We start from the raw sequence: 121,896 nt of genomic DNA, 5'->3' as shown, positions 1-121,896 counted from the left end.
CACTAGCACGGAGCTGAGTCACTCAACACACTAGCACGGAGCTGAGTCACTCAACACACTAGCACAGAGCTGAGTCTCTCAACACACTAGCACGGAGCTGAGTCACTCAACACACTAGCACGGAGCTGAGTCACTCAACACACTAGCACGGAGCTGAGTCACTCAACACACTAACACGGAGCTGAGTCTCTCAACACACTAGCACAGAGCTGAGTCTCTCAACACACTAGCACGGAGCTGAGTCACTCAACACACTAGCACGGAGCTGAGTCTCTCAACACACTAGCACGGAGCTGAGTCACTCAACACACTAGCACGGAGCTGAGTCACTCAACACACTAGCACGGAGCTGAGTCACTCAACACACAAGCACAGAGCTGAGCTCGGGGCACCAGTTTGAGTGTGTCAAGAACTGCAACGCTGCTGGGTTTTTCACGCTCAATAGTTTCCCCTGTGTATCAAGAATGGTCCACCACCCAAAGGACATTCAGCCAACCTGACACAACTACAGAAAACTACTGAAAAATAACTATGATATGAACTTGAGTAAACATCCAAATTCCCCCCGCGTCACTTTGATGACCCGCAATAGCCTGCACAATACACTGACAATTATGTAAAAGTGTCGATTTCGGTCGATACTTGCAATGTAACCACGGACGGTTATTAACACTGCAAAAATAACATGACAAAATATGCAATTTCCTTCAACTTGAGACCATAATATTGACTCTGTTTTAAAATGTAGAACATGAAAATTAGCTAGAGAATGCGAAGATCAGTATTGTTAGTTATGCAACTTATTTTTGCATTAAACATTTATTTGTAAAAAGTAATATAAAACCAACCTGTGCCCTCCAAAGAAATGCGATGTCCTTTTCAGAATATATATTTACTCCTATTTGTGGACAACTCCGACGTATTGAATTATTTTAGCATCTAGTTTTGCAAATATTGCTCAGTGAAAGCCAGACAGAAGATGTGACACGCTGCAGTACGATTATTCCTCGGTTTACTTCGTGTTGGCGTAGTACTGGTCTCGAATCCTCCAGCTCAAAGCGTGACCGGAATTCAGTCTCCTGCATCTCCCATGCCTTTCCATCATTGGCTGCAAGCTCGGGGTTTCCATGGAAAACGTTACGGTAAGACACCCGTTTGATCTCATTGGTCCAAAACACCAAGACTGATATCAAATTGTTAGCCTCTGCACGTGGAATCCCATGTAGCTTCATATAAATTAATTGGTCATTTAGCAGACGCTCTTATCCTGAGCGATTTACAGGAGCAATTAGGATTAAGTGCCTTGCTAAAGGGCACATCGACAGATTTTTCACTTAGTCGGCTCGGGGATTAGAACCAGCGACCTTTCGGTTACTGGCACAACGCTCTTAACCACTAAGCTAACTGCATGCCAGTTTGGTGATTGGTAGCAACTGGAGTAGCCAGCATATTATAATAGGCTAATGTGATGCTCCATCAGCTGTTATAGGATAGGTACTATTCGGCGAACAACCTTAACTTGGCCAGCCAAACATGTAAGCTATCTTCTAAAATGTACATGTCCAGTTGCAGGTGGTTCGTTCTAATTTATTAAAATAAATGTTTTGCTCCATGAAGTAATCAAACAATGTGTACGCTGCCATCTTGTCTATTTGAAATCTTCTCTCATTGATTGAGACAGGTGAGTGTCATCATGAGATGCGGCACTTTGGGGTGGACCCCCCTGTCTCAATCAATGAGAAGATTTGAAATAGACAAGATGGCGGCGTACACATTGTTTGATTACTTCATGGAGTAAAACATTTATTTATTTTAATAATGAAGCAAAACATGTAGAATCATGGAGAACACCTGCAACTGGACACAGACATTTTAGAAGATACATGTTTGGCCGAATCAAGAACGAACATATTGGCAAGTTAAGCTTGGTCTACAATTCTCTGCAATGCCAAACAGTAACTATCCTGTTATGGCTAATGGAGCATCATATTAGCCCATTACAATCTGCTAAAATGGAGATGGTCCAAAACAACAGTCAGTGGTGAAATTACAAATGGAAAAGTGTAAATTGTCACTAAAGTATTGATCAGACTACAATAGGTGATATAGGTCAGATTACACTGCATTTTAGCTCAGTGGCCTATCGTTATCTAGTTACTTTTATTTAACAGAAGTGCTACAATGTTGCTACAATGAGGTGTCCAAGGTAGCCTACAATGAGAATACAATAAAAAGGGCTTACTTTGAGGTTTCTAAAGAACCTGAAATTGTAAGTGAATTAGGTCTACACAGTTGTGGGAAAAAGGACCCAATTGTCATACATGAGTAAAAGTAAAGATACCTTATTAGAAAATGACTCAAGTAAATGTGAAAGTCACCCATTAAAATATTACTTGGGTAAAAGTATTTGGTTTTAAATATACTTAAGTATCAAATGTAAATGTAATTGCTAAAATCTACTTAAGTATCAAAAGTAAAAGTATAAATCATTTCAAATTCCTTATATTAAGCAAACCAGACGGCACCATTTTCTTGTTTTTTATTTATTTACGGAGAGCCAGGGGCAAGCTCCAACACTCAGACATATTTACAAACGAAGCATTTGTGTTTAGTGAGTCCGTCAGATCAGAGGCAGTAGGGATGACCAGGGATGTTCTCTTGATAAGTGCGTGAATTTGACCATTTTCCTGTCCTGCTAAGCATTCAAAATGTAACGAGTACTTTTGGGTGTCAGGGAAAATGTATGGAGTAAAAAGTACATTATTTTCTTTAGGAATGTAGTAAAGTAAAAATTGACACTTGCCCATCGTGGCCGGTCGATAATTCAACCATGATTAGATACGTTTAGATAGTCTAGCCAGCTAATTTACCAATCTTTTTTTTTTTTTTTGCTGACATGGGCTAATTCAGTGACTGGACATAAGAGAAGAACTGCTGACGCACAACCAAATATCGAAATTGCACCTTGTGTGTTCTACTATTCTAACTGTCAACAGTAAGTTGAGACCCAGACTGAGTTCTTAAAATAAATTGCGATCGCTTACTGTCTGTCGCTTATTCCCTGCCTGCATCATCACAGCCTGCACTTTTAACAGAAGACCTCTGAACATCACAAACACAACACACACCCACACTTCTCCTTATCTCGGAGTGTCCTGTACCCAGAGACAGTGGACCTAGACCCCAGGGGGGTAGGTGGGATTCCATAAGCAGGGTGAGTGGTGATTCACTGCAGCAGAACAACTAGATGGTGGGTATCTCTTACCAGCGGAAGTACTTAGTGACAGAACAGATTTATTTAACCAGAAATCCTCTCCATTTAAAGCACACCCCAATATTACCATACCAAGTATTGTATTGGTCTTAGATCTGTGCGCATCTAACCATTGGAACATTTATGGAAATATGATTAAGCAATACATATCCATGCAATGTCCATATGTTACATAAAATCAGTGGTTAAATTATATATACTGAACAAAAATATAAACGCCACATGCAACAATTTCAAAGATTTTACTGAGTTACAGTTCATATAAGGAAATCAGTCAATTGAAATAAATTAATTAGGCCCTAATCTATGTATTTCACATGACTGGGAATACAGATATGCATCTGTTGGTAACAGATAGCTTTTAAAAAAAAGTAGGGGCGTGGATCAAAAAAACAGTCAGTATCTGGTGTGAGCACATTTGCCTCATGCAGCACGACACATCTCCTTCGCATAGAGTTGATCAGGCTGTTGATTGTGGTCTGTGGAATGTTTCACTCCTCTTCAATGGCCGTGCGAAGTTGCTGGATATTGACAGGAGGCCATGGAAGATCTTACATTTTCAGCTTCCAGGGATTGTGTACAAATCCTTGCGACATGGGGCAGTGCATTATCATGATGAATGGCACGACAATGGGCCTCAGGATCTTGTCATGGTATCTCTGTGCATTCAAATTGCCATCGATAAGGTGCAATTGTGTTCGTGGTCTGTAGCTTATGCCTGCCCATACCATAACCCCACTGACACCATGGGGCACTCTGTTCACAACGTTGACATCAGCAAACCGCTCGCCCACATGTGACCTACTTGTTGTGTGTATGTACTGACATGTACATGTATGTGTAACTGATAGATGCACACACACTACATGTTAATGTTTTTAAATTGTAAGGTATTTTGTCTGTAATGTATTTTTGTTATATGTTGGACCCCAGTAAGACTAGCTGTCGGCTAATGGGGATTCTAATAAATCAAATCACATGATGCCATACATGTGGTCAGTGGTTGTGAGGGTGGTTGGACATACTGACAAATTCTCCAAAACGACGTTGGAGGCGGCTTATGGTAGAGAAATGAACATTACATTTTCTGGCAACAGCTCTGGTGGACATTCCTGCAGTCAGCATGCCAGTTACACGCTCCCTCAAAACTTGAGACATCTGTGGCATTGTGTTGTGTGACAAAACTGCACATTTTAGTGTGGCCTTTAATTGTCCCCAGGTGCATCTGTGTCATGATCATGCTGTTTAATCATCTTCTTGATATGCCACACCTGTCAGGTTGAAGGATTATCTTGGCAAAGGAGAAATGCTCAATAACAGGGATGTAAACACATTTGTGTATGGAACATTTCTGGGATATTTTATTTCAGCTCATGAAACATGGGACCAACACTTTGTTGTTTCACAATCTCTCCTATTCTGCATAACTGCAGGCTTCAGAGGTTTCATTGATTAATGGACAGTCATTCACCTGATTTGTCAACTTTGAACAAGGGTTGGATACATAGGAGAAAGGTAGACAGGCCCTCTGACAACAACCGGTTTGGCCTTCACTGATGTCAAGTGACCTACAGCTGTTTTATGATGGTGAATGGAGGAAGATTCAAACAGAGCGAGTGGGTTCAGCTGGGTTTTGAGTGGGCCTCCATTATTTTTGCCACTGGAAACGCAAAGAGCAAAAGAAAAGACCAGTTATTTCAACTGCAGACAGAGAATAGGGGACAAAAACTAAATACTTGTTTGGGAAGAATTGAATAGGGGAGGGGCTATCCACCCACCCTTTCAATTCAGAGTTCTTGAAGTAAACAACTATTACCCAACTGTTAACCAAGTGAAAGTGCTGGGAAAATGATACAATGGTAATTATTGCATAAACGCTCCTTAATTAGCCATTGCAGTCAAAGACGACAGCACATGTAGTAGTTGAGTCAATGAGTGTTGCTGACTTGGAACAAGCAGGTACTGTATGTAATTATATCACTTAATTTTCACACATGCACATGCAGTTTCTTTTTCAGTTATCACTTTTGACCCGATCGAACAAGCTTGTGTTCAACTGGACAGCTCGTAGGAGGTTGCCAAGATACCCACTGACACCTTTCGCAGGCAAACAACCTATCAATTGTGACATTTGCAGGTATTAACAGCTACATAGCACTTCTGACAATAAGGGTTGTTGGCTACTCCACCATGTATGGCATCACCCCCACCACATGGCATGACATCAGCAGTATGGCATCACCCCCACCACATGGCATGACATCAGCAGTATGGCATGACATCAGCAGAGAGGCATGTTGGTCCTCTCCATGTTCACACACACAAAACAGGTATTACAAAAGGAAAATGCAGTTAAATGGAAAATTACTTTAATAAAACTCATATGAAAACAAAAAAACAGCAAAACAATAAAAGCCTGTACATTTGGACAATATTCAGTGTCTGAGAGACTTAAGAAGGCTAGCGGTGAGAAATACAGCAGCATTACACATTAACCTACAGTGACAGCCATTATAGGCTCAGGCATTAGGGCCCAAGGGTTCATTTACATAATATACATGTAGACTCCTAAACGGATATTGCACAAAATCAAAACACAGATACTGGAAGAGCACCTCATGACAAAACCAGGAAGTAGCTTTGAATCGCAGCGTTACGCCCTCTGCTGGCAAACCCCTCCCACAGGTCCTAAACTCTGCCCATTTCTGCTGATCCAAAAAACAAATACACCCCCAAAAAAAAGAAGCGACAGATTTTTCGCACAAACACTCGATTTTTGAACAGATTAAAAACACAGTAAAAACAAACCTAAAACAACTAAAGGTTCTCTCTTTGTTTTGGTCCTAAAAGGCATTTTAGTTACATGCTTCGGTTATTTCTTAGTGAGTTTTTTCATTGTGGTTATTGTCATATGAGTGGTTTGGTGCTTTGAAAGACTAGGTCTGGCATCCTTAGGCAAGTCTATGTCTAAGACAATCTCTATGGGGTAGTGATAATACCTCTATTGGGTAGTGATAATAACTTCTGGGGAAGTGCGGCCCCCAGTATGAATGGGTATGCACTCACTAACTGTAAGTCGCTCTGGATAAGAGCGTCTGCTAAATGACAAATGTGAAATGTGACGACTCACCCTTTGTGCCTGTTCTGTTTGTCCAACAACAACCATGATTTGATCAAATGGAACACAGGAATGTTACATCCACATTCCAAAGCAGGAACACAAAAAGTTTTAGAAACATTTTAAGCTCGCTCTCCCTCTCTTTGTATTTAAAATGGTGCCAGTGTTTGATGGTCCAATTCACCCCTTTTCTCAAAAGAAGAAGCTGCGCGACCGAATCGAACCGCCCCGCCCCCCCCCGGACGCCTCTTCCCTAGAGCTACTAAACCACCAAATCAAACGGCGAATGTTAACACAGCCAAATCTTTCCCTACATTTTTTAAAATTCCAAGTAGGATAGCAGCCTTCATGAGAAATATTATAATATTGGTAACCATCTGGATGTCACCGGGATGGTCTATTCAGTGTGGAGCGTATGCACGGCAAATCTGTGTTTCACAACACCGGGACACGGTGTTCTTTGCCCCAGCTTGCTGAGAACTGCTTTCCTGCAGTTCTGTTAAGGTTACAACAAGGGAAATAACTAGCTAGCTACTAGGAGGGGACAACTGAGTGCGTAAAGTTGAAAAACCTGCACATAAAGTTATGTTGTTTAGCTATCGAGAAGAGGCGTCCAGAGAATCTGGCCATGAGCGACTTCGTTTCTCAAGACCACAGGATCAGAGGGTCTCTCTCTCTCTCTCTCTAGTAGTCTGGCACATATACATCTTAGCTAGAATAAAATCTTAAATGGCAATAAAATAAAAACATTTAAAAACGAATAGAAATACAATATTTTCCAGTTGTTAGGCCTCGCGAGGATAAGTCCAATAAGACCCACTTCCTCTGGTCATGTGCACGTTTTGGTGTCGTTTTAAGACTCGCGGGTGAGACGCTTTGGTCCTCAGTCTTTACACACTCACTCTTTTACATGTGCAGTCAATCAAACTGCCTGGTGCAGGGCCTGGAGTGGGTGTGGTCAACCCTGACCTCTCTTTAAGTCCAACATAAGGCAGATCAGAAGTCCTGCTGATAGGTGGGTGAAACTACCCCCGTCCCCTTCCTCAATGGTTCAGTCGAGTCCAGGCTCCAAGGGGGCGGTCCATTCACAGCGGGGGGCTCGGAGAGGCCACACTATTCCTCAGGTGTTGGGCTCTGACTCTCACTGAGCGAGTGCAAAACTCACAACCACATTACCCACAAATATGTCACATGATCAGGGAGAGGCAATGGGACTGCTGGACTGGCTGGAGGCACACAGCAGCTTCAAAAGCCAGAGGAAAGGCATAGGGAGGGGGGATTTTAAGCCTGTAAGAGCATGTGTGTTTACTGTGTGTGTGTTTAAGATAGTCTTCTAGGTTCCATTCTTTGCGGCCCCAGGCCCAGTCCTGTCTGGTCTTCACCCCTTAGCAACACCATAGCCCCCTCCATCACGGTTGTCCCAGCCCTGGATAGACCTCAGACCCTCCTAACCCCTGACCTTTAACCCTTAACCCTCCAGCTCCAGGATGAGCGTCTGTCTGCTCTAGGAGCGGTTGTCTTTGACCACGTTGTGGGCCATCCAGTTGACTTTGGTGGTCCAGCTCTCTCTCAGCGCCTCGTCAAACTTCTGGCGGAACTGTTTCAGCGCCTCGTCGTCTGTCTTCCCCAGGGCCAGAGAGTCCTACGGGGGAGAAGAGGAGGGAGGAGGAGACTTAACAACTACTCATCACAACATAACATCACATACTTTGGACACCGTATCTTTCTGTAGCAAATGTAAACTTTAGCCCATGTGAAGTGGCCAACTACAGTGGGGAAAAAAAGTATTTAGTCAGCCACCAATTGTGCAAGTTCTCCCACTTAAAAAGATGAGAGAGGCCTGTAATTTTCATCATAGGTACACGTCAACTATGACAGACAAATTGAGATTCTTTTCCCAGAAAATCACATTGTAGGATTTTTTATGAATTTATTTGCAAATTATGGTGGAAAATAAGTATTTGGTCACCTACAAACAAGCAAGATTTCTGGCTCTCACAGACCTGTAACTTCTTCTTTAAGAGGCTCCTCTGTCCTCCACTCGTTACCTGTATTAATGGCACCTGTTTGAACTTGTTATCAGTATAAAAGACACCTGTCCACAACCTCACAGTCACACTCCAAACTCCACTATGGCCAAGACCAAAGAGCTGTCAAAGGACACCAGAAACAAAATTGTAGACCTGCACCAGGCTGGGAAGACTGAATCTGCAATAGGTAAGCAGCTTGGTTTGAATAAATCAACTGTGGGAGCAATTATTAGGAAATGGAAGACATACAAGACCACTGATAATCTCCCTCGATCTGGGGCTCCACGCAAGATCTCACCCCGTGGGGTCAAATTGATCACAAGAACGGTGAGCAAAAATCCCAGAACCACACGGGGGGACCTAGTGAATGACCTGCAGAGAGCTGGGACCAAAGTAACAAAGCCTACCATCAGTAACACACTACGCTGCCAGGGACTCAAATCCTGCAGTGCCAGACGTGTCCCCCTGCTTAAGCCAGTACAAGTCCAGGCCCCCCTGAAGTTTGCTAGAGTGCATTTGGATGATCCAGAAGAGGATTGGGAGAATGTCAGATGAAACCAAAATAGAACTTTTTGGTAAAAACTCAACTCGTCGTGTTTGGAGGACAAAGAATGCTGAGATGCATCCAAAGAACACCATACCTACTGTGAAGCATGGGGGTGGAAACATCATGCTTTGGGGCTGTTTTTCTGCAAAGGGACCAGGAAGACTGATCCGTGTAAAGGAAAGAATGAATGGGGCCATGTATCGTGAGATTTTGAGTGAAAACCTCCTTCCATCAGCAAGGGCATTGAAGATGAAACGTGGCTGGGTTTTCAGCATGACAATGATCCCAAACACACCGCCCGGGCAACGAAGGAGTGGCTTCGTAAGAAGCATTTCAAGGTCCTGGAGTGGCCTAGCCAGTCTCCAGATTTCAACCCCATAGAAAATCTTTGGAGGGAGTTGAAAGTCTGTGTTGCCCAGCGACAGCCCCAAAACATCACTGCTCTAGAGGAGATCTGCATAGAGGAATGGGCCAAAATACCAGCAACAGTGTGTGAAAACCTTGTGAAGACTTACAGAAAACGTTTGACCTGTGTCATTGCCAACAAAGGGTATATAACAAAGTATTGAGAAACTTTTGTTATTGACCAAATACTTATTTTCCACCATAATTTGCAAATAAATTCATTAAAATTCCTACAATGTGATTTTCTGGATTTTTTCCCCTCATTTTGTCTGTCATAGTTGACGTGTACCTATGATGAAAATTACAGGCCTCTCTCATCTTTTTAAGTGGGAGAACTGTCACAATTGGTGGCTGACTAAATACTTTTTTCCCCCACTGTATATACTGTGTGTGTGTGTGTGTGTGTGTGTGTGTGTGTGTGTGTGTGTGAGAATGACCTTTAGGTACTGTATATCCTTGACGGAGGTGAGCTCTGGCAGTCCAGCAGTCAGCATGAGGGCAAACAGGGTGATGAAGAGGTTCCCATTCCGCCTCAGAATCAGGTAGGCCTGTTCACAGTAATTACGGAAACTAGGGACAACACACACATTCAATTTACTATACATTTACTCAACTATCGCCTACATAAATGATAAATGGTAGGCAACAGATAGTGTTCCCAGCCTGGATCACCTGAGTAGTGGAAGGGGACAGAAGCTCACCTGCCAAACTTCTCAGTGTTGCCAGTCTTTCCCTGTTGGATGACGTGGATGAAGTCATGGGTCAGGATGAAGGGGACACGTTCCCTCTTGATGCCAAACTTGGACTTGAAGTTCCCCAGGATATGCCCAAAGTCTATGTGGAAGAGCTGAGACACACACAATGTAAGAACTTGATTCTGAACTCCATTAAAAGACTCCATAAATTAACCTTAGTGATTTTGCCTGTCGTAGAGGGGAGCACCCCTACCCACCTGCCCAGTGCTGCGGACCATGATGTTGTCACTGTGGCGGTCACCTATCCCCAGGACGTAGGTGGCCACGCAGTAGCCTGCACATGACAGGGTGAACTCCTCGATCGCCTTCTCCAGAGCATCTCTGCAAAGTACACAGACACAAAACAAAGTGTCGGCCAAGTGGGAGCTTTCACTGGGTTTGCACCAAAGCATAGCAGCTCACTAACATATTGCCTGTTATATACAGTACCAGTCAGAAGTTTAGACACACCTGCTCATTCCAGGGTTTTTATTTATTTTTTACTATTTTCTACATTGTAGAATAATAGTGAAGACATCAAAACTATGAAATAACACATATGGAATCATGTAGTAACCAAAAAAGTGTTAAACAAATCAAAATATATTTTATATTTGAGATTCTTCAAAGTAGCCACCCTTTGCCTTGACAGCTTTGCACACTCTTGGCATTCTCTCAACCAGCTTCATGAGGTAGTCACCTAGAATGTGTTTCAATTAACAGGTGTGCCTTGTTAAAAGTCAATTTGTGGAATTTCTTTCCTTCTTAATGCATTTGAGCCAAGCAGTTGTATTGTGACAAGGTAAGGGTCGTATACAGAAGATACAGTGAGGGAAAAAAGTATTTGATCCCCTGCTGATTTTGTACGTTTGCCCACTGACAAAGAAATGATCAGTCTATAATTTTAATGGTAGGTTTATTTGAACAGTGAGAGACAGAATAACAACAACAAAATCCAGAAAAACGCATGTAAAAAATGTTATAAATTGATTTGCATTTTAATGAGGGAAATAAGTATTTGACCCCCTCTCAATCAGAAAGATTTCTGGCTCCCAGGTGTCTTTTATACAGGTAACGAGCTGAGATTAGGAGCACACTCTTAAAGGGAGTGCTCCTAATCTCAGTTTGTTACCTGTATAAAAGACACCTGTCCACAGAAGCAATCAATCAATCAGATTCCAAACACTCCACCATGGCCAAGACCAAAGAGCTCTCCAAGGATGTCAGGGACAAGATTGTAGACCTACACAAGGCTGGAATGGCAGCTTGGTGAGAAGGTGACAACAGTTGGTGTGATTATTCGCAAATGGAAGAAACACAAAATAATTGTCAATCTCCCTCGGCCTGGGGCTCCATGCAAGATCTCACCTGGTGGAGTTGCAATGATCATGAGAACGGTGAGGAATCAGTCCAGAACTACACGGGAGGATCTTGTCAATGATCTCAAAGCAGCTGGGACCATAGTCACCAAGAAAACAATTGGTAACACACTACGCTGTGAAGGACTGAAATACTGCAGCGCCCGCAAGGTCCCCCTGCTCAAGAAAGCACATATACAGGCCCGTCTGAAGTTTGCCAATGAACATCTGAATGATTCAGAGGAGAACTGGGTGAAAGTGTTGTGGTCAGATGAGACCAAAATCGAGCTCTTTGGCATCAACTCAACTCGCTGTGTTTGGAGGAGGAATGCTGCCTATGACCCCAAGAACACCATCCCCACCGTCAAACATGGAGGTGGAAACATTCTGCTTTGGGGGTGTTTTTCTGCTAAGGGGACAGGACAACTTCACTGCATCAAAGGGACGATGGACGGTGCCATTTACCGCCAAATCTTGGGTGAGAACCTCCTTCCCTCAGCCAGGGCATGACAATGACCCAAAACACACAGCCAAGGCAACAAAGGAGTAGCTCAAGAAGAAGCACATTAAGGTCCTGGAGTGGCCTAGCCAGTCTCCAGACCTTAATCCCATAGAAAATCTGTGTAGGGAGCTTAAGGTTCGAGTTGCCAAACGTCAGCAGCCTCGAAAGCTTAATGACTTGGAGAAGATCTGCAAAGAGGAGTGGGACAAAATCCCTCCTGAGATGTGTGCAAAGCTGGTGGCCAACTACAAGAAACGTCTGACCTCTGTGATTGCTAACAAGGGTTTTGCCACCAAGTACTAAGTCATGTTTTGCAGAGGGATCAAATAATTATTTCCCTCATTAAAATGCAAATCAATTTTTTTTTACATGCGTTTTTCTGGATTTTTTTGTTGTTATTCTATCTCTCACTGTTCAAATAAACCTACCATTAAAATTATAGACAGATCATGTCTTTGTCAGTGGGCAAACGTACAAAATCAGCAGGGGATCAAATACTTTTTTCCCCTCACGGTAGCTCTATTTGGTAAAAGACCAAGTCCATATTATGGCAAGAACAACTCAAATAAGCAAAGAGAAAAGACAGTCCATCATTACTTTAAGACATGAAGGTCAGTCAATACGGAAAATGTCAAGAACTTTGAAAATGTCTTTAAGTGCAGTCGCAAAAACCATCAAGGCCTATGATAAAACTGGCTCTCATGAGGACCGCCACAGGAAAGGAAGATCCAGAGTTACCTCTGTGCAGAGGATAAGTTCATTAGAGTTACCAGCCTCAGAAATTGCAGCCCAAATAAATGCTTCACAGAGTTCAAGTCACAGACACATCTCAACATCAACTATTCAGAAGAGACTGCGAGAATCAGGCCTTCATGGTCGAATTGCTGCAAAGAAACCACTACTAAAGGACACCAATAATAAGAAGAGACTTGCTTGGGCCAAGAAACACTAGTAATGGACATTAGACCGGTGGAAATCTGTCCCTCTGAGTCCAAATTGGAGATTTTTGGTTCCAACCGCTGTGTCTTTGTGAGACGCAGAGTAGGTGAACGGATGATCTCCGCATGTGTAGTTCCCACCGTGAAGCATGGAGGAGGAGGTGTGATGGTGTGGGGGTGCTTTGCTGGTGACACTGTCTGTGATTTATTTAGAATTCAAGGCACACTTAACCAGCATGACTACCACAGCATTCTGCAGCGATACACCATCCCATCTGGTTTGCGCTTAGTGGGACTATCATTTGTTTTTCAACAGGACACTGACCCAACACACCTCCAGGCTGTGTAAGGGCTATTTGACCAAGAAGGAGAGTGATGGAGTGCTGCATCAGATGACCTGGCCTCCACAATCAACCGACCTCAACCCAATTGAGATTGTTTGGGATGAGTTGGATCGCAGAGTGAAGGAAAAGCAGCCAACAAGTGCTCAGCATATGTGGGAACTCCTTCAAGACTGTTGGAAAAGCATTCTTGGTGAAGCTGGTTGAGAGAATGCCAAGAGTGTGCAAAGCTGTCATCAAGGCAAAGGGTGGCAACTTTGAAGAATCTAAAATATATGTTGATTTGTTTAACACTTTTTTGGTTACTATATGATTCCATATGTGTTATTTCATAGTTTTGATGTCTTCACTATTATTCTACAATGTAGAAAATAGTAAAGATAAAGGAAAACCTTTGAATGAGTAGGTGTGTCCAAACTTGTGACTGGTACTGTACATCCAGTATGCTTACATATCTATGAAATAGGTCAGTAATACACATTTTTTATATTCACCATCTATAACTTTTTGAAAGTCACATTGAGAAAGAGCCCTGGTGTAAGAAACAAACAAACCCGTTGGCCAAGTGTGGTCTTACCCAGAGTTCTTCTCTTTGAGCCAGTTGAGTAGCGCATCCTTGTTGAAGGCTGCGGCGGCCGCCACATTGCTGCTGGTCAGCTGGATGTTGGCGATGGTATCCGCCGACGACACCACCTCGATCAGCCCTGACCGGTCCCCAGTCGCTAGGCAACCGTAAGGCACGATTCTGCACAGACACATTTTGTTCCAATTAATCATCATCAACACCATTGAGATGCATCCTATAATTTTCTCCATTATTTTTCCTTTCCCCCGCTCTCTCAGCACGTGACCAAAATGTACGCATGATTACACTCCAAACACCACCACATAGTGAGTTTATTATCCTCACCATCATCATCATCATCCTCTCTGCAGAGCTCCCTCTCCTCTCTGAACCCTTGTCCCTGTAACCTAACGGCCTGCCCCCCAGCTCAACTGTCAAAACAATCCCACAAACTGCTCAGCTCCAGATGTGTCAGACTGTGTGTGTCTGTGTATGTTAGAGTATTAGAGCGAGCGCTAGTGTGTGTGGATTTGATTAGGATGAGAAGCGGGGTAGTGTGTGTGTGATGCTGGGGGTATGGATGTGGGGGGGTTAGAGGTCAGGCTAGCAGGGGGTGATTAAGCCCCCCCCCCCCCCCCCCCCCCCAACACAGCTTCCCCTTCCCTACAGAGAGCAGGAACAAACAAGCCTTACTGACACAGAGTCCGCCTGAGGGGACACACACACACCCCTTTTATATTAATATACACACCTAAGGTCCAGATTGGCCTCCTTCCATAGCAGGTCCATCAACCTCAAGATCTGCAGTGTCAACATGTCTTGTCTCAGGTCTGGAGAGAGAAATGAGTGTAACACCATTAGTCTTTCATTCATACTTCCATCTTCAATCACCTTCCATAATACACATCCCTCCATCTTGACCTCACTATTCTTCCCTCACTCTCCTCTACCCCTGAACTTTAGTGATCTTACATTTCCTCTTAGAGGCAGGTAGCCTAGCAGTTAAGGGCGTTGGGCCAGTAACCGAAAGGTCGCTGGTTCGAATCCCTGAGCTGACTAGGTGAAAAATCTGTTGATGTGTCCTTGAGCAAGGCACTTAAACCTAATTGCTCATGTAAGTCGCTCTGGATAAGAGCGTCTGCTAAATGACTAAAATGTAAATCTAAATGTTAGATCCACCTCCCCCTCGTACCGTCTCCATTCTTGAAGATGATTCCCAGGGTGTCTCCCCCCAGCAGCTTGTTGTTGTAGACGATCCACAGAGGCTTCATCTTAGAGTCCATGTACCGACACTTCTCCACACTGGGAGGAGGGGAGAGCATGGAGGAGGGGAGAGAGAAATAGGGGGAGAAATGTGAAAAAGTGAAAAATAGAGCAAGAAGAAGAACGAGGGAAAAAAGGAGTCAAATCAAAGTCGTCCACCCACATCACCCTCTAACCCCTTAGACCTAACTCTCTCCCCCCTGGCCCTTACTTGATTCCAGAGAGCAGGACGCTGGGGTTGAGAGGGGAGTGCAGGTCAGAGAGGGTCTCTGTGTAGCCACTCTGTCTCAGACAGGTCATCATGGCCTCCTTGGTGAGCATGGCCTCCTTGGTCTTACTGCGGGCGTTCTTGATGGTGCCCAGCTTGATCAGCTCATTTACAGACTTCAGCTTGCTCAGAGCCTCCACCTATAGGGAGAGAAGGGGCGTAATGTTATTACAACATAGAAGCAACGTGATGTAATAATGAAATAATGATGAGATTACACCACAGATATATGCTGTATTTATGCACTATAATGCAATTGCCTTTCAAATACGACACGGATGCTACGCATGACAGCATGGGCTTCCTGAAACATCCCACAGTGTGGTAGCTAACTCCAAAACAGGAAGGAGAGGAGGGATGGACAGCAGTGGACAGGAAGCGGGTAGAGGTCAGAGGTTAGAGGTCAGGCTGCTGTCATCTGACTTCTTTATAAATAACCCCATTCTGAACTGACAGAGGAAACTATAGAATTAGAGGTGTTGACAGAATTAGACGTATGTAGTGATTCATTCACAGCTTAAGGTTGGAGTCAGGGCGTGTGTGTGTGTGCGTGCATGCGCGAGTGTGTGTGTTGGGGTCCTTACCTGTTTCTTCAGGACCTCAATGTGAGGGATGCTGCCGCGACAGTAGGCCTCCAGAATGAGAGAGAACTGGACAGAGACGACTGGCATGTGCATCTCTGACCTGCAGGGGGCAGCACAGTCACCATAAAGTTACAGTCATGCCTGGGGTGGGTTAACGCACATCACATCACACACCACCAACAAATACAGCCTGTATAGAGGAAAATGTATTTTGGTTCTTTGCACACATGCTCTTTCTCTTTCATATGCACACACACACACCCTTACACACACAAACACACACAAACACACACCCTTACAAACACACACCCTTACAAACACACACCCTTACACACACACACACACACACACAAACACCCTTACAGACACAAACACACACCCTTACAAACACACACCCTTACACACCCTTACAAACACACACCCTTACACACACAAACACACACCCTTACAGACACACAAACACACACCCTTACAGACACACAAACACACACCCTTACACACTTTCATGTACACACCACGTCTCCCTCTCTCACCTGAGATGCCAGAAGAGGAAGTGTCCTATGTTGCGGTTGCACTGGGCTCTGTTCAGCAGGAAGCGGGTGAGCGCACAGTCATAGTAGGGTTCATAACGTAACACCTGGACCAGCTGGAGCAGGTACTGAGACAACTCCTCATCACTGGGGGGGGGGGGGGGGGGGGGGGGGGGGGGAGAGGGAAGAGGGGGTGAGAGGAAGAGGGGGTGAGAGGAAGAGAGAGGGGGAGATGGGCGGTGATAAAGTCATTACAACAGTAAGTGAACTAGGAATAGGTATGTGTGAGTGTGTCTGCGAGCATGTGTAGACTACCTCATGTCCCTCAGGCAGCCCACGGCGTACTCTCTGACGTACTGGTCTGGGTAGTTAAAGTCCAGCAGCTCCAGAGCATCCCTGGGACTCAGCTTGGGCCAGATCTGCAGCAAGGCCTGGAGCTGAGAGACAGAGATCATTCACTATGATTACTAACCAATACAGGAGCACAGCAGATCTTTGAAGGGGAATGATGAGGGGCATAGTGGTATGGGCTAGGGGTCCATTTAGAGTCTGACCATTGAGGCACACTCACAGACAATGTCATCGGACTGGTTAGAATAGTTTATTTCCCTGGAGAAGGAATTTATTGTTGTTACAGAACACTGTCAATACACAGGCCATGTTCATGTGTCACAGTGTGTACCTGGGCCATGTCCTCATGTTTGCTCCACTTGACGGAGAGCAGCAGTTTGGGCAGTGACTGGGGGAAGTTCTCCATGCAGTCGTAGCGTAGTGTCCAGATGAGGTCCTTCTCGTTCTCACACAGCTGGGACAGAGGGTCCCTCTCCATGATCTCCTTCAGCTCAATGTGGAACTTCTTACCGCCTCGGCCCTGTGGGGAAACAGCAGGGGTGGTTAGTCACCACTAGGTGGCAGCAGAGGTTAAGAAATCACATTATGTACAGAGAAGTAGCATGGGGTGTTAAAGGTAGATGTTACCATTAACCACAGATCTGGAATCAGAGTACACTGCATGTAAACAATTCGATCTTGTCTCATCGCTGCAACTCCCCAATGGGCTTGGGAGGCGAAGGTCGCGTCATGCGTCCTCCGAAACATGACCCGCCAAACCGCGTTTCTTAACACCCGCCCGCTTAACCCGGAAGCCAGCTGGACCAATGTGTCAGAGGAAACACCGTTCAACTGACGACCGAAGTCAGCCTGCAGGCGCCCGGCCCGCCACAAGGAGTCGCTAGAGCGCGATGAGCCAAGTAAAGCCCCCCAGCCAAACCCTCCCCTAACCCAGACAACGATGGGCCAATTGTGCGCCGCCCTATTGGACTCCCGATCATGGCCGGTTGTGATACAGCCCGAGATCGAACCCGGGTCTGTAGTGACGCCTCTAGCACTGCGATGCAGTGCCTTAGACTGCTGCGCCACTCGGGAGTCCCCTGCATGTAATCCTATCCCCCATTAGAGAGATAAAAATAGATCTGTACTTGCATGCATGTTTGATTGCTTTATGGATCAACAATGAAACATTGTTAGTCGACACACAGAATAAGAGCGTGAAGCTTGAGACCGTACGAAAACCTCCATCATACACACACATCTCCCTGCAAGGGGCATGTTTTGGCAAGCCCTCTGCGTCACATGGTGTTACGTAACTATCTGTGTCCTGTCCCACAGGGTCTTTAGGATGGTTGACGTGTGTGTGTGTATGTGTGTGTGCGCGTGTGGCACGTGGAACAGGAGGGCTGATCTTAGCCTCAGATTCCTCAGAGAGACACTATTGTGACAGTGCAACATCTTGGATCAGGATCAGAACTGACTGGGTTGCCCTGGAAACCAGTCACAGCAATATCCTTCCTCCCCTCTGACACATTTGGTGTCTGTCTTTCTGTCCTAGAAATGCTTGCACCATGCCTGGCGCCTGCTGCTCTGGAGTAAAGGGAGCGCTTGTGTGTGATGGAAGGGGTACGTATGTATGTATGTGTGTAAGTGTTTGTGTGTGATGGAAGGGGTACGTATGTATGTATGTGTGTAAGTATTTGTGTGTGATGGAAGGGGTACGTATGTATGTATGTGTGTAAGTGTTTGCGTGTGTCTAGGTATGTGTGTGTTTGAGTGGTTGGAACTCACGACAGTACCATAGGCGAGCAGTCACTTGACCCAGCGATCTCTGCAGCTTTCTCCAGAATCTGCAGGGGTAGATCACACACATCCATATCAGTGGTAGAAATATTTCATAATGACAACCATGTTTGAATACGTCAGTGTGTGTGTGTGTGTGTGTGTGTGTGTGTGTGTGTGTGTCCTCACCTTGTCGAAGGGGGGGAATACGATGGGTTGAGGGTTGTAGTTAGGGAGGTGGATGTGGAGTGCTGTAGCGTTCTCAGTGTACGGGTTGGTCTGGATGGTTCCTATGGGGTTCAGCATCTCTTCAAGTTCATCTGGGGAACACACAGAAAAATCACTCATACATGCCACTAACATTTTGTGTACAAGTATGAAGGTGAGTTTCAGAAATGTGTGTGTAGGTGTGAGTGTGTGTAGGTTCATTCAATTGTTTGTAAAGTGAATGAGGGTGTGTATGTGCTCACCAGGAAAGGAAGACCAGCTGTGAAGGATGATATCTCCAGTCTTCAGCTGTCCTTTATAGTCAAACACCATGGTGTTCACCCAGGCTACAGGGTAGTGCTGCAGAGAGACGGAGAGAGAGAGAGGGAGAGTGAGAAGAAGAGAGAGCGAGAGCAAAAGAGGGGACAGAGATAAATATAAAGTGTCTGTGTGTGTGTGTGTGTGTGTGTGTGTGTGTGTGCGCGCATGTCTGTGCTTTGTGTGTGTGTTATACCACTTTGCCGGCCTTGCGGATGGTCTGGTACTTGTTGATGTGGGAGTTCTTGGTGGACTTCTGCTTCTTGACCTTGTCCATGACGGCGTAGACGGCAAAGCATAGGCGGGTCATGCGCGGCAGGTCGCTCACGGCGATGTCGAACTCTAGCGTGCGGTTCCACACGTGTTCCGTGTGTCCGCTGCTCTCGCTGCTCACCGCTGGCTTACACAGCAGCTCTGTGCCGTGGAACAAGCCTGCACGCACCTGGACCTGAAGAGAGAGAGGAGAGGGGAAGGGGGTTTAGTTAATCATAATAGGGTCAAAGTGTAGAGCTAACAGTGCTCTACTGCCCATGGGTAATAACTACACTACCAGGCAAAAGTTTGGACACACCAACTCATTCAAGGGTTTTTCTTTATTTTTACTATGTTTTACATTGTAGAATAATAGTGAAGACATCAAAACTATGAAATAACACATATGGAATCATGTAGTAACCATAAAAGTGTTGAACAAATCAAAATATATTTTATATTTGAGATTCTTCAAAGTAGCCACCCTTTGCCTTGATGACAGCTTTGCACACTCTTGGCATTCTCTCAACCAGCTTCATGAGGTAGTCACCTGGAATACATTTCAATTAACAGGTGTGCCTTCTTAAAAGTTAATTTGTGGAATTTCTTTCCTTCTTAATGCGTTTGAGCCAATCAGTTGTGTTGAGACAAGGTAGGGGGGCATACAGAAGATAGCCTTATTTAGTAAAACACATTTACATTTTAGTCATTTACCAAGTCCATATTATGGCAAGAACAGCTCAACTAAGCAAAGAGAAACGACAGTCCATCATTACTTTAAGACATGAAGGTCAGTCAATACCGAAAATGTCAAGAACTTTGAAAGTTTCTTCAAGTGCAGTCACAAAAACCATCAAGCGTTATGATGAAACTGGCTCTCATGAGGACTGCCACAGGAATGGAAGACCCAGCGTTATCTCTGCTGCAGAGGATAAGTTCATTAGAGTTACCAGCCTCAGAAATTGCAGCCCAAATAAATGCTTCACAGAGTTCAAGTCACAGACACATCTCAACATCAACTGTTCATAGGAGACTGCGTGAATCAGGCCTTCATGGTCGAATTGCTGCAAAGAAACCACTACTAAAGGACACCAATAATAAGAAGAGACCTGCTTGGGCCAAGAAACACGAGCAATGGACATGAGACCGGTGGAAATTTGTCCTTTGGTCTGGAGTCCAAATATGAGATTTTTGGTTCCAACCGCTGTGTCTTTGTAAGATGCGGTGTGGGTGAACGGATGATCACCGCATGTGTAGTTCCCACCGTAAAGCATGGAGGAGGAGGTGTTATGGTGTGGGGGTGCTCTGCTGGTGACACGGTCTGTGATTTATTTAGAATTCAAGGCACACTTAACCAGCATGGCTACCACAGCATTCGGCAGCGATACGCCATCCCACCTGGTTTGGGCTTAGTGGGACATTTGTTTTTCAACAAGACAATGATCCAACACACCTCCAGGCTGTGTAAGGGCTATTTGACCAAGAAGGAGAGTGATGGAGTGCTGCATCAGATGACCTGGCCTCCACAATCACCCAACCTCAACCCAATGAAATGGTTTGGGATGAGTCGGACGGCAGAGTGAAGGAAAAGCAGACAACAAGTGCTCAGCATATGTGGGAACTCCTTCAAGACTGTTGGAAAAGCATTCCAGGTGAAGCTGGTTGAGAGAATGCCAAGAGTGTTCAAAGCTGTCATGAAGGCAAAGGGTGGCTATTTGAATAATCTCAAATATAAAATATATTTTGATTTGTTTAACACTTTTTTGGTTACTACATGATTCAATGTGTTATTTCCTAGTTTTGATGTCTTCACTATTATTCTACAATGTAGAAAATAGTAAAAATATAGAAAAACCCTTGAATGAGTAGGTGTGTCCAAACTTTTGACTGGTACTGTACATCTCAGTGCAAACACAAAAAAATGCAACAAAAATTCCAGGTTTGCTATCAAGTAATCATCATCAGTGGTTACCTTTGCCGTCTCCTCAGCGTTCACCTTGCTGCCTTTGATTAGGACGATCTTATACTGGGTGGACACCTCCCATACACACGTCTGCACTTGCTAGAGAGAGAGAGAGAGAGAGAAGAAGAGCAACAGAGGAAAGAGAGAAGGAGAGGAACAGAGGGAGAGGAACAGAGGGAAGAGGAGAGAGAGGGAGAGGAACAGAGGGAAGAGGAGAGAGAGAAGGACAGGAACAGAGGGAAGAGGAGAGAGAGGGAGAGGAACGGAGGGAAGAGGAGAGAGAGGGAGAGGAACGGAGGGAAGAGGAGAGAGAGGGAGAGGAACAGAGGGAAGAGGAGAGAGAAGGAGAGGAACAGAGGGAAGAGGAGAGAGAGGGAGAGGAACAGAGGGAAGAGGAAGAGGAAGCAGAGGTAAGAGGAGAGAGAGAAGGAGAGGAACAGAGGGAAGAGGAGAGAGAAGGACAGGAACAGAGGGAAGAGGAGAGAGAGGGAGAGGAACAGAGGGAAGAGGAGAGAGAGGGAGAGGAACAGAGGGAAGAGGAAGAGGAAGCAGAGGTAAGAGGAGAGAGAGAAGGAGAGGAACAGAGGGAAGAGGAGAGAGAGAGGGAGAGGAACAGAGGGAGAGGAACAGAGGGAAGAGGAGAGAGAGGGAGAGGAACAGAGGGAAGAGGAGAGAGAGGGAGAGGAACAGAGGGAAGAGGAGAGAGAGGGAGAGGAACAGAGGGAAGAGGAGAGAGAGGGAGAGGAACAGAGGGAAGAGGAGAGAGAGGGAGAGGAACAGAGGGAAGAGGAGAGAGAGAAGGACAGGAACAGAGGGAAGAGGAGAGAGAGGGAGAGGAACAGAGGGAAGAGGAGAGAGAGGGAGAGGAACAGAGGGAAGAGGAGAGAGGGAAGGAGAGGAACAGAGGGAAGAGGAGAGCGAGGAAGAGGAACAGAGGGAAGAGGAGAGAGGAGAGAGCGGAAGAGGAACAGAGGGAAGAGGAGAGAGAGGAAGAGGAACAGAGGGAAGAGGAGAGAGAGGGAGAGGAACAGAGGGAAGAGGAGAGAGAGGGAGAGGAACAGAGGGAAGAGGAGAGAGGGAAGGACAGGAACAGAGGGAAGAGGAGAGAGAGGGAGAGGAACAGAGGGAAGAGGAGAGAGAGGGAGAGGAACAGAGGGAAGAGGAGAGAGAGAAGGACAGGAACAGAGGGAAGAGGAGAGGAGGAAGTGAGGTGAGGAAAGAGAGCGAGAGGAGAGAAATATTTTCATGAGTAAGCAAGAAGAACGGTATAATTTACTGTAGGAATAACACACACACACACTGAAGGGTGAGTCAAACTGTTGTCAAGCAGAGTAGATTTGCGAAGGTCAGCACAGCAGGAAAAACACTCCACATGACTGGCCGTCAGCTACAGCCCACAAACATGAATAAGCAGCACGCTTCCTGTGTGTGTGTGTGTCTAAACGAAAGTGTGCTTTTGTAAGTGTGTTGTTGTGTGTGTAAACAAGAGTGTTTTTGAATGTAAGAGTGGGTACTGTGTATCAGTGTGTGTATTTAGGTGAGTGTCTATGCAACATGTATATTTTTGTAATGTCTGACTCGAGTACACCACCACAAGAACAGTCTGTCCTTCGCTCAACCTCTCCTCACTACCTAGAACAATCCTCTACCCTCCCGGAGAGCTGCTGGGTATACAGGCTTGTTGTGCTTGAAGCCCTACTCACTTCTCCTTCTGTCAATGGTCCAACTACCACAAGACATCACTGTCTGACCAACATCTTTCTTCTTTTCAGATCAGATGCAGTCTTGTTGATGTTGACATTTAGTTGTAATGATTGACATTTGAAGCATTGATTGACAGGTGTCATTTACTGTCCAATGTCACCTGTCACTGTGGGATGTAGTCGTCGTGGTACCAGGCAATTAAGCCCTAATGAGCAATTAAAACTGCATGAGCCAATTAAACTGCACACCGACCTTTAGAACCAGACGAAACGTCAGAATGACGTCAGAGTGCACCTGCTAAGAGCAGCTAGCAATGTCTGGAGATAATAAAAGGCTCACAAACGCATACATGCACCTCACACACACACACACACAGAGTGTGACTGACCGAGGGTCCCCTCCTCTTGGGGGGCAGAGGTAAGGGGGGGTTGGAGCTCTTGCGGTTGACCACAGCTCCGATGGCAGAGATCTCCTTCTCGAACATGGTCTGGACCGTGCTGACCTGGACCAGGGTCAGGTGGGGACACTCCTTAGCCTGGAGACAGGCTTTGATGTACTGGGTCAGAGAGGAGAGGAGGTGTTAACACACAGAGAGTACTATTCTGTATGCCGTCTTTGGTACACACACACATCCAAATGGACATTTTGTAATTAGGGTTGAGTGCCTTCCGCTCAAGTCACAGACAGGTTTTTCACATAGTGAAATCGAAATTCGAACCAGAGACCTTTCAGTTACTGGCCCAATGCTCTTAACCGCTAGGCTACCTGCCGCCCCTTACAAATGTGAATGGTGCGTACACACACACACACACACACACACACACACACACACACACACACACACAGAGAGAGAGAGAGATATCACACAAGCCTATATGTTCTGAAGAGAGGACAGAAAAGGTACACAAACTGAGGAGGGATGAGAGAAGAAATCAGACGCACACAGACAGATAGAATGTAACCCATACCTAATGTACAGACAGATAGAATGTAACCCATACCTAATGTACAGACAGATAGAATGTAACCCATACCTAATGTACAGACAGATAGAATGTAACCCATACCTAATGTACAGACAGATAAAATGTAACCCATACCTAATGTACAGACAGATAGAATGTAACCCATACCTTATGTACAGACAGATAGAATGTAACCCATACCTAATACGCAGACAGATAGAATGTAACCCATATCTAATGCGCAGACAGATAGAATATAACCCATACCTAATGCACAGACAGATAGAATGTAACCCATACCTAATGTACAGACAGATAGAATGTAACCCATACCTAATGTACAGACAGATATAATGTAACCCATACCTAATGTACAGACAGATAGAATGTAACCCATATCTAATGCGCAGACAGATAGAATGTAACCCATACCTAATGCGCAGACAGATAGAATGTAACCCATATCTAATGCGCAGACAGATAGAATGTAACCCATACCTAATGCGCAGACAGATAGAATGTAACCCATATCCAATGCGCAGACAGATAGAATGTAACCCATATCCAATGCGCAGACAGATAGAATGTAACCCATATCTAATGCACAGACAGATAGAATGTAACCCATATCTAATGCACAGACAGATAGAATGTAACCCATATCTAATGCACAGACAGATAGAATGTAACCCATATCTAATGTACAGACAGATAGAATGTAACCCATATCTAATGTACAGACAGATAGAATGTAACACATATCTAATGTACAGACATGACGTATGTGGATCAGATGGTTCCTGGATCGAAACACTTTTCCGGGAACGAGAGCAAATGGGACCGGACCCTTTTCTACAGGGCGTAATAGTCAGTCTGCTTCATCACACACACACACACACACACACACTCATACACAGATGGATTCAGTCATACACACATACCAGGTCTGTGAGTAACAGTAATGTGTTCCAGGAAGACAGTGTTATTAATGAGGCGTTATTAGGACATCAGTCAGATGACCGTTCCTGGATCACTGAGTCTCGTATATGGCTAAACACAAGGAGACATTCCTCAACCCTAACCTGACCGCTCCCTACACACGCTCTGACCTTGGAACATTAACCGTTACGGTCGAAGAGAGTTTACTAGTTATGACATTAATCATTAAGGAATGGTTGAGATAAACAAGGTCATTTTCAGAGGAGAGTTGAGGTCAGCACTGCACAGAAACTCTAGAGGGTAAGAGACTGAGAAAGGGAGCAGTTTGATGGTAAGAAAGCACTCTACAGAGGGTTTGGGGGTTAAATGTTAAGGGGTCACAGGGCATCATTAGGGTCCCTTTGCACTGTATGCACTGAGGTTTAGCCTAAGAGTAAGGGGTCACCTTGTACTGTATGAGGGGGTGGTCTCCACAGAGGAACTCCAGCTTATCGCTGACCCTCAGAACGTACTGCTCTGCCTGGCGTCCGTCCTCCTCTGGGCCGTGGGTCATCAGCCATTTCCTCACAGCCTGTTCCATCAGCTCAGTGGGACTGGTGCTGGGGCACACCTTCAGACTGGCTGTGTCCTGGATGGAGAGAACATTACCATCAACACAACACAGAGACAGACAGAGACCAGAGAAATGGTGTGGTGCACTTCATGTTCTATATTGCAAAGTGAAATCTCAAAGATAGCGAGGAGAGAGGGTGAAAAATAGTAAAATAACGTTAGAGGGGGGAATATAGATTAGGCTTAACACACAATCCCAGCCAGACACCGAAGGCTTACAGAGCATTCAGACAGAGAAACACACACCCCTACCCGACCTGCCTTGCAGCCTGGCGCCCAACCTGGTCATGAGGGCACAGCCTTCACCCACTCACAATGCCATGACAACCAGCTGCTGCACATCACCATGGTGACACAGACCAGAGTGGTCAAGTTCCAAATAGAGCGGTAATAATTATTGAAATTATTTCACACTTTCTTTCCAGCCAAGACATTACGACTATGGTAACTATGGGTACTTTCAGGTAATTGCCTCAAATAAAATGGTAACTATAGCACCTTGTAGCTTCAAGTGAACGACTGCTGTTTTACAATGTAATGTCCAAGTAAATATAATGTAAACAGGTAGTAAAATAAGGGTTTGATATAACAGAGTCAACTGAAAATCAGGCCAACCAACCAATGGAGTTAACAAGACTCTAGACAATAAAAAGGTCCACTTCCTGTGCCTAATGTGGACTCCTAAATAACACACTGACTTCCTGCCTCCATCCACCTGGACAGAACACAGATGGTAAGGGTTTGGGCCATGTACTGTGCAGTGGGCTAGTGACCCTAGCGTGTGTTGCATGTGTGTGTTGATCTGAGCTGATCTGTTGGCATGCCACCGAATCTACACACACTTATTTCAGATAAAGAGGGGTTGATAGTGAGAGGGGTGTGTGTGTGTGTGTGTGTGAGTGATTGGGGGAGAGAGAGAGGTATAAAGAGAGAGGGAGTGGGAGAGAGAGAGAGGGAGGGGGAAGGGAGAGCGGGAGGGGGGGGAAGGGAGAGCGGGAGGGAGGGGAGAGCGAGAGAGAGGGTGGAGGAGGGGAGAGAGGGAGGGAGGGGAGAGAGAGGGAGGGAGGGGAGAGAGAGGGGGGGAGGGGAGAGAGAGGGGGGGAGGGGAGAGAGAGGGAGGGAGGGAGGTAGGGAGGGGGGATGAGAAAGGGAGGGAGGGGGGATGAGAAAGGGAGGGAGGAGAAAGGAGAGAGTGGGGGAGAAAGAGGGATGTGTTCAATCAGTGGAGAGGCCCTTTGGGTAGGAGCGTGACAGACAGCCAACTGTCACATGACCAAGTCCTATTAACAAACAGCCAACTGTCACATGACCAGGTCCTATTAGGGGCCAGCCAACTGTCACATGACCAGGTCCTATTAACAAACAGCCAACTGTCACATGACCAGGTCCTATTAGGGGCCAGCCAACTGTCATATGACCAGGTCCTATTAACAGACAGCCAACTGTCACATGACCAGGTCCTATTAGGGGCCAGCCAACTGTCATATGACCAGGTCCTATTAACAGACAGCCAACTGTCACATGACCAGGTCCTATTAGGGGCCAGCCAACTGTCATATGACCAGGTCCTATTAACAGACAGCCAACTGTCACATGACCAGGTCCTATTAACAGACAGCCAACTGTCACATGACCAGGTACTATTAGGGGCCAGCCAACAGAGGAGATAAGAGAGGGGAGAATATATGTGTGAGAGAGTTTGTTTACTAGTCTGTAGCCTACAGAGTATACCAAACATTAGGAACACCTTCCTAATATTGAGTTGCACCCCCCTGCTTCCCACAGTTGTGTCAAGTTGGCTGGATATCCTTTGGGTGTTGGACCATTCTTGATACACATGGGACACTGTTGAACGTTAAAAACCCAGCAGCATTGCAATTCTTGACACAAACCGGTGCCACTGGCACCTACTACCACACCCCGTTCAAAGGCATTTAAATATTTTGGCTTGCCCATTCACCCTCTGAATGGCACACATACCCAATCCATATCTCAATTGTCTCCAGGCTTAAAAATCCTTCTTTAACGCATCTCCTCCCCTTCATATACACTGATTGAAGTGCATTTAACAAGTGACATCAATAAGGGATCATAGCTTTCACCTGGATTCACCTGGTCAGTCTACGTCATGGAAAGAGCAGGAGTTCTTAATGTTTTGTATACTCAGTGTCTGTCCGCATACTGTTGTATGTATATGATAACTACTGATGACAGCCGAGGGTGTGTAGTATTGTAAATGGAGACTGCTGATTGATGACAGCCAAGGGTGTGTAGTATTGTAAATGATGACTGCTGATTGATGACAGCCGAGGGTGTGTAGTATTGTAAATGATGACTGCTGATTGATGACAGCCGAGGGTGTGTAGTATTGTAAATGATGACTGCTGATTGATGACAGCCGAGGGTGTGTAGTATTGTAAATGATGACTACTGACTGATGACAGCCAGGGGTGTGTAGTATTGTAAATGATGACTAGTAGAAGAGAGCGATAATGGTCCTATTGTTGGTTATATTTTGCTTTGTGTAAGTATTTCTGGTAGGACATATTGTGCTCTCAGTGTGTACAGACAGGTACCTGGGACTGGTCAAAATGCATGGTGACTTTGAGGCTGGCCTCGGCCTGTTTGTCGTTGACACCGTCTGTGGCTCCTCCCCCTGGCTCCAGCTGTGGAGAGAAGCAGGCCTGCAGCCACTCGCTCCATGTCATCAGCTGTACCCGCTGCATCTTCTCCTCGCTGATACGGAACATCTTACTGCGGAAGTCCTTCACCTCCTGGTCCTGGAGAGCATCCAGCTCGTGGAGACCTGTGAATGGTTCGTGAAGCTTCATAAGCTCTTCATAAACACTTTATAAGCACTGCATAACGACTTTTGCAGGTGATAAGGAGTGCATAAAAAGGCCACAAGAGGTTTTACAACATTTGACACCAAAGATGTATTTTATCGATAGTGTTCCGTTTGTGAACACCTGTGAGCAGTCATTAAGCTTTATAAGCACGGTGTAACAGGTTCATAAGAGGTTAAACGCAACACCACAATGACATAAGCACTAAAGCATGTGAAAAACCAGAGTATAACCTCTGCATGAGTGGGTCTAACGGCACTGCATTAAAAGGCATTACCATTCATGTTTAATGCACTCCCTCTGTGACTGACACATACCTGGCGTGGTAACATTTATGTTTATGAGGGATTACAAATGACAATTCAATCTCAAGAGTGTTGAACTCTAACCTACTGTTTTCACTGAAATACAACGTTCACTGGGTATAAAATCTAGATCCTGAATTCATTATATCTACTAATTGAACAGAGCTTGGTATTTTGGGGCCGTAGAATGCTTTGGATGATAAAAAACACATGTTGACATTTAAAACCATTAAACATTCATATGACCCTCAGCTCTCAGAGGATGCCTCTGGACTGCATTATTAGCTTGTGTGTGTGTGTGTGTGTGTGTGTGTGTGCGGGCTTTTCAGTGTGTGGGTGTGTGGCTAGCCAGCGCCTGAGGTCTGTTTTGAGTACCGCTTACTGACAAAAGCCTTTTACAGATCACATCTGACAAAATTGGAGCCAAGAGGGAAAATATCAATATGGGATAAGTCTCCTTCAATTACTATCACTGACCGACTCCCTCTCTGAACAGGCCTGGTTGGCCAGCAGCCTGGAGGACCTCCATAGACCCCCCTACCATCTCTGTCCCCACACAGCCTCAGGCCAACATGACGCTGTGTGTGTGTGTGTGTGTGTGTGTGTGTGTGTGTGTGTGTGTGTGTGTGTGTGTGTATACACACGTATACCTATGTGCATATATGGCTGAGTGAGAGAGAGAGTTTGTAAGTGAGACTTAGTGTGTGTGTGTGTGTGTGTGTGTGTGTGTGTGTGTGTGTGTGTGTGTGTGTTTAACAGTGGTGCGCGGGTCAGCTGTTTGTTCACCCACACCCGCATTTGCTAATAACCCATCCGCAACTGTTGGACTATATGTGAACTAAATAAACACCTGTATGAAGACTAAATAAACCCTTGCTCAACAGAATAATGTCATAGATCAATAGATTGAATGCTTCAAACCAGTTGATGTCGGTAAAGTTCTGTCATTTTTGCGAAGCAAAGACGTTTAGGGGCTGGGGAGAAAATACAATCATGCAAAACAATGCTAAATGTCCAAATAACATTCAATTTGACCGTTGTAAGGAAAAAGAAAGCTGTGAAAATGACCCAATGTGTTTCTGATAAGATTTCAGTTTGGATGCATATTTTATGTGGTTGAAATACTGTACTATCAGCTTTTATGATGAAGATAGCACCTCTACAGATGGTATCTGAGTATTGCATTCTCTCAAGATGCAGAAATAAATAAATCACATTTCTTCACTCCTGTTCCCAAGTTAAAATGTTGCCTACATTTGGTGTATCATTTTACTGCAAGAAATGCTTCATTCTGCAGGAGTTAATATTAATGCTGTGTGAGCAGTTATAGAGCTACAGTCAGTGTCCAGATTTCAGTTTCCATTTAACCCATCTAAACAGTAGGCTACAGTTCCCTTGACATGCCATAGGCCTATTTGAAGTCCCTGTCTTGTGACTGTTGAATTTGTACAGAACATAGCCGGCACTGCTATCATCCTCTTATAATACTTCACCAAATCATTTCCAAACATTACATTTCTGGCCCTCCCTTCTCTTTATTTTTAACTCTCCTTTCGCAGCTTTCGTCTTATTGAATTAAACTTCGACAATGTCCTTTTTGCCGTCTGTGTATTGATGTTAACTTTTTCTGCCCATTCCCAAAAGCATTATTTGGCGATTGGCTGTGTAGACTATTTGGCGCGTGTACAGTTAAGTCCTAAAGCTTAGGCTCATGCACTAATACCCAAATAGCCTAAAATAATTAAATAAACATCTCAATGTAGCATATAGATAGATATAAATTGCATTTACATTTATGGATTTTTAAGATTGTTTCTCTTTATTCAACCTGCCCTTCAGCCACACAATATTTATTGACCTTTAATGACCCTAAAACCTTCTGCCCCGCGTATATAACTGCAGGGACTGCGGGTTATGAGTCAACCGACGCATCAATAGTGTGTTAGCGTGCATGCATATACAGTACCAGTCAAAAGTTTGGACACACCTACTCATTCAAGGGTTTTTCTTTATTTTTACTATTTTCTACATTGTAGAATAATAGTGAAGACATCAGAACTATGAAATAACACATATGGAATCATGTAGTAACCAAAAAAGTGTTAAACAAAACAAAATATATTTTATATTTGAGATTCTTCAAATAGCCACCCTTTGCCTTGATGACATCTTTGCACACGCTTGGCATTCTCTCAACCAGCTTCATGAGGTAGTCACCTGGAATGCATTTCAATTAACAGTTGTGCCTTGCTAAAAGTTAATTTGTGGAATTTCTTTCCTTCTTAATGCGTTTGAGCCAATCAGTTGTGTTGTGACAAGAACTTTGTAAGTTTCTTCAAGTGCAGTCGCAAAAACCATCAAGCGCTATGATGAAACTGGCTCTCATGAGGACCGCCACAGGAAAGGAAGACCAAGAGTTACCTCTGCTGCAGAGGATAAGTTCATTAGAGTTACCAGCCTCAGAAATTGCAGCCCAAATAAATGCTTCACAGAGTTCAAGTCACAGACACATCTCAACATCAACTGTTCAGAGGAGACTGCGGGAATCAGGCCTTCATGGTCGAATTGCTGAAAAGAAACCTCTACTAAAGGACACCAATAAGAAGAAGAGACTTGCTTGGGCCAAGAAACACGAGCAATGGACATTAGACCGGTGGAAATCTGTCCTTTGGTCTGATGAGTCCAAATTTGAGATTTTTGGTTCCAACCGCCGTGTCTTTGTGAGACTCAGAGTAGGTGAACAGATGATCTCCGCATATGTGGTTCCCACCTTGAAGCATGGAGGAGGTGGTGTGATGGTGCTTTGCTGATTACACTGTCTGTGATTTATTTAGAATTCAAGGCACACTTAACCAGCATGGCTACCACAGCATTCTGCAGCGATACACCATCCCATCTGGTTTGCGCTTAGAGGGACTATCATTTGTTTTTCAACAGGATAATGACTCAACACACCTCCAGGCTGTGTAAGGGCTATTTGACCAAGAAGGAGAGGGATGGAGTGTTGCATCAGATGACCTGGCCTCCACAATCACCCGATCTCAACCCAATTGAGATGGTTTGGGATGAGTTGGACCGCAGAGTGAAGGAAAAGGAGCCAACAAGTGCTCAGCATATGTGGGAACTCCTTCAAGACTGTTGGAAAAGCATTCCAGGTGAAGCTGGTTGAGAGAATGCCAAGAGTGTGCAACGCTGTCATCAAGGCAAAGGGTACCTACTTTGAAGAATCTAAAATATATTTTGATTTGTTTAACACTTTTTTGGTTACTACATGATTCCATATGTGTTATTTCATAGTTCTGATGTCTTCATTATTATTCTACAATGTAGAAAATAGTAAAAATAAAGAAAAACCCTTGAATGAGTAGGTGTCTCCATACTTTTGACTGGTACTGTATGTGTGCAAGCATATTTCTGTTTGTGTGTATTAACTCAATAGATTGACCGTTCCACCCTGGGGCTTTATCTTCCCTACCATTACAGTGGTGGTCTGGCTTGCCTCCTCCACTCAGCACAGCATCTTATCACCATCACAGATAATAGTGAGTGACGGATGATGCAACAGACATCAGGAGCCTGTCTATTCTAACCAGATTGTTTTCTATCCGACGGGCCTGACTTCAGCTGATACTGGGATGATGACATGAGACATCTGAAGACAAGACTCAGATCTGACCGCCAAGGCAAAGCGGATATGAATATACTGGAGACAGAGATTAAACTGTGGTGCTGTGTCTGAGGAGTATGTGTGTGTGTGTGTGTGTGTGTGTGTGTGTGTGTGTGTGTGTGTGTGTGTGTGTGTGTGTGTGTGTGAGTGATCACTGTCTAGGAGCATCTCTACTCTGTTTAAACCACAGGTCACATAGGTCAAACATCAGTGTGGAGGTCTACTGTTACTGTGTGTGAGTGTGTCACCTTTTCCGATGAGCACGCCGATCTTGGAGTCGAGCAGGCGTTCGGCGCGGCCACAGTTGCGTGTGACCAGTTTGAGCATGGGCCAGAAGGGCCTGACATCACAGAGGCGCCTGGTCTCATCCTCCAGCTCCTCGTGCACCGCTGCCTGGTTCACACACTCAAACATGTGGCCCTCCATCTCCCCCAGAGACGGGAACAGGGGGTACGACTGGGCCTGCTTCCATAGGAGCTATGAGGAAGGAGGAGGTGGGGGATAACACAGTTATTACAAAAACTATGGCAAGACAAGTTGACACAATCTACCTGTATGATCACGGGCTACACAGAGACAGGCTCAGCCTCTACAATACACGATCTACAATAACAAGTGGAACCTCAATTATTAGCCAATAGCATCATGACTAACATCACAATAATCCAGATTCTAAAGCCAACAGTAGTTCTAAGAATCATCACGACTGAAATGCTAAGAACCAAATGGTTGAACAACAACCATATGATGTCATATGATGACAGGGAAACAAACATTACACAGGTCCTGAATAGACCAATCAGGACATGAATCTTACTTCTACAAACCAATCAGGACATGAATCATGTCCCGTTGTGTGTGTGTGTGTGTGTGTGTGTGTGTTTGAGGCTAAAGGGCACTAAGAAGAGAAACATGGGGACAGACTTGTAGACAAGGAGTCATGTCAACTCTCCTCCCTTCAGACAAACAACTTGAGCCTCTTGCCACAACATTCTTTCGTCATTACCAACTTACTGACCACAACATCAGACCAAGTCCCCTCAAAGTATAGACCTTCTTTAGAGGCTAAAACAAAATCCTCCCGGTATTCAACTTTTTCTGCATCATAGATTGGATTACTGTTTACTACTTGGCTATACTACGTTCACATGACAAATAATTGCTTTTACTTAACAAATCGGTTGTTATTATCCGTGGTGTGACATCTAATTATCTGTCACATTTCACCACCATGCTATTTGTAGCCATCCTGAGACCACATGACTACTACTGTTATTCTCTAAAATGACACTCCCTCTTGGAAGCCAGCACCTTTAAGCAACAGGATAACAGCCTCACTTAAGAGACATTTTATTGAACTTTGCCATTTCCTTCAACGTTATCTTTTGAATATATATATATTTTTACATTCAGTTTGTTTTTTATTTCATGCACATTGGATGGCTATGCAAGGTCACAACAATGTATTTTTCCCTAAACCAACACTTATTGAGTACAAGTCACAACGGTTCCTGTGCTGTTGGCTAGTCGAGGATGAATATCAGAGCATATTTCCTTATATTATAATAGAAAGTGAAAGACAAGGTATTCTAATGGAGGCTGTGTGTCATTGTGCCCCTAATAAATGTCCTGCCCACGTTCTGTCTGAGCAGGGGCGACATCTTTATTCTCCACCCAGCCACTGTGTTGTCTATAAATCAGTGTCTGGGTGAGGTTTAACGTTGTTAGCTGGCTGGCAGGCCTTCCGTCTGGAGACTACTCTCCTCCTAAACATCTTTAGTTGGGGAAATAAATACATCTGCTGCTGGTCTACCTGAGTGAGTCTCTCTGTCTGTCTCTCTGTCTGTCTCTCTGTCTCTGTCTCTGTCTCTGTCTCTCTCTCTCACTCTCTCTCTCTCTCTCACTCTCTCTCTCACTCTCACTCTCACTCTCACTCTCTCTCTCTCTCACTCTCTCTCTCACTCTCTCTCTCACTCTCACACACAACCGCATAACTGCAAGACAGATCACAAGTCATTGAGTCTGTTAGTTCTGTTTTATAGACATATGAAAAGCAGAGAGACAAACAAACACTTTGTGAATTGGAGTGATAGGTTACTCCTCATTAGGAACACTGGAGCCAGGGGTGCAGAGAAACAGACATTGTTCACACTCACAGAACAAACGTCTTAACAACTCCAGGTGCTATTCAACGAAGACTGTCTGAGGAAAACATGGTATGTCTCTGTGTGTCTCTATGTGTGTGTGTCTCTACGTGTGTGTGTCTCTACGTGTGTGTGAGTGTGTGTCTCTACGTGTGTGTGTGTGTCTCTACGTGTGTGTGTATCTCTACGTGTGTGTGTGTGTGTCTCTACGTGTGTCTCTACGTGTGTGTGTCTCTACGTGTGTGTGTGTGTCTCTCTACGTGTGTGTGTGTCTCTCTACGTGTTTGTGTGTGTGTGTGTGTGTGTGTGTGTGTGTGTGTGTCAGAAAGTGTCTCAGACTGGAGGAAAACACCAGCAGGGAGAGGGTCACAGGAAGAGGTTCAGCAGGAGGGATCTCACCACAGGAAAAAAATAACTACCATCCTCCAAAGTATTTACATCTTAAACTAAAACTAAAAACATTAAAAAACATTAATTGTGACTGAAATATGACACCTTCCATGACGGTAAAGACTACAGTGCATTGTTACATTGCTGACCTTTGGCCTCCATCCCACCCCACCTCTACCCACTAGCCGGGTCATGCATGATGTCATAGCATATTTGCATGCCGTGAGTGCAGCTCAGAGACAAACAAATCACACCAGCCGCCAGCTGTGTCATAACACCCATTAGAGAGCGTCTGTCTGGACTGGAGAGGAGACGACAGTCTATAGCAGCCTACAGCGTGTTCTAGTTATTATGATGGCCTTTTACAATGTCTCAGAAGCAGAACTTCAGCCAGGCAGTACCCAGAGTCATTCATTAAAACAATCCTAACCAATCTGCGTAATGTTAAACTAATAAATGTTGTAAACTAATGTTTATGGGTTTGATTCTAATTGAAGAGATAAAACAGCCTGACATGTTGAAGAGGATGTAGGACTGGCCATGCAATGTGGATATAAATTCATATCATCATAATTGTACTGAATTGTCATGATAACAATAAGAACGATAAATAAAAACACTGAGATGCACAGTAGGCCCATCATAGGCCTCTCCGCTATACTTTCCAATGCTGATCTAAATTGATTTACCTGCTGTCTGAAATGATTCACCTTAAGCTATAGGCACTCATCATTTGCAAAAAAATATTTCATGTAATTCAACTTCACACACACACACCACCTACCCCCACAAACTCCACTGACACACACGACACAAACCTACTCCCCCCCCCCCCCATACCTACTCAAACCTACCCCCTGTTCCCCTCTCTCCTACCAGTTTGATGTGTTGTATGGTGGCCTCTCTGGGGACGTCCATCTGGATGTAGATGCCGGTGGGTAACAGGAAGTCCACAGTGACCAGGTCCTCTCCAGACAGCTGGGAGTGGGCCGCCCACATGTCCAGGAGGTCTGTCATGGCGGGAGGCATAGCAGGGACCAACACCCAGCTCAACCATAAGGACCTGGGAAGAGGAAAGATGATCGTTAGGGAGAGTAACCATGAACTGCTGAAGTACTACACAACTGCATGGCACACAACTCAGACTTCTTCCAATTCCTATCGTCCTATTGAGATGTAGCCATAGTATGATGCCCTTTACTGATGACTAAAGGTTGGGCGGTGTCTGGCTAAGGAGACTAATACTCCATCTTCACCCCCAGGGGGAGCCCTGTATAACAGACAGACAGACTGGCCATGGTTGGGTGAGCGCCAGCCCTCAGAGGAATGCCCACTAAGCAAACACAGGAACAAAAGGTCACCAACCCCTCCCCTCACCCCTGACAACATGCCCTGGTTCCCCCCCCTCGCCTGGACCTGAGGCCGTTGCCAAGGCAATTATCAAGTAAACGGGGAGTCAAGGTAAATTTAGCTGCCATTTCTCAAATCCTCCTGTGAATGTGCAATGACGGAAGTTAGTATGGGACTGGAGTTGGCAGGTTTTCAAAATTCCCTTCGAAAATATAACGTGATGTTTCGGGTTTTAGGAGGTGGTTCAAGTGCCACCACCCCAACCAACACACACACACACACACACACACACACACACACACACACACACAACAGTAAGTGCTTCAGCAGCTTCGGTAAAGAAACACATGTCTCCCAGTTTCCATTCTGGCTCAGTTTCACCAAAATAGACCATCCACACTCGCAGTTGCTTTTCTGTAATGATCTATTCCTGAAGAGCATGTGTTTAAGTGCTCCAGCAGGCCACAGTTCAATCTCCATTTTGGCTCAATAACAGCAGGCCATTAAATCCAGCAGCAGCCCCATTGTCTCTAATGGTGTTAAGTGCTTGTGTCCATTTTGGCTCTGCAGCGAGTACAGTATCATGGCCCATTTGGAGCCACCATCTTGGCCACTTAACATGATCAGCTATGCAGATACAACTGCTCTTTGACTGCCGTTCAACACTCTGAACTAGAACTAGGCCGTTCTCTCTTAAAGGGACTGTACAATTACTAAGCCACCAAGACAGGGCTAAGTAAACACACTAAACACACACACACACACACCCATTGGTAAGTGGTGGAACTAAGCACTAGAGCTGGGACGATAAACCCAAAATTGTTGTCACCGACCATAACAATCACTTATCGCAGGCATTCTGCTGATATTGTTCATTATGATAAGTAGCCTATACTAGAGAAATGTGAAGTTTGAAATGAAATAAGTTTGTTGATATGGGTGATTGTTAATTGGACAATTGATGGTACACCATCAAACTTGTAGTAGTAGTTTAAAGGATCATTTAAAAAAAACTGTGGTGCACATTCATGTTATAAACTGTGGTGCACATTCATGTTATAAACTGTGGTGCACATTCATGTTATAAACTGTGGTGCACATTCATGTTATAAACTGTGGTGCACATTCATGTTATAAACTGTGGTGCACATTCATGTTATAAACTGTGGTGCACATTCATGTTATAAACTGTGGTGCACATTCATGTTATAAACTGTGGTGCACATTCATGTTATAAACTGTGGTGCACATTCATGTTATAAACGTATCATTCCATTTATCGTTATCACATAAATTCAGGCAATTTATGGTAACATGGATTTTTGTCCATATGACCCAGCTCTACTAAGCACCTCGTCAAACGTGCAGTTGAACGCCTGTCTCAGACAAACAATGCAGGAAGCCAGAGAGTGACATCACGGAGCAGCCCAGTTACATACATGAAAGGAAACATGACACCACAGTGCGTCTGTCTGACGCAGTCACAACTAACACACACTGGATATCAGTAGAATGGCGGCAATTACAATGGGTGTGCTTTCATGTGATGGTACAGCGACATACTATGGCATGGATGGAGCTGCCTGGCATGTCTACCACACACATACACCTCCCCAGGTGATCAGGGTTACCAGGTGCATGATGGAAGCCAGCCAGAGGTCTGATTCTGGGTCAGGTTTCACAGGGAGAGGGAGGGAGGGGGTTCTGGTGTGAGAACAGAGGACAGGCCTGGGGGGAGGGGGTTCTGGTGTGAGAACAGAGGACAGGCCTGGGAGGAGGGGGTTCTGGTGTGAGAACAGAGGACAGGCCTGGGGGGAGGGGGTTCTGGTGTGAGAACAGAGGACAGGCCTGGGGGGAGGGGGTTCTGGTGTGAGAACAGAGGACAGGCCTGGGGGGAGGGGGTTCTGGTGTGAGAACAGAGGACAGGCCTGGGGGGAGGGGGTTCTGGTGTGAGAACAGAGGACAGGCCTGGGGGGAGGGGGTTCTGGTGTGAGAACAGAGGACAGGCCTGGGGGGAGGGGGTTCTGGTGTGAGAACAGAGGACAGGCCTGGGGGGAGGGGGTTCTGGTGTGAGAACAGAGGACAGGCCTGGGGGGAGGGGGTTCTGGTGTGAGAACAGAGGACAGGCCTGGGGGGAGGGGGTTCTGGTGTGAGAACAGAGGACAGGCCTGGGGGGAACGATGGGTAAATTAAAGTGTGTCAGAGCATTGGTGTATGTGTGCATGGCATGCCCTAGCCTTTTGGTTGGCAGGCCTGTCATGCCAAAAAGTATCGCCCCCGCGTCACAATGGGATTCCATAAACTATTAGCGTCCGTTGCTATATCAACGGTGTGGATGACCTAATTCGCAGAATTTTAGAGATCATTGCAGCAAAAATTACATTTTCATCCCCACTATGTAAACAAAGCTGATTTGTGACAATTTTGCTGTTTAAACTAGTTCTGTTTAGCGAATAAGATTACACTATTTTGCATGACAAGCCCACCCACCTCATGGGGAAAACCTTTTAGTGGCCCCCCTCTTGTCTGCGGACAGAAAAATAATCTGTTTTAAAGTACATTTCCTGCAGTTCTACACATTTTGCCATGGGGTGGAGAGACATTCTTTTGCAGTTTTAAAGCTATATTTCCTGATATTCCGCTTATACCTGGAACCAGCAGAGAGAGAGAGAGAGTGTGAGTGAGTGAGTGAGTGAGTGAGTGAATGAGTGAGTGAGTGAGTGAATGAGTGTGTGTGGTGTGTGTGTTTCTGTAAGAAATTAAACACTGGGGACTGAATCCAATACGTGTGATACGTGTCCCGAAAATACCTAAATGCAAATCTCACATTGACATCAATGCAGGATTTGCGCATAAGGTCGAGTTAACCATATATAGCTGATGAGAAGATTTCTCCTGGGATAGTGAGTTAATGAGTGTGTACGGGTGTGATTTCATCATGACAGTGTAAAGGGTATCTGTGATAGAAGAACTAGGACATTCTACTCCATATTAATGACATGTATTCCACTGTCACACTTAATGAAATAATTCCATCATGGTCAGTGTGGAAATGAAGAAAGGACCGTTCACGGTAACACCGTTCTTCTATTGAAAAGGTCTCTCCAACGACGTCATGACAAATACTTTATGATTAGGATTATTAACAAGTATGTCCTTACGTTCTTTGTAAACTGTGGCGGAGTGTCACACGTACTCTAGTCTACAATGGGGTAGTGTGTGTGTGTGTGTGTGTGTGTGTGTGTGTGTGTGTGTGTGTGTGTGTGTGTGTGTGAGAGAGAGGAGGGGGGAGGTATGAGGTCATGGTCAGTGATTAAGGACCCTGTGACTCTTCTAAACATCCTACAGTGAGTTAACTACAGTCCACCCCCCGCTCCACTATAAATACAGTACCGGTGTAAATGAGGAAACATTCTCCCTCACACACACACACACAATCTATACTAGGGCAGCCTGAGTCAGCGTTTCTGCTAGCTCGCTAGCTGAGTGGGTGTTGTTCAGGGGGGGAAGGGGGGCTTCGGAACTGTACTGACCACATCCAGTCACACTGATCCACATCAGCCCACATTGTGCCAGATCATGCCCCTTCCCTCTCTGAACATGTTAACTCCCCTTGATAGTGTGTGTGTGTGAGAGAGTGGGGGGAAATAGAGTGTGTTTGTGGTCAGTAGGGCGCTGTGTGGGGGGGAATAGTGTGTGTGTGTGTGTGTGTGTGTGTGTGTGTGTGTGTGTGTGTGTGTGTGTGTGTGTGAGAGAGGTCAGTAGGGCGATGAGTTGTGGAAGTGTCGTGGTACACAGTGGTAGCACTTCTAGGTGACCAGAACACATTCTGATATAGCACTAGTGTGTGTGTAAACCTGTGGTTCTGACTCAGTGTGAGGCCCGACCTAACAGGTGTGTTAGGAGTGTGTGTGAGGGTTGTGAAGGGTGTGTGTGTGAATGTCAAACCCTCACTGCTGCGCAAACATGACAGAAATGTAGAAATCACTAGAAGATCCTACTTCTGGATTTAGAATGTGGCTGTGTGCTTGAGACAGGATATGTTAACAACAGGATATGATAGAAAAAAACTGAAGAGGATAAATACCCTTTACTGCAGTTCACATGTAGGCCTACTGTAGCAAAATCATAGCTGTGGTCTGGTCTGTACAGTCCAAAACCAATCAACTGGATCAACTGGACACAGTAGGCCTACTATAGTGGACAGGGTATTGAGGATGTATACTGTATCAAATAAAATAAAATAAAATTTTATTGGTCACATGCGCCGAATACAACAGGTGCAGACATTACAGTGAAATGCTTACTTACAGCCCTTAACCAACAGTGCATTTATTTTAAACAAAAAAAGTAAGAATAAAACAACAACAAAAAAAGTGTTGAGAAAAAAACAGCAGAAGTAAAATAAAGTAACAATAGGGAGGCTATATATACAGGGGGGTACCGGTGCAGAGTCAATGTGCGGGGGCACCGGCTAGTTGAGGTAGTTGAGGTAATATGTACATGTGGGTAGAGTTAAAGTGACTATGCATAAATACTTACTTAACAGAGTAGCAGCAGCGTAAAAAGGATGGGGTGGGGGGGCAGTGCAAATAGTCCGGGTAGCCATGATTAGCTGTTCAGGAGTCTTATGGCTTGGGGGTAGAAGCTGTTGAGAAGTCTTTTGGACCTAGACTTGGCACTCCGGTACCGCTTGCCGTGCGGTAGCAGAGAGAACAGTCTATGACTAGGGTGGCTGGAGTCTTTGACAATTTTGAGGGCCTTCCTCTGACACCGCCTGGTATAGAGGTCCTGGATGGCAGGGAGCTTTGCCCCAGTGATGTACTGGGCCGTACGCACTACCCTCTGTAGTGCCTTGCGGTCAGAGGCCAAGCAGTTGCCATACCAGGCGGTGATGCAACCAGTCAGGATGCTCTCGATGGTGCAGCTGTAGAATTTTTTGAGGATCTGAGGACCCATGCCAAATCTTTTTAGTCTCCTGAGGGGGAATAGGCTTTGTCGTGCCCTCTTCACGACTGTCTTGGTGTGTTTGGACCATGATAGTTCGTTGGTGATGTGGACACCAAGGAACTTGAAGCTCTCAACCTGTTCCACTACAGCCCCGTCGATGAGAATGGGGGCGTGCTCAGTCCTCTTTTTTTTCCTGTAGTCCACAATCATCTCCTTTGTCTTGGTCACGTTGAGGGAGAGGTTGTTGTCCTGGCACCACACGGCCAGATCTCTGACCTCCTCCCTATAGGCTGACTCATCGTTGTCGGTGATCAGGCCTACCACTGTTGTGTCGTCGGCAAACTTAATGATGGTGTTGGAGTCGTGCCTGGCCATGCAGTCATGGGTGAACAGAGAGTACAGGAGGGGACTGAGCACGCACCCCTGAGGGGCCCCCGTGTTGAGGATCAGTGTGGCAGATGTGTTGTTACCTACCCTTACCACCTGGGGGCGGCCCATCAGGAAGTCCAGGATCCAGTTGCAGAGGGAGGTGTTTAGTCCCAGGATCCTTAGCTTAGTGATGAGCTTAGAGGGCACTATGGTGTTGAATGCTGAGCTGTAGTCAATGAATAGCATTCTCACGTAGGTGTTCCTCTTGTCCAGGTGGGAAAGGGCAGTGTGGAGTGCGATAGAGATTGCATCATCTGTGGATCTGTTGGGGCGGTATGCAAATTGGAGTGGGTCTAGGGTTTCTGGGATTATGCTGTTGATGTGAGCCATGACCAGTCTTTCAAAGCACTTCATGGCTACAGACGTCAGTGCTACGGGTCGGTAGTCATTTAGGCAGGTTATCTTAGAGTTCTTGGGCACGGGGACTATGGTGGTCTGCTTGAAACATGTTGGTATTACAGACTCAGTCAGGGACATGTTGAAAATGTCAGTGAAGACACTTGCCAGTTGGTCAGCACATGCTCGGAGTACACGTCCTGGTAATCCGTCTGGCCCTGCGGCCTTGTGAATGTTGACCTGCTTAAAAGTCTTACTCACATCGGCTACGGAGAGCGTGATCACATAGTCGTCCGGAACAGCTGGTGCTCTCATGCATGCTTCAGTGTTGCTTGCCTCGAAGCGAGCATAGAAGTGGTTTAGCTCGTCTGGTAGGCTTGTGTCACTGGGCAGCTCGCGGCTGTGCTTCCCTTTGTAGTCTGTAATAGTTTTCAAGCCCTGCCACATCCGACGAGCGTCAGAGCCAGTGTAGTATGATTCAATCTTAGACCTGTATTGACTCTTTGCCTGTTTGATGGTTCGTCGGAGGTCATAGCGGGATTTCTTATAAGCGTCCGGGTTAGAGTCCCGTTCCTTGAAAGCGGCAGCTCTACCCTTTAGCTCAGTGCGGATGTTTCCTGTAATCCATGGCTTCTGGTTGGGGTATGTACGTACGGTCACTGTGGGGACGACATCATCGATGCACTTATTGATGAAGCCAGTGACTGATGTGGTGTACTCCTCAATGCTGTCTGAAGAATCCCGGAACATGTTCCAGTCTGTGCTAGCAAAACAGTCCTGTAGCTTAGCATCTGCGTCATCTGACCACTTTTTTATTAACCGAATCACTGGTGCTTCCTGCTTCAGTTTTTGCTTATAAGCAGGAATCAGGAGGATAGAGTTATGGTCAGATTTGCCAAATGGAGGGCGAGGGAGAGCTTTGTATGCGTCTCTGTGTGTGGAGTAAAGGTGGTCTAGAGTTTTTTTCCCTCTGGTTGCACATTTAACATGCTGGTAGAAATTAGGTAGAACGGATTTAAGTTTCCCTGCATTAAAGTCCCCGGCTACTAGGAGCGCTGTATATGGTGGAGATAACATATTGTATGTGTAAGGCTTTGATTGTATTTACTCAACACACACACTGTGGTTGTCCATCTGTTCCTGTCTCTGTGGTAAACATCAGAGTCATCTCTTGTATTTGGCCATTTGGGGGGGGGGGGGGGGGGGGGAGAAAGTGGCCCAGGATATGGGATTTAGCGCTCTCTCTACAACCCCCCTCTACCTCCTCTCTGCTCTGTCCCTCTCCCCCCTCTCTCAACCCTGTATCAGTGGGTACTGATGTGGCCAAGAGTTATGGCCAGGCAGACAACATCACAAATCATTGTGAAATAAAACCCAAGTATTGTGACATCATAAAATCATCCATAGTGACGTCCTCTGTAGCTCATCTGGTAGAGCACGGCGCTTGTAACGCCAAGGTAGTGGGTTCGATCCCCGGGACCACCCATACACAAAAAAATTAAATAATGTATGCACGCATGACTGTAAGTCGCTTTGGATAAAAGCGTCTGCTAAATGGCATATTATTATTATTATTATTATAAAGGCTTATTGCGACATCACAAAGCATCCATGTCGACTCCATAACGCATCCAATGTGACATCATAAAGGCCAGCTCTAAACTCTCCCCCCTTCCACTTATCGCCCTGTGGGTGGAGTGAGGGAGAGAGGGAGGGAAATAGGAGGGAGGGAGGAGTAAATGTTAACTGATTCCTTTCATGCTCAGCCCAGACCACTCTAAATGCACCGCTGCTTAATCCTCCAGATATTCTAGTGGCTAATGGCAGCAGGGTGGCTGTGTGTGTGTGTAACTAGTACTACTGAGATTAGGGATGGAGATGCAGGTTCTGATTGTATGCATGTACGTTTCGAAGGTAAGGGCATAGAAGGAAGAGGATAAACTGCTGGAAGGCACAGCACAGCCCAAAGTCAGATACCACTGTGTTAATCAGGGTTAGGCTCAACACATTACTAAGCACTGTACACACCTGGATACTGAACATCACTACCATTCATCTCCCACTCTTTGAAACTGTTCTGACTCAGCTGAGCATGTGTGTGATGACATTTGTGTGATGCAGTGTCACTAGAGCAGGGAGTTTGGTGGTGTTGTCTTCCAGTGTGTCATATCCGCTCTGAGACAAGTCTGGCACCCCTCCCCTCCCCTCCCCCCTCCTTCTGGGCATGTGAACACACACAAAACACACACCTACTCATAAACAAGGAGCCATCCACCGACGGCTAGGACACACAGATACAGTAGTGAACACTATGCCCAGACACACTCTATGCCCAGACACACTCTATGCCCAGACACATGTGCTCTCTCACACACACGGTTCTTGAATCAGGTTGTCTTTGGAATCCACTCAGTGTGCAGGGTGGCTGCACTTGACTTGAACCTGAGGCCTCTGGGAGAACATTTGGGTGGAGGCAGAGAACTCACTCCTGTCAAACATAATGGAGGGAGGGAGAGGGAGAGGGAGAGGGAGAGGGAGAGGGAGAGGGAGAGGGAGAGGGAGAGGGAGCAAGAGAGAGAGAGAGAGAGAGAGAGAGCAAGAGAGCGAGAGCAAGAGATAGAGAGAGAGTAACAATGAAGAGAGGGGGAGAGAATGAGGAGAGGAAACAGAGACAAAGAAGATAGAGATGGTGAGACATGATGTTAATATTTATATATATATACACATTTATCTCTGTGTGGATGCAGCAGGCTGCAGTGTTGGATGGGTTCAACTGGAGGCCCCACACCCCTCCAATGCCCATGTCATCCAATGTTAACATGGCTACTGGCAAACATACTGTCGAGTATAATACAGAAACACAGAAAGAGTGTGTATTAAACCATGGCAGGACGACACACACAGGAAGTCACCTTGGATTATCAACACATGCACTACAAAAAAGGCCAATGGTGTTGTAACAAAGCTACACCTACATTACAATCATAGGAGCTTTAATGAGAAAAGCTAATGTTATGCTAATTAACACATTCTTACTACAATTTCACTGTGTAAACACAATGAAATATTCATACTGTTGTACATACCACAGCCTGCCACCTTAAAGAAACGTCTTTGTTGGAGGATAAGTGGCTAATTGTCCTTTTATCCACTGCACTTTCTGTTTTTGTTTATGCATACATATGCATGACTAAGTTTTTTGTTTTGTATCTCAAAACCCAATTTGAGTGGTCCACAATGTGGTTGACATTTCTTTACATTTGTATTATTGTAAATTTTTCCTTTCTCTACAAATTTTGTCATTGGGCTGAGAGAAAATGTGCAGTTTAAAAAATAATTTAATGTAATTCTACACATTTTGACATGGCTTCTGCCGTGTTCGTATTCTATCGGAGTGACTCAAACATTATAAAAAATCAATGGGAACCCCATGACTGTACATTTAGATCTAGGTGATTTTTAGTTCTCAAATCTCTTTTTCAATCATATTTTTGGGAATGGCGGCAACGATTTAGCAGCAGTGGTGCTAAATGGATATAGGGGAAAGACTGCACATACACTCACAACAAAGCTCACAATAACAAGCATCTCGTCTAACAAGGAGCTCTCCATTACAGAGAGTTTTAGACTTTTCACACCTTCCTCATGGAATGAGAGAGGGAGGGAGGTAGAGAGAGAGAGAGAAAGTGTGGGAGGGATTGGAGGACAGAGCGAGAGCGAGTGAGGGAGAGAAAGAAGAGGAAAGGGTAAAAGAGGAGTGCAGAGTAAGAGAAGAAACAGATACTTTTATTAAGCAATATTATTTCAGGATTCAAGTTGCAACATAGACAGGGAATCAGAGATAGAGGAAAGAGGAGAGAAAGTTGTTTATGGATGGAGGGAGAGAACAAGTGGAGGAGATAGAGGGTTAAATGGGGATAGATGGTCCTGGCAATGGAGGGAGAGAGAGAAAGGAGAGACAGAGAGAACAGAGAGAGGGGAAGAGAGAGATGGGAGTTACAATGTTTGCCTGTGGTGGGTGAGCTGGCTTGGGCCGGGTCTCTACAATAGTCCTCTGTCCCCGGTCAGTTCAATCGTCTGTGTGTGTGTGTCTGTGTGAGTGTGTGTGTGTGTGTGTCTGTGTGAGTGTGTGTGTGTGTGTGTGTGTGTGTGTGTGTGTGTGGGTGTGGGTGTGTGTGTGAGTGAGTGTGTGGGTGTGTGTGTGAGTGAGTGTGTGTGTCTTTCAGAGTGTCAGTGAAGGCAGTCCCGTGCCCCACCCCACACAAACACTGGCCTTGTGTCAACCCTGCCCCCACCCCTCACCCCCGTCACCTCAGTCAACTCGTCAGACCCGTTACATTCCCCGTGCAGGAAAAACAGTTAGGCCAGAAAAGCCCAACAGGCCATTACGACCCAGTAAAACACAAGGGCCACAGAGGTCACACGGCACTGGGGCCCACACTGGACTAGCGTCATTTGTGTCCTGTATGTGGTCTATTTTGGCATGGAGCTGTCGGACTCATCTTCTCCTGCTGCCACGCAAACACACTCACACCCAAGTATATCCATTTATATAGCAAACACAGGCTACACATACTGCATGCATTTTGTGGGCAGTGTGCACATAGCCTGTCTTCTCTTGAGAGCCAGGTCTGCCTACGGCGGCCTCTCAATAGCAAGGCTATGCTCACTGAGTCTGTACATAGTCCCTCTCTCTCCCTCCCTCCCCCTCGTTTTAGGCCACGCCCCATTCCCTGACTGTCAAATGAGCATCAAGCAGACGCTCACTGACAGTCAGTGGCTGCTATGGCCCTTCCTGTTTCGTTGTGATCGCGGTTAAGTTTTCACAGCATCGCGGGTTAAAACAGGTTCAGCTCTGTCCTCTATGACACAATCAGCTCATTTAACAAAAACAAAACATTGAGGAAGTACCCCTCTATGAGCAAATGTGGAAACTATGACGACCAAAGAGGAAATATGATGAGTGATATAGCCATGAGGAGGCTCAAGACAAGGGCTGCATGGTGATAGTTCAAAGTTCCTCAGCAGTCTACAGACATCCTCTCCTCTTATTCATATGCACTCATCTATAAAACAGGGTAGGTGAAAGAAATATGATGTCCAAAAGTTAGCCTATTTGTCCGTCCCATTTTAACAGGAGAAATAGAGGAGAAACAGACAGAGACTGATACCTCTTTCAATCGAAGAATAGTAGGCTGAGGCAGGAACAGGGAAGTTGAGCTATCCTCTTTCAAAGCAACACTGTGATGATGAAGAGGTATTCTAATGTCACTGTCGAAACACAATGCTAGGAGTGTCTTCAAACCGGTCGTTGGCTCCAGACTAGCTATAAAGAAGTCCCAAACTGTCTCCGCTCCTGATAATGCTCAGACAGACTGAACTAGCAGAGACAGAGAACACCAGGAACAAACTTATAAAAATAACACCAAGCTGTCTTGAATGTAACACAATGTATGCACACACACACACACACACACTCGCCCTCTCTCCCGGTGTGTGTCTCTCTCAAACAAAGGCATTCACACGCACACACAGGCTCCAGGTGACTGTTGCCAGGGACACTGTGCTCTAGTAAGCACTACTTTAGTGTCCTTCCGTTAGTCTGTCTGTCGGTCTCTCTCAGTCTCAGTCTGTCTGTCCTTCCTTGCAGGTTGTAACTCTCCTTCACTCTGAGCTCTTATACATTTGCATTAAAACCAATTTCTGCAATCTGCACTGTTGCTGTTTTACATGCATTGAATGGAGTACAATAACATACATCAGCAATAGGTTCCCATATTATCACTACACTGTATATATAGTAATAGATCTACCATAGTCCTTTATAAAATACTGGCTAGTCTCACATGCAGTACAATAACCTTATGGGTAGTGGCCACACTGTAGTGACGTAATAATAATGTCTCCCGAGTGGCGCAGTGGTCTAAGGCACTGCATCGCAGTGCTAGCTGTGCCACTAGAGATCCTGGTTCGAATCCAGGCTCTGTCGTAGCCGGCCGCAACCGGGAGACCAATGGGGCGGCGCACAATTGGCCCAGCGTCGTCCAGGGTAGGGGAGGGAAAGGCCGGCAGGGAGGTAGCTCAGTTGGTAGAGCATGGCGTTTGCAACGCCAGGGTTGTGGGTTCGATTCACATGGGGTATGAAAATAAAAAGAATAATGTATGCACTAACTGTAAGTCGCTCTGGATAAGAGCGTCTGCTAAATGACGTAAATGTAAATAATACCACATCAAGAATAGGCACCACAGAAGGGTTTCCTAGGATTGTATGTGGAACGGTTCATGGTAGCACGCCACATATCAACCAAAAGGCATCACAGAGAAAATAATAGAAATCAAAACACAGAAAAAAACAATTTCTGAGAGAAAACCAAGTTTGAGCTCCATTTCCGGGATTGGCCAGTGTCGTGCCATTCCACTTTAGCACTTGGACGGTCAAAAAAGGTTTGTTTCGGCGTCGTAACCATTCCTTGTGCTCCGGGGTGATGGCCGAGGTAGGAAGATGGGAAGAGCGACAGGATCAAAGAGACGGGCTGAACCAGAGATAATTGAATCATGGTCTTTTTCCACATTATTCTGAGTGGGAACAGATGAACAGAGCTCAGCTGAAGAGAGAGTGAGCAGGTTGGGAGAGAGAAAGAGAGCTTAGAGAGAGCGAGAGAGAGAAAGAGAGTGAGAGACAGAGAGAATGAATGATAAAGGGAGAGAAAAGAAGGTTGATGACATCTGCTCCTCATTCACTCAGCCTACGGAGTCCACTGGTTCCACTCACCCTTCGCCTTGACCTCTTTCTCCCCTCTCTCTCCAGATGAAATCGCTTTGACTAGTCTGGCCATCCGACAACCTGCCTGCTCGACCCCATCCCCTCCTCCCTTCTTCAGACCATCTCTGGAGACCTCCCATTCCTCATCCCTGACCACTGGCTGCGTCCCCTCTGACTTCAAAATGGCCACACTCGACCCCTCTGACGTAAAAAACTAGAGACCAGTATCCCTTCTTTCTTTTCAAAACACTTGTGTGCTGTCTCTGACCAACTCTCTTGCTATTTCTCTCAGAACAATCTTCTTGACCCTAACCAGTTAGGCTTCAGAGAATGCTCTCCTCTGTGTCACGGTGGCTCTCCACACTACCAAAGCGGACTCTCTCTCCTCTGTTCTCATCCTCCTAGATCTATCCGCTGCCTTCGACACTGTGAACCATCAGATCCTCCTCTCCACCCTCTCCAGGCTGGGCGTCCCAGGCTCCTGGATTGCATCCTACCTGGCAGGCCGCTCCTACCAGGTGATATGGACAGGATCTGAGTCTGCACCACATACTCTCACTACTGGTGTCCCCCAGGGCTCTGTTCTAGGCTCTCTCCTCTTCTCTCTATACACCGGCTCTGTCAAATCCTCACATGGTCTCTGCTATCATTGCTATGCGGATGACACTCAACTACTTTCCTCCTTCCTCCTTCTGACACCCAGGTGGCGACACGCATCTCTGTGTGCCTGGCAGATATCTCAGCTTGGACGTCGGCCCACCACTTCAAGCTCCAAGACCTCTCCATCATGGTTGACAACTCCACGGTGTCCCCCTCCCAGAGTGCAAAGAACCTTGGCGTGACCCTGGACAACACCCTGTCGTTCTTTGCAAACATCAAAGCAGTGACCCGCTCCTGTAAATTCATGCTCTACAATCTGTAGAGTACGACCTTTCCTCACACAGGAAGAGGTGTAGGTCCTAATCCATCCACTTGTCATCTCCCGTCTGGAGTCTGGACTACTGCAACTCGCTGTTGGCTGGGCTCCCCGCTAGTGCCATCAAACCCCTGCAACTTATCCAGAACACTGCAGCCCGTCTGGTGTTCAACCTTCCCATGTTCTCCCATGTCAACCTGCTCCTCTGCACACTCCACTGGCTTCCAGTCGAAGCTTGCATCCACTACAAGACCATGGTGCTTACCTACGGAGCAGCAAGAGGAACTGCTCCTCCCTACCTTCAGGTTAGCGCAAACCCTACACCCCAACCGGAGTACTCCGTTCTGCCACCTCTTGTCTTTTGGCCCTCTCACCCCTACGGGAGGGCAGCTCCAACTCATCCCAGTCAAAGCCCTTCTGGCACCCCAATGGTGGAACTTCAAGCTAGAACATCCATCTTCCCAAAACATCTGAAACCCCACCTCTTCAAAGAGTATCATACAGAATCCCGCAATTACTTGCCTTTTTTTACTTGCCTTTTGAGAACTAACACTTAACACTTGCCTTCCCCCCCTACTAGCACTGAATTTGCTGATAGCTACTTTGAGGAAAAATGTCCTTACTATGTCTGAGATATGTGGTTGTCCCACCTAGCCATGTTAAGATGAATGAACTAACAAAGTCGCTCTGGATAAGAGTATCTGCTAAATGAAAAAAATAAACACAAAAAATTAAAACTTAAACACAAACAACGAGAATAATGGACAAGAGAATAGAAAAACTGACTTTACTGCCCACATGTTTGGCATTACATTACATATTTCTCTCTCAGACACAAAGCTCTTAGAGACATACCATTGCTTATTGAGTTCATTGGATTCAATAAATCTTGCTAGGAGCAAAGCAGAGGCACAGTCTGTCAGTCAGGCAATGCCACCATTTACTATAGAACACTACTTTGGTATGTATACACGCATCTCTATGTACACTGTACACACATAAGCACGCCACATACACCATGATGAGTCAGCCATAGCTCCATAGTCACAGACTCAGTCATAACCCCATGTTACTACAGAAGATCATATTTGTAGATCGTAGAACTCTGGAGGAGAGCCACTATAGTTTTCCATCCTGGTCTGAGGATTTAGAAAAACATGTAAACACAGGCCAGAACTAGGGATGGAGAACAGCAGAGCAGGGACTTACTTACTGGAGCAGTGAACTAGGCCAATATTTCAGGCTTTGTGGTTAGACAGCAAAGCGAAACCCCATGGTGGCTAGGCTATGTAGTGTTCACCCAGCAGCTTTTCCCAAACTATGCTGGCAGATTTCCAACATTCTCCGCCTGTCAGGACACTACCCTCCCAGATTCCAGCGCACTCAGCGCAATGCATTCCAGAACACGCACGCAAGCACACACATGCACAAACTCTCGCAGGTTTCCTTTACAATAATTTTGCATTTTGTATTTCCTTTACCATAATGTAGGTGAGAAAATCACCTAACTTCCCTTGGTGCTTTCCCTAAAGACACAAACACATGCAGGTCTTACCTACTGTCTCCTGGAGGCTCTTATTCCCTGTGGTGCTCCTCCATGCTGGGGGTGTCTGGGGAGGTGGAGGGACACTGCATCTGGGGGGGGACAACAACATCAGTGTGTGTGTGTGTGTGTGTGTGTGTGTGTGGTAGCTAGTGGGAGAAAGATATATATTTTTTTATAAGCCCTGTTTCACAGAATCTGATAGGACATGACTACTTTGCATGTGTGGTTTTTCCCTGGAGTGTGTGTGGGAGGATGCTTGAAAATAATGATCTTTGACTATTATTTTTTTTTTTTATCTATGGGAGGCGTTGTCACGACTTCGGCCGAGGCTGCCTCCCATCCTTGTTCGGGCAGGCTTCGGCGTTCGTCGTCACCGGAGTACTAACCACTGCCGCCCCAATCATCATCACAATTGTCTTGTCTCGTTATCACACACACCTGGTTCTAATCCCCTCATTAGTCTGTGTATAAGTGTTCCCTCTGCCCCCTTGTCCTTGTGGGTGATTGTTTATTGTGAAGGTTAGTGAAGCTCGGTGGAGCTTGTGTATTTTGTTAGAAGGGAGTATTTTCCCATGTGCCTTGTATTTTCCAGTGCACCTGTTTTGTGCCCTGGAGTGTGTTTGACGCAGTTCTGCGTAAACCTGTATTTTGCGGATTAAAGCCTGTTATTCTGTGATTTACCCTCCTGCTCCTGACTCCTTCAACACCACCTCATCACAGGTGTCAAATAAAGTTGTATTTGTCACATGCTTCGTAAACAACAGGTGTAGACTTACAGTGAAATGCTTACTTACGGGTCCTTTTCCAACAAAACAGAGTGAAAAATTAATTACAAAAGTATAATAATTACTACGAGAAATAGTGACACAAGTAAATAATGCACAGTGAATAACGAGTAAAAATAACATGGCTATATACAGGGAGCACCAGTACCGTCGATGTGTCGAGGAACAAGGTAATTGAGGTAGCTATGTACATATACATTATATACACAAAAGTATGTGAACACCCCTTCAAAATTAGTGGATTTGGCTATTTCAGCCACACCCGTTGCTGACAGATGTATAAAATTGAGCACACAGCCATGCAATGTCCATAGACAACCATTGGCAGTAGAATGGCCTTACTGAAGAGCTCAGTGACTTTCAACATGGCACCGTCATAGGATGGCACCTTTCCAACAAGTCAGTTCGTCAAATTTCTGCCCTGCTAGAGCTGCCCCGGTCAACTGTAAGTGCTGTTATTGTGAAGTGGAAACGTTTAGGAGCAACAATGGCTCAGCCGCAAAGTGGTAGGCCACAAAAGCTCACAGAACGGGACCGCCGAGTGCTGACGTGTGTAGTGCGTAAAAATTGTCTGTCCTCGGTTGCAACACTCACTACAGAGTTCCTGGAAGAATTTGATTAGCTATTTAGCAGTCTTGTTTAGCAGTCTTATGACTTGGGGGTAGAAGCTGTTCAAGGTCCTGTTAGTTCCAGACTTGGTGCACTGGTACCGCTTGCCGTGCGGTAGCAGAGAACAGTCTATGGCTTGGGTGGCTGGAGTCTTTGATAAAAATGACACCGCCTGGGATGCTCGGCCCCAGTGATGTACTGGGCTGTACTCATCACCCTCTGTAGCGCCTTGAAGTCGGGTGCATTGCAGTTTCCGTACCAAGCAAGGCCTCATGCCAAATCTTTTCAGCCTCTTGAAGGGGAAGAGGCGCTGTCGTGCCCTCTTCACAACTGTGGGTGTGTGTGGACCAAGGGTTGAAACCGGTTTAGGGAATAGAACTGAAAAATAATGAAATTATTTGAGGAACAGAACCCGAACCTGAAACGAAAGTGCTCTATACTGTTCCGGAACAGAACCGTTATTTTAAAAGCATGGGAACTTGTTAATAACGTTCCAGAAATGTTTATCCAGGTCAACAAAAATTGCAACAAAGCGCCTGTGCAAAGCCCTCACTCTGTCACTCAGAAACGTATTCCAGCATCTGCCTGCCAGCTGGAAATCTTTGCCAGTGTGCGTGTGTGTGTAGGCTACCTGCCCCTCCCCTCTGAAGCAGACATTACAAGTGTGGTTCAGAAATTAGGGAGAGATGTTTAATTAGAGAATGGATTCACTTTTTTAATGCTACTTAAGGATACTATAGTTACAGTGACTTGCGAAAGTATTCACCCCCCTTGGCATTTTTCCTATTTTGTTGCCTTACAACCTGGAATTAAATTTGATTTTTTTGGGGGGGGTTGTATCATTTGATTTACAAAACATGCCTACCACTTTGAAGATGCAACATTTTTTTTGTGTGTGAAACAAACAAGAAATTAGACAAAAAAAACAGAAAACTTGAGCGTGCATAAGTATTCACCCCCCCAAAGTCAATACTTTGTAGAGCCACCTTTTGCAGCAATTACAGCTGCAATTCTCTTGGGGTATGTCTCTATACGCTTGGCACATCTAGACACTGGCAAAACTGCTCCAGCTCCTTCAAGTTGGATGGGTTCCGCTGGTGTACAGCAATCTTTAAGTCATACTACAGATTCTCAATTGGATTGAGGTCTGGGCCATTCCAAGACATTTAAATGTTTCCCCTTAAATATGATATGCCATTTAGCAGATTCTTTTATCCAAAGCGACTTACAGTCATGTGTGCATACATTTTTACGTATGGGTGGTCCCGGGGATCGAACCCACTACCCTGGCGTTACAAGCGCCATGCTCTACCACTTGAGCTACAGGAGGACCACTCAAGTGTTGCTTTAGCAGTATGCTTAGGGTCTTTGTCCTGCTGGAAGGTGAACCTCCGTCCCAGTCTCAAATCTCTGGAAGACTGAAACAGGTTTCCCTCAAGAATTTCCCTGTATTTAGTGCCATCCATCATTCCTTCAATTCTGACCAGTTTCCCAGTCCCTGCCGATGAAAAACATCCCCACAGCATGATGCTGCCACCACCAGCGATGGTGTTCTCGGGGTGATGAGAAGTGTTGGGTTTGTGCCAGACATAGCGTTTTTCTTGATGGCCAAAAAGCTCAATTGTCGTCTCATCTGACCAGAGTACCTTCTTCCATATGTTTGGGGAGTCTCCCACATGGCTTTTGGCGAACACCAAAATTGTTTGCTTATTTTTTTCTTTAAGCAATGGCTTTTTTTCTGGCCACCCTTCCGTAAAGCCCAGCTCTGTGGAGTGTACGGCTTAGAGTGGTCCTATGGACAGATACGCCAATCTCCGCTTTGGAGCTTTGCAGCTCCTTCAGGGTTATCTTTGGTCTCTTTGTTGCCTCTCTGATTAAGGCCTTCCTTGCCTGGTCCGTGAGTTTTGGTGGGTGGCCCTCTCTTGGCAGGTTTGTTGTGGTGCCATATTCTTTCAATTTTTTAATAATGGATTGAATGGTGCTCCGTGGGATTTTCAAAGTTTCTGATATTTTTTGTAACCCAACCCTGATCTGATCTGTACTTCTCCACAACTTTGTCCCTGACCTGTTTGGAGAGCTCATTGGTCTTCATGGTGCTGCTTGCTTGGTGGTGCCCCTTGCTTAGTGGTGTTGCAGACTCTGGGGCCTTTTAGAACAGGTGTATATATACACTGAGATCATGTGACAGATAATGTGACACTTAAATAAAGTCCACCTGTGTGCAATCTAACTAATTATGGACTTCTGAAGGTAATTGGTTGCATCAGATCTTATTTAGGGGCTTCATAGCAAAGGGGGTGAATACATATGCACGCACCACTTTTTCTTTCTTTATTTTTTAGAATTTTTTGAAAACAAGTTATGTTTTTAATTTCACTTCACCAATTTGGACTATTTTGTGTATGTCCATTACATGAAATCCAAATAAAAATCCATTTAAATTACAGGTTGTAATGCAACAAAATATGAAAAATGCCAAGGGGGATGAATACTTTTGCAAGGCACTGTATGTTTCACATTGGATTTATTAACTACAAAAAGGTAAGACTTGTTTTTAATCTAGTGCTGCTCTGCACACACAAGCTTGCTAGCCACCTAGTGCTTCAAAGCAAGCTTGCTCAATTCTCTCTCCTCACCCGCAAAATGTCAGTTGCATCTCGCGCCCTACACTGTGACAGGCAGCACAGTGTGTGTTGGTCTTTCATTATGATTAAACCATGCTGTTACGGCAAAATACAACTTTCCTATACAAATTAAATCGCTTAACCATCGATTTCAGAGATTTAAAAGTGAACGATATAAAAACAGGTACTTTTTTTTCCATTAGAACCAGTTCAGAACTTTATTTTGCTGGTTGGAACATAATTTTTTTTTAAATAATGCTTCCGTTCAGAATGAAACGGTTGAAAAATAATTTTGATTCCAACCCCTGGTGAGGCCCATGTTAATTCGTTAGTGATGTGGACACAGAGAAACTTTAAGCTCTCGACCCGCTCCACTACAGCCCCATCGATCCGTTTCCTGTAGTCCACGATCAGCTCCTTTGTCTTACTGACGTTGAGGGAGAGGTTGTTGTCCTGGCACCACACTGCCAGGTATCTGACCTCCTGCCTCTAGGCTGCCTCATCATCGTCGGTGATCAGGCCTACCACCGTCGTGTTGTCAGCAAACTTGACGATGGTGTTGGAGTTGTGCGCGGCCACGCAGTCATGTGTGAACAGGGAGTACAGGAAAGCACACACCCCTGAGAATCCTCACTGCCTACCCTCACTTCCTGTCAGGAAGTCCAGGATCCAGTCGCAGAGGGAGGTGTTCAGGCCCAGGATCCTGAGCTTGGAGGGGATTATGGTGTTGAATGCTGAGCTGTAGTCAATGAACAGTGTTCTTACATAGGCATTCCTTTTGTCCAGGTGGATGCAGGCAGTGTGGGGTGCAATAGATATTGTGTCATCTGTGGACCTGTTGTGGCAGTACACGAATTTGAGTGGGTCCAGGGTGTTTGGGATGATGGTGTTGTACATGTGACATTAAAACTTGAAACTGATGTGAGCCATGATCAATCAATCAATCAATTTTATTTTATATAGCCCTTCTTACATCAGCTAATATCTCGAAGTGCTGTACAGAAACCCAGCCTAAAACCCCAAACAGCTAGTAATGCAGGTGTAGAAGCACGGTGGCTAGGAAAAACTCCCTAGAAAGGCGAAAACCTAGGAAGAAACCTAGAGAGGAACCAGGCTATGAGGGGTGGCCAGTCCTCTTCTGGCTGTGCCGGGTGGAGATTATAACAGAACCATGCCAAGATGTTCAAAAATGTTCATAAGTGACAAGCATGGTCAAATAATAATCAGGAATAAATCTCAGTTGGCTTTTCATAGCCGATCATTAAGAGTTGAAAACAGCAGGTCTGGGACAGGTAGGGGTTCCATAACCGCAGGCAGAACAGTTGAAACTGGAATAGCAGCAAGGCCAGGCGGACTGGGGACAGCAAGGAGTCACCACGGCCGGTAGTCCCGACGTATGGTCCTAGGGCTCAGGTCTCTCAGTTGGCTTTTCATAGCCGATCATTAAGAGTTGAAAACAGCAGGTCTGGGACAGGTAGGGGTTTCGTAGCCGCAGGCAGAACAGTTGAAACTGGAATAGCAGCAAGGCCAGGCGGACTGGGGACAGCAAGGTGTCATCATGCCCGGTAGTCCTGACGTATGGTCCTAGGGCTCAGGTTCTCAGAGAGAAAGAGAGAACGAGAGAATTAGAGAGAGCATACTTAAATTCACACAGGACACTGGATAAGACAGGAGAAGTACTCCAGGTATAACCAACTAACCCCAGCCCCCCGACACATAAACTACTGCAGCATAAATACTGGAGGCTGAGACAGGAGCGGTCCGGAGACACTGTGGCCCCATCCGAAGAAACCCCCGGACAGGGCCAAACAGGAAGGATATAACCCCACCAACTCCGCCAAAGCACAGCCCCCGCACCACTAGAGGGATATCCCCAACCACCAACTTACAATCCTGAGACAAGGCCGAGTATAGCCCACAGAGGTCTCCACCACAGCACAAACCAAGGGGGGGCGCCAACCCAGACAGGAAGATCACGTCAGTAACTCAACCCACTCAAGTGACGCACCCCTCCCAGGGACGGCATGAAAGAGCACCAGCAAGCCAGTGACTCAGACCCTGCAACAGGGTTAGAGGCAGAGAACCCCAGTGGAGAGGGGAACCGGCCTGGCAGAGACAGCAAGGGCTGTTCGTTGCTCCAGCCTTTCCGTTCACCTTCACACTCCTGGGCCAGACTACACTCAATCATATGACCTACTGAAGAGATAAGTCTTCAGTAAAGACTTAAAGGTTGAGACCGAGTCTGCGTCTCTCACATGGGTTTCACATTCGCAAGGCCGCATGGCCAGACGGAATACCAGGATGCGTGCTTTAAAAGGCCATGACCAGCCTTTTAAAGCATTTCATGGCTATAGATGTGAGTGCTACGGGGTGACAGTCATTTAGGCAGGTTATCTTGGCGTTCTTGGCCACGGGACTATGGTGGTCTGCTAGAAACAAGTTGGTATTACAGACTGGATTAGGGATAGGTTGAAAATGTCAGTGAAGACACTATCCATCTGGTCAGCGCATGCTCCAAGTACGCATCCTGGTATTCCGTCTGGCCATGCGGCCTTGCGAATGTTGACCTGCTTTAAAAGGTCTTACACACATCGGATACAGAGAGCAAGATCACACAGTCGGTGAGTGTTTGAGCGAGAAGGAATGAGAGGACAGAGAGATGATGTGGTCCTTCTTCTCTGTGAGTGTGAAACTGTATATGAACGGCCCTTCAAACCTCAAAGGGGCCCCTCTGTCCTTTCCATTCAAGAGAAGACAAGCACTACAACTCAGATATTTCTGCGGCTCACCCTCCCCCTCCCTCTCTCCAGTGAAGGTCGAGATGAATATCATATTTTAAATCACAGCTGAGGAGGCAGATTTCTTATTAGGGGTACTATAGCTCTAAGCACCATTGATATAGTGGTAGAGGCCTATTTATTCGCACCAAAGAAAATAAGTGAAAGACAAAAGAGTACAGATAAAAAAACTGGTAAAAACAGTGTGCAGGTGAGGTTGGAAGCCCAAAAGGGCTTACATGAAAACCACACCACAAACATACAGTACCAGTCAAACATTTGGACACACCTACTCATTCCAGTGTTTTTCTTTAAAAAAAAATTACATTGTAGAATAATAGTGAAGACATCAAAACTATGAAATAACACATATGGAATCACATAGTAACCAAAAAAAGTGTTAAACAAATCAAAATAGATTTTACATTTGAGATTCTTCAAAGTAGCCACCCTTTGCCTTGATGACAGCTTTGCACACTCTTGGCATTCTCTCAACCAGCTTCATGAGGTAGTCACCTGGAATGCATTTCAATTAACCGGTTTGCCTTGTTAAAAGTCAATTTGTGGAATTTCTTTCCTTCTTAATGCGTTTTAGCCAATCAGTTGTATTGTGACAAGGTAGGGGTCGTATACAGAAGATAGCTCTATTTGGTAAAAGACCAAGTCCATATTATGACAATAACAGCTCAAATAAGCAAAGAGAAAAGACAGTCCATCATTACATTAAGACATGAAGGTCAGTCAATACGGAACATTTCAAGAACTTTGAAAGTTTCTTCAAGTGCAGTCGCAAAAACCATCAAGCGCTATGATGAAACTGGCTCTCATGAGGACCGCCACAGGAAAGGAAGACCCAGAGTTACCTCTGCTGCAGAGGATAAGTTCATTAGAGTTACCAGCCTCAGAAATTGCAGCCCAAATAAATGCTTCAGAGTTCAAGTCACAGACACATCTCAACATCAACTGTTCAGATGAGACTGCGTGAATCAGGCCTTCATGGTCAAATTGCTGCAAAGAAACCACTACTAAAGGACACCAATAAGAAGAAGAGACTTGCTTGGGCCAAGAAACATGAGCAATGGACATTAGACCGGTGGAAATCTGTCCTTTGGTCTGACGAGTCCAAATTTGAGATTTTGGGTTCCAACCGCTGTGTCTTGGTGAGATGCAGAGTAGGTGAACGGATGATCTCTGCATGTGTGGTTTCCACCGTGAAGCATGGAGGAGGAAGTGTGATGGTGTGGGGGTGCTTTGCTGGTGACACTGTCAGTGATTCACTTAGAATTCAAGGCACACTTAACTAGCATGGCTACCACAGCATTCTGCACCGATACGCCATCCCATCTGGTTTGCACTTTATGGGACTGTCATTTGTTTTTCAACAGGACAATGACCCAACATACCTCCAGGCTGTTTAAGGGCTATTTGACCAAGAAGGAGAGTGATGGAGTGCTGCATCAGATGACCTGGCCACCACAATCACCTGACCTCAACCCAATTGAGATGGTTTGGGATGAGTTGGCCCGCAGAGTGAAGGAATAGCAGCCAACAAGTGCTCAGCATATGTGGGAACTCCTTCAAGACTGTTGGAAAAGCATTCCAGATGAAGCTGGTTGAGAGAATGCCAAGAGTGTGCAAAGCTGTCATCAAGGCAAAGGGTGGCTACTTTGAAGAATCTAAAATATAACATACATTTTGATTTGTTTAACACATTTTTGGTTACTACATGATTCCATATGTGTTATTTCATAGTTTTGATGTCTTCAATGTCATTCTACAATGTAGAAAATAGTAAAAAGAAAAGAAAAACCTTTGAATGAGTAGGTGTGTCCAAACCTGACTGGTACTGTAAGTACAAATAAAAAAGTGTATTCAATCAGTTAAACAAAGCATAGTAATTATAATTGTACATAATATACTCAGTATGTACAGTGAAGGAAAAAAGTATTTGATCCCCTGCTGATTTTGTACGTTTGCCCACTGACAAAGAAATGATCAGTCTATAATTTTAATGGTAGGTTTATTTGAACAGTGAGAGACAGAATAACAAAACAAAAATCCAGAAAAACGCATGTCAAAAATGTTATAAATTGATTTGCATTTTAATGAGGGAAATAAGTATTTGACCCCCTCTCAATCAGAAAGGTTTCTGGCTCCCAGGTGTCTTTTATACAGGTAACGAGCTGAGATTAGGAGCACATTAGGAGTGCTCCTAATCTCAGTTTGTTAACTGTATAAAAGACACCTGTCCACAGAAGCAATCAATCAAATCAGATTCCAAACTCTCCACCATGGCCAAGACCAAAGAGCTCTCCAGGGATGTCAGGGACAAGATTGTAGACCTACACAAGGCTGGAATGGGCTACAAGACCATCGCCAAGCAGCTTGGTGCGAAGGTGACAACAGTTGGTGCGATTATTCGCAAATGGAAGAAACACAAAATAACTGTCAATCTCCCTCGGCCTGGGGCTCCATGCAAGATCTCACCTTGTGGAGTTACAATGATCATGAGAACAGTGAGGAATCAGCCCAGAACTACACGGGAGGATCTTGTCAATGATCTCAAGGCAGCGGAGACCATAGTCACCAAGAAAACAAATTGGTAACACACTACGCCGTGAAGGACTGAAATCCTGCAGCGCCCGCAAGGTCCCCCTGCTCAAGAAAGCACATAAACAGGGCCGTCTGAAGTTTGCCAATGAACATCTGAATTATTCAGAGGAGAACTGGGTGAAAGTGTTGTTGTCAGATGAGACCAAAATCGAGCTCTTTGGCATCAACTCAACTCGCCGTGTTTGGAGGAGGAGGAATGCTGCCTATGACCCCAAGAACACCATCCCCACCGTCAAACATGGAGGTGGAAACATTATGCTTTGGGGGTGTTTTTCTGCTAAGGGGACAGGACAACTTCACCGCATGAAAGGGATGATGGACGGCGCCATGTACCGTCAAATCTTGGGTGAGAACCTCCTTCCCTCAGCCAGGGCATTGAAAATGGGTCATGGATGGATATTCCATCATGACAATGACCCAAAACACACGGCCAAGGCAACAAAGGAGTGGCTCAAGAAGAAGCACATTAAGGTCCTGGAGTGGCCTAGCCAGTCTCCAGACCTTAATCCCATAGAAAATCTGTGGAGGGAGCTGAAGGTTAGAGTTGCCAAACGTCAGGCTCGAAACCTTAATGACTTGGAGAAGATCTGCAAAGAGGAGTGGGACAAAATCCCTCCTGAGATGTGTGCAAACCTGGTGGCCAACTACAAGAAATGTCTGACCTCTGTGATTGCCAACAAGGGTTTTGCCACCAAGTACTAAGTCACGTTTTGCAGAGGAGTCAAATACTTATTTCCCTCATTAAAATGCAAATCAATTTATAACATTTTTGACATGCGTTTTTCTGGATTTTTGTTGTTGTTATTCTGTCTCTCACTGTTCAAATAAACCTACCATTAAAATTATAGACTGATCATGTCTTTGTCAGTGGGCAAACGTACAAAATCTAATACTTTTTTCCCTCACAATATTACCCTGCTGTTTACATAGAGTACTGTATTACACCACCTCCTTCATTCAAAGGGCTATATCCACTCAATGATGGCAGAGGAAATGTAAACTCTGTGGTATGGTAGATAAACATATTGCAGACATATACACACACAAACACACACACACACACACACACAGAAGACAGACACATAATACACACTTGAGGAGGAAGGCTGCTGACTTCCTGTGTTTTCCCAAAGGCAAAGATGGCCAATCTTCTTAAGGAGGGCGTGACCCTGGGCAGGCCAGGAAAACAACGACAGAGTTTAGTTGTGTGTTTGTGTGTTTTTGTCTGTCTGTCTGTCTGTCTGTTCACTATGACAGTGTCACTCAGGATGGAGCACATCACCCACCTTTAAGGGACTAGATACATTCACAGAAAGAGAGCGATGAAATGGGCATAATTAAATATACTGCACGCAGTCACGCACACAGTCCATTCTGAGTTTCTCCAGAATAGGGTATGGAAATGGACAGGTAAACACGTCACACAAACAAGCAGAGACACACACACATCGCAAAAACCCCTACGAGCGGCAGACTCATGCTCATTCCAGGAACTTTGTGGCTGTAGCAGTACTGATACGATCTTGTAGTCTGGAAAGTCAATGTTTAACTGACTGGATGGATTCACAGGGAGCTGGGCTTATCAAAGCTCTCACATTATCACATGACCCAATACATCCAAGAGCTGTGTTTCTCAGAGTCTGCTTTTATGTGTGTGTGTGTCTGACTGAGTATACGGTTCATTGCTGTCTGTCTGTCCGTCTATGTCAGTCTCGGCCTGTCTCGCTGTACCAGGAAACCCTGATGCTAAACGCTAACCAACACTCCAAACCCCTAGCAACACAGCCTACAAATCAAATCAAATGTTATTTGTCACATGCTTCGTAAACAACAGGTGTAGACTAACAGTGAAATGCTTACTTACAGGCCCTTCCCAACAACGCAGAGAAAAATATAGTAACACGAGGAATAAATACACGATGACTAACGATAACTTGGCTATATACACAGGGTACCAGTACTGAGTCGATGTGCAGGGGAACAATGTCATTTAGGTAGATATGTACATATAGGTAGGGGTAAAGTTACTAGGCAACATGACAGATAGACAGTAAGAGCAGCGTATGTGATGAGTCAAAATAATTAGCGCAAAAAGGCTAAATGCAGATAGTTAAATAGTTAATCAATAGCTACCAGGACTAACTACACTGAACAAAAATATAAACGCAATATATAAAAGTGTTGGTCCCAAGTTTCATGAGCTGAAATAAAAAATCCCAGACATTTTCCATACCCACAAAAAGCTTATTATTTAACATTTGTTTACATCCCTGTTAGTGAGCATTTCTCCTTTGCCAAGATAATCCATCCACAGGTGTGGCATATCAAGAAGCTGATTAAACAGCATGATCATTACACAGGTGCACCTTGTGCTGGGGACAATAAAAAGCCACTCTAAAATGTGCAGTTTTGCACACAACACAATGCCACAGATGTCTCAAGTTTTGAGGGAACGTGCAATTGGCATGCTGACTGCAGGAATGTCCACCAGAGCCATTGCCAGAGAATTGAATGTTAATTTCTTTACCATAAGCCGCCTCTAACCTCGTTTTAGAGAATTTGGCAGTACGTCCAACCAGCTTCACAACCGCAGACCACGTGTAACCACGCCAGCCCAGGACCTCCACATCCCGCTTCTTCACCTGCAGGATTGTCTGAGACCAGCCACCCGGACAGCTGATGAAACTGTGGGTTTGCACAACCAAAAAGAAACCATCTCAGTGAAGCTCATCTATGTGCTCGTCATCTTCACCAGGGTCTTGACCTGACTGCAGTTCGGCGTCGTAACTGACTTCAGTGGGCAAATGCTCACCTTCGATGGCCACTGGCACGCTGGAGAAGTGCCCTTCACGGATGAATCCCGGTTTGAACTGTACCGGGCAGATGGCAGACAGCGTGTATGGCGTCATGTGGGCGAGCAGTTGGCTGATGTCAACGTTGTGAACAGAGTGCCCAATGGTGGCGGTGTGGTTATGGTATGGACAGGTATGAGCTACAGACAACTAACACAATTGCATTTTATCAATGGCAATTTGAACGCACATAGATACTGTGGCCCATTGTCGTGCCATTCATCCGACGCCATCACCTCATGTTTCAGCATGACAATGCACGGACCCATGTCGCAAGGATCTGTATACAATTCCTAGAAGCTGAAAATGTCCCAGTTCTTCCATGGCCTGCATACTCACCAGACATGTCATCCATTGAGCATGCTTGGAATGATCTGCATCGACGTGTACAACAGAGTCTTCCAGTTCCTGTCAATATCCAGCAACTTCGCACAGCCATTGAAGAGGAGTGGGACAACATTCCACAGGCCACAATCAACAGCCTGATCAACTCTACGCAAAGGAGATATCGCGCTGCATGAGGCAAATGTGGTCACACCAGATACTGACTGGTTTTCTGATCCACGCCCCTATCTTTTTTTTTTAAGGTACATATCTGTATTCCCAGTCATGTGAAATCCATAGATTAGGGCCTAATTTACATTTACATAATTTAGCAGACGCTCTTATCCAGAGCGACTTACAAATTGGTGCATTCAACTTATGATAGCCAGTGGGACAACCACTTTTTTTTTCCTCTTTTTTTTTTTTATGGGGGGAATATATTTCAATTGACTGATTTCCTTATATGATTTTACTGCACAATGACCCTGCCTGCTAGTTAGCCATTGATTCAGTGAAGAGCCCAGTGTTATTTTAGCCTGCAAAGCACGCTTGAACAAGTAACTCAGTAAAATCTGTGAAATTGTTGCGTTTATATTTTTGTTCAGCGTATTTAACAGTTTTATGGCAGGGACACAGGGGCACAGTTATTGATCCATTCCCGTTTGAAACAGCACACCCCTCTACTAGAGATGAGGAGATTAGAAAGAGATCCATCTCAGTGGAACTTGATCGGCGTCCGTCTAAGCTGCCTGGAACCACAGTAAAAAGGGGCCTTCTTGTTCAAGCGTGCTTTGCAGGCTAAAATAACACTGGGCTCTTCACTGAATCAATGGCTAACTAGCGGGCAGGGTCATTGTGCTAGTCGAACAACGCTAGCGGGACGTAGCACAATGCACAAAGCAGTGGTGGATGACGCAGGTCTGGGTACTGTGTCGGTGCTCTGAGCGTAGATGCTTACGCAGACAGAAAGCCTTCACACAAACACATCTAGTATACACTTCCTCAAAATAGTCAGAATTCATCTAAGATAACTCAAGAAATGTCATTAATTTTGACATTTTTGCAGAGGAGACCTTATTCGCTCAATTTTGCATCTGACTAGGAGGTTTGGTGCAGTATTTCTCAAGAGAAAAAATGTGCATGAGGACAAGTCGTCTCTCGTTGAATGACAACAGGCACTTCATTGAAGAATCCCTACTGTTGACCAATCGCCGGCGAGGGGGACGTAGACTTCGGCTACCGACCTTGGCTTGCCTCAAGAATAAAATGTGTGCTCGAACAGCCGATAAAAAGTCCAAAGCGAACAAAAACGTCACATAATGTTGTCATAATATATGCACGAACTGTTCCGGCTGGGAAGCATGCGGACACCTTTATCCAATTATGATATTTACGTTTTTTAGTTTTTCTTAATTGGAAAATGTTCTATAACTTTCACTTTGAAAATGTGGAGTAGGTTGTGTTAATCTGTAGGAGAAAAACCCCAGAATTGAATGTCCTTTTAGATTTAATTTAAATGCAGCAAAATGCGAAAAAGGTTCAAGGGGGTGTAGAATTTCTATAGGCACTGTACGTAACAGCCCACTTCACCTTGTCTAGAGAACACTGCCTACATGACAAGACAAACACTTATCGCTCTCAACTGACTAAATCTTAAGACCCACCAGCCAGAGACAGACACACCACAACCCAATCTGCCACCTTTACAGAACTCCCAAACCGTTCCACCCTTATCATTCTACCAACACCACACTGGCAGCCTGGCTGTCACAGACCCTTTCTCCCTTTCCCTCTCCCACACCAACACACAGATACCCTTCCTCTCCTCCACCCATCCCCTCTCTGTGGTATGCAAGGAATGTAGATTTTGAGGGGTGTATCATCACACCCACCCCACCTAACTCGGTCTCCCTCTCTCCACCTAAATTAGCCCCCTTATCCATAAACTCCCTGCTAGTGTCCCTCACTGACCCCGCTCCCACCCCTTACCCATGTCCTGCTACCCCCCACCGTCATATAACTATACAACCCACCAAAGGAGGTGGGGCTTCCCATTCCAATCATTACATTCCAAAATGGCACCCCCTGAGGTGCAGTGTTCCCATCTCGACACTGTGGAATTATCTTCTTACATCACAGGAGGCTGCTGAGGGGAGAACGGCTCATAATAAGACAAGGCATCAATACAAGCTTAACAGTGATAGTACCTTCAAACCATGAGTGTCTCAGAGTACAACAATCCACTTACTGTTACCTCAGGCTAGCTCTGTTGTCCTTCCATCTGAGAACCATTGGGGTTCCATTCAAAATGCTGCACTTATAACAGAGCCTCCATTGAGCATGCTTTTAGTCCAGGACAAGGCTTAATCTGGGTCTGGGTTAGGGTTATATATCTCATAACTGAGTCTCAGTTGAGCATGCTTTTAGACCCAGACTAGGCTTCATCTGGGTCTGGGAAAACTGGCCCTAGTAGTTTTACTCTTCACATCCTTTCAGCAACAACTTGACAAGATGGCGCTGACAGACATGGCAGCTCTGCTTCTAGCTCCTAAGCAACTTTGAACAAGCATTTCGCTACACCCGCAATAACATCTGCTAAATATGTGTATGGGACCAATATCATCTGCTAAATATGTGTGTGGGACCAATAACATCTGCTAAATATGTGTATGGGACCAATAACATCTGCTAAATATGTGTATGGGACCAATAACATCTGCTAAATATGTGTATGGGACCAATAACATCTGATAAATATGTGTGTGGGACCAATAACATCTGCTAAATATGTGTATGGGACCAATAACATCTGCTAAATATGTGTGTGGGACCAATAACATCTGCTAAATATGTGTATGGGACCAATAACATTTAATTTGAACTCCTTTAGTCTTAAACACACACTGATCTCAGTGATCAAGAGCCCTCTCTCTCTCTCACACTCACACACACAGGAATGCAACATTACACACACATTACGCTCTCACCAAACACATACAGGTCCTCAAGGGGGCATTACAGAGGACCCTGCTTCATCACGGCCTGGCCGTAAACAAAAGACCTCTGTCTGTCCATCACAAACACAATACACAGCTACACTAAGACACATTTATTACAGCTCTACTCAGAATAACACATAGTACAGAATCACCCACTTAAAGTCCATACATTTGAATTATCTAAGAGAACTGGTGATGATGATGTTGTGTGAGAGGAGTGTGTGTGTGTCTCCTGGAGTGTGTGAGAGGAGTGTGTGTGTATCTCCTGGAGTGTGTGAGAGGAGTGTGTGTGTGTCTCCTGGAGTGTGTGAGAGGAGTGTGTGTGTATCTCCTGGAGTGTGTGAGAGGAGTGTGTGTGTGTCTCCTGGAGTGTGTGAGAGGAGTGTGTGTGTGTCTCCTGGAGTGTGTGAGACAGCCCGTGACCTTAACCCCTGTTCTTCTCCCTGTCTATTTTTAAGGCCCATTGTAAGACTGCCCCCTGATGTGTGGTGTGTGTGTGTGAGGGGGATATAGTTGCCAGAGTTCCCCTGGATGCTGTAAATCAGTTACCTTCTGCCTGCCTGACTGAACAAAGGTCTGCCCCAGCCAAGGGCATGGTGCACCAGACACTCACACACTCACACACACGCACGCACGCACGCACAAAGACACGCACACGCACACACACACACACGCACGCACACACACGCACACACTCACACACGCACACACACACACGCACGCACACACTCACATACACACACACGCACAAAGACACGCACACGCACACACACACGCACGCACACGCACACGCGAGAGGGTGAGATGGAGGAGTAGCAGACACCAACAGTAAGAAATAACGTTTCCATGATGTCTGCTCACCACAAATACTAGCACAATATACTGTACGTTTATGTGTACATTCAAATCTGCACGTGCACGTTTTTGTGTCACACACACACCTAACCTATAGGAGTGATGTACAGTATTTGGCTAAGAGCAGGTCAGGTGATAAACAACAGGCAGAGGAGGCAGAGAAAACCCCAACAGCCCAGACTGACCAAAGTGTCCAGGCCGGGTGGGTCCGTCTTAGTTAACTGGGGGTCTGACTATCTCACAGCAGGACAGGGGAGAGAAGGTCATGGGGTTTCTTCACCTTACTTAATAGAACCATGAGATCCATGTGGTTTTCATGAAAACATTCCATTGTCATCAACTGAATATGTCCCTGACTGTATATAGGTTAACCTGTGCGATTGCATGTACACAAACCACTGCATGGAGGTAAGTAGGTAACACACTATTTGACTGCACAGCATAATGGTATGTAGGTAGCATTATTGCATGTACACATATAGGATGGTATGTACTGTATTTAACACTACTGCATGAAAACCGGTAGGTAGGTGGCAGGTAGCCTAGTGGTAAGAGCGTTGAGCCAGTAACCGGAAGGTCTCTGGTTCGAATAACCGAGCCGACAAGGATAAAAATCTGTCTATGTACCCTTGAGCAAGGCACTTAACCCTTATTTGCTCCAGGGGCACAGTACTACTATGGCTGACCCTGTAAAACAACACATTTGGGTCACATATGACAGTATGTTTTGTAAGGTTCACTAAAAGTACAGCACATACCTATGTAGAACAGCATCTGTGTGTTGTGTGCGTAACTGTAGCAGTGTCCAGCCTTATTAAGGTAGCGTTGCCATGGTGAGGAGGGCAGAGTCCCTCCCTCAAGTTACAGAGAGAACATTCTAAACCTCCAGGTTAGGACCACAACACATCCCTCTTTCTCTACCTCAGTCTACCCTTGCCTGACGACTCAAACTGAATTCTTCCGCTGCTCTATGTTCGCTGCATACTTCCGTCTGAGACTGCCGTCGTTGAAGTCATTTGTGGTGATGTCAAAATGAGGGGTGTTCTACAAAACAAAGCCATCAGCGATTGGATCATCTCTAACAAATCAGAGTATCAAAGCCAATGACGAATTTACAAAACAACGCTTTACCCACGGGTGTTCTGGCTTTGGCCCAACCCATCAGTTTCTGGGACCAATCAGAACGGTTAGAATGTGTTTGCATTCTAGAAATTGTCAGGGAGGTACTCAGAGTCAGACTCATTGCGGAGAAGAAACTAACGTCCGTGGGCATGACGTAGCGTTTGGCCAGAGCAAGGCGTTTGGGTAGCCAGGTAAAGTCTACCCATCTTCTCTTCTTACTCGCATCAAACTCTTATTTTCTACCTCTACTTGCCTCACTTCTCTTTCTCTACAGTATATCCATCCAACCCTCATTCTACACCAAGCAAACCTCAATCAAATTCTCACTCTATACCAAGCAAACCTCAATCCAACCACCATTCTACACCAAACCTCAACCCAACCCCCATTCTACACCAAACCTCAACCCAACCCCCATTCTACACCAAACCTCAATCCAACCCCCATTCTACACCAAACCGCAATCCAACCACCATTCTACACCAAACCTCAACCCAACCCCCATTCTACACCAAACCTCAATCCAACTCCCATTCTACACCAAACCTCAATCCAACTCCCATTCTACACCAAACCTCAATCCAACTCCCAATCTACACCAAACCTCAATTCAAAACTAGATCTGCTCTTTCTATGCCTTTCTGCATCTACTTAAGTATTTTTTCCTTCCATTGACCTCTCAACCTTTTCAACTCCCATTTCCTCTCTCCTTTACAACACAAACTAATATATTCATCTTCCTTTCTTTCGTTTCAATACCTCCCCTTCATTCCTCCTTTATTCTTGCCTACATAGCTGTACCTATCCTTTCTCCCCATGTTCATCCCTCCTCCTCTCTCCGTCTCTCCTCTCCTCTCCTCTCTGCGCTCCGAATTCCTTTGCAGGTCTTGGCTTGTGAAGGAGGAAAGTGGAGAATTCCATGAGGCTGCTGTTCTCTCTGGCTCACTCACTGGACATGGCACAGTTGCTATATTTCTGCATGTCCTGTATATGCTAATCATGATATATTTAACACTACTATGTGTAGATCTACCTACTGTATATCTCTGTATGTATGTGACCTCATCGGAGGGAATGCTAGTGCTTTGTGCATATTAAGGCACAGAAGGTAGTTGGCTCAGGGGATACGACTGTTTGATGGAGCATGACAACCCCCCCTCAAAACACACACACAGGAGCACAGCTGTTCACACACACTCCTGGCTTCCCTTCGGATTTCGGAGAGGATGTTACACAAGCCATCAACGGCTGTGAGGGGTGATTACATTTGACTGTGACAGCAGGAAGTGTGTGTGTGTGTGTGAGAAGCAGTTAGGGAGCGAGAGGACAGTTGAGGAGGATGGTGGATGTGTGGCAGCAGTATTAGAAGATGCAGGTGTCTCATTCATTCAGCAAGAACACAGACTACTGTACAAACACACCTGACCTCAACTGTATTGTATAAACAGGCAGGTGGGAAGTATATGTCCCTGAAGAGTGTTTCAGTACAGTAAATGTATTTTAATGAATAGAGAGAAGGAAATAGAGAAAGAAGAGAGGGGGGAGATGGCAGCACACCATGCATTGAGATGGAGGAGGGGATGTCAATCACAACCCAGCTGGATTGGATGATGGGGTCCAGATGAGAGAGAGAGACACAGTGCAACTGGCTAATTTAAAGGTGTAGGAACAGTAGGAACCAGTCCTTTTAGCTATCACTGTTCACCAAGGGGAGATCAAGTCATTTTATAAGCAGTGGGGGACACAAAGTTTTCATGGGACACAGCTCTTTTAATAACTTTTACTCAGTCATTGAGTTTCTTAGGAGAGGCCTGGTTGTGGAGTAAATAGCAGGTTGTCTAAAGGGCTGCATTGTTAAGGAGACTGGAGACTGACGTCAGCAGCGTTATCAGTGTTCCCCACCCACTACCTCAGAGGGGGCTTGAGAACAGCCCCTCCCCCAACACGGGGCAGCCTGGCCTGCTGCCAGATTAAAAATATATCCTCTGTTTCCCACAGTGCTAACAGACCAACTCAAAATAACATATCTTTCAAGAGAGAACTAAATACAAGTTAATTTGATTAGTAGATGATCATTTCAACGAGAAGCTACAGTAAATGGCAAATACTTATAACTATCTGTGTATAATCAGTGCTCCAAATGTTAACTTAATCATGATGTGTTTGCTAATGATCCTCGCTTTCTGCACTATTGAATACAGTGCAATCATGAGGCTACACACACACACACACACAATAGTCTCCTATCATCACTCACAGACAGACAATTCAGGTCTGACCTTTCTTTCCAAGAAGTGCATTAACGCTCTGAAAGACAATTAGTTCTGCAATCATGGCCCCCCTCTGGGCGCACTCTTAAAATAGTGTGTGTGTGTGTGTGTGTGTGTGTGTGTCTGTGTGTGTGTGTGCAGCATTGGCTACTATGACTGTATGTCTGTATGAGAGGGCCATAGATAAACCATGCATGATTGCCATGTACGAATTAATGTGGTGGAAGTGTGTTTCTGAGGTCGATGAGTGTGTGTGTGCTTGTGTACTGGATGTGTAAATAAGTCAAGTGTGTGTATTAAGTGTTTATGCAAACAAATTGTCCCCTCGGAGGCACAGAGCTCTCTCTCTCACATGACTGAGAGAACTGCTCCATTCATGGCTCCAGTCACCCAGACCCTGTGTGTTAGTGCTCTGGGGGGCTGTGTGTGTGTGTGTTGTGTGTTGTGTGTTGTAATTGGCTATCATAGCCAAAGATACACTGTGGTACACACACACTCCTGTTTGTGTCCCTGACGGTCCCCTGACCTGTGACATGATGACTCCCTCGTCTCCTCCGGGAAGCTTACTGACTTACTGACACATGGTGCTTGGGTCCCAGCCAGGCACTGATTCACAAAACCACCACCACTGCAAACACACACGTCTGAATCCAATGATTATTTAGACAATAATAGAGCAATGTGTGTGTTGGAGTGAGATGGTAAAAAAATAGAGAAACAGAGAGACATGTCTGAGTTGTAACAAGTGTCAATTCCATTGTCTTATCTTCAATGGAGAAGAAAGAGTTGGCCCCCTTGGGACTGAAGGGTGTGCGGACCACAAATGTACTCATCTCAGTCGTACAGTGAAAATAAGTCACACACTGTTTGTATCCACTTTAACCACTATAGAATATGCTGCCAAATAATTAGACCCGGCCTACTTAAAAATGCACTATGCAGAAATCTCTCCACCATTTCCTGGTCGCTAATATTCTAATAGTTTGCCTAATTTCAGTATATGTGACAAAATAAGTATAGTGTAGAGAATCATCTAAACCGCTGTGAAATATCTTTACCATAACCAAAAATATTGTATTTTCAGCTGTTTGAAGCTGGTGTACAAAACCGAAAGTAAAAGATGCAAAAACGAAACTTAAGAACAGGAAGCATAGAAATAGCGCACATAGGACAGATCAATCACTTCTTAGACTTGCTTTCAATGAGAATGACAGATCTATAACTTACATTTCTATGTGAATTTCGTCAGGTCACCCAAAAAGTTACATATTGCAGCTTTAAGGGAGAGAATCTAAGAGACAGACATGCTCAAACTTGCATGAACATTTTAGTTTATTAAATATAAGTGAAACTGCATCTAAAATTGCATCACTTTTAATTCACTAATATAGCTAAAGGACAGGTAAGGTGTGTCATCACATTGGCTAGGCAATAACTATGTCAAAGTCTCAGACATAGGCTGCTTGGAATCATAGTCCTAGACCTAGGCATATCTTGTTTGTCACCAAGTGTGCTCGAGGGGTAGCCTATCCAAGTGTAGGCAGGTCTACAAGCTGACAAAGTGGCGCAATGGGCCTGGCGAAAATGACAAACAGTGTGCTACTACACTTACTTGAATAAGCTATTCATTAATTATTGGGGACATGGTAGACAGTCATCTATAACGACATTGACAGGCAGGCAGGCAGTCACGACTCAACTCCCGAAATGCACTATCCGCCGGTCAACCGCTCAATTCTACCCATCCTCTCCATAAACTTCCCGATTTTAAAACTACCACGAGGCAAACGTCCATGCGACGTGCCCTATTTTACCACTCTGTCAATGTTCCTTTGACACTTTGGCATCGACCACTGCGGCGGGATTCCCTTCAGTTTGAGAACATGAAGGCATAGATGACATACAAAATAAGTCCTGACATAACCGACAGCAAAGAAAAGCAATGGTACCAAGTGTAGCCTAAACATGTCCCCATCGTGTCATCCGTAGCCTAGAGTCAACCCGTGGTTCTGTATAGGCTGAGATAAAGAGGGGAGCAGCAGCGGGATACACCAGGAGTAGGCTACACCGGGTGCAGAGGGGTGAGCGAGTGCGTCAAGCCCGAGTTTTAATGGCAAGTTACCAAACAAAATTAGAAAATGACACCCAACATACCCGACCCAGCTGCATTGTAAATAAATAGCCTAATAATTGTGAGACCAAAACATGTCGCTGCTTTCAAAGGCCCATATTAATAAAACGACTACAGTCCAAATATCTTTGGCATAGCCTACCTAACTCGGGTGGGTGGGGGGTTTGTAGTTCACATGGTCCAAGGTGTGGGCGATACTGACGGATGAGAACACTAGGGATAAGGCAGAATGCATCCTTGGGTGCTCAGAGAGAAAGCCAATCATGAAACTAGTTTGACAAAATTATTAAAGTAATCTTTTCACGACAAAAATGAAAATGTAGCCTATAACTTCAAACAACCATCTGGGTGAGGTCTCGATACAATGTAGCACTTCAAATCCACCTGACTCCTTCATGTAGGCTAGCCTACTAATTCGAGGTAGCGACGGAATTGTGCCAGGGACTTACCTTGAGTTATATTTTTGTTGGGAATAGGAAAATATCGACCGTACGAATGAGGAAATAGGCCTAGTTAAAAGTTGTTTTTCTCTCGATTGAATCCACAAGAACGAAAGTTCGGCTTTAGAATAAAAATATGCCTGTGCGTGGCAAGAAGATCCGTGAGAGCCCGCTGTCTTCTTCCCGCAGGACAATGCGGCCAGGTGGGCAGATCGGCGTTGGCTTCCTGTTTTTCAGAAGGTGAAAACCCGCACAGTTCAGCTGCTGTTCGTTTTTTTCTTATTCTATCCCTTCCCTTCCCTCTCTCCCCCTCCCTGCGTAGCCTACACTGTTCTTGCAGCCTAGTGCTCAGTTTCAGCCGGCTTTGCTTCTCCTATCTTCATGTCCCCGGCATGAAACTTCGGGGCCGAGGTTTCACCCGGAAACACAAAGTTCTGAAACCTCTCCAACTAATTGAGATGAAAGAAAGAAACGCGAGTGGAATTTGCCAGTTGAAACATTCCAACGTTGCGGATGGCGCGTCGATTATCCCGGTCCATTCTTTTGGGAGGGGGTCGCGTGTTGACTTGAGCCCGTCAGTATACAGGGCTTTCTGTGCCAGCCGGTGCCTGCCTGGTTGTGATGCTGTGTTAAAAACAAATAGGTACACTATGCCTTATTTTGCATGCTAATAACTGTAATGGCGGTACATTAATATATAGCTTAGCCGACTGTGAATAGACCTACATTATCAACATGTAGCCCCCTAGGCTAATAGTACACATTAAACTAGGCTACATGATTAATCATGGTTTTGACCTAAACCGTTTCATAGAAAGTAATGATAAGCCAGAGGTATTTATTAGGTGTTAATAATTGAATTATAATGCCTGCACCATGTAACACAAGTCAGTTGCCTCATCATCAATTGAAAGGGCAGCAAGTTAACCACGTTTACCCTTTGGCAAGTTGGTCGTATGTCCTCTGATCCATTATATTTTGTCAAGCACAGTGACAAAACGCAGTAAAAAATATGTATTTGGTCAGATATAGTAGTCCACTGTTGCTGCAGGGAGAAATGTAACCGATTAATGAAAGAGCTGTGTCGCCCCCTGGTGACTTGGTTATATAAATTAGGACATTTTCTTACGTCATTCTTGACTTGAACAGGGGTGCGTTCAGTTCGATTCAACGTTTGCTACGTTGCGTGAAGGTTTGTACTGAAAGACACGTTTCCCCAAAACAGTGAGCACCGTTTTTCAACAGCCTTTGGGGTACGTTTTCTCCCGTTTGGGACGTTTGCTCCGAGGTGTGGCCTGATTAAAATGGGTGTGACCATTTGAAATAGCAAAACTCATGCAGCACATCATACTGTAATCTCCCCCTGGGCCACCATAATCACAACGATTTTCAACTGGCCGTTCAGTACCGTTTCTGTTTAATTCAATGTTGCCCACCGTCATACTGAACACACCCCATGAGTGAGTTTAGGAAACTTCTGGTTAGATGATGCACTGGCTGTCTCAGAACTAACCAGTAGTGTGCCAGAGATGGCCAAAAGTAGTGCACTGTATGGGGTATAGGGTGTAAATGTGTGGGTGACTATCACACTGATTGTGAAATAACATTACTAAACTCATCTGACCCCAGATTTGATAAATATTGTGAGACATTTCTACTAGAGCTTTTGTCTGATGGATGGAAATGTTTACCAATTCCAATGCCACTCCAATGTCACTCTCTCTCTCTCTCTCTCTCTCTCTCTCTCTCTCTCTCTCTCTCTCAAACACACGCACAGTCACACTCATTATTGAACTTCAAGAAGCACTCTCATTATTAGGTGTAATATAATATTTAATTCCAGAAGAGGGCGGTACATAGCAGCCTAGCATGTGCATCAACCTTTATCCCAAAGACCTCTAAATATATTGTTTAGGGCCAGGTTCACGGCCAGAGCATGCCTCGTTTTCATTCAGTAAAAGTCATGAATTGAATGTAAGCTTCCCTCATTGGCTGAGACCTAAATGGAATTGACCCCTACCCCTCATTATTACATTTATAAAAGAGTAAGCCTAATCATATAAACATGTATACATGCATGAATAAAATACTGTAAGTATTATGAAGTCACAGCATGGGAGACAGCAAAGCCTTCAGTGGGAATGTAATGCATGCCTCTAAAACACCATAATAAAAACACAACCAATTTGAGGACAGTCCCACTGAATACAATAGCCCAATTGAACCCCTGTTGGTTGATTAAGTGGTGGTTATATACAAGCAGCCCTCACATGCAGCTTTCCAAACCATGCCCAGCCTCTGAGACAAGCTGGGGATATGACTAATGAAATAGATTGTCTTTCAAAGGAAACCCTCTGCTCTGTGAAGCAGTCCAGAGCCATGGACAGGCTGTGTCATATGTCATGTGTTATATGGCCTACATAGGCAGGCAGGGGTGTGGGGCACTCCCTCCTAGCCCCCTCATAACATTCTCATTGTCTTAAATTTGCTAAACCTAATCCGGGCTCAAAGGGAATGGCCAGAGTGCTGTATGGCTGACTCCAGCATGCTTCTATTACAGAGTTATTCTCCTCTTATTCAATTAAATGTACCCTAACTCAATCCAAACCTGCTTGCTGCATAATCTCATAACACGAGATATGCATGTAATAAAAAGCACATTGGACTTGAAAGGAGACCTCATGCGAATGCGTATAATTACGGGTATCAAAATATAATCATTTGTTTAATTGTGAGCCCTTGCCAAGAGGTATGTAATTGCTTGAAAGGAATACGTTGTTTCTTGGGCTGAAATTGGATTGTACTGTGATGTGATCTGGGATGTGACGAGGCTACGCTTGATTGGAGAGGCGGAGACCCTGGGTCAGGCCTAAGGCAAACTTCCTGTTTTGTGCCCATACACAGCAAATGGAGAGAGACTCACTGGAGAGACTTCCCCATCCTTTCTGAGGGTACACCACATAAATAAATGACATAACTCATAACTTATTATAACATGAAAATCGTGTTGCAATCAACATGCAATAATGTGCATTATTGTATTTTTACTCAGCTAATTAAGTCACCTGTATAGTGCCTTGTCAGTACATCCTGGTCCTATACCTCTGGTCTGGATATGCTGGTCATTTTTCAAAATAATTCCTGTATCAGTGAGGTTTAATGAAGCATTTAATGAACACAGAATGGAACCATGCAATGTGTAATGGTTTACAGGGGTGTGCCCCTAGAGAATGAATGTGGCCATAAACTGGCATGTGTAAACAGACTCTTTCAGGGGTACAGAGGGAGTGAATTGGAAACACTGACCAGCACCTCAGCCCTAGGACAACAATATTTAAATTAAATATATTATAATTGTTGTGGTAAAGGTAAAGGGGCATCTAAGGATATGCTTGTTTTAGTAAGTTTTATCCTTATACAAAACCCCAAGTGAGCCAATGTAGCCTATTATTTGCCTGGCAACCCATCCACATTGCTCCAGCCAACTGACATTTCTTCTCAGCCAACTGACGTTTCTTCTCAATGATGAGTCTGCCCACATTTCTAGAATGGGAACACATTCTGTCCTTTCTGATTGATCCCAGAAAACAATTGGTTTGGTCCTCTGTAGCTCAGCTGGTAGAGCACGGCGCTTGTAACGCCAAGGTAGTGGGTTCGATCCCCGGGACCACCCATACACAAAAAGAAAAATGTATGCACGCATGACTAAGTCGCTTTGGATAAAAGCGTCTGCTAAATGGCATATTATATTATTATTATATCAAGTTATTCACTTTGAAACTCTGATTGGTTAGATGTTAGAGATGATTCAATCACTGATTCATTCGTTTTGTACAACGCCCCTCACTTTGAATTCATACAAACGACTTATAGAATGGCAGTTTCAGACTTAAAGTATGTAGGCTGTAGGATCGATAGAGCAGAGGAATAAAATGCAGGGTGAGTCGTCAGGCAAGCCTAATATGTCATATTTCCCAATCAAAATGGTTATAGACAAATACCTGATGCTAAACAATAAAACTATGTAATTACATTCTGTTTAGCAGGTGTTGAGCCATAATGGGCCCCAAGGGTCCCAGGTTTCACCATTAATCCGTGGAAATGTGGAAATGAGAAATTGACCCTGAGAGCTGTTTAGCCTACTCTTGCCAACTCACCAGAAGTTTTCTTGAAGCACAAGGAGGGGAAGAGGTTAAAAATAGCCTCCATCAACGGGCACTATGGGAAAAGAATTCGCATTTAAAAACCGACAAAGCAATTTAGAGCTCATAATCAAGAGAAGGGGAAGTGCTTTTGTAGAGTGTATCGCATTTCCCTTTGCTGACGCGGCCAGTCACTTCTGCCATTCAAAGATAAACCACTGGTAATTCAGCAGGTTGTATGAAGGTAAAATTCAAGCAGTTTGAACATGATGATACATGGATTTATCCTAAACTAACCTATATTCCATTGGATTTCAGATGGTCATATAGCCTAGGCCTAGGTATGCAACTATTTGAAGTTCTACAATTTCAACCCATATGCCAATTATTTCTATAAATGACATATAGGAAACATTTATTAAATCCACATCTATTAATCACCTAAAAATATTCCGTTACAGTGTTACACCACATTTCTGGAGCGCCAGACTTATTTGGAGACGCGCGCGGCGCGCCATAGCCTACAAACGATGCCCTGTCCCTTGGCAGTGGTGCGAGGTGACATTTTGGTGGCCACATTGTGGCGGGGGCAGAGAGAGGTCGGTGCGTGATGTTACACTGGGCACACGGTCAGCCATTCTCCCTGAGTGGATGACAACTCATCATGCGTATTTATAGTCACCTATTTATTATATACGTTTTATGAACATCTGTCTTCTTTTGGCCGGGGGTTCTGTCAACAAACCCGTGTGTGTATTTCCTATTTATAATCAATCGTGGCGTATCAAAACACATCGTCATTATTATTTTGTTTGATTTGGGAATTCTTTCATTTAATCTATTGTTTCTCTGGGTTTTCATTAAGATAAAAATCCACTGTAACTGAAAACATCACGTAGATCAGTGTGACTAGTAGATTACATTGGAGATCCACCAAGGGATGTTCAGAAAAAACTAAAACCTTGTTTGCAATGTCATACAAATAGGACAAAGCTTTTGGACCGAATTAACTTTAGTATTTCTGGTACAAGGGAGGGAAAAAAGTCATGCTGATCCTAACAATTGCCGGATTTTCTGCGAATCAAATCTTTGCATATTTTCCTGTTTCGAGCTGGTGTATACCAAACAGTGGTGACCCCACTCTCCTTTTCAATGGGTTTGGGGTGATGTGCGCTGCGTCCAAATGGAAACGGTTGCGCTTAAATCTCAAACATTCCCAAGAATGCCATGAATTCAATTGTGTGAGAGCATTGGGAAACCGGTAACCTGTGTGTGACTCGGGCGTCCGGGGGTGCCCTAGAGTGCGCAGCTGCCGCACTCGCCTGTCACCTGACGAGCCGGGGATGGACGCACGCACACAGGCGTTCCCCAAAACGAGTTCAGGTACGCCTGGCGAAGGAGGGGGGTGAATGGAGGGGGAACTTGAGGGTCAAATGTGTTCTGTGAGAATGATTTGACCTCATTCGTCTTGTTGATTATAATCTGTCATCTCTGAGAGCACAATAAAGGATATAATCACGATATTCACTGCGCGCTCAACGGAAAGACACGTAAAAACAAAACCACACAGTGTGCGAAACCTTTTCACCTCATCATGAAATAATAAAGAAATAATAAAAACATCCCCCCCCCCCTTTGGATTTTGGATGCAAAGCATGTGTGTACCCCCATTCCTCTCACCCCGACACACACACCCGTGGTGTAAAGTACTTAAGTAAAAATACTTCAAAGTGGCCTACTACTTTTTGGAGGGCTATCTGTACTTTACTTTGCTATTTCTTTTTTTGACAACTTTTACTTTTACATCACTACATTGCTAAAGAAAATGATGTACTTTGTACTCCATACATTTTACCTGACACCCAAAAGTACTCCTTACATTTTGAATTCTTAGCAGGACATGCAGGAAAATTGTCCAATTCACCACTTATCAAGAGAACATCCCGCGGACTCTTTTAAACACAAATGCGGTGTTTGTAAATGAGTGTTGGAGTGTGGCCCTGGCTATCCGAAATAATACTAAAAAATAAATAAAAATGTGCCTTCATGTTTGCTTAATAATTTGAAATGATTTATGTTTACTTAAACTTTTGATACTTAAGTATATTTTTGCAAGGCATTTAAGTAATACTGCAAAAAAAAATAAGCACAGGCAAAATCGTAGAGGAAAACCTGGTTCAGTCTGCTTTCCAACAGACACTGGGAGACGAATTCACCTTTCAGCAGAACAATAACCTAAAACACAAGGCCACATCTACACTGGAGTTACTTACCAAGATAACATTGAATGTTCCTGAGTGGTGTAGGCCGTCATTGTAAATAAGAATTTGTTCTTAACTGACTTGCCTAATTAAATAAAGGTTAAATAAAAAATAAAAAATAGAAAGTGGCCTAGTTACAGTTTTGACTTAAATCGGCTTGAAAAGCTATGGCAAGACTTGAAAATGGCTGTCTAGCAATAATCATCAATCAACACAGAGCTTGAAGAATGTTTTATATTGTACAATCCAGGTGTTCAAAAGCTCTTAGAGACGTATCCAAAAAGACTCACAGCTGTAATCGCTGCCAAAGGTGTTTCTACAAAGTATTGGCTCAGGAGTGTGAATACTTATGTAAATTAGATATTTCTGTATTTCATTTTCAATACATTTGCAAACATTTCTAAAAACATGTTTTCACTTTGTCATTATGGGGTGTTGTGTGTAGATGAATGGGGAAACAATATATTGAATCCATTTTGAATCCAACAAAATGTGTAATAAGTCAAGGGGTATGAATTCTGAATGCACTGTACCAGACATATAGGCTATACCGACCGACAACCTAAGGTTGTAAAAAAACAGATGTGTGCCTGGCTTGAGTATGAGGCGCTTCATCATCATCATCATAAAAAAAAAGTTTTACTTCATGATAAAGGCTAGATTCCGTACTGAAATGTTGGCTACATTGGGGGCCTACTCAGAAGAGCACGCTCAATAGCCTTGTTTTGCAGAAAGTTCAATATTATGCTAATTAACCATTTGGACCAATATGATTATTTATTTTTGTTGTGTAATAGTTTTCATCTCTTATTATTTTCGTATCACAATTAGCGTAATAGCATGCGTAAGCCATGCGTAGCCTAACAGGTTTACACATTTTTGCCTTATGCTAACTAATTCTATTCGATTCAACGCTCCATAATGCTGAGAAAGACTCTCCAGGGAAGATACAGTGGATTCCTGATATAAGCAACTGTTTTGAATTCATGTAAATGAGAAACTTACAGGAATAATATGTACTGCATTGCAATTAAAGGTATCCTATATAGTTGGACATATGGACATCATTTGGACTCTATGTTAGGCCTATTCAAATGAAATCCTCTCCAGTGAAGTGATGCGAGCATTATTGTGATAGTTTTACACGTGCCACCATAATTGTTTGTGTACTTGGCAAATGTTCTATAAGCACTCATATGTTTCGTGCTTTCTCTTCTTGGTAATATGGATCAAATGTTTATAGATAGTTATTGAAACGACAGGCTACTATGGTGCCTAATGTAGGTTTGCCTACTCCGTAACCCAATGTTTCAGGTATGACGTTTTCGGGACATGCTCTAGGCCTAAATATCTCTCCTAAATTATCAAATCAATGAGCTTCCAAGACAGATTGAATAGGCAAGTCATAGCATTGACCATAAAGATCCTATTAAATTGTTCTATATTAAATTACCGCATCTGCATGTTCCATATAGTGTGTGACACTATACTTTTTTTGCACTATTTTCGCTGAAGGAGCGAGGAATTCCTGATTCGAGCTAGTCTTATCTCCCGCAGCCCTGGGGACATCTTGCACTGTTCCCGAGGGCCCGGCTCAGCTCAGCTGAACTGACAACCTTTCTGCTAAAATGCACACCTGCCGCACCCCCACACTGAACAAAGACATGCATGCGCCCCATGCACCGAAAATGTATGGTTTGTGTGTGTGTGTGTGTGTGTGTGTGTGTTCAAACAAGATCTCACGGATTTACCAATTTGACTTCAGATTCTGATGTTTATCCACGTTTCTCCAAACATCACATTTCGAAGTTGCTCCAAAAGTCACATTTCTAAGTGTTTTTGACATGCTGAGTTGACTCCTCCTGCTCAGCATCATTCCATTTTTCCAAATGTCAAATTTCGAAGTTAAGGTCTGGGAAAGGGTAAAAAATAAATTTTAAAAATGAGTGTCTACCACTGTGATTGAACATGCGCCCTTCTAATCCGGAGGGCTAAAACATTAAGTTGAGGCAATAATTCCGAATGGTTAAATTAAGGGTTAAGGTCTGGGATAGCGTAAAAAAAAAGAAGAAACAAAGAGTGTCTACCACTGGGATTGAACACATGACCTTCGGATCTGGAGTCATGGGACTGTTTTTGACACCCTGGGTTGACTCCTCTTGCTCAGCATCGTTTCCTTTCTCCAAATGTCAAATTGTGAAGTTAAGGTTTGGGATAGGGTTAAACAAAAAGTCTACCACTGGGATTGAACACGCGAATTTAGGTATTCATTCCCAGTGGTTAAGTTAAGGGTTAAGGTTTGTCCACTACTCCCTAGCAAAACCCAAGCCTACTTGATGGTAATAGCGCTCACTGTTGCCTCTAGAGGCTGGTTTTTAAGGCGTTTCCCAACTACTTCAGGACATGAACAGAGGTCCAATTTCAAAGTCAATATTGAGCGATCTGCTTGGTTTGTTATACTGTATCTGTGCATACAATTTTATTGGGTCTGGCTTTATGCACAGACATACAGTGCCTTCAGAAAGTATTCACACCCATTGGCTTTTTCCGCATTTTGTTGTGTTACAAAGTGGGCTTAAAATTGATTTAATTGTTTATTTTTTGTCAAAGATCTACACAAAATACTCTATAATCTCAAAGTGGAAGAAATCTTTTAACATTTGTAAAACAAATCATGAAAAACTAAATATTAATATATCTTGATTACATAAGTGTTGAACTCTGTGAATAAATACATGTTAAAATCACCTTTGACAGCGATTACAGTTATGAGTCTTTCTGGGTAAGTCTCTAAGAGCTTTCCACACCTGGATTGTGCAACATTTGCCCATTATTCTTTTCAAAATTCTTCAAACTCTGTCAAATTGTTTTACAGGTCTTGCCATAGATTTTAAAGCAGATGTAAGTCAAAACTGTAACTCGGCCACTCAGGAACATTCACTGTCTTCTTGGTAAGCAACTCCAGTGTAGATTTGGCCTTCTGTTTTAGGTTATTGCCATGCTGAAAGGTTAATTCATATCCCCAGTGTCTGGTGGAAAGCAGACTGAACCAGGTTTTCCTCTAGGATTTTGCCTGTGCTTAGCTTCATTTCGTTTTTTTTTTATCCTGAAAAACTCCCCAGTCCTTAACGATTACAAGCATACCCATAACATGACGCAACCACCACTATGCTTGAAAATATGGGAGTGGTACTCAGTAATGTGTTGCATTGGATTTGCCCCAAACATAATACTTTTTTTTATTCAGGACAAAAAGTAAATTGCTTTGCCACATTTTTTTGCAGTATTACTTTAGTGTCTTGTTGCAAACAGGATGCATATTTTGGAATATTTGTATTCTGTACAGGCTTCCTTTCTTTTCAGTATGTCAATTAGGTTAGTATTGTGGAGTAACTACCATTAAATGCCATTAAACTCTGCAACTGTTTAAAAAGTCACCATTGGCCTCATGGTGAAATCCCTGAGGGTTTCCTTCCTCTCCGGCAACTGAGTTAGGAAGGACGCCTGTATATTTGTAGTGACTAGAGGTATTAATACACCATCCAAAGTGTAATTAATAACTTCATCATGCTCAAAGGGATATTCAATGTCTGCTTTTTATTTTATTTTTACCTACCCACCAATAGGTGCCCTTCATTGTGAGGCATTGGAAAACCTCCCTGGTCTTTGTGGTTGAATCTGTGTTTGAAATTCACTGCTCGACTGATGGACCTTACAGATAATTGAATGTGTGGGGTACAGAGATGAGGTAGTCATTAAAAATCATGTTAAACACTATTATTGCACACAGAGTGAGTCCATGCAACTTATTATGTGACTTCTTAAGCACATTTTTACTCCTGAACTTATTTAGGCTTGCCATACAAAGGGGTTGAATACTTATTGACTCAAGTTATTTCAGCTTTTCATTTTTAATTAATTTGTAAACATTTCTAAAAACATAATTCCACTTTGACGTTATGGGGTATTGTGTGTAGGCCAATGACAAAAAAATATTTTTTTGATTCAGGCTGTAACACAACCACGTGTAAAAAAGTCAAGGGGTGTGAATACTTTCTGTACTAAAGGTAAGATATATTGCAACATCTAAAATGCATTGGTCATGTCTTTGTCAAAGCATGTACTCAACAAATGTAAATAAACAAAACGCAACTCTGCCATTGAATGTGCAAGGCCATTTTTTACCCTACATGTTCGGCTCCTCTACCTATACTCAAACGTACTCAGAATCCTGTACCTGCTCATATCATCAGCATGAATGTTGTCTGTAGAATTGTAACAATTAATACATTTTATGCGTTGAATATTGAAAATAGCGATGATAATAATTATAATTATAATATTCTAATATAGGCTATCATAATCATAATATACGAATTTCTTAATATCATACATTCAGTTGGATAAATAGACAAAGCAAGATATAAGCTACATATCCATCACCGGCTAGATGTGGGCTAATCTCCGAAGCTGGTTACCGGGTCGCTGACAACATGCCTTACTTTTAGTGAAACGTTGTATTTATTATTTAAAGAAGCATGTTTAGAATACACTGGCCTTTCAAACGCGCCCTTATCTCCTCGTTGTTTACAAAACATTCATGTGAACAAGCAGAAAATATACACAGCTAGGCCACCATTTCAACCTTGCATTGTCGCTCCCTCTACGCGCGCAGAAAAAAGAGATGTGACAAAGGCGCTGCTCAATCCAGCTCGCTAAACAGAGAGACAGACCATGTACAGTAGAATACATCTATGGGATGGAGCGCCAGTTGGCTTCACTGAGCTTGAATGAGTGCACAACTAACAACTAATTCGTTTATGTCTTTGACCTACTGTTTGTTCTACTTGTGCTGAGGTAGTTTTATTCCCCAAGTTAAATTAAAATGTGAATTAGAGTGCACAGAATTATAAAGTTAGCTGAATTATATATAGGTTCATTTAAAGGCCTAATTAATTCGGTCTTCTATTATTAATAAGAGGATTATGATACATTGAGTTGTTTCTCATGTTTTATTATTTATATCCCACAAAGATTTGTTGAATTTAGCTTCTGCTATAACAACATGCTTCACTCTAATGACATTTCACAATATGCATTTTTCCTCCATTCTAGGCTATGACTAAATGCATTGACTTTCGTTTGTGGGTCGAAGCGATTTGTTCTATGATATTCAAAAGACATCAAAGGAATATTTGTTTAGGTTACAAAATAAGAAAATTAATCCTTACACAAATTGGTCGCTTTGTCGTCTGTGTTTAAACGAGGGATGCTACACAGTTCAACACTCCATTATGGGTCATATGCAAATCTAGTCTCCAGTTATGGAATATGCCCACACAGAAAGCTAAAAACTTTAACCATTATGGTTTCTGTTGGGCTGCATGAATCTACAATTTGCCTCATACACATGTGATTACAAAAGTGGGCTAATGCATTACACCATTAATTTCAACCAAGGCCCTTCAGCTGCAAGTAAAACAATGCTAAAGTGGCACTAGGCCTATTGATAAACATGCACCTGGTGACAGTATAAAACTGCTTTATATACAAGGGCTATTTATCAACAGTGCTTCAAGGCATAGACTATAACGGGGAAAACACTATATAGGTCAATAAGTCATGCGTTTAATTTTCATCATAATCATTTTCTCCAAGCATACAAACGACAAGGACAGGTGCTCTTTCCGTGACTCACCTTGCCCGCACAATGAATAACGAATTAAGGAAAGAGTCGCAATATCCTCTGTGCGTGCCACTTTTGCATCCATACAAGCATATAAAGCAAACAAGTATTTGCTTATACTACATTAATGGAAACTTGTGTTAACTTGTATGTATTAAAATCCTACCAACCATTGTTTTTTATGCTATGAATTAAATGCACATATTGTCAAATTGACTAGGCAATTTAGTTTAGTAAGCAAGCATAATTCTTTTGGGATTAATTAACAAAAAATATTGACTATTTAAACTGCTGCAAACACTGCTGGACACCACAACTCCATTTCTCACTTATAGTTAGTGTGTAATATGCACGTTATGAATGACGCTGCGATGGGGCCAAGATGTTGTTTGACAGTTGCTATGGAGCGCAGGGTGAATCAAGGTGAATGATATACTGTTGCATGATTACTGTCTACAGTCATATAAGGATCTTGTCAGTCTAAAATAAAGCTCGAACTTAAACTCACTGAAAGTGGACATCACATTCAGAAGAGCCTAATGCATGACCAAGCCTATATGACCCCATATGAGACAGCCTTGGAGAAATCACAAATAGGTTTTGGTAGTGTGGTATCAGCAGCCTATCATAAAATCGAAAATAATGGCAGAATTGTTGAAAATGAATTGGTTTCAGAGCTGCAATAGTGATATGAATGATATTCATAATAATCAAAACAATTAAAATGCTATTATGAAATTATGTATCCTTATTAAAAAAATAGTCATTGTAAAAACGTTTTAAACCATACAATAGTCACCCGATAGCTCTGTGAGTGTGAACCTGAGTGTTGTGAAAGTGATAATAGGTGGAAGAGGGTTGAGAATAGACCTGTATTGAAAGCGTTTCACTCGTCACCATGTCTCTATTTTCAAGAGCTTCACTGCCTCCGGGGTCGGACGGTTCTCTTGGGCCTCACCGGGAAGTGCACGTAGACCTTCATCTAATTCAGCGCGTTCAGACAAACACGACAAGGTGGGGGTTGGATAGACGTGTGTAAAGTTATAACATCATTCTCCAGTGATAGACTATAGCAATTTAGGCATCAACATGAAACATCGTTTCAACCTAGGCGGATGCTATTGTTGTGTAGCCTGTAGGTCGGTTAAATGTAGGGATTGGATAGTTTTAAATACGTTTGAAACGTTCACGACACGGCATACTGCCTATAGTTCTACGTTTTCTGTTAGTTTTGATGGTTCGTTTAGCAAAAGATGCTGGAAAACAGTATGGTGTCATCCATTACTTTACGCTCAACTCAGCCCACTCACACGTCACTTCCCTTAGCTCATATGTAAGAAATGGTCTTAGCTCAAATGAATACACATATTGATTTATTTGCTAGATTTCCTGCAGGTAGGCCCATACAGGTCTAGGCTATTCAAGTTGAAAATATTTGGACAACATGCCTTAGGATAATTTATTCGCATATCTGGACAACCCAACTGATGGCCAAGCAAGGTGTAATCATGCAGTAATGGTAAACTCCATAGTGTAACAGAACTTTTGGATGGATGGCAAAATTAATTAGAATCCATCCATGGCCAATCTCCTTGGTGCACCTTGCTTCACCAAATGCACCTTATTGTAAATGATAATAACAGGCCATAATAATAACAATAATAATAATAAAAATAAGAATAAGAATAAGAATAACATTAATTTATAATAAGAATAATACAGTAGTAACAATAAAGTGCCAATGCGCAATTATGCATGGACAGTTGGTAATCACACAGAGAAAACCCCCCATGCTCCTTGGAAAAGCCCACTGAGCTGAAGCCACAATTAGCTTAAACACATAGTGTAGGTTAGCCTACACCATATGGGGATAATGATTAAATGGAATGACTGGGATGGCGACCCTTAACTTCTGCAGCATCTGTTTCTCCTAAGCATTCGCCCTCTGAACAACGACTGCCAAAAAAAACCTCTAAGAAGTTCACAACGTCTTCCTAAACACGCACAGATATTTCTTTGATTTTCTCTCTTCAACTGTTGCACTCTGCTGACAAATGAGATGCCGTAGACCTATTTGGTAACTCTAATAATGAATGTAGACTATTCAGATAAGGCAAAAGTTCACTGTTATTTTGGCCAATAGTTGTAATGCATGCAAGTGCACAGAGTAGGCCACGCTGTGTTTTCATGTGTTAAGCAACAGGGTTGGCACTGGAATAAAATGAAGATCTAAATAACAGCTTAACACCTCTAATAGTTTATAATTAAATGGAATTTCCCTAAACTACTTTCGAAAGGAAGAATATATATATTTAGTGTATAAAACTGAAATATCCAACCAACTCCCCAGTAAACTAAACTTTAGCTAAACTGTACAAAAGTATTAGGCCTTATTAAGCATCTGCTAGATATTTGGAGACGTTTTACGTAAAGGATTTACATGCCAAAAATAACTGAAATGTATCATTAGCATTTTCAAGACAAAAATACACATTCGGGTTTAGGCCTAAGTGAAGAACTTTCACGGACAGAATTCCAATTAACTTCATCTGTGGAATATATAGTTCTAAGCCTACGTTGCAAGCCAAATAATAGTGGCCATGTATTTGTTTAGTGGTAGACCACATAATAATAATAATAATAATAATAATAATAATAATAATAATAATAATCATAACATTGTCGTTGATAATTGTTGAAATTTGTAGTTTAGATAATACAGTTTTTGCACAAATAAGGATTAATTCATGACCAATGTTTTACTTTGAAAGAAATACAAGTTTATTAAGAAATTCAAAATATTAGAAAAAGAGGGAAAGTGCTAATTTAACATGGCCCCAACATGTATGAGACAAAAATAATAACGTTTATAAAAAACAAGAAAGGTAAAAAAAAATCTGCCACTGGACTGAATGTTATCGGAAACTAAACCATCTCTATCAGAGGTCACGAAGCCTAAAAACTAAATGACCCCCGAAGTAACACATCTTTGGTATTGCTCCTTCTGACGGTGCTCTCTCTCCCCACCTGCACCCAGAGTAAGAACTGTGACACGGTATGAAAAACTAAAATAAAAAAAACTAAAGACAGGCTAAAGAATCAACATTTCCCCTGGTCTTGCTGGAGTCCGCTCAGTGCACTATACTGGTTCAAATACGTAGGAGTTCGAATTCAATTATCACTCTTTCAGGTGATGTTTTGAATTTCAAGACAGGGTGAGGGTTTTGTGAATTCTGTTTTCATGGAATTGTATTTTGAAATTGTATCCCCGTGAATAGGGAACTGGTCAGATTTTACAAATATATCATACAATAGCCCGGCCTTCTGTCCAAGGCAACAGTGGGCGCACGAAATGGCCCCCAAAAGTTCTGCTACCTCTTGCCTAGTCCTCTTAATCTCACAATTTCCAGTTTTTGAAAATTCTCTCACCATCCCCATTTGTATATCTTTCCATATGGATTTTCAGTACATTATTTGGATCAAAAAAGCCCGTCATAGTATTGTCTCTTCAAAAAATACTTTTGTTTCTGGTTTGAATACACAGGAATAGACTTATTGCCTTTCTCTCACAAGAGTCCATTTTACAAGTGGCCCTCTGGTAAACTCTAAATGTCAATCCTCGTGTGTAACGCGGAGTGTTTGCTCTCGTGATCCCAATACGAACAGTGCATCATGGAGAGCTCGGTAGGCTGGCGGGAGCATGCGAACTGCAGGCCACCTCCGTTGCTGGAGGAGACCGGGGGCGGCGCAGCGGTCGCAGGGCTCAGCTGCTGGGCATGGTGAGCGTGCGGGTGGTGGTGATGGCTCATGCCGTTATAAGAGTTCACCATACTGGGGAGACCCATGCTCTGCACCCGGGAGTACGGGTTGTATGAGGAGGGAGCGGACAGTCCTTTCACATTGACGGGACTCACGTTGCCACTGGCCATCTGACAGGAGGTGTAGGACATCGGGGTGGGCGGCTGGCCCAGCGACCACGAGTTGTTCATGAAGCTGGACTGCAGGTACTTTGGAGGGGACAGGTAGCCGTACCCATCACCGCCGAAGAGGGATTTCCCGGGCTGGAAATGGGTCGGTGGAGGTCTGAAGGGACGTTTCATTCGACGTCTCCTCCTGTAGTTTCCCTTCTCGAACATGTCCTCGCACGCCGGGTCAAGGGTCCAGTAATTCCCCTTTCTCTCACCGCCTCCCTCGCGAGGAACCTTGATGAAACATTCGTTCAGACTTAAGTTATGCCGGATACTGTTTTGCCAGCCTTTCTTGTTTTTCTCGTAGAAAGGGAATTTGGTGATGATATACTGGTAAATACCAGATAGAGTTAGGCGCTTCTCGGTGCTCTCCCGGATGGCCATGGCAATGAGAGCAACATACGAATATGGTGGTTTTTGAGACGGGTCCGTTTTCTCCAAACCCTTTTCCTGGACCGGTTCCTCCTTGGGTCGCTCCTTATCCTTCGCCGTGTTGGTTTCGTGTACCATCAGAGCCATTGCGTCATCCTCGGGGTTTTGGTAAGTGGCCATCATAGCGCACACCAAAACAAAAACAAATCCACCACAAATACAGAACAACAAACGCGATTAACTACACTTGTAGAAAATGATATTAGCCCTAGCACCTCAAGATGGACTCCAAAACAAAACTCTGAGGCTGCCTCCTTAACGTTTAGCGCGCAGAGAAATCCGTGTTTTGAGCCACAGTTGGTGACTTGTTAGGCACTAGCCTCTCCTCTAGAACATACTTTCTCCCAAACTGGTTTGTGATGGAGGCGCAGCCCAGGTTTGGTTTGATTCCTTTCTAAGCCCAGCCCTTTTCTCTTTTTTTCCATAGGCAGAAGGTAGGCCTACTAGTGGCGGTGGCTCTCCAGTGCGTAGTGCGACGTCCTGCTCTGTGATTTGTGCGCATTGGACGAGTTCCGCCTCCGTTGGTTTACAGCTGCGTGGTGAGGAATATCTCGTCTGCCCACTTCACATGATCAAATTACTTTTCCTATTCACACACAGTACAAAAATAACATGTGTTATAGTGGGGTTTAGACAATATACCACTCATTGCAAATGAATAGGAAAACAGCTTAGAGAAAAGTTTGTGTGTCAAAAATAAATTATTAAGAGGAAGATAATTTCAAGGTATGGTAAATCATTTCATGAATTTCAATGCCATTAAAAAGCACGTGTCAATGGGACACAGTTATGTTTGACAAAATAGCCAACTGTTACTTCCTGTATTTATGTTGACTTATAGTTTGTTAGCCTATAGGCTATTCATAACTGATAATATTTTTGTTTGCATTGACTGCAATTTTCAAAAATTTCCAATGATAAAACAAGGTAGGCCTAATAGAAATAGTATTTTCAACTATTGTAAGTAAATAGCCTCGGCCTATACCCTCAGATTTACCTCAACATGTGTACTGCATTCGGTCTGACTGCAGGCTGAAGCCTCATTAGCTACTGACCGCTTGTCCGCAGCAGCCGCAGAAAACCTGAATTGATCGTGCCGCTTAATTAGCAGGCATTGTGATGGAGGTGTATGGAGGGGGTATATATTTCCCTGGCCACCCATGCGGGTCCTGTCTGCTTTCTCCGGGATGGTATTTCCGTGCTGTGAGAGCTGACGCAGGTGGAACAGCATTGGCATGTGTGTCATCGCCCGCCACCGGCCCACAGTCTGAGGCCCGGCCGGCGGCTGTAGAGAAGCCCCGGCTCGCCTCGCGGGGGAACAGCTGAACAGCGGTGAGAGCCAACCGTCTCTCAGCGCGCAATTACCACAAGACATGGAGTGGGCGGTTTCCAGCGCTAAAATAAAAAAAATTCTCAGGTTCATAATTATCTTTTTCACATATGTTTTTGGACTGTAAACATATGCAGAAAATATATGACTCTGCTTAATTGTGTCTAGTTCAGATAGCGTCGACAAAATAAATGATGTGGTTACTTTTAGTGTAAGAGTACTTTAAAATGGGTGCCAACTTATACAAATAGCAATGATATACATAACAATAATAATGAATTATCATACATAGTCTATCATAGGCCTACAATGCATAGATAGGCCTATCAAATCTTAGATTTCTGCATGAGTGGGAAAATGCACCAAATGTAGTTACTAAGTGTAGGAACGTATTTTGTTGATAAATATGCTTTCAAAATCATGCTAAATATGCTATAAAACATCCATGGAGTGCTGCATATTTTGGTAGTTTTGTATTATGCATGGTCAGGTCAAATGTGTTTGGGGATATAATTTCACCAAAATGCCCAAACATTCGTTTTCAAAAAGATTACAAATATATTTTGGATAGCAAACATTAAAAGTCAAGGATACAGTTCGTTGGTATTATTTTTGTTTTTAAAATCGAGGTGAATACAGGCCTATACTTCATTGACATGCTGCTTTAACAAAGCAACACAGATGCGGTGAGGTGATCTTTAAGTGACTGAAAACAAAGACGACACCACAGAACCCGAGCCTTTTGTTGGGCAGTGATGACAGTGCGCGTGTGTTTAGTAATACCTCGTGATTTGGGGAGTTGTTTAGTCTTCTTTATTGTTGCGGAGAAAGTCTGTGGTCTCTTCATGTTCCCATGCGCCCAACGCCATGAGGATTAGAAGATGGAAACCGAATTGATAGAGAGAAGAAGAGGAATTGCTGAACGGTCAACAATCATAGATATTTTCATACAATGATTGTGTTATTATCATATTGTTATTAAACAATCAATAATAACAACAGTGGCAGTAATGTCTATTGCACAATAACATCAATGACTGTAATAACATTATGCGACTACCAGTAGGCCTACTTAAGGTTCAGAATGTTGAATAAAACGAAAAGAAAACGACCAAAACATTTTGAAACAACGTGGGAAGGAAACAAAATGGATCATTTCAAAACAATGTTTAAAAGGCTACAAAGTCTCAAACTCAAGGCTAAAATTGTAGATCTGTTTAAAAAACTTTTTTTGTTAAAACAGGAATATTTCGAAAAATGATTTAGCATTCCTGTTGCCTAGGTCAGGACGTGTCTATTCCCTGCATGGTTTACAGTCGGAACGCTTTTTAATTTCAAGGAATCTCTTGGCAAAACAGGTTCCATTGTATTGGAACCAAGTCTTGCCCTATATGTATTTATCAGCCATTAAGTCCACTTATATGGTTTCTATTTTCAACTAACATTTTCTGAATACCACAAGATTATTTATTTTTATCAATAATACATACCTTTTATTGACTGAACCTCTGGACGCTTGCTTGAGTCTCACTCCAAACGACTGCAGGAGAGGTCGACTTTTCCCTGGGCACACCTCGCTCACCTGCGCGCCGCATCTGGCCCGGGCTGCCACAGTCACGCGCGTCACGTCACAACAAGCTGTAAATAAACATGTTAAGAATCTGTAAACACCGCTAGCGCGAGGCCAATGTGTAACCTGAACTATAGCTTGGCTTTAGAGCGCGCTGAGGAATGCTAATTCGATTGTCGCTTGTTTTCTTTATGTCACGTTTTAAACTGGATAAAAGAGAATGAAGGAAAGTTGTTGGTTGACAAAATAAAGTGAATAATTGTAATTGACCCATTGTAACCTTTACACTGTGCTAAACAGCTTTAGGCGCACTGACAAATTAACAGTCTCATTGAACCAAGATTGCACCAAACCTATCATGCGTAATTTCTGGATGCATGCAAATATTCACAATAAAACGGTGCAGAAAGAGAACAGTTGTAGAGGGCAAGATGGGTATAGCTTCTGGATATACTATTGAAGCTAGGCTATACTGTCTAAAACACCAGGCATCATTTTTCTTCAACGATTGACTGATTTCAATAGGAGTTCTCATTACCAATGGGCACTAGTCATTTGGTGAGGGAAATGTTCAAATATTAAACTAAATGACGTAACATGCATACGAATTAACTAGGCCTACTACCAAGGGTTTAAGCTAAATTCATAGCCTATCTGGACAAAAAAAAACAGACATGCAATAAACCATAGGCAAAGAAGGCCTTATCACTGATGTACAACAGAGAGAATACGAGAGAGCCATGAGATAGATGCAGGGTAGCCTATGTTTTGTTCTTAGATAAATACACACCCTCTACAAATCCCTCTCAAATTCTCGCTTGATCCCCAACAATCATCGGCGAATAAACGCTTACTGCAATAAAAATATACAATGTAAAACAACTCCACAGCTGACAGGGTTCTGTTGCGGCTTCCCAGACACATTAATTGCAGTAATGATATATAACCTCGTAAATGCACCGAGGTTGTTATAGTTTTCTGTAAGTAGAAGTCAAAATAATAATATGAACAACGGTAATAATAAACTATCCGTTTATTAATGGCAACCACCACAATGATACAGAGAAATAACAACAATAACCAAAAATTGATAGAGCGCGTGAATGCGCCTCTATGTGTGTTTGTGTGTTGCAAAGCCCGTTTGTAGGTCTATTATAGGATAACAAACCAAACATGGCAGCACCATCTCTTAACCGGCCCTCAGCTTTAATGCACTTTGAAAGAGTGAAATTCCTGTCCTCGCGCACTTCCTGCCCTCTGTCTCGGCTAGGATGTTTATGATAGAGTGCGCGAGAGGAATGCGGAGGACGAGATCCGCCAGGTCAGGCCGGGACCAGGCCGGGGCGAACCCACAGAGTCACAGCCCACGGAGTGAAGCCATGCACTGGCAGCAGTATATCCAGTTGAACAGAACTGGACAGAAATGAGGGTTAGCATAGGTCAAGTCTATAAACATAGAATATGAATTTGTAATTGTGGTTAACAATACCCATAATTTATAAATTATGTTAATGTGAATGTTCTCAATAATATTAATATTAATAACAATGATAATAATATTATATAATAATATGTTTTCACAAATTCTCGATCAATATTTGTTATACTAATTTCACTGCTGCAATAACATTTCCCCCCACAGTGGGGTTATACTGCATCTGGCCATCACATTCAGACGTAGCCATGCGTAGCCCTTATTGCTGAGCCTATAAGAATCGAAATATCGAGCATTATTAGGCTATGTGCATTGTTTGGTATTTAATCTAACCAGCATACATTATTATAACCATGTGACAAATTGCTGAACCGTTGAAGAACAGATCTTTTAAAAATATAATTTATGCATGCATATACATTTTTCGTTTAGTCTTATGTCGAATAAATCCCTCACAACTTTTACTATCTGATCAGTTAAAAACCAAGAAAGACACAGATCCCCCTTTCCCCTTTGACCGTTTAAGCGTTAACGGTATTGATGTGTGACCAACCCAAGCCATATCGCTGTTGCGGCAGTTATGGCGAGGTATGGTGTTTTTTTTGGATATTGAGTTACGTGTGACACACTTTTTTGGCTGTTCCTTGTGCCATGTGGGAGAAGAGATGGATCCTTCTGTAAGGAAGGAGGATACATCACAGTGCTGCCCCATCAGGGTTTCTAGGTTATACCGACCTGCAAAATATCAATTTCAGTTAGTCCAAATTCTGTCAACTATTCATGTAGCCTATTGAAATATAGATAATGTACTACATCTCTCTTGCAAAATAGTTTGGTCTCTGCTGAAGACAAAATCTGCTTCTGTGAAAGTTCCCAGAACATTCGTTAGGTTGCAACAAATGTTCTCATAACACAAAAACTGTTCAGTTGTGCTGATAATTATACAATGTTTGTAGGACAATACAACATTCGCCTGATGTTGCAAGAACGTTCCCAGAACACATTTCGTCTGTTCTTTACCTGGAAACCTAATGAGAACATTTGGGGAATGTTCTGTAGTTGTTATAGATTTTAGTGAATGTTAGGAGAACATTCCAAGGATATTTAAGTTAAATCCTTTTCACAAAAAATAACATTTTGATATCAAAAACATATATATATTTTTTTAAATCCCAATGTTAGATAAAACCTCAACTAGAACTTAATGGGAATCTTAGCTGATGTTCTAGGAATGTTGCCGGTTTGCTGGGGTAACTGGTGAGTGACTATCATAATGTCGTTGAAAATAAAATGAAACCAACCCTGATCTGAACTAACAAGAAAAGTACTCTCTTTTAATGATCATTGTTTACAAAATGTTTCTCAGTCCTAAATGAGAAAAACCCCATTTCGAAACATTATGTTGTTATGTTATATTTCTAATAGAGACTGATGAATACAGATATGATGTGAAGTGGGCCACCCCAGGTCATTGGTGCTTGAGTGCTCTTTGGTTTGTCCAATCAGGCCTTGTTGCTCGGGTCTCTGGAGTAATCTGTACCAAAAACACACCCTGCCAATCACATCATATAAAACATGAATGAGTTCACTGTTTGATGCAGGTATGTGTGTATTTGAGAGTGCTTGTGTGTGAAAGTATGTTTTTGCATGCATATGTGTGTGCATTGTGTGTGTGCACACAATCATTTTATTATGACAGAAATGACTCAAAAAAACATGCTCCATCAGCCCCTCCAGGGTAGGGGAGGAGGGTCACCCGGTCCAGGGTAGGGGAGGAGGGTCACCCGGTCCAGGGTAGGGGAGGAGGGTCACCCGGTCCAGGGTAGGGGAGGAGGGTCACCCGGTCCAGGGTAGGGGAGGAGGGTCACCCGGTCCAGGGTAGGGGAGGAGGGTCACCCGGTCCAGGGTAGGGGAGGAGGGTCACCCGGTCCAGGGTAGGGGAGGAGGGTCACCCGGTCCAGGGTAGGGGAGGAGGGTCACCCGGTCCAGGGTAGGGGAGGAGGGTCACCCGGTCCAGGGTAGGGGAGGAGGGTCACCCGGTCCAGGGTAGGGGAGGAGGGTCACCCGGTCCAGGGTAGGGGAGGAGGGTCACCCGGTCCATCACAGTGTTGGTGCATCTGCACTGGGCAGGCCGACAGGGGAGGAGAACACCCCTGGTTCTCCCAGTTTGATCTCATTGGGTTACTGTGAATCATTTGTAGCTGGCTTGCCTGCATTGATACATTAGCAAAATACAGCCTCCTCTGAATGGCATCCTTATGAGCTGAGGGGATCTGATGAAAAGGGGGGGGGGGATGGAGGATGGAGGGATCTGAAGAAAAACCCAGAGCCCTCATGTAGTACATCAAATGTGTCTCTTCTTTCTACCCAGAAAGAAGAGAGAGGATAGAGCAAATAAACAGGGACCTCCCCCCTGTTATCCTTCTTCTACCACCCCTAAACCTCCCCCTGTTACTCGACCTCTACCCCCCCCACCTCCCCCCTATTATCCTCCTTCTACCACCCCTAAACCTCCCCCTGTTACTCGACCTCTACCCCCCCACCTCCCCCCTATTATCCTCCTTCTACCACCCCTAAACCTCCCCCTGTTACTCCCCCTCTACCCCCCACCTCCCCCTGTTATCCTCCTTCTACCACCCCTAAACCTCCCCCTGTTACTCCCCCTCTACCCCCCACCTCCCCCCTGTTATCCTCCTTCTACCACCCCTAACGCCCCTGTTATCCTCCCTCTACCCCCTCTACCTCCCCCATGTTATCATCCCTCTATCCGCTCTACCTCCCCCCTGTTATCCTCCCTCTACCTCCCCCCTGTTATCCTCCCTCTACCCCCTCTACCTCCCCCATGTTATCATCCCTCTATCCGCTCTACCTCCCCCTGTTATCCTCCCTCTACCTCCCCCCGTTATCTTCCCTCTACCCCCTCTACCCCCTCTACCTCCCCCTTGTCACCCTCCCTCTACCTCCCCCTGTTATCCTCCCTCTACCCCCCCACCTCCCCCCTGTTATCCTCCCTGTACCTCCCCCTGTTATCCTCCCTCTACCTCCCCGTTATCCTCCCTCTACCCCCCCTCTTATCCTACCTCTACCCCCTCTACCTCCCCCATGTTATCATCCCTCTATCCGCTCTACCTCCCCCCTGTTCTCCTCCCTCTACCTCCCCCAGTTATTCTCCCTCTACCCACTGTACCTCCCCCTGTTATCCTCCCTCCCCTCTACCTCCCCCTGTTATCTTCCCTCCCCTCTACCCCCCCTCTTATCCTACCTCTACCCCCTCTACCTCCCCCCCGTTATCCTCCCTGTACCCCTGTTATCCTCCCTCTAACCCCATCTACCTCCCCCCTGTTATCCTCCCTCTACCTCCCCCTGTTATCCTCCCTCTACCCCCCCACCTCCCCCCTGTTATCCTCCCTGTACCTCCCCCTGTTATCCTCCCTCTACCTCCCCGTTATCCTCCCTCTACCCCCCCTCTTATCCTACCTCTACCCCCTCTACCTCCCCCATGTTATCATCCCTCTATCCGCTCTACCTCCCCCCTGTTATCCTCCCTCTACCTCCCCCCGTTATCTTCCCTCTACCCCCTCTACCTCCCCCTTGTCACCCTCCCTCTACCTCCCCCTGTTATCCTCCCTGTACCCCCTCTACCACCCCCCTGTTCTCCTCCCTCTACCTCCCCCAGTTATTCTCCCTCTACCCACTGTACCTCCCCCTGTTATCCTCCCTCCCCTCTACCTCCCCCTGTTATCTTCCCTCCCCTCTACCCCCCCTCTTATCCTACCTTTACCCCCTATACCTCCCCCCCTGTTATCCTCCCTGTACCCCTGTTATCCTCCCTCTAACCCCATCTACCTCCCCCCTGTTATCCTCCCTCTATCTCCCTCTACCCCCCCCGCTATCCTCCCTCTACCTCCCTCTACCTCCCCCTGCTATCCTCCCTCTACCTCCCCCTGTTATCCTCCCTCTACCTCCCTCTACCTCCCCCTGCTATCCTCCCTCTAACCCCCACCCCGTTATCCTCCCTCTACCCCCTCTACCTCCCCCTGTTATCCTCCCTCTACCTGCCTCTACCTCCCCCCTGTTATCCTCCCTCTACCTCCCCCCTGCTATCCTCCCTCTACGTCCCTCTACCCCCCCCCTGCTATCCTCCCTCTACCTCCCCCTGTTATCCTCCCTCTACCCCCACCCCCTGTTATCCTCCCTCTACCTGCCTCTACCTCCCCCCTGTTATCCTCCCTCTACCTCCCCCCTGCTATCCTCCCTCTACGTCCCTCTACCTCCCCCCTGCTATCCTCCCTCTACCTCCCCCCTGTTATCCTCCCTCTAACCCCATCTACCTCCCCCCTGTTATCCTCCCTCTACCTCCCTCTACCTCCCCCCTGTTATCCTCCCTCTATCTCCCCCCGTTCTCCTCCCTCTACCCCCCCCCCCGTTCTCCTCCCTCTACCTCCCCCCTGTTCTCCTCCCTCTACCTCCCCCCTGTTATCCTCCCTCTACCCCCACCCCCTGTTATCCTCCCTCTACCTCCCCCCTGTTCTCCTCCCTCTACCTCCCCCCTGTTCTCCTCCCTCTACCTCCCCCCTGTTCTCCTCCCTCTACCTCCCTCCTGTTATCCTCCCTCTACCTACCTGGTTGAGGGGACGGGGGCATGAAAGGAGTAGACAGACATAGTGCGTACATACTGTCTAGTACACAAATGCACGCACGAACACACACACACACACACACACACACACACACACACACACACACACACACACACACACACACACACACACACACACACACACACACACACACACACACACACACACACACACACACACCTTCCAAACTATAATGTGACGTTATACCTCGTATCCACCTCAAAACTCAAATAACTAGTATGTTTGTGTGTGTTCTTGTGTCGGTCTGTTTTAAGAGAGAAAATGTGTGAAAAAAAGGGTGGAGGGGGCTTCCTTACTTTGTAAATCCCCCTTTCCAACACACAGATCATTGTCAAAAATGATGAAGGAGCCTCCCTCCTCCATGCCTCCTCTCTCCCCTCTCCTTAGTGTTGAGCGGAAGGTGGCTGTGGTGTATTCTGGTGGCGTTGTGTGTTTGTCTTCCTTATCGCCCAGGGGAAGCCTATTGGAAGCACTAAGCCCCTCTCCGCTGCTCTCCCTTGCTCTCCCATGCTCTCCCCTGCTCTCCCCTGACCTGCTGTCTCAGTAATATCATCCATCACTCCCTTATTAACTAACAAGCCTGTAGTCTTTACTGTAACCTGACAGTAACGCCACAATGGGACTGCTGCTCGGACAGTAAAGTATCTATTCTATTCTACTGCCTAGGTCTATGAGCTACATTCCTATTCCTCTATGGTGTAAAACAACAGATGATCTAACCATGGTGACAGACGACAGGCGAAGAGAGGAGAGGAGAGGAGAGGAGAGGAGAGGAGAGGAGAGGAGAGGAGAGGAGAGGAGAGGAGAGGAGAGGAGAGGAGAGGAGAGGAGAGGAGAGGAGAGGAGAGGAGAGAATGTGTTCCTGCTAACCTCTGCTGAGAGGTGAAGCGCTGGAGACTCCTGCCAACAAGGTTCTCTTTGAGGTTTTCTTGAACCGTGGCCAGGTCCTAAATGACTCACAGGAGCGAGTATGTGTGTATATGTGTGTGTTTGTGTGAGAGAGAGTAAGATAAGGTTATGTTTGAGGAAATCGGTGTGTGTGTGTGAGGTGTGTGTGTGTGTGAGAGAGAGAAGCAGCCTCACCTTCCAAAATAAGAGAGAGAAAAAAATAGCTAATTACAATTTAAAGCCAGGCACCACAGGCTAATAGGGATTCTATTTCCTTTATTTTTGCTTGTGTTGCCTGGCCTTAAAGAATTAAAACCCACCTTTCACAAGGCTAACCTTCCAAACACACCTGTCAAGTCAGAATCACACTCAAATCTTTCCAACCCAACAAGAGTAAAAATAACTCAACACTTTTCCTCATCGTATCCGATGGGATTAGATTCCAGACCAAATCAAAACAAGCCACTTTGTTAGAGGTAATTACCCAGGTAGCACTACTTCTCTGACCAAACAAACATGGCTGCCGACAGACACCCTGAAGACAGATCAAAGCTACTGTTTGACAGGAATCAGCCGACAGAACTCAAAGAACCGCCATTTTACAACCCACACAATTCACTCCCTCTCTCTCTGGCTTAGTGTCAATACAAACTACAAACTGACCACACTGATCTGACATCTCAATGCAGAAACACACAGCTAAAAAGAGGATTAAATGTTGAATGACACAAGGGAAAAAAGACGTCTGGAATCAATCTTTAATGTGTTGACCTTCACAGTTGAGATGTGTGTGAACAGTTGAGCATTAATTGTGCAGAACCAGAAAGATACAGTCAGGTGGGTAAGACTGGGTTCATTGTGCATAGGTGGTCTGTGTCTGTCTGTCTGTGGCTGGGGTTAGTGAGGATATTGAGGCCTGCCTCTAGCTCTACACTACCAATCAGAATACCCCCCACCTAGGGCTGTGGCAGTCACGAAATTTCATCAGCCGATGATTGTCAAGCAAATAACTGTCGGTCTCACGGTAATTGACCGTTAATTAACATAAACACACTTAGCATCTCCTGGCTTCCACACGTCTACATTTTGAAAAGTCTAATAAATCCATGTAATATAGCCTACACCTTCACAATAAATCCATTATTTATTTTAGACAGGTCAAAAGAAGTATGATATGAAGAAAATGTAGTCTATTTCAGAAGAACAGAATAGCATACTCTGAGTTGTCCTAATGTTAGGTCCTGATCTGGTTATGCCAAATGGCTGTGCTCTACACTAGTTCATTTAGCAGACAAGATTTGCTTAGAATTCCGTGGCATTATTTTATAGTATGAAGAATACAATTGAACAAAGCTGAACATAATATAAAGGATATTTTCTCTATATGTTTTGATTTTTAATACATTGTAAGGCTGCATGAAGACTAATGATGATTTGAAAAAAGACACTTGAAGGGCATGAGCTGTGCTTTGTTTTTTGCGCAGGCTGTACACACTACATCAGTCACTCATTCACAATTTGACAAGGACTTGATAATGCCTAGAATTTCACGGCGGCATCCCCTTTGTGTGGCCGTAATGCACCCTAAAAAAATCTATGCCTTTTGCGGCCAGTGGCCATTGTGCCCTTCTCCCTGAGTGCTGCGCACTCCATCACGTGATCGGGTCTTTCTTACAGGCTACAAGTGAAGACAGACACATCGGGGACGCAACTGCGCACGTCCTTATCCAATTCCGAGGTGCATATTGAAGATATTAGAAGAACTGTCCACATTTACTTTTCATCAGCCAACAAGATGAGTAGTCCTAACTAGTCTATGTCAATCTACTATCCCCCATAGTACAAAGGTCGATTCTATTCTGTGCGAGAAATAAATATTCCAAACATAGTCTGGGACAGTTTTGGGATGCGATAGATCCCAAATTAATACAGCCACTAGCATTAAAAAAACGTTTTCACGCAATGTGGCTGATGCAACAGATTAGAACGTTTAGCTTAAAATGTTGATAAACTATTAGGCTATTTCTTCACATTATAAGCGCAGCAATGCGCACATGGTAGTAAGCTATAAGCACGAATGTTCCATTAGCGGAAAACACCATTATCAAAAGTGACCACAAATGCAATTATGCATGTAAATGCTTTTATTATAAAGGTGCATATTTATGGTGAAAATGATCTTCCCCAAACTTGAAACTCATATACTGCTTATGTATGCCAGTTAGGCTCTACACCCCTTGTAAAGCGGATGAATGTGCTTAATTTTAAGAAGTTATTTGGCCACTTTAGTTGTGATACAAACCTTATTAAAACATATAGGCCTATGAGCTAGGCTACATGAGGTGTGCGACTATGATTAGAAAAAGTCACAAAAAAAAGGCGTTGTTTCTTATGCTGGGCATCATTCACAAGTGATAATATATCATTCACAAGTGATCAGTGGAGGCTCCTCAGAGGAGGAAGGGGAGGACCATCCTCCTCAGTGAATTTCATAAAAATAAAAATTGCAAAACATAAAAAAAGTTATCCTTTTTAGATAAAACTATATGTCACGCCCTGGCCTTGAGAGCCCGGTTTTCTTTGGTTGGTTTGGTCAGGGTGTGAATTTCTATGTGTACATTCTATGTTATTGTAGATCTATGTTGGCCGGGTGTGGATCATACTTAGGTAGCCATTTTGCCTACCTATGTTGTGGGATCTTGACTCTTGTTTGGCTTGTTTGTGTGTAGACATTGTGAGCTTCACATTACGTTGCTTTTGTTGTTTTATCGTGTGTTAACTTCGTTAATAAACATGTATGCATTCCACGCTGCACCTTGGTCCAATCCTGTATTCAATGAATGTGACACTATACTAAATATAATCACGTCACCAAATAATTTATTAAAACACACTATTTTGCAAAGAAGGCCCACAGTAGCCTCAACAGCACTCTGTAGGGTAGCACCATGGTGAAGCCGGAGGACAGCTAGCTTCCGTCCTCCTCTGGGTACATTGACTTCAATTCAAAACCTTGGAGGCTCATGGTTCTCACCCCCTTCCATAGAATTACACAGTAATTATGACAACTTCCGGAGGATGTCCTCCAACCTATCAGTGCTCTTGCAGCATGAACTGACATGTTGTCCATCCAATCAAAGGATCAGAGATTTAATCTAGTACTGAAAGCATAAGCTACAGCTAGCTAGCACTGCAGTGCATACAATGTGGTGAGTAGCTGACTCAAAGAGAGAGAAAGACAGTAGTTGAATAGTTTTGAACAAATTAATTTCTTCCTAAATGAAGGAGAAGCAAGAGAGAAATAGAGAGAGAGATTTCGTAATTTTTTTCCACTTTCAGTTTCACTTACTTAGCTAGCAAATGTAGCTAGCTACGTTTAGCCTACTCAAACACCCTGCTCAAACAGAGGGATGCTATGTTAGCTAGCTGGCTATGACTTTCCAACACAACACTGGAATTCTTCCAAGTCAATGTAAGCTTTTGGGGGGCCCGCCGGTGTAACTGCTTACTGACTGTACACTGTAACGTTACTGCATGATTGTAGCGGGTTTACTAATGCATTAGTTCTATTAGCTATGCTGACTATGATGTTACTTTAGCTAATATGGTGACAATGATGTAGGATGTGTGTAGCGGTTTGGCTTGGAAAGGGTTTTTTGCCTGATCACATACAGCTGATGTGTTGTGCATTGAAGTCCACAAGCGAAGGGAAGAGGTGAGAGGAGGAGAGCGCATAGATGCGAGAAGGAATACAACGTGGCTGCTAAAGTGAACTGTGTTTATGCGTGACCATGGGTGTATTCATTCTGCCGATTCTGTTGAAAACGTTTCTTAAACGGAAGCAAACAGAACAAAACGAGGATAAACATACCTGAATTTGTCCAATAGAAACTCTTGTTTGCAACTGTTGGACTAATGATTACACCCTATATCAGCTAGATGCAGGCAAGATTGTCTCTCGACCTGTGTGCACCTATGCTGTAAACTGTCTTTCATAGGCTAGGTTGTAGCAACCACATGATGGGTATAGGGAAAATTGTAGTATTATGTAGTAGCCTAAACCTATCGCTGTTACATTGAACTGGGTGAATGGAATATGAATGACAGTCATCCAATATGCTGCAATAGAAATAAGGCCATGCTCATGAAAAAAAATCGCCCTCCCTCATCTTAAACGGCACTGACCGCCACTGCAAGTGATAGGCTAATATTGTCACCCATCAGACTATTCTTGATTTAATCTTGTCTTTACATATAATAAATAATGGACCATTATCATGCACCTGTATCGAAACAGGGGCAGCGGGAAGAAATACATGTAATCTATGCACTTAAATAGCGAATGGAGGACACTTTCCCCTGTGGAGGACACTTTTCCCAGGTAGGCTATACTCCTGTTGTAAATATAAGCAATGTGCTTAGTATTAGGAAAGTTGAAAAATAAATATAGTAGGCCTAGCCTATAGAAAGCTGATTCTCCTATTTTTAGTAGAGGCCATCACTCTGTTTTCTCGCGCAATTGCATAGCATATTGAAATGTTGCGCAACATGAGCTCATGGGCTCTCATGAAGTGTTTGATAGAATTTTCGAATACATTTGCATTGATGTCAGAGTGATTAGAGGGACAATATAGTGCTGAGTACCAGGCAGTTAGCAAGTTTGGTAGGCTACTAATGACCAGCAGCAGCATCAGAGCTTGGAGAAGCCTAATTACCGTGACTAAACAGGAATTTGACTACCTTCATGACTCATGTGTGGCAGTAATACGGTCACCGCAACAGCCCTACCCACACCTACCCTTCATACTCACTTTCCCCGTATCCCACCCACTATCTTGCCTCCTCCTTTCCCTCAGTGTTGCCAAGTTACAAGAGTTACTCTACAATTACATTTTACATTTGAGTCATTTAGCAGACTCTCTTATCCAGAATGACAGTTAGTGAGTGCATACATTTTTCATACAATGTTATACTTTATCTGTGCTCTCTGTGTCTACTATCTCTCTCGTTCTCCCTCTCCCTCTCCCTCTCTCTCTATTTCTTTCTCTTTCTCTCTCTCACACACACAAAACCTAGGGTTGCCAGAGTAACCAGACTTTTTTTCTCTCTCTCCAGCATGCCACCATGCCACTGTACAATAGCTCAGAGTGCATGTGGGTGGCTGTGAATAAGGTAAGAGATGTTATCTCCCTGCTCCACTGTAGAAACACAGCCTCTATAAGTCCTGACTGGGTCCACCAGCAGTCTCTCTCTCTCTCTCTCTCTCTCTCTCTCTCTCTCTCTCTCTCTCTCTCTCTTTCTCTCTCTCTCTCTCTCTCTCTTTCTCTCTCTCTCTCTCTCTCTCTCTCTCTCTCTCTCTCTCTCTCTCTCTCTCTCTCTCTCTCTCTGTCTCTCTCACACACACTATTTCTCTGTCTGTCTGTTTCTCTCTACCTCTCTCCTCTATCGACAAGTTATTCATCCAGCTTTCATTATCCATTAACCCATCCTCTTAGGTAGGGGAGGATGCTACGCTACTCTGCTAATGATAGTGGTCTTGATTGACGCACCACACACTGCAGCATTAGTTAGCATCTGTTAGTAGGTTCAAGTAGGTTTGGGTTTTACAACAGCGTTGTGGACGGGGAGGACGGATGGGAGTAAGCATCTGCCTCTGGTGCCAAAGGTTGCATGTTTGAATCCAGCGATAGAAAGTTGTTTTTGTTTTAAGCCAATCCCAAACCTTAACCCTTACCTTAACCATTCAGAGTTAATGGATAAACTGAACACTAACCTTAAAAATTGGGAGTAAATGCCTAAACCTAACCTGAAACACTTTGAAATTTGACGTTTGGAAAAACTTTGAAATTTGACGTTTGAGAAACATGGATGACGTGAGACTGTGAGAGCTTGTAGCATATACAGTATGACACCTCAATGTCACAGTGGCCCAAACCTCTCCAGAACTACAATGTGTCTGACCTACCAAACCTCAGACTGTCTGACCTACCAAACTGCCTGACCTTCTAAACTACTGTCTGTCTGACTGTCTGACATACCAAACCTCTCCAGAACTACAGTCTGTCTGTCTGACCTACCAAACCTCTCCAGAACTACAGTCTGTCTGTCTGACCTACCAAACCTCTGCAGAACTACAGTCTGTCTGTCTGACCTACCAAACCTCTCCAGAACTACAGTCTGTCCTTCTGACATACCAAGCCTCTCCAGAACTACAGTCTGTCTGTCTGACCTACCAAACCTCTCCAGAACTAAAGTCTGTCTGACCAACCAAACCTCTCCAGAACTACAGTCTGTCTGACCTACCAAAGCTCTCCAGAACTACAGTCTGTCTTTCTGACCTACCAAACCTCTCCAGAACTACAGTCTGTCTGACCTACCAAATCTCTCCAGAACTACAGTCTGTCTGACCTACCAAACCTCTCCAGAACTACAGTCTGTCTGACCTACAAAACCTCTCCAGAATTACAGTCTGTCTGACCTACCAAACCTCTCCAGAACTACAGTATGTCTGACCTACCAAACATCTCCAGAAGTACAGTCTGTGTTTCTGACCTACCAAACCTCTCCAGAACTACAGTCTATCTGACCTACCAAACCTCTCCACAACTACAGTCTGTCTGAACTACCAAATCTCTCCAGAACTACAATCTGTCTGACAAACCAAACCTCTCCAGAACTACAATCTGTCTGACCTACCAAACCTCTCCAGAACTACAGTCTGTCTGACCTACCAAACCTCTCCAGAACTACAGTCTGTCTGACCTACCAAACCTCTCCAGAACTACAGTCTGTCTGACCTACCAAACCTCTCCATAACTACAGTCCGTCTTTCTGACCTACCAAACCTCTCCAGAACTAGTCTGTCTGACAAACCAAACCTCTCCAGAACTACAGTTTGTCTGACCTACCAAACCTCTCCAGAACTACAGTATGTCTTTCTGACCTATCAAATCTCTCCAGAACTAGTCTGTCTTTCTGACCTACCAAACCTCTCCAGAACTACAGTCTGTCTGACAAACCAAACCTCTCCAGAACTACAGTCTGTCTGACCTACCAAACGTCTCCAGAACTACAGTCTGTCTGACCTACCAAACCTCTCCAGAACTAGAGTCTGTCTGACCTACCAAACCTCTGCAGAACTACAGTATGTCTGACCTACCAAACCTCAGACTGTCTGACCTACCAAACTGTCTGACCTTCCAAACTACTGTCTGTCTGACTGTCTGACCTACCAAATCTCTCCAGAACTACAGTCTGTCTGTCTGACCTACCAAACCTCTCCAGAACTACAGTCTGTCTTTCTGACCTATCAAACCTCTCCAGAACTAGTCTATCTTTCTGACCTATCAAATCTCTCCAGAACTAGTCTATCTTTCTGACCTACCAAATCTCTCCAGAACTACAGTATGTCTGATCTATCAAACCTCTCCAGAACTACAGTTTGTCTGACCTACCAAACCTCTCCAGAACTACAGTCTGTCTGACCTACCAAACCTCTCCAGAACTACAGTCTGTCTGACCTACCAAACCTCTCCAGAACTACAGTCTGTCTGACCTACCAAACCTCTCCAGAACTACAGTATGTCTGACCTATCAAACCTCTCCAGAACTACAATCTGTCTGACCTACCAAACATCTCCAGAACTCCAGTCTGTCTTTCTGACCTACCAAACCTCTCCAGAACTAGTCTGTCTGACCTACCAAACCTCTCCAGAACTACAGTCTGTCTGACCTACCAAACCTCTCCAGAACTACAGTCTGTCTGACCTACCAAACATCTCCAGAACTACAGTCTGTCTTTCTGACCTACCAAACCTCTCCAGAACTAGTCTGTCTGACCTACCAAACCTCTCCAGAACTACAGTCTGTCTGATCTACCAAATCTCTCCAGAACTACAGTCTGTCTTTCTGACCTATCAAACCTCTCCAGAACTAGTCTGTCTTTCTGACCTACCAAACCTCTCCAGAACTACAGTCTGTCTGACCTACCAAACCTCTCCAGAACTACAGTCTGTCTGACCTACCAAACGTCTCCAGAACTACAGTCTGTCTGACCTACCAAACCTCTCCAGAACTACAGTCTGTCTGACCTACCAAATCTCTCCAGAACTACAGTCTGTCTGACCTACCAAACCTATCCAGAACTACAGTCTGTCTGACCTACAAAACCTCTCAAGAACTACAGTCTGTCTGACCTACAAAACCTCTCCAGAACTACAGTCTGTCTTTCTGACCTATCAAACCTCTCCAGAACTAGTCTGTCTTTCTGACCTACCAAACCTATCCAGAACTACAGTCTGTCTGACCTACCAAACCTCTCCAGAACTACAGTCTGTCTTTCTGACCTATCAAACCTCTCCAGAACTACAGTCTGTCTGACCTACCAAATCTCTCCAGAACTACAGTCTGTCTGACCTACCAAACCTCTCCAGAACTACAGTCTGTCTGACCTACCAAACCTCTCCAGAACTACAGTCTGTCTTTCTGACCTACCAAACCTCTCCAGAACTACAGTCTGTCTGACCTACTGAGTGTGGTTTGCAGGCAGTACACCACACACGCCTGTCCTACACAAGGCCTCTCCTCTCTCCCATCACCACAATAAGAAACAGGAAAACCAGGCGGCCAAACATAGTGTATATACACACACACACCCTGTTGCAGCTTTGAGGATGGTCTGAGAGGCGGGTGTCTGTGGGGAAAGGAGGGTTTTGGGTTACCCAGAATACAGCTGGAGCAGCACAGTCTCCCTGGTCCAATCATCATCACCAAATTACTGTTGGCTAAAGGCTATAGGATTAAAAAGCAGGCTCAATGGGGAAACTGGATTCAATGGGAGAATAAGCATTGACTTGTGTCCTAAGTCATAGATCAATCAGCTTTCACATCGAAGGATGAAGAGCGAGAGAGGGTGGGGGGGGTTTAGAGAAGTGAGAGGGAGTGTAAAGGAGGGAGAGATCAGAAAAATGGGATGAAGGAGGGAGAGAGTACTCCCTCGTCAGTGTTCCTTGGGGGCAAAGAGAGGAGGACTGAGGTCCGACTCCCAGCGGATCTCATGACGTCCTGTTTTTATTTTTCTCCACTGCCCCTCTTCCTGCAGGAAACAACGTCACGCTGGGAGCTAAAGCCTTCACAACCCTGACTCCATCTCTGTGGAGATGTGCTCTCATTCTTGGACATTCCGAAATTAATAGGCACACACATGCATCCAAGCGAATGCATGCAAACATGCACACATACGTTCACTGAGACACATCCAGTATGTGATTGCATTAACGTCATTATAATTGCACTACATACAATACCAGTCAAAAGTTTGGACACACCTACTCATTCAAGGGTTTTTCTTTATTTTTACTATTTTCTACATTGTAGAATAATAGTGAAGATATCAAAACTATGAAATAACACATATGCAATCATGTAGTAACCAAAACAGTGTTAAACAAATCAAAATATATTTTATATTTGAGATTCTTCAAATAGCCACCCTTTGCCTTGATGACAGCTTTGCACACTCTTGGCATTCTCTCAACCAGCTTCACCTGGAATGCTTTTCCAACAGTCTTGAAGGAGTTCCCACATATGCTTAGCACTTGTTGGCTGCTTTTCCTTCACTCTGCGGTCCGACTCATCCCAAACCATCTCAATTGTGTTGAGGTCGGGGGATTGTGGAGGCCAGGTCATCTGATGCAGCACTCCATCACTCTCCTTCTTGGTCAAATGGCCCTTACACAGCCTGGAGGTGTGTTGGGTCATTGACCTGTTGAAAAACAAATGATAGTCCCACTAAGCCCAAACCAGATGGGATGGCGTATCGCTGCAGAATGCTGTGGTAGCCATGCTGGTTAAGTGTGCCTTGAATTCTAAATAAATCACAGACAGTGTCACCAGCAAAGCACCCCCACACCATCACACTTCCTCCTCCATGCTTCACGGTGGGAAATACACATGCAGAGATTATCCGTCCACCCACACTGCGTCTCACAAAGACACGGCGGTTGTAACCAAAAATCTCAAATTTGGACTCCAGATCAAATAACACATTTCCACTGGTCTAATGTCCATTGCTCGTGTTTCTTGGCCCAAGCAAGTCTCTTCTTCTTATTGGTGTCCTTTAGTAGTGGTTTCTTTGCAGCAATTCGACCATGAATGCCTGATTCACACAGTCTCCTCTGAACAGTTGATGTTGAGATGTGTCTGTTACTTGAACTCTGTGAAGCATTTATTTGGGCTGCAACTTCTGAGGCTGGTAACTCTAATGAACTTATCCTCTGCAGCAGAGGTAACTCTGAGTCTTCCATTCCTGTGTCGGTCCTCATGAGAGCCAGTTTCATCATAGCGCTTGATGGTTTTTGCGACTGCACTTGAAGAAACGTTTCCGTATTAACTGACCTTCATGTCTTAAAGTAATGATGGACTGTCGTTTTTCTTTGCTTATTTGAGCTGTTCTTGCCATAATATGGACTTGGTCTTTTACCAAATAGGGCTATCTTCTGTATAACCCCCCTACCTTGTCACAATACAATTGATTGGCTCAAACGCATTAAGAAGGAAAGAAATTCCACAAATTAACTTTTAAGAAGGCACACCTGTTAATTGAAATGCATTCCAGGTGACTATTTGAAAAATCTTATGTATAAAATATATTTTGATTTGTGTAACACTTTTTACTACATGATTCCATATGTGTTATTTCATAGTTTTGTTGTCTTCAATATTATTCTACAATGTAAAAAACAGTAAAAATAAAGAAAAACCCTTGAATGTGTAGGTGTGTCCAAACATTTGACTGGTAGTGTACATGTATACTCAGATATACACACAGACATGCAAACACACACACTAACACACACAGGTCAGTGTGTAACGGATGTGAATCCACACACACAGTTTACCTCTGAGGCGTAGACCAGGCTCATGGTGAGTATTCCGCTCATGTCTGTTCACACTGCTGTAATTCACACTGACATCATCAACACTGAACACTGTCTCAGGGAGGAGGTCTACAGACCCCCATCTCTCTCCCATCTTTCTCTCTCTCTCTCTCTCTCTCTCTCCCTCTCTCTCTCTCTCTCTCTCTCTGCACCTCTCTCTCGCTCTCTCTCCATACTTCTCTCTCTCGCTCTCTCTCCATACTTCTCTCCATCCCTCTCTCTCTGAAGGTAATGGTTGAAGGGCTCCTGGTTTAAACCGGCTTAAAGTGATCATGTTTACACTATCAGAGCCAGTGATCTACCACACAGGGCGTCGCCGGGGAAACAGGGCTGCAGCCACACAGGCAGAACTGAGCGCACCTCACCCTTCATCAGACAAACTGACCTATGGGGATGGAGACTGTGTGTGTTATGGTTCTGTGTGTATATGTGTGTGTGTTATCTCCCTGCAGGGAGGGGAGAGGGGACTTTCAGGGGGGACTAAGGTTACCCCCCGATGGAGGCAGCGCTGGGTCATCCCACGGCGGGATGCTTCTCTGGGGGCGACCTTGCGGCCCCGTGAGCAGATGGGATTTCTGAGGGGAGGAGAGGAAGGAGCAGGAGGGAAGACCCCCGGAGTACAGGACCCCCGGTCCGACCCTCAAATCCCTCCCCTCCACGGCATGGCTTAGCCAGACCCGACCCAATGTGTTCCTAATCAGGGAACACACAAACAATACTTTTATTAAGGAGAGAGGGTCGCCAACCACCATCCTCCCTAATACAGGACCCTATCTATCTATCTATCTATCTATCTATCTATCTATCTATCTATCTATATATCTATCTATCTATCTATCTATCTATCTATCTATCTATCTATCTATCTATCTATCTATCTATCTATCTATCTATCTATCTATCTATCTATCTATCTATCTATCTATCTATCTATCTATCTATCTATCTATCTATCTATCTATCAAATCAAATCAAATTTACTGCTCACATACACATATTGCTTGTCTATCTATCTCTCCCTCTCCTCCCATCTCCCTCCATCCCCCTCCCTCTCTTCAGAAAAACAAACGGAGGGGTTAAATTTGGCGGAGGGGTAATGAGAGCCTGGTGAGGAGTGTTGACCGTAGAGGTGCTGCAGATTAGGGGGGCAGGCCTCAATCTCACACTCCTTCCTAAAAGCAGTTAATGTTTCTTTTGAAGAAATAATCCTGTTTGGCTGCTTAATGCGTCTCTCCAATTAAACACCTTTACTGGGACTTGTCTGGACTTACCACAGCCAGCTACTTCCGATGGAGAGGGTGTGGCTTAGACTAAAGATATAGTTAAGGTCCTCCATAGATATTTACCTATGAAAATACACATCTGCAATGGCATTGATTCAGAATTACAAAGTAGCTAATACATTCACTTAGATATTTGTGCATGTACTGTATGTGCATGTAATGTATTAGTTATGTGTGATGTACCTGACATCACGAATTAAGTTCACTCTGTCATATAAAGTTAGTCTAAAGACACGGCCTCAGCCACCCAGCCACTGAACAAGGCCAGTCATTACCAATGATTTATTAAAAATAATATATAAAAATATGTTTTAGTGTCACATACACCGGATAGGTGCAGTGAAATGTGTTGTTTTACAGGGTCAGCCATAGTAGTACGGCACCCCTGGAGCATATTAGGGTTAACTATTACAGACACCTCAATCCATACTTTTAAATTATATTATGTGAGCTAAACATAAAAAATAAAAAATAGAAAAAAAAACATTTTACTTGTTACTGTCCCCACTATAACAACAAAAAATACTTAAATACATGTAATTTGGTCCTTGAAATTGTTTATTTAAATACTGCAGAATTCCATTCATTCCTATGGAAAACTGCTCCTACTGGGGAGTGTCAATATGGCTGACTGGTGGCTTCAAAGCCTCTCCATGGCCAATACATAGCATCAGCAATCCAGGATTTATATATGTCATTGGTCATTACAGAGATATTACCTACAGCTTGACCACCAGTCTATTTTGTTCATACACACTGCCCCCTGGTGGTAATGATTATAAACTGCCGTGCCCAGGCCTGACTGACACTCAGATCACAGACACATCTGTTTGGTTTGGTTTCAAGTTATGTTATTTAAAACATCTGCTGCTTGGACAGATAGACAACCAAAACACACACAGAGAGCTAGCTCAGGGAGAGATGCTCAATGATATGATACCCAATATCAAAGTCTGTCAGAGTATGTCTGTCCTTGTGGTTTTAATATGGCAATAACCAATATCAAATATGTGTTGGTTGAGAATGTGATCATAAAGAGGGGTTGGAGACCCGCTTGTTGCCCACCCACCTTCTAAAGAACTACTAGTCTCCCCTAAAGGCACACACAACCCATACACACACATACGTGCACAAACACGCCCATACATGTAACTGCCAGAATAAAGGAAACACGTGAGTAAATGAGTGATACAAAGTATATTGAAAGCAGGTGCTTCCACACAGGTGTGGTTCCTGACTTAATTAAGCAATTAACATCCCATCATGCTTAGGGTCATGTCTAAAAATGCCCAGTTGCCCACTATTTTGTCTACCATGGCAAGAAGAAGCGATCTCAGGGACTTTGAAAGAGGGGTCTCAAAGGAGCGTAGGGGTTTTAAAGGGTGTGTGTCTCAGTCCCCAGATCTCAACCCAACTGAACACTTATGGGAGATTCTGGAGCGGCGCCTGAGACAGCATTTTCCACCACGATCAACAAAACACCAAATTATGGAATTTCTCGTGGAAGAACGGTGTCGCATCCCTCCAATAGAGTTCCAGACACTTGTCGAATTTCTGCCAAGGCGCATTGAAGCTGTTCTGGCGGCTCGTGGTGGCCCAACGCCCTATTAAGACACTTTATGTTGGTGTTTCCTTTATTTTGTCAGTTACCTGTATAACACTCCAAACTCACCCGTCCGAACTACATTTCGGGACAATGCTACTCCCTGTGTTAATATCAATCATATTAGATCCAAGGACTCCTGCCTTCTTACTGGTCATCAGCGTGTCAGACTAGCCATCCTCCCCTCCTCCATGTATCTGTCAGACTAGCCATCCTCCCCTCCTCTCCTCCATGTATCCGTCAGACTAGCCATCCTCCCCTCCTCCATGTATCTGTCAGACTAGCCATCCTCCCCTCCTCCATGTATCCGTCAGACTAGCCATCCTCCCCTCCTCTCCTCCATGTATCCGTCAGACTAGCCATCCTCCCCTCCTCCATGTATCCGTCAGACTAGCCAGCCTCCCCTCCTCCATGTATCTGTCAGACTAGCCATCCTCCCCTCCTCCATGTATCCGTCAGACTAGCCATCCTCCCCTCCTCCATGTATCCGTCAGACTAGCCAGCCTCCCCTCCTCTCCTCCATGTATCTGTCAGACTAGCCATCCTCCCCTCCTCTCCTCCATGTATCTGTCAGACTAGCCATCCTCCCCTCCTCTCCTCCATGTATCTGTCAGACTAGCCATCCTCCCCTCCTCCATGTATCTGTCAGACTAGCCATCCTCCCCTCCTCCATGTATCTGTCAGACTAGCCATCCTCCCCTCCTCCATGTATCTGTCAGACTAGCCATCCTCCCCTCCTCTCCTCCATGTATCTGTCAGACTAGCCATCCTCCCCTCCTCCATGTATCTGTCAGACTAGCCATCCTCCCCTCCTCTCCTCCATGGATGTGTCAGACTAGCCATCCTCCCCTCCTCCATGTATCTGTCAGACTAGCCATCCTCCCCTCCTCTCCTCCATGTATCTGTCAGACTAGCCATCCTCCCCTCCTCCATGTATCTGTCAGACTAGCCATCCTCCCCTCCTCTCCTCCATGTATCTGTCAGACTAGCCATCCTCCCCTCCTCCATGTATCTGTCAGACTAGCCATCCTCCCCTCCTCTCCTCCATGTATCCGTCAGACTAGCCATCCTCCCCTCCTCCATGTATCTGTCAGACTAGCCATCCTCCCCTCCTCTCCTCCATGGATGTGTCAGACTAGCCATCCTCCCCTCCCCTCCTCCATGGATGTGTCAGACTAGCCATCCTCCCCTCCCCTCCTCCATGTATCTGTCAGACTAGCCATCCTCCCCTCCCCTCCTCCATGGATGTGTCAGACTAGCCATCCTCCCCTCCTCTCCTCCATGGATGTGTCAGACTAGCCATCCTCCCCTCCCCTCCTCCATGTATCTGTCAGACTAGCCATCCTCCTCTCCCCTCCTCCATGTATCTGTCAGAGTAGCCATCCTCCCCTCCTCCATGTATCTGTCAGACTAGCCATCCTCCCCTCCTCTCCTCCATGGATGTGTCAGACTCAGTGGCGATTTTAGCATGTAAATCTTGGTGGGACAAACACAATTGTTATTTTATTTTTATGCATGCCAGCAAAGCCACTACTTTGTCATCCTCTGGATTTATGGTGCTTTCAAGACAACAGGAAACTCTGAATAAAACAAGGTCGAATCATGACGTCAGTGATCTTCAGGTCAGAGCTCTAGAAAGAGGCCAGAGTTCCCGACTTGGAATTCTGAGTTGGATGACCGTTCAAAACGTATTTTCCCAGTCGAAACTAGTTTTCTTTCAAGTTAGCAGTTGTCTTGAACTCACTGAAGTCTAAGATTTCCCAGTTCCGAGTTTCCAGTTGTTTTGAATGCCACAAAAGTCATGCTGGATTGACAGCATGGCCAATATATTCAACCTTTTCTGGCCCATTGTGTTGCGTGTGAATGTTTATCCTTTTAAGCTTAGAAAAGAGACCCTTAAACCCAGACTTGGACCACACACCCTCTCCACCGAATAGCAGGGGAAGCAAAATTGTTGCTTTGCAACGCTTGCAGTTAGCCACTGATTCCTTCCAAACCACTCACTGTTGAATTTGCGATTTCCAACTTGTTGTGTAATATTTATGTCCAATGGCCAATGAGCACCTATACGTTTTATCTATAATTTCTCTTCATATTACAAGGATTGAAAAGGATTTGCCAGTAGATTGTCGACGTGATTCATGATGATGACTGCTTGTCTAGCTTGCTAGCTAAGATTTTGAAAGTATGATGTTGACATGATCAGTCCAATCAAAGCTGCTGTAGATATAACGTATTTTGACATAATTTTATCTGTGGCCAATAACCTTGAGTCTTCTTGGATGTGCACTTCTATTGTACATCTATGGCAGCACCCAAGGGGCTTGAACTTTCTAGCTCTCCCTGTAGATTTTGTGATGACGTAGTGTCCCCATGACTGACAGAACAACTGACTGCCAATCACGGTGCAACTAGAGAAGATTACCAACCCCTACACTCTGTATTTTCCGCTGGCTGCCCCTCCACCACAGAAAGCACTGAGCTAGGCTGAAACACCTGCATTGTGGAGCTGTCTTACTCAAGAAAGCAAAAAAAAGACCATGTTGTATGGAGGCTTCATTAACTCAATTTTTTTTTTTACATTGTTTGAAAACTGATATGTGACATGTATTAATGGCAACATCACATGCAAAACAGGCAAAAAATTAAAACAGTAGCCATCCTCCCTTCCTCTCCTCCATGTATGTCAGCCGGATGAACAGGAAGAATCAGCCCCCATCTCACATGGAGGTGAAGGTGGAGTCACACACTCTTTTCACACCTCTCTTTCTCTCTCCGTCTGAGACACACACAAACACACACACCCACACATGCTCTCTCGCCGGTCTCTCAAACGTTGGCATTCTGCCTCTTAGCTCAACCGTAGCACCCACCAGACGAGAAAGGGGGAGGGGTGGAGGGCAGTTCTCACCTCCACCTGAAGCTAAACCTTATCTTCTTCTTCTTTTTCTTCTCTTTCCCTCCCTCTCTTTATCATCTGTCTGTTTCTTCCTCTCTGGGAGACTCCATCGTATCACACTAATCAGTGGATCTAAGATATGAAGATATGAACTTAAATAGCTCTGGTCATGTCATTTCACAGACTCTGATAAGTAGAGATTCACCTCTGTCTAGACATATTTGTAAATACAAAATAAAGTAGAAGAAAGGCATTTACATTTTGTCAGCCTGAACTAGTTTGGGGATTTCCATAGCTCTGTGTCTTGCATCGTATTATACTTACCTGCTATATCTTTAGGTGACCATAACTAGCCATATCTAATTGTACTTGGAAGGTCAGAGCTAAACTTAGAAATGACAAGAAACAGGTGCATTACTTTAAATCAAAGTTGAAAAGTTGAAAGGCAAGCTGACCCCGCACCAGACACAGTTCTAAGACTTACTAAGAAAAGCCTGGGACTTCAACACTCCAACTGTAAAAAGCCCATTAGTGATTGAGAAGGAAACAAACACTCCTCTCCTACTTTGTAGTCTTCCTTTCTTTCCAATCTGCACGCTTACTCACTGGCGCAGATCATTTCATAACAGGCCCGGGGAGGCGTTCGTGTTTGTGTATACATCAAAGCCCTGCACACGCACACAGAGGAACACGGCCTAAATAAAAGGGGCGCAAGAAAACAAACACAACTCTTTGTTCTGGTGGTGGAGGCCCGTCTCGGCCCTGATTAGAGAAGAAGGAAAAGAGAAAGAGAGAAAGAGAGAGAGAGAGAGAGACAGAGAGAGAGAGAGAGAGAGAGAGAGAGAGAGCAGGAGGAAAGCTCAGATCTGCTAGACCCTCGCTCTGACATTCTGATCTCGGCCCCCCGTCACAACCGCTCCGGAAGCGGGAATTATTTTAGAAGGGTTCGGAATACTGAAAGAACCGGAAAGTGTCTGTCGTCGTACCCTCGGATTGGCGGGAAGTGGCCCTGTGGTGGGGTTAGGGATGATGGCACGACACAGCTAATAGCTGATTAGAACCTCCAGGATACCATGATGGAGCATGCCCTCGTTGGGTGCCTTCCTATTGGTGGATGCAGGCTCTCCAAAGAACGAGCACACCCTCCGTGGACTAAACTCACCTACCTGCCCGGATCCCACTATTTAGAGTTAGGGTCAAAAGAGACAACGGCAAGTATCCATTGAAAAAAGACAGTGGATCTTTCACTGAATGTGGGTTTGAAATGAAACGGTGCAGACCCGCAATGAGCACCATGGAATCATGCATTTTTCTAGTAGTGCATTCCAACTGGCTTTGAAACAGGTCTGTCTGAGTTCAGCATTTGAAGTGATATGCCTTTTTCTGAGCTGTCAAAATGTCTCACTCTCACCTTTAACCCCTCCCTGCTCCCTTACAGCCTAGAACTAGCTGCCTGGATCTCAGACAGCATGCTCTGAGTAAACTTAACCCAGTTTAACACAGTGGCAAGGGCAAGGTCATGAGCATGGGTTCAACAGGATGCCAGGGTAGAAAAATAGATGCATGAATATAATCAATATAATGCCTGTCAGTAGTGTCACTCTGATTTCACAGCAAGGGAAGGCAGGACTCAACAAAAGGCAGATTTCACAGCAAGGGAAGGCAGGATTCAACAAAAGGCAGTATTGCGTAAGCGCTGCACCTACTTTTTCTGATTCATGTTGGTTGAAGAGCTGTCCAGTGTCCACTCCCCTCCTAAATCTCAACAGAAACACATCTTACATCATAACACTGCAAAACAAGGTTTGATTACAACTGTTACCACCTCCATCACTATGCATTTCAATATGGCATCATATTTAGCCTGGTTTGAATGTATGTATGTGAAAAAATAATTGTATATTTGTGTAGTGTGTGAGATTGTATCTGACTGCTGTAAATCACACACAGGTGTGTTCCCTTCCTGCTTCCCATGACTGCCTCCCAGATAACCTCTCGGCCACTTACCGTCTCAACCTCCCTCTCTCTCTCCCTCTCACCCTCACCTCCCCCTCTCTCTCCCTCCCCCCCTCTCGCTCCCTCTCACCCCCTCTCTCCCTCACCCTCACCCTAACCTCCCCCTCTCTCTCTCCCTCCCCCCTCTCTCCCTCACCCTCACCTCCCCCTCTCTCTCTCCCTCCCCCCTCTCTCTCCCTCTCACCCTCACCTCCCCTCTCTCTCTCTCTCTCACCCTCACCTCCCCCTCTCTTTCCCCCCCCCCTCTCTCCCTCCCCCCTCTCCCCCTCACCTCCCCCTCTCTCTCTCCCTCCCCCCTCTCTCTCCCCCTCCCCCTCTCTCTCCCTCCCCCCCTCTCTCCCTCTCACCTCCCCCTCTCTCTCACTCCCCCCCTCTCTCCCTCCCCCCCTCACCTCCCCCTCTCCCTCCCCCCCTCTCTCTCCCTCACCTATCTCTCTCTCTCTCTCTCTCTCTCTCTCTCTCTCTCTCTCTCTCTCTCTCTCTCTCAATTCAATTCAATTTAAGGGGCTTTATTGGCATGGGAAACATATGTTTATATAGCCAAAGCAAGTTAAATAGATAAACAAACGTGAAATAAACAATAAAAAGTGAACAGTAAATATTACACAGGTTCCAAAATAATAGAGACATTTCAAATGTCATAATATGTCTATATACAGTGTTGTAACGATGTGCAAATAGTTAAAGTACAAAAGGGAAAATAAATCAACATAAATATGGGTTGTATTTACAATGGTGTTTGTTCTTCACTAGTTGCCCTTTTCTTGTGGCAACAGGTCACAAATCTTGCAGCTGTGATGGCACACTGTGATATTTCACCCAGTAGATAAGTGAGTTTATCAAAATTGGATTTGTTTTCGAATTCTTTGTGGGTCTGTGTAATCTGAGGGAAATATGTGTCTCTAATATGGTCATACATTTGGCAGGAGGTTAGGAAGTGCAGCTCAGTTTCCACCTCATTTTGTGGACTGTGTGCACATAGCCTGTCTTCTCTTGAGAGCCAGGTCTGCCTACGGCAGCCTTTCTCAATATCAAGGCTATGCTCACGGAATGTGTACATAGTCAAATCTTTCCTTAATTTGGGGTCAGTCACAGTGGTAATGTACTCTGCAACTGTGTACTCTCTGACTAGGGCCAAATAGCATTCTAGTTTTCTGTTTTTTGTAATTTTTTATAATTGCTTTATTTATTCATTTATTTATTTATTGTTAGGGGGTAGATCAGCTTTAATATTGCATTTAAATTGTAGCTTCCATCATACACAGATATACATATAAATACATACATATACACATACATATGGCTTTGTTATGGAAGGTTTGGGAAGCGCTTCCTTTTAGGTGGTTGTAGAATTTAACGGCTCTTTTCTGGATTTGGATAATTAGCGGGAATCAGCCGAATTCTGCTTTGCATGCATTATTTTGTGTTTTACATTGTACACTGAGGATATTTTTGCAGAATTCTGCATGCAGTCTCAATTTGGTGTTTGTCCCATTTTGTGAATTATTGGTTGGTGAGCGGACCCCAGACCTCACAACCATAAATGGCAATTGGTTCTATAACAGATTCAAGTATTTTTTGCCAGATCCTAATTGGTATGTCAAATTTTATGTTCCTTTTGATGGCATTGAAGACCCTTCTTGCCTTGTCTCTCAGATTGTTCACAGCTTTGTGGAAGTTACCTGTGGCGCTGATGTTTAGGCCGAGGTATGTATCGTTTTTTTGTGTGCTCTAGGGCAATGGTGTCTAGATGGAATTTGTATTTGTGGTCCTGGCAACTGGACCTTTTTTGGAACACCATTATTTTTGTCTTATTTACTGTCAGGGCCCAGGTCTGACAGAATCTATGCAGAATATCTAGGTGCTGCTGTTGGTTCTCTCTCTCTCCCTCTCTCTCAATATTTCAATTTAAGGGCTTTATTGGCATGGGAAACGTATCTCTCTCTCTCTCTCTCTAACTCTCTCTCTCCCTCTAACTCTCTCTCGCTCTCTCAATTTAATTTAGACTTTTTGTTACATTACAGCCGTATTTTAAAATTGATTAAACATTTACATAAGTATTCAGACCCTTTACTCACTACTTTGTTGAAGCACCTTTGGCAGCGATTACAGCATCAAGTCTTCTTGGGTATGATGCTACAAGCTTGGCACACCTGTATTTGGGGAGTTTCTCCCATTCTTCTCTGCAGATCCTCTCAAGCTCTGTCAGGTTGGATGGGGAGCGATGCTGCACAGCTATTTTCAGGTCTCTATGGAGATGTTAAATCGGGTTCTTGCTGGGCCACTCAAGGACATTCAGAGACTTGTCCCGAAGCCACTCCTGCATTGTCTTGGCTGTGTGCTTAGGGTCATTGTCCTGTTGGAAGGTGAATCATCGCCCCAGTCTGAGGTCCTGAGTGCTCTGGAGCAGGTTTTCATTAAGGATCTCTCTGTACTTTGCTCCATTCATCTTTGCCTCGATCCTGACTAGTCTCCCAGTCCCTGCCACTGAAAAACATCCCCACAGCATAATGCTGCCGCCACCATGCTTCCCCGTAGGGATGGTGCCAGGTTTCCTCCAGACATGATGCTTGGCATTCAGGCTAAAGAGTTCAATCTTGGTTTCATCAGACCAGATAATCTTGATTTCATGGTCTGAGAGTCTTAATGTGCCTTTTGGCAAACTCCAAGTGGGCTGTCATGTGCCTTTTACTGAGGAGTGGCTTCGGTCTGGCCAATCTACCATAAAGGCCTGATTGGTGGAGTGCTGCAGAGATGGTTGTCCTTCTGGAAGTTTCTCCCATCTCCACAGAGGAACTCTAGGGCTCTGTCAGAGTGACCATCAGGTTCTTGGTCACCACCCTGACCAAGACCATTCTCCCCCGATTGCTCAGTCTGGCTGGGCGGCCAGCTCTAGGAAGAGTCTTGGTGGTTCCAAACTTCTTCCATTTAAGAATGACAGAGGCCACTGTGTTCTTGGGGATCTTCAATGCTGCAGACATTTTTTGGTAGCCTTCCCCAGATCTGTGCCTCGACACAATCCTGTCTCGGAGCTCTACGGACAATTCCTTGGACCTCATGGCTTGGTTTTTGCTCTGACATGCACTTTCAACTGTGGGACCTTATATAGACAGGTGTGTGCCTTTCCAAATCATGTCCAATCAATTGAATTTACCATGTAGAAACATCTCAAGGATGATCAATAGAAACAGGATGCACCTGAGCTCAATTTCG

At 44.5% G+C, this 121,896-nt stretch overlaps 2 protein-coding genes across 2 annotated transcripts; both read right to left on the bottom strand.

Moving 5' to 3' along the window:
- Window positions 1-5,878: 5,878 nt before the first annotated feature.
- Window positions 5,879-73,977, bottom strand: LOC311106144 (phosphatidylinositol 4,5-bisphosphate 3-kinase catalytic subunit beta isoform-like). Its single transcript, XM_084148471.1, has 24 exons — window positions 73,582-73,977; window positions 51,181-51,260; window positions 35,758-35,944; window positions 32,596-32,824; window positions 28,106-28,335; window positions 25,363-25,545; window positions 23,402-23,569; window positions 21,319-21,408; window positions 19,291-19,542; window positions 19,040-19,136; window positions 18,759-18,889; window positions 18,587-18,637; window positions 17,140-17,328; window positions 16,773-16,894; window positions 16,461-16,604; window positions 15,928-16,027; window positions 15,287-15,483; window positions 15,005-15,114; window positions 14,564-14,642; window positions 13,825-13,992; window positions 10,327-10,450; window positions 10,076-10,221; window positions 9,812-9,944; window positions 5,879-8,034 (listed from the first exon to the last, which is right to left on the bottom strand). The coding sequence occupies exons 3-24, from the start codon at window positions 35,908-35,910 to the stop codon at window positions 7,897-7,899; spliced, it is 3,234 nt and encodes a 1,077-aa protein (XP_084004597.1). The 5' UTR covers window positions 35,911-35,944; window positions 51,181-51,260; window positions 73,582-73,977; the 3' UTR covers window positions 5,879-7,896.
- A 15,289-nt stretch (window positions 73,978-89,266) lies between these two features.
- Window positions 89,267-90,184, bottom strand: LOC311105898 (forkhead box protein L2-like; the record flags this gene model as incomplete). Its single annotated transcript, XM_084148121.1, has 1 exon — window positions 89,267-90,184. The coding sequence occupies one exon, from the start codon at window positions 90,182-90,184 to the stop codon at window positions 89,267-89,269; it is 918 nt and encodes a 305-aa protein (XP_084004247.1).
- Between the last annotated feature and the right edge of the window lie 31,712 nt (window positions 90,185-121,896).

The sequence above is a fragment of the Coregonus lavaretus genome, assembly GCF_964263955.1.
Source record: "Coregonus lavaretus genome assembly, chromosome: 30".
NCBI classification, from domain to species: domain Eukaryota; kingdom Metazoa; phylum Chordata; class Actinopteri; order Salmoniformes; family Salmonidae; genus Coregonus; species Coregonus lavaretus.
This window is presented reverse-complemented; position numbering and strand designations above follow the sequence as displayed.

Bases quoted from the DNA above. Each gene is read 5' to 3' on its own strand.
- LOC311106144 (XM_084148471.1), bottom strand. From the start codon at position 35,910: ATGCCTCCCGCCATGACAGACCTCCTGGACATGTGGGCGGCCCACTCC. The intron at 21,409-23,401 runs GTCAGTCACACT...CTCTCTCTCTAG, and splicing joins CCAAGAGGAGGGGACCCTCG to CAAGTGCAGACGTGTGTATG. The intron at 10,451-13,824 runs GTAAGACCACAC...TGTACTTTGCAG, and splicing joins CTCAAAGAGAAGAACTCTGG to AGATGCTCTGGAGAAGGCGA.